The sequence below is a fragment of the Sturnus vulgaris genome, chromosome 6, assembly GCF_052056855.1.
Source record: "Sturnus vulgaris isolate bStuVul1 chromosome 6, bStuVul1.hap1, whole genome shotgun sequence".
NCBI lineage: Eukaryota > Metazoa > Chordata > Aves > Passeriformes > Sturnidae > Sturnus > Sturnus vulgaris.
The window spans coordinates 19,184,554-19,328,732 of record NC_142248.1 but is presented as its reverse complement, the minus strand read 5'-3'; the positions used below and the strand labels follow the sequence as shown (position 1 = coordinate 19,328,732).

The 144,179-nt window shown below is 37.4% G+C and overlaps 4 protein-coding genes across 7 annotated transcripts; all 4 read right to left on the bottom strand.

Moving 5' to 3' along the window:
* Nucleotides 1-20,166: 20,166 nt before the first annotated feature.
* On the bottom strand, nucleotides 20,167-23,101 carry GJD2 (gap junction protein delta 2). Its single transcript, XM_014889918.2, has 2 exons — nucleotides 22,695-23,101; nucleotides 20,167-22,099 (listed from the first exon to the last, which is right to left on the bottom strand). The coding sequence occupies exons 1-2, from the start codon at nucleotides 22,763-22,765 to the stop codon at nucleotides 21,256-21,258; spliced, it is 915 nt and encodes a 304-aa protein (XP_014745404.1). The 5' UTR covers nucleotides 22,766-23,101; the 3' UTR covers nucleotides 20,167-21,255.
* Nucleotides 23,102-42,887: 19,786 nt separating this feature from the next.
* Nucleotides 42,888-48,075, bottom strand: ACTC1 (actin alpha cardiac muscle 1). Its single transcript, XM_014891494.2, has 7 exons — nucleotides 48,008-48,075; nucleotides 47,328-47,476; nucleotides 46,086-46,410; nucleotides 45,287-45,448; nucleotides 44,983-45,174; nucleotides 43,568-43,749; nucleotides 42,888-43,218 (listed from the first exon to the last, which is right to left on the bottom strand). Exons 2-7 carry the CDS (start codon nucleotides 47,454-47,456, stop codon nucleotides 43,075-43,077), a joined length of 1,134 nt encoding a protein of 377 aa, XP_014746980.1. The 5' UTR covers nucleotides 47,457-47,476; nucleotides 48,008-48,075; the 3' UTR covers nucleotides 42,888-43,074.
* A 25,119-nt stretch (nucleotides 48,076-73,194) lies between these two features.
* Nucleotides 73,195-121,871, bottom strand: AQR (aquarius intron-binding spliceosomal factor). Of its 2 annotated transcripts, XM_088167213.1 has the most exons (35): nucleotides 121,700-121,871; nucleotides 120,770-120,826; nucleotides 119,911-119,951; nucleotides 118,893-118,928; nucleotides 117,724-117,844; nucleotides 116,274-116,414; nucleotides 114,619-114,687; nucleotides 114,047-114,147; nucleotides 113,315-113,391; nucleotides 112,033-112,097; nucleotides 110,061-110,177; nucleotides 108,491-108,604; nucleotides 107,622-107,725; nucleotides 107,038-107,140; nucleotides 105,908-106,028; nucleotides 103,000-103,141; nucleotides 102,097-102,275; nucleotides 100,131-100,298; nucleotides 99,538-99,707; nucleotides 95,377-95,618; nucleotides 93,719-93,862; nucleotides 93,162-93,231; nucleotides 92,101-92,211; nucleotides 89,941-90,050; nucleotides 88,446-88,581; nucleotides 87,428-87,637; nucleotides 86,494-86,631; nucleotides 85,553-85,624; nucleotides 83,960-84,147; nucleotides 82,187-82,358; nucleotides 79,735-79,905; nucleotides 78,956-79,041; nucleotides 77,967-78,141; nucleotides 76,563-76,676; nucleotides 73,195-73,717 (listed from the first exon to the last, which is right to left on the bottom strand). In XM_088167213.1, the coding sequence occupies exons 1-35, from the start codon at nucleotides 121,805-121,807 to the stop codon at nucleotides 73,472-73,474; spliced, it is 4,419 nt and encodes a 1,472-aa protein (XP_088023339.1). In that variant the 5' UTR covers nucleotides 121,808-121,871; the 3' UTR covers nucleotides 73,195-73,471. The 2 variants fall into 2 exon arrangements, with proteins under 2 accessions (XP_088023339.1, XP_014747002.2); XM_014891516.2 differs by lacking the exons at nucleotides 117,724-117,844; nucleotides 118,893-118,928; nucleotides 119,911-119,951; nucleotides 120,770-120,826; nucleotides 121,700-121,871 and having other exon boundaries at nucleotides 116,339-116,359.
* A 9,667-nt stretch (nucleotides 121,872-131,538) lies between these two features.
* Nucleotides 131,539-140,279, bottom strand: ZNF770 (zinc finger protein 770). Of its 3 annotated transcripts, none has more exons than XM_014891534.2 (2): nucleotides 140,158-140,279; nucleotides 131,539-135,505 (listed from the first exon to the last, which is right to left on the bottom strand). In XM_014891534.2, exon 2 carries the CDS (start codon nucleotides 135,362-135,364, stop codon nucleotides 133,172-133,174), a length of 2,193 nt encoding a protein of 730 aa, XP_014747020.2. In that variant the 5' UTR covers nucleotides 135,365-135,505; nucleotides 140,158-140,279; the 3' UTR covers nucleotides 131,539-133,171. The 3 variants fall into 3 exon arrangements, with proteins under 3 accessions (XP_014747020.2, XP_014747013.2, XP_088023338.1); XM_014891527.2 differs by having other exon boundaries at nucleotides 140,137-140,272; XM_088167212.1 differs by lacking the exon at nucleotides 140,158-140,279 and adding an exon at nucleotides 138,227-139,844.
* Nucleotides 140,280-144,179: the final 3,900 nt, after the last annotated feature.

Here is a 144,179-nt window from a genome sequence, read left to right as displayed (position 1 = left end):
ACTATAGAAGAAGTTTAATATGTACTTACTTTTGTGAATCAGCAATTTTAAAGGAGGAGGGGAAAATAGTTTATTCTGTAATCTAGGGACTTTAAGGAGCTTATATCATCCTCTTTTTGTCCCCAGAGTATCCATTACTCTGAGCCAGGATTTTAATTATTACTTGCCCCTTTGCGTTTTAATTAATTTACTGTATTCAGTTTAGCCCGTTGAGTCATTTTTCAGTATTAAATATTTAAAAAATGTTTTTAAATCATAAATTAAATTTAAAAAATATTTAAAAGGTACATCTTTTGCTCATGTATTTTTCTAAATTATTATGGAAAAGAAGAATGAAAATATTTCTCGCTATAGACTCGTGTTACATTTTATCAGCATTCAATTTCTCCATGTTTTGGCTACTAAGGGATTAGGCAGATTTGGACTATGCGATTTTATGCAATTTCTTAATATGGCTCATATAAAGAAATACTATCCATTTACTGTCTTCTTTTCCTTGCTCTTTGTATTAGCTACTCTAACCTGAGCCCCCCAGTGTGCCTGATGCTGAGGTGCAATCCCGTGTGCCTTGCTTCTGATCTTTTACAAAATCACAACCTGATTTTCATAATCTTGACTTTCTTCTGATCTCAATGAGAATCATTAGTGCAATTTACTTTCTGCTTTATTTTGTGTTGTGTACATATCATGTTTGAAACCTCTGATTCCCTTAAGCTCCTGATATATAAATAGCTTGCTTTTATGATTTTTAGTCAAGATGCTAAATGAATTTCAGAATGTTGAAAGGTTTATTGCTTTGAAAACTTACATTTTCCACATGGTTTGGGAAAGTACCTCAACTTCTACACATACGTCCTGACATAGAAAGAATAACTGGAATAAAATGAAAATTGGGTAAATATTTTCAGATAAGCTTTTAGAATTATAGGAAGAAAGCTGATAAAGCCAGAATAGTCCATATATATTCCTGCATCTTCAATTCAAACAGAGTTTATTCTTAACCTTACAAGGTTATTCTTCATACTTGAGACTATCAATTAATTGCTAGGTGTTCTTCCAGTTCTGCTTCTGCTATAACTTTTGCTTATGTTTGCTGTGGCGTTTAGTTCAAGTATGACGTGGTAGAATTTATCCTCCAATCCAAGTCATTAGAAAATGTGTCTTAAAAGAGATCAAGAAGATGCCTCTCCTTCTAAATACCATTAAACCCATACCTCTGCACTTGGCCTTGCTACTTTAATTACAAAAAAGCCAAATTTCCCCAGACCTACTTCAGGCCACTCTTACTTGGGGATACTTTTGCATCTTTTAGATAATAGATGAGGTGGGAATTACCCCGTAAATATGCACTTGTGTCATCTATTATTAAAATTCACAGACATACTAGTTTATTTCTGTCCAGAAGAATGGATTGAGAACAGGCATTTCTCTTTTTTTAACCACAGAAAATATGCCAGCCCTAACCTACCAAAATGCCTGTCTTACCTTCATTCTTTGGCCTGCTAGGAGCATATCAGCTCAATAATTAAGTATAGCAACCTTGTTATTCACACAGAGATAAAGTGCAAGGACAGTTATTTATGATACCACCCTCACAGTATTTTTGTCCAGTTAACAATAAAACACAGATTTTATGAATCCTGGTCTACAGTTTCAAAATTGCAATGAACAAATTACAACAGATAACATTTTCACCCCACAGAGATATTTTCTATATAGAAAGGTTGATATTTTTCAGATGGGGCTATCATTACCTCTTTGATTGACCTCCTTCAATCACATGTTGTCATCAGACCTGGTCTCTTACACACCTGCAAGGTTACAAGTCTTTTCCACAGTTCAAAGGAGACAGGACAACTTCCAATATCAGATGAGTTCATATTCTTCAAATGGGAGCAGAAGCAGAAGTGCAAGGCATCAGCATTCCACTGGTGGCCAGGCTCAGAATATTGCTTCTGAGGGTCAAGATACAAAGATGAACCCTGAAGAGGAGTCAGACTGCCTCTCTGTCTCCCACTTAGTTTTTAATGACTGTCAAAATAGAAAAATAACTCAGTCTACTGACCTGCCCATGCCTTCATTCACACATTCCTCCTTTTTTTTTTTTTTCGCCAGTTATTTATGTAACTTGCTTGAATAAGCAATGTCTTAAAACAAGTCTTTGAAATGGCTCGTAGAGAACCAATGCTTGCCATTCAGCAGGCCAGTGTTCTGGGCCATAAGTCCACTGCCCCAAGAAACTGCAAGGTTAGACCAACCATGAGCCTTTTCTCAGCAGAATGACAGGTTTCCAGATTGACAATGGACTGCAGCTGACAATGCCTACTCTTCCAGCTGCGGTGAAGGACAGAAAATGCTCATGTGAATCCCTCTTCTTTTACATTAAACTGAAATGAGACAAAAATATAAATAACTGCACTTAGCAGAGCCAGGCTTCAAACGGGTCAGCCTTGATTTAATCATTAAAATGTCATAACTGTTGCAGACTATTCTGCATAGTGGATTTGGGAAAATGAAAAAAGATTGGAGGTGTTCACATAGTGTATATCTGATACCCATTTTTTCCTATCATTATAAAGGAAAACTGCTGCTTCATGTAGAGTCTGAATCAGAACATTTCTGAGTGCAACATTTCTTTCTATATTGATTAGGTTCTGTACTGAGCTACTGTGTTCTGATTCATTTGTAAATGGCACATTATTTAGTGCAAATGTCAGATGGCCATTCTTAGGAACACAGATATTATACAATATCTGAGACAGGTGCTGTCAACAAAATGTATCAAGTGTCATTCCGTGAGAATACAAGGAAGGGGGAAGAACATTCAGTTTGTAGTTCTGTTTCTCTCCAAATATAATTTCAGACACTGGTGATAGAGAAGAACAGTCAACTATTCTGAGTAATACTTAGGATTCTGAGAAATGCATATCTAAACACAAGACAGTTTTCAAGCTTTTAGTTTTCAGAGTGAACACTGGAAAAGAAGTTTTTGCAAAGAAACAATTCCTCTAAATATAGTATTACTGAAAAATCCATTTGACAAAATTGAAAATGAAACATAATGTAGAATTAAGTTCCTACTAAGCTTAATAAAACTGGACAAATGAATATCTGAAGACATAGGCTGCAGCATGGAAAAGTATTTTCTTTTAGGAAGGTATTCAGATTCAGGCTGTCATTTCAGTATTTGATCAGTTTAAGGTATGGCATAGTCTGGTGATTTTCCTTCAAAATTTTGACATATTATTTTCAATACTTGACATTATCTCAGTTGTTTTGCATTGGAAGACTTGAAACACTTTAATAGCAGAGCACAAGACATCTGAATGGTGTTTGGAATAGATGTCTAACACCAGCTGTATGAAGAGGTTCCACTGGCTCCTCCAGGCTGTTCAGCATGGCAGCAGAACTACTTCTGCCTTTTGTCCCTGAAGTCTTGGATTCAGGCTCCACATCTGTTCCTTTGAAATGGGGAGTCAAATTCAATCCAGCATGGAAGTCAGCCTGCTCATTCCTCTCACATGTCTGGGTACAGACTATTTAGGCTTCCAATCCAATAACAGAGCTCAAGTACAATGCAAGAAAAGTGTATTTTTTCTAAATTCTTTATTCAAAAGAAAATCTTTAACCAATTTAATGGGGGGAAAAAGGAACATACATATTTCAGACAGCTTTATAGCTATGGAAAATGTGAGCTCATAAGATCACATGATTGTGCATTATTCTATATGCCATAGAATTCTATATATCAGGACCTTTAAAGCAGACACGCAGAATTCCACGGAATTGACCAGTTTGGAAATAAAGCATTCACAACACTCTGAAATACCCTGAAGAGACACTTGAAGTTCAAGGGGAAGGCTACCCTTGTTAGAAGCCCTGAGCAGCTCAAAAGCTAGGTTTAAGTCACTACAGTATCCCATACTCCTGCATTGTGCACTGTGAGCACCTCTCAGTAATTCAAATGGGACTGGATGTATCTGCACAGTTCCACAAGACAACTCTATTAAGTTACTGATGCTTCTGCACTTATTCAGATCCTGTCTTTGACTGGAACAACAATGTTGTGTATATCAACCCTACTGAAAAGAAAAGATACACTGGGTTGTTGTAGTTCTTCTCTGACATCTCCCTTAGGAGATAATACAAAAGTATTTATTATTTATATACAAGCCAGCATGTCAACACATTTTTGGATAACTCTACATTTTTCTGTTTAGCAATGGAAACTGCAGAATAAATTATATATGACAATTGTGGCTATTCTAAGAAACTTGGTATTGCACAACTGACAATCTACAAATTAGATGCAAAATGCTGCATGGAATTGATATTTCTTCGTATGTTGTTGATATTCCTAACTATTTTGTGCCACTATCTGTATAAAATTAAGCTTAAATCTACTCAACACAACCTTCTGTAATCTGATAATTTCTGTCCACTTTGTGCACTTTAGGATGTCCTGAGGTGGTATGCCAGATGTTAGGAAGGTTATATTTTACTTCAAATCCTGCAGGTATAGAGCAAACATATTTTGTTATGCATACCATCTGGTACCTGTTTCTTACCAGAGAACAGAGTATGTTTAATCATTAAATCAAATCCTGTAGTAGTTAAATCAAGTTAATTCATACAGATATATTCATTTTCCCCCCGTTGTTTTCCTGATCAAAGTAATCTGGTTACTGTATGTGACAGCAAGTGAAATCACTGGACCAAATTCTTCTCTTAGATACACACCCATAACCAACAGGAGGTTGGTAGATTTGTACAAATGTAAATGCTCACAGGATGATCAGATATGAACAATAGCTATGTTAAATAAAAGTATCTTACATACATGGCAAAGCACTGTCTTCTATTTTTCTATTTTGGTCTTCATTATTTAATTAATAAATTAAAATTAACTTAATATTAGTGTTAAAAATACGAATCAATATTCTTCAACTTATTTTTTCCTGCAATATGGGTTAAAAACATTTCTGATCTGGTCAAAATTCAAATAATGAAACTTTTATCTAGTTCTCCAACAGTTCCAATAAACAAAGATTTTTTTTCAAAGAACAAATCATTTTTAGAACTGTTGCTTCATAATCTTTTCAGTCTCTTCTCCACTTCACTGATTTCTGCCCTATTCTATTTCAATTAATGGTACAAAGAAACAGGTAATTATATATGTAGGTTGTTTTTTTTGTTAAAAAAACTTATAAAGCACATTCACAGAATTGTTTTGGAACAGAGATTTGGTCCAGAGAGATGTTTACCTCTCAGCTCAAGAAGTAATATTTCCATAGGATCCTTTTCCTCATCTGGCCTGAGATGCTCATGTCATGGAGGTGTTAATCACTGTGAATTATCCTGCAGCTTTCATCACATTTTAGATTCGCTGCATTCTGTGGTGATTTTATAAGCAAGCCCACCTTATTAGAAAGACCCATCATGTTCTCATACCATTCATGTTCCTTTTCCAAGCAGACAGTAGTTGCTAAAAAAAAGGAAACTGGACAGTTTGAAGAACCTGACTTAAACAGCAGTGTTAAATGTCATATAGTGATTGAGCAACCACAATACAGGTAAGAATGATGGGCAACAAATTAAGGTGATTGCACAGGCTAAATACAATTGATATTGTTACCAAATATCACTGGAAGATGCTCTGTCAGGACAGCAGTCTACTATGAATTTGCACATTTGTTTCACACGGACAAGCCAGAAATATTCCCTTCATGGGTCGGGAGTGCAAATGTAGCAGCACTGATCATACACCTGTCTTTGTGTTCAATAGCCACAAAAGGTGGTGAGTGTTTTACATTGTCTTTGCTAAGTCTCAAGCAATAATAGCAAAGCTGGTCATTGAAATTAACCTTGCATGAACTGTTCAATAACCTTAGTTAAGTGGAAAAATAAATTAGAACAGATTAGGTACAAAGTTTTAATTTTCAAAGGCAAATTTCTAAATTAAGCAAACTAGTCAAAGGAATTACTTATGCTGAAGAGGATTTTTTGCCAGTAGAAAAAAGGCTGAAATTTCTTTCAAGCAGATTTGCAAGAAGTGCCTAGAATTTGCATCCCAAACAAATAAAAAAAAAACTTTAAAGGAAATATTCTGTATTCAATGGAATGGTCACCTTGAAAAATGAAAGCTGATTTTCACATTTATTTAATAAAAAAAGTTATTGCAGTTTTCTCAATAAATCAGTACAAATTTATATGCGCATACTTTTTTTTTTCTTTTGTGGAAATAAGGATAGCAAGCTTAAAAAATTCATTCCTCACTAAAATGAAAACATTATTGGTGGTTAGAAAAAGCAGAACTGCAAAGCTGGTAAATGGTAATCCATACAAATAATTTTGCAGAAGCTAGAGGGCTGCAATTAGATGCATATCTCACTTTTCTCCTTGATATCAAGTTCTCATCAGGTGTCACCACACTACATATGGAGAATATTTTTGGAATTCCCAGTTCTTTCACCTTCAAAATTTTTTGCATAATGATATTCACTTCTATTCATCTTGTTTTGCTCCGAAAAGCTGATGAATTACCCATTACTTTCATCTAAGCATCACTGGATTGGATTCAAGTGTTTAAAGCCAATTAATGAAAATAAATTCTCAAGGTTTCTTCTTGTCCAGTGTTTTAGGTAGTGATCAGACCTTCCTGACATAAAACTGGCCTACATCTGACTGAGTTCTTGGTCCTAAATCATAACACCTTCAATAGCATCAAATGCTGGCTCCATGCACAAGTGCCATAGCAAGAATGAAAAATTTCACCATGCATGAAAACGTGGCACGATTTTCAGGAAAATTATCATTTCTTACACAACCCAAAGGTCCCTCCAATATTTTAGGTGCTGATAGCAGGACCTCCAGCTGCTGTCAGATTTTGAGCTGTTGGCAATCCCTGACCGGAAGTGAGCAGACAATCCTCCACTGTGCTAATCCTGCACTGCAAGCGCTGCCTGTCTCTCTGCCTTGCCCTTTCACGGATTTTCAGGCTTAATTCACTCCCAGATCTTGCTTTATTTCTCTGGGATATTTGTAGAGTCATAAACACCTCTGTAGGCATAACAGATGAAGCTGAAAGTGGAGAGAATTGATGCTATTTTGCTTTACATTTACTTCTTCTTTTTGTGCAGCACTGTAAGACAGAGGGTGAGAGAAAGATGTGTGAAATCCATTTAATTACAGGTTCTTACCTGGAATAAACTCATTCAAAGCAAGACTTTTTCATAGAACAGTTTAACTTGCTAAACCACATTAAGGAAGTTTTTGGACTAATTAGCTAAAAATCTCTCTCAAACAGCTTTAGCTGCTTAGAAACACCAAGGGTAGTCTTTTGGCCTTTGTGCTTTATTATAGGAATGCCAGGTAGGAGAAGACTTTGAATTACATTGATGGATTTTAGTGATGAATGATTTAGTGATGATGAGATTTAGGAATGTGGCTCATATATGAGCTACAAAGGTGAATGATAATGAACCTGGCAAAGCTGAGTTACTTAACGACTTGAATGTGATAAGTATGATATATCACTTATGTGTGATATATCAGTCTACAGAGTCAAATAAATGCTTGAATAGCCTCCTAGTAATTAGGAACAAGGGTTCACCAACTACTAAGGACAGAGCACAAGATAGTACTTGGAAAAAAAAGCTGTATTTAAAGAAATAAGAAACCTTGCACATTCAAGGAAGAAAACAAAATGATCAAGCCATAGAGGAGCAACTAAAATTGTAGCAACTAATTGCTACAATAAAACATCTCATTTAAGATTATTGTTATTTTTGTGATGTAACATGCAATACATTTTTCATGTAACTGTTGTTGAGGCCTCTTGCTTTACTGTGGCCATATAATAACAGAATAAAAAGGATTTCACTTCACAATTTTCCCTTTTATAACAGTGTAGTCCTACAGAAATCTAAAGGTTAATGGAAAACCCACGGATTAGAGAGGACAGAGTTCCTAAGTTGCCCGCAGTGGAATATAACAAAACCTGTGTTCAGTTAAACTGAGGCCATGGAACCTTGGTGGGATTGCACTCAGCAGACACAAAGAGAGTGGTGTGGCAGAATAGCCAGGCTCACTGCAGCATCTGAGCAGAGCTGTGCAGCTGCAGCATGGAAACATTCCCAGTGAGTGAGTGAGTGAGTGACAGCAAAGTGTAGAGGGACTAGATGGCTCACAGAGATGTATAGATTTCCTCAAAGCAGTCACGTCCGTGGAGCCACTAAACAAGTGGCTAAATTCAACATGTGTGATTGCACAAAATAACCCTTAAATAAAAGTGACTCAGTTTTCTGTCTCTGTGATAACAAGACATTCTGCTGTGCCATGGGGCTGAGCCACTCACTTTTCTTAACAAGTGTTTCTGTCATTAGCATTTAAAGTCACCTGAATGAAGTCAAAAGAAGCCTATGGCTAAGCAGCTGTCGAAGAACAGTGCACATGGAAGGCCTAGGATGTCTGTGCAATGAACAGGACTTTTTATAATGTTTCCTTTTGCAAGGATTGAAAGAATGACTTAAACACAGATGGAGTCAATACAACCTCACATCTCAACTATGAACATTTATATATACAAATATATATATATAATGTGAGTTTAATGCTGAACTAGCAAGTTGACCAAAAATGTGACCAGAATAAATTTTAAAAGCTCTCTCACTCATTTTGAGGTGTCAAACAGTTCTGCAGTTCATATTGATGCAAAGCTGTAACAATTGCACAATAGAATAACCTGAATTAATTTTTATGACATTACATAGCTGTAAAAACAGTGCCAGATTTGGTTGTCTGTTGACATAGTGAAAACGTGATTTCACACAGTATCTCAGTGAAGTTATTCCCTTTATTCACAGGTGCCAAGTGTCCAGACCACAACGGACAACCTATACCGCAAATGCTTCTGCACATTGTTTTTCATTTAGCTGTTTATGTCCTTGTATTTTCCACGTCTGTTGCACTTACTGCAATGCCTTTGCAAGAGGGCAGGCAGTGAGCTGCTGTTTCCCAGTGCTCTCAGACCTGCCATCTGAAATAGAACATTGCAAAATTGTTCAAGTAGACGGTTGCTGGGATTCTAACAGAACATTTATGAGAGACATTTTATATGCTCTGAAATACTTTCTCCTGTGCCTGTCAACAGACATCAAGCTGAAAAATAGGGACAGAGTTACAAGCGCAAGGGCTGAGATACACTTTATCGTTTGAACTAACCAGATGAATAAAATGAATGAAGCCAGAAAAAAGTCAAAAACAGGTCTAAATGTTCTTTCATGGTTTTAAGAAAGTGTAAATCAAAGATGGCCAAAGTTTTCCAGATTTTAAGGTTTTGCTACGTACTTTAAGTAACATTGTTTTCAATGTGAATAGAATCATGGAAACTACACTATGGATAAAAAGGTAGTTTATTTTGCCTTTTAAATGAAAACTTTAGATGCAAATTATCCTAAATTCTCAGAAACCCTTCTGCCTTTACATGGCATTCTTCCTGTTGATTTGGCCATTGTGCTTAATGTCACAGTCCAAGAAAGAAACTTAGTCCATGCCTTTGAAGGATAGAAGCTTTTTTGTTAGCTGAGAAAGGGATCTAAGAGTGTTGACAGGTAGGGGATCTAAGAGCACAGAAGAATCAGCCAAAATATTTTAAGTCATTGTTTTACGTCTCAGATCATTTTCTCCACAGGGGACTCCTCAAGAATGAATTCTTTAACAATTGTCAAGCCAACTTTCACTCATGTTGTGAAATTCTTCCACTTAGTTGAGGAAAGAACTGACAAAAAGTAATTGACTACCCTTACAATATAAGCAGAATAAACCTTCCCTATTTTCACTTCCTCTTTAAAAACTCACAATTGTAGTTAAATTCTTCAGCATTTTGAAAGCTGTTAGGGGATGTTGCACAGATATAGCTGCCACAAATTCAGATTTTCAATCATGCATTTCTGCTATAAGCTCTCAGAGAATCATAGGAAAGATTCCAAAACCTGAATTTGTACCTGACAAAAGATTCTGATGTGATCAAAGCTCATCTGCACATCCATAAAAGAAGATAGAGAGATAACAGCAGGTGGGGAAACTCAAAATGCACCCTTCCCTATTACTGCCACACTCATTACAGGAGCCATCAGACCATAAAATACTCATCTCTACAAGACCAGAGAAATGCAAGAGTACAAAAGCAAGGGTATGGGACCCAAATTAAAGATTCAAATGAAGGATTGCTCTGTCCAGGCTTCTCTCAGATCAGCCCTAGTAGAGCCTCAACACCAAAGTCTGGATATTAAGCTCACCAACATGAGTTATGACTACAGCACTATTCGATAGTTTTACCCTAGCTGAGACAGGCAAATGTGCCGAAGGATATGGGACATATCATGGGATGCAAGAGAAGTTCATTTCAAGATCTACTCTGGGATCTTTAGGGGACAGGGCAAAGCTGGGGAACGGAAGTTATCTACACAATTTTGGGAGGAACAAGTGTGAGGATAAGAAGGGACAAAGAGGCCAGTCAGGCACAGTTTTCTCCTTGGTATGCTTCTCTGGCCAGAGCTGTACCTGACAAGCTCAGCCCGTCTTACCTTCCAAAATTCCTCTCTATGAGGGACCCCCTACTGAGTGTGTCTGTACCAGGGTCTGGGTCCCAGCAATTGTAGTCAGACCACGACTCAGGAATTCCATGTGCCTGTGTGGAAGCAACTGGGGAGATTCAAGTGACTGAAGCCCAGTGGCAGTTTTAGGTATGTGTGTCTGTGTGTCTGTGTGTGAGTGCAGGGTCTGCACCAGCAGCTGCAGTGAGGCTGCAGCCTCAGGGGCTCCTGTGTCCAGGTGACAGCAACTGAGGAGACTGGGATCTAGTGGCAAGTTGTACATGTATAATATATATAGATATACACACACACATATATTTTCACTGGGGTATCTCCATCCCACACAACAGATGGATGTGGGATGAGCACCATGTGAGTGTTCTGTGTCTGATGTGTGTAGCCAGCCACGTTTATGTGTGAAGTTCATGTGTGTGCACTCTGTGCATGTGCATCCTGAGAATATGTGTTCTACTGGTTGGACCTGGGCCATGAAGCTCACCCATTTCAGGGCTATCAGATCTAGCAAAGTATAAATTCACCACACAATATGTTTAATATATTTTAGTGACTATCTTAATTCCTTGACCCAGTTCTCTGGGTCACTTTAAGTGACTTAAGACACTTTAAGTTAGTCTCTTCTGGCACTTGTTCAATTATTGTCTTAATAAATTCTGTTCTAAAAAACAGTTTAAAATACTTCTAGAGTGTACAGCAAACTATATTTTTCTTCTTTGGAAGACTTTTAAATTTAAGGATATTTATCTATTTAAGTATTTTCATCTTCATCTTCAGTGTTGAACTATCCTGGAGCTCTGAATATGATGAGTATCAGAAGAAAATTTTCTAAAAAGTTTTTAAAAACTTTTATTTTTTAATTGAAAAATAACACAGAGACAAATATATATTATGCTTATCAGAAGTAAAAAAAGTAAGTTCAGAGCTTTTACCTGTAGTAGGAATTTTTATAAATATAAGGGAACATTTTAGAAAATGTTAACTTTATTGTTTTCCACTCTTCTCTCTAATTTGCATGTGACATTATGTTCTTTTCCAGACAAGTCTAAGGAGTTCTTCAGGGATTTTTATACATTGACAGGACTATCCTTAGGTAGATTCATTTCAAATATACATTCATTGTGTAATGAGTCAGCATTTCTGGATGAATGTTAGCATAAAGAATTTTGCTGTATATATCTCTTAGCAACAGAGAAATTAGAGCCTTAATTTCATTTTAAAACTCCTGTGTTTAATAATTTATTTTTTTTTCACTATGGAGGGAATACATGAATTATCACGGCTTGCCTTGGACTCTTGATAATTCAGCTGTCTTGCACAAGAAAAATGCAAGATATTGTTCTGAAGGATGGTGAAAGAATCCCTAGACAAGTAAGAATTAGCAACTGCCAGGGTGTTTCAGTTGCTGAGCCCATTCCAGCCCCTGCAAAGGCACCAGCAGGCAGGAGAGACCAGCAAGTACAATCACGGAGCTCAGCACAGCTGCTGGGTCCAGGGGACGGTCACATATGCGAGGTGACAGCCGCCTCTGAGAAGTGAGGATGGGGTGAAGGCAAGGACAAGCACAGCTTTCCTTCCCACTCCTCCTTAGCAGCAGAAAACTGGCAAAGCCAGCTCTTCCTGTCCTCTCTCCCTCCCTCCCCCGTGGTTTTGCTTCTGCTGCTGAGCAGGCTGGAGCCAGGCTTGTGTTCTTTAGTTCCTGGGAGGATATGAGCTGCTGTCCTAGGATAAAATCTGAGAACGCATGGCTGCTTGAATGAGAGTTTTGCCTCTTGGTAGATACTGTGTGAAGCAATGCTGGCCAAAACAAATTAGAGAGATTAGCTGTTTTAATAGTTAAGCAAGTCATACAGTACCATCAAGACAGAGAGACAACCAGTGGCACCTCGGGTGTTAACCACAATTAAATATTTTCATACAAGATTGCAGCAGCCTTGCAGAAGCTCTCACAGCCCCATAGTATCATTCGTAGTCCAGCAGGGGACATTTCCAAACAAAACTCCTGTTTGAATAGGACTGGTAGTATAAACACAGTTCCATTTTTATATTTTTGTTTCAGAAGCTTTCACATTTGCTAAGGAGACAGCATGGTCAAGGACCTCCTGACCGTAATATTGGCAGGATTCCTTTCTCTCTCCTTTATTCAAAACAGAAGGTCATTGTAACAAACATTCACAGGCTTTTCAGTACTGAAAGGAATCAAATATCCAATGCTGCAGAGTTCTTTGGCACATTGTATCGCTATAAACTCCAATACTGCAAAGTGTAAGGTGCTATTCCAATGGTGCCACAGTTTCAATGTATCAAATTTGACACCTTTTCAATAAAATAGGCTAAATTTAGATAACCATATGCTCATGCTGACAAGCTAGCTTCTCCCTGATATGTGTTTTTTGTGAAAGAGCACAAGAGGGCCTCAAAGTTTAATTAGTCTAAAATTAATTCAAAATATTTTATTAATTTACAGTAGAAGGGTCAGGTTGTTGAGCAAAAAGCAGGAATTAATATTTTTACTTAATGCACTAGGATTCAGCTGTAAAAATTCCATTAATGTTAATAGGAGTCATGCTGCCAAATTCAAAAACCATGCTATAAATATTTTATCTGTCTATGCTCCTACTGCAGTCTAATAAAACTGGAACAATTAAAGCCCCTTCTCTCTTGACTGCCCGCTGAGCAAAGCTGAAGAGTACACACACATGAACAAAGTCCTGCTCTTCAGTGGGGCAGCCTCACCTTGAGTCCTGTGTGCAGTTTTGGGCACCACAATATACAGGAGAAATTAGGTTGTCAGAGGATGCACAAAGGAAGGCCACGAGGATGGGGAAGGCTCTGGAGGGGCAGCAGGATGAGGAGTGGCTGAGATCCCTTGTTCTGTTCAGCCTGAGGAAAAGGACACTCAGGGGACACCTCATTGCAGTCTGCAGCTTCCTCGTGGGGGGAAGAGGAGGGGCAGGCACTGATCTCTGCTCTGGGGTGACCAGGAATAGGAACCAAGGGAATGGCATGACACTGAGGGAGTGTTCAGGTGGGAATATCAGGAAAAGGTTCTTTACTCAGAGGGTGGGTGGGCACTGGAACATCTCCCCAGGGCAGTGGTCACAGCACCAGCCTGGCAGAGCTCAGGAAGCATTTGGACAATGCTCCCAGGCACAGGCTGGGATTCTTGGGGTGTCCTGTGCGAGACCAAAGGCTGGACTTGATAAATCCCTTCCCACTCAGCATATTCTGTGACTCTAGGAAGTATTTTATCAATAGACATGTATTAATAATTCCTGCTTTAGCAACTTAAGATAGGCAAGCGTCACGGTTACATTTCAATCTTTGCATCCTTTTAAGGGATTTTTAAACAACTACTTGAGAAACTAAAAATGCAATGATTTATAAGAAATCTTTCTTATTAGTAACTGTCATTGGCTTTTTCTTAGTATGACTCCCAACAATATACAATGATAATCTATTAACTTATGTGTGATTAAGCCATAAAGACTGATTTAATTCAGTATATGTTATTTATAAGGTCAACACTCTAAAATCCACTTATTTTTTGATGTGTCTCATTGAGCATTGTGATTCTCTTGATTGTTCATGTTCTGTAGTCCTATTGGTTTAAAGTAAGCTGAAATTTGAGTTATAGATCACATAACTGAAGGCAGATGTTCAGTCTCCACTAACATAAAAATTGCATGAATAAATGCAAGAGATATAATTTCTAAAAATGGAATAATAATTAAAGTGATCAATGAAAGCCTTACATTTTACAAGTTTTTTTAAACAAAACCCTCACAAACTAAATTAAACATAATTGGATGCCTTGTACATATTTTTTTAAAATTCTATATTTGCTGACACTTTAATAATTACAATACCTTAACATATGTGCAGAATCTGAGTTAATAATAGTAATCATAATCATAATCAAAGTAAACCAGAAAAATTACAGTTCCCAGTAGTTGTATGAGACACAATACAAACAATAACCAGAATATTAAATTGAAGACTACAGCAAGAAAATTTGCACCATGCAGAATTAAAAAAATAAAAAATAAAAAACCAAACCTCAAGTTGTGACATTAATGTAAACATGTTAAATTTTTTTTAAAATGTGCTTCAACCTTTTGTTATAAACAGAGGAACTTCAAGAGTTTTATGAGGGAGAAATACAAAGAATTTCACTTTGGGGAAATTGGTACAAACATACAGCAGATGCAACAAATTATTTCCTTGGTCCTACAAACTATGTTTCCACTTGCATGTGAGAAAATGATGGTAAAGACCTGAATGTGTTCTCTCTCTATATATGTAAACTAAATATTGCTCAATTACACTTGCTGGTGGGCATTGGACAATGTCAGATGTGAACTCTTGGAGTTGTTCATATGTGCACATGGAGAATTACACATGCTCTTGCGCAAAAAACATTGCTAGAACAGGTTTTGTCTTCCTTTTTTCGAAGGAGAAAGTAAAGAAGTTCCTATGGCTTTAATCTTTCTTCAGAACCAGTGAATCTCTTGCACCTGAATATCACATGCAGTGCAAACATGGAAGCTCCTTTATTTAAGTTGTTTTAGCCCTGCAGTCACTCCATTCATAACATGCTCATCACAAGTCACCCCTTGATGTGCAGCTTTAAGGCTGGTTGCACAAAAGTCAGCTTGATATCCATGTCAAGTACCACCTGTTTTCTGATGGGCAGGTTTTATGGTGGCAAAATGTTTTTTTTACAGAGCAGTGGTGCATTGTCAAAAAAAACCCCTGAAGTTAGGGTTGAAACTAGGGACATCAGTATTCATGATGGCTTTGGATATTGTAATGCACTATTTATATTATTCAAAGTCAAACTGGAAAATAGTGGGACATAATTTCTAGAAACAATTTGCTTAAATAAGATATAATGCAAGAAATCTTGTATATTTGCTCATGGATATATTCTGAATATGTTTTAATCTCTAAACTGTTAATAAGTAGGGAAAAGTAAGTCCATAGCACACCTACTTTTCTCTAAAGTCCACAAATCCTTACTTTTTTTCCCCAAGTTTTGCTGTTCTACATTTCCTTAAAGTTATCTCTTTACAATATGTACTTTTAATATGTTAAAAAAAATCTACTCAGTATAAATTTTAAAAAAATTGATTAATAAAGCTTGTCACTGAAAAGGAAAACATCTCCTTCAAATGTAATGTTGCTTTACTTGTACAAATAATTTTCTGATTTAGCATTCCTCAAAAAGAAAAAAAACAACCCAAATTGTTAAAAGATTTAAAATATAGGATTAATTATAACATCTTCCAAAAAATAGAGAGCTGAATTCAAATAGTAATCTTTTAAACTTTCTCTGAAAAAAATACAAAAACATCAATCATAATTTCATTGGAAACTTCACAAAATATTTCAAAAATGAAAGTTACATTTAATTATGTGCCATAAAACATATATACAGATAAATCATATGCAGCAAATGCTGTTTTCAGTGAATGAAACAAAAGTCAAGATTTGCTTAATCACTTCAGGGTGTATTAATTATTATCCAGATACTGGTAACCCTTCTATGACCTTTTTTGCCACACTACGTATGCAAATAATAATAGGTGGATTCGTAGCAAATTATCTTACTTTCACATTCTGTTGAGTACCAGAGTAATTCTCACTTTGAGGGAATATCAGAAAGTCATTTTTATATGGGTCTCCATAACCTAGAGATCAGATTCAGCCTGTATTTCAGGCACTACAGAGAAAAAGCTGATAGATTATAATGTTGTGAAGACAAGCCTTTTAAAAACTATCACTTCGAGAGACACCTGCTCAGCTAAGCACTCTGAAGAAACTGGTATAGCCCATAGCCCCAGAAGTCACAGGAAAATGTTGATTTTTGGGGTTTTTGCATGTTAAATATCCAGTCAGGTCATTACATCTAGTTCAGTGTATAACTGTCTCTGGATATGTGACTTCTGTATCCATCTCTGAAATTCAGTCTGTAACACACTAATTCAATTTAGGTAAAATCTTAGAACAATCTTGCAAATATTTAGCTTCATATATACATCTGTATTCATGGTTTATTTTTAATGCAGTGCCAGAGGAATACTACATATCTGCACTTATCTAATGGGCTGCTAACTCTTGATTGACTATAGAACATTTTAATAGACATAATATGAAACACTTCCTAGAGCAATTTTTCTTCATAGAGATACTATTAGAATTTCATTGAGAGAATGGTGATGTTTAGGATCTGCTACTAGAAGCTGATAATAACTAAGTGTATTTTCTGAAAGCTTACAATAATATAGAATTTCTGGGAAGAATATTCCAAAATATCCAGGGATGGGTGTGCAATACAGAAATGCTGTAATGTCTCCTGTTAATCTCATGAAATAAAAGTGCTTCGCCCAGCTGGGAACTGACTTGGTCCCACAGAAAATGAAGTCTTGTCATTAAATTCATGAAGAAGCAGACTAGATTCTAAGTACTGAAACATATGCCTGTGTTCTCCTCATATGACCCAATTTTTTAATTCCCACTTCTATACTTGCACACCAAACAAAAGCTCATGACCCGTTTTGCTGAAGGAGCAAGGTGAAACAGTTATATTCAAACAAAATAAAGCCAAAAGGATGCAGGCACAATGTCCACCTGATCCAACCTCTTGCCCTGAAAAAAATGTATTCTTTTGCAAATGCAGGAAAAGAATTCTTCCTCACATTTAACATTTCATGTACATCTTTTCCTGTGGTTCTCTACACAGCAGTAGCTTTGTCCTACACTATTAGGTATAATGCAAAAAAAGCATTGCACCCACTCTGAAGAGTCTGAGTGTTTCTGACTTCTTTAGTGTAAAATAAAGTAAAATCCATCTAACCATTTCTGTGATTCATTAATGTCAGTTGATCTCTTTGTTCTCCAGTTTTCCCTTGAAAAAACTGAAAACCCTTACATTTCTTCAAAGTCAGAGGTCTCTAAAACTAAACTCTTTATGGGATCAGTGAATTCAGCTTCCCCTTGTAAAAATGCTACATGTAAAAAGGTAGCTATTTTCATTGTGAAAAAAATCTCATTAAAAATATTTTAATAGACTCTCAGTGTATCTTATACATATCTGGTGGAATGGTTCATAACCCCTATATAGATAATTCTTGAAATTCACACAGGTGTGGAAAGCACAACATCAAATCTATATAAAAATGAAATAATGTCATTATTTTGCGTAAATTTTCAAATCCCATGAAACTAATAGTTTATTAGATTCTATTGCAATTTTCAATAGGAGCTTAGTGAACATAGCATTTATGTTTGCACTTATCATGACACATAATGTTGTCCACCAGTGCAAAACAATGTAAACAACGAACAAAACAAACATTAACTCAATTTTCATTTTTAATGTCTGATCCTTACAGAGATGTAAATGGTGAGACAAATTTATTTCATCGAGGCAGGAGCAAGAGCCTAAGTAGCCAGTAATGTGCCCTTCAGCTTCATGTTCACTCAGTTCTGTTCAGTTAACACACTTTTCCATTGCTGTGACAATTTTAAAGCATTTATTCTGTAAATGAACAGTCAGCTCTCATGCAAACAGTCCATTAGCATTAATCATATGATTCTCACATATTGACAAAAAAAAGTGTTTGCTATATTTCTCTTGTCCATGACAAATGAGTAGTTGGTAAGAAATGAAAAATAGCAATTTAAAAGGAAGATTAGAATTACTGATCTCTTGACACATTTCATCTCTCATCTGAAATACGAAAAGCCATATTCCAAGTATGGTGGATGATGTTTCTGTTGATCAAAATATAAGTCTTTGCCTACTTTATCCCTGATCCTGTTACATAAATCAGTATTTGCATTTCCTGATATTCTTCTCTTTGGACAAATCTGAAGAATCCCAACTTACTGGAGTACAAATGTGTAACTACATAAAAAATATTAAGTTAACTGAATCATTTGCATTGACTAATATAAACAGACACTCTCTAAATATAACCTTAGAATTTTAAGGTATTAAAATCTTATCGCTTTCAAGACATGCACCTTCACTAGAGCTTGACTGAAAACTGCTATGCAGCCACTGGAAAAAAAACTTGCATTAGGGCTTCTGCCTAACAGGAAATTATACTGAACCTGAACCAAAGCCCAATGAAGTATGAGTTTTGTTTTTTCAACTTTAATTTACACTGGATCGATCGCTTTGAACACAATCTCTCATTTCTTCAACGTTAAAGGAGTGCTTATAACTATCAAAGCATATTTTTCCTTTCAATATCCATTCAAAATGAGATTTTGAAAAGCATCCCAGGACTCTGCAAAATGAAAATCAGACTTGGGTTTGTGTGTCAAATAATAATCTTCAGAAGCTTTTTATTTCGCAGATGGAGATTTTAGCTGCCATGTTGTCCTTCTAAAAATAACATGCAGTTTTCCAGTGAGCATGCAGTCAACTAGCAATATCAGTGTGCGTTTTTATCACAAAGAATTTGAGAAATCCATCTTTAAAGGTTTCTATAACCAAATCAGGAAAACTCTTAAATTTATACATAAGGAAAAATATCTTTAAAATCTCTAGAAACATGACACATCTCAAAGTCGTTTAATGCTTCACAGTGGAAGAAAAAAGACAACCGATGAATGGATAGACTATCTAAGAATTAATCAACATTTTTTTAAAGTGACAATGCTGGCAAAAGACAAGAATGGAATGTTAAGGTATTTGTTGTAAGCCAAGAGGAAAAGATTTATATGCATCATTTCCAAGCCAATATATAATAAAATCCATTGTCAGGCTTGACATAAAATACAATCAAAAGGCCATTTGTGACTCTGAGCCCGTGTCTCCTTCTTATGTTATAAAGTACCCCCAAATTTTCCAGCACCATTTTGGCCCTTTTTTTAAAGGGCAGATACTATTTAGTTAGAAATGCACTTGTATGTATTTTAGTCCTGATCCAACTCCTACTGTTGCCAGAGAAATATTTTCTGTTGAATTCAGAAGGAATTTTAAAAAATGTTAAAAAAAATCATTAAGTAAAATTGCTATTCTATTCTGTATTAAGATAATTGCTGTTAACAGAGATTCATTTGAGACTGCCTCAGTGGCTTACCAGTAAGTTGATGGGACATGAACAACGTATTTCTTAAACCAGCTGTAAGGCAGAAAAGCTGAGGTTACTATTTGGATTCCCTGACGAAAAGCTGCAATTGTTTCATTTATGGTTAAATGTATTCTGGCTATTCCTAGAGTGACCTTGGCGGCCAACTGTGTTGCCCTTAGTGTCAGCAGAAAGAAGGCTGTTGGTGTCAGTGGGCTTTGGATCAGGCTTTAAAGACAGAGGAAGCTTCCTTAAGGAGGAAAACAGACATAAAAAACAGTCCTGATTTCCCAGGTTTTGTTGCTTAGAGTTTAGAATACCAACAAGACATTTTAAACCCTGAAGAATAATTGTCGTAAGTGAATTATTTTAACCCTGTAAGGTTTTTTACAATTGTATACAAGAATAAAGAACAAATCTCTCTGGCTTACAAAAAAAAAAAATAAAAAGAAAAGAAAAAAAAAAGAAAAGAAAAGAAAAGGCAAGTACTTTATTTATCAATAGCTGCTTTTAGCTGCTTTTTACACCATTGCAATGACTAAACACGTAGCATAAAATAAACAAAAGAGAGTATAAAATCATTTCACTCCAGCTGGTATCCCAAGACAACCTTTTGACTAAGTACAGAGTTAGATGTTTCAAGTATGGCACTTATAGAAATAAGAGCAAAGATGATATATTCACAGTCAAATGCAATGAACTCCCTTCCTTTGGTATGTGTGTCATCATAGTTGATTGTAGGTAAATGCATAACTCAGCTGGCATGAACCAGCTCCACCATATCCATGCACATATTAGGGAATCAATCAAAATGTACTGATATATTCTGCAGATCACAACTAATGCAAGATGATTAAGGTCTCTGGTGTGTGTGTGTGTGTGTGTCTGTGTGTGTGTGTGTGTGACTGTGTGTGTCTGTGTGTGGACTGGCAAAGAAAAAATGGCAAAATTATATTCAGTATTTATTTTTAGCATGACTAATTGATGCACAAACCATGATAGAAAATAGCTAGTAATACACACCAGGAATAAAGTCTGTGATTTAGACAAACAAAATAAGACATCTGTGAGATATGTGAACGCAGATATCCTGACTGAGCTGTGGTTAGGTTCCTTACAGTGTGCTTACTCTCCTTTTAAAACATGCTTATGCCTGCACATTGCAACAGTGTCCCCCACCCCACCCCATATAGAGTATCCTTGCAGAGTTTTTGATATGAACATTCTACACATTTACAACAATTAGTCAGACAGTTCAAACTGTAAACATCCTAATGACAACCAAAAAGCTGCTTCACTGACAGATAAAACCCAATCATTAGAAAGAAAAGTAAGAATAATAGTAGCTGTGCTGTAAGGCTAGGTCAAGCATGGTTTTATAGCTGTTTTTTCAGTCTTTAATATAGCGCTGCATTTTGCAGCTAGTTCAGTAAGTGCAGATCCAATACCTTAATGGCTTTCTTGGTGGTTTGATAAAATGCTTGCCTAAGCAATGTACCTTTCTCTAATGGTATCTGGGTCTGTTCCACCTGGCACAGTGTTTCAGTTCTGTCACAGCCTCACACATAAGCTGAGTCACTTGACTGAGTCCTGCCGAAGTTAGGCATGCTCATTCTTGGCAGGTCCTTATTTCTGATTTCATATATGGATTTCCTTTTTGCCTGTACTCCTCTCACTGCCATTTTGATCTTTCTCCAGCCCAAGTGGTTCAGTTCTGCCAAATTAAGCACCACACAAATCCCACTGACAGCAAACATGAATACCAAGAATACAGTCTTCTCAGTGGGTCTAGAGACATAGCACTCTACTTCTTTAATGCAAGGGTATCTGTCACATTCGTACATGGAAGGGACATTGAATCCATACAGAAAATACTGTCCCACTAAGAATCCAATCTCTAGGGCATTTCGAAAGACCACTTGGATGATATAAAATCGAGAAATGCCTTCTTGCCTCCTCATCTTTGATTTTGTAGTTCTGATAGCAGGATTGGGGATTTCCTTCACTTCTAAGCAGTCTGGTTCTGCCTCTTTGGTGGAGTTCTCAGTGTTTTGCAGCACGCCATTGACAATAGTGTTCTTGATTTTCTTACTGTCCTCACGCTTCATTGAATCCTGGTCCCTTTCCAAGGTAAGGAAGACAGTAGAGTACCTCCGTTCCCTTTGTTTAGCAGACTGGTGAACGGAGTATGTTATGAAGCACAGGCTGGGAGTGCACACCATGATGATCTGGAACACCCAGTACCTTATGTGAGAAATGGGGAAAGCCTGGTCATAACAAGCCTGGTTGCAGCCTGGCTGCAGCGTGTTACAGACAAACATCGTTTGCTCGTCATCGTACACCGTCTCCCCTACAATGGCCACAATGAGAATTCTGAAGATCACCACCACGGTCAGCAGGATCCTGCAACAGAGAAGCCCGTCAGTGCGCGCCGCCGCCGCGCGGCCGGGAGCTGTCCAGTGCTGACCGGGCCGCGGCGCCGCGGCACCGGCACCGGCACCGGCACCTCGGACCGGCCCCGGCACCTCGGACCGGTCCCGCTCCGGCGCGGGGGGCGCGCAGGCTGTGCGGCATCGGCTCGGCACGGCCGTGTGCCACAGACCGCGGGCGGCGGTCAGCGCTGGCCCCTTGGGCGGAGGGGCGATCACACGGGCCCGGGGGCCCCCGAGAGCGCGGCCGGGAAAGGCGCGGGGCTGCGCCGGTAGCGGGACCCCGATGGCCCCGGGGTCTCCCCGACGACCGTCCGGAGCCCCGTGGCTGCTCGGGGACAAGGACGGCGGCGTTGGCGGTGTCCCCGCGCCCCGTGCCGCATACCAGCCTCCCCAGCACACACACACACAGACACAACACACACAGACACAACACACGAGAGCTCAGGCACACCCCGAAAGAGCCCGGCCGAAGGGCACGGAGCAGCCGGGACCCACCGTGCGCCGCCGAGCTGCTCGGGCAGGAGGGGATCCCCCCGTGCTCCCCGCAGCTCTGCCGCGACCCTTACCTCCCTATCATAGTAGAATGCTGCTGCACGGCAGCTTCCAGTAGCCTCTCTAGAATAGTCCATTCCCCCATCGCTGTTCATCCGGAGACAAAGACTTTGGCAAGCGTAGGGGATCTCTTCACTTCTGCCTTTTTTCACCCCTCCTATTTTTTTTAATTTTTTTTTTTTTTCTTTTCAGGGGGAGGGAAAACAGACCGAAGAGCAGCCCGTCTCTACCGCCCGCAGTCCGGTGGCGGGAGGGCAGCTGGAGGCAGCAGCCCTGCCGAGGGTTCCCGGCTCGGTTCGGCTCGGCTCGGCTCTGCGGGGCTTGGGGCTGCTCGGCAGCCGCCACCGGCCCGGCCCGCTCGGCTCGTGGCTCAGGGCGGCGGGCGGACCGGCGGCGTGGAGGGAGGAAGGTTGGCTTTAATGTCTTGCTGCCTCTAATCTGCCTTTAAGTAGTCTCCGCTTGCGTCACTGACAGGTTGGTGGAGAGCAGCCAAAAGCAGCGCTCGGATTTTCTCATTTTTATTATTCCGTTGAATACAAACAAATAAATGCAATAAAAATAAATGAAATAAATAAACGGAGGAGGAGCAGGGAGGGCGGAGGAAGAGCCGCCCCGGCAGGCTCGTGGTGCAGCCGGGTGCCCGGTAGCCCGAGCGCCCCGGCCGGGTGCCCGCTGGCCGCCCGCCCCCGCCCGCCGGCACTCCCCGCGCTCCGCCCGGCCCCGGGGCTGCCCCGGCCGCCCCCCCGGAACGCGGCCCTAGGGCGGCAGGGGGACACCGCGGGCCCCTGCCCTGCTGGGCTTCGCCTCGCTCCAGAGATCAAACCAGCGGTGTCACACAGCAGTGACCTTACTTCTTAGAACTGCTAAACCCTGGAAGATATTTGACTTCAAATTGCATCTTTATTCTCCCCTGATTACAGTTATAAGAATCACTGCAGAGAAATCAAGCTCATATATAGCCATTTCAGAGAATTCTGAGACTGTTTTATTTATGCTAGAATAGGCACCAAATCTTCATACAAAGCATCTCTAAACAGTAGAAGAAAAAGGTCTCTTGAATAAATCCCTGCATTATAATCAGTCCACATATTTCATTTTCATAAACAACTGTGCTTAAAATAGATTTTTTCATCTTACAGATAACCTCACAGGTTGTACCTGAGACATTACTAAATATTGGTACCGATTGAAATTAACTTCTCCAGTAAAAAAACTTCTCTAGTGTAAAATATATTTACAAAATAATCAAGTAAACCTTCACATCTGCTCAACTAATCTCATTAAAGAACAACACAAGAAAAAATCTCATCAGCCTAATATCAATATTCCTACCATTGAACTTGGTAAAATCAAATTCTTTCTAAAGCAGAACTGCACAGGCATAATAAACAGTGTAGTCCTTTATTATTATTATTCTTTGCAGCTCACAAGCCAACTCCATGTTATATTAAACATGTTAAGTGTTTTCTGAATAAATGGGACCATGCTTCATCTGTGCAAGAGGGCATCTGTATGCTTTACACACCCCAAGGTTTGTTGTCTTTTCATTTGGACTATGCAGATGGTCTCTGCTTCACGTGATACTGGGTCAGTTGACTGATTGAATTAGGAAAGTATCAAACAAGTGAGGATCAGTAAATACACAGAAATGCTGAACAGAAATGGAGAGATTTTTATTCTCTCCTAGTCAAGAGTCTTTGGCTTTTTGTGTATAGTTTCTAAAAATTGCTGTTGCAACAACACTGAAGCTAAAAAGAAGTTAGAGTTTAGTTTGGTTTGTTTTAAGAGGACTGTGGTATCTATCCAGCTACCCTGACAACTGAGTGTCTCATATAGACCAAAATTGTCTGTTTGCAGATGGATCTGAAAAATAGAGAAATGAAAGCAGTAAGGGAAGCAGTTATGCATGTGTAGGAGAGAGGGCAGGGAATATGCTTACAAGCTAATGATGATAATCCTATTTAGCACACCAAACAGGGGGAAAACCTGTGATTGAAGTTACTGAGAGGGGAGAGAAGATTTTGGTTCATAGACAAATAACAGAATTTCTACAAAGGAAAGCTGCTCCCTGGTACTGGGATAGAAAAACCATTTATCTGGGCTTTTAGGACCCTTAAATAAAAAGGAATTACATTCTGATCATATCAAACATTGGTCTATTAATTAATAGTTTGGCAGTGTTTGCTGTGTTCCTGACAGCCCAGTCATGAAGATAAGGAGATGAAATATCCTAAATGAATAAACATATAAACATTGTTACTAAATTGTTTTTGATTTAATTATGGTTTAAAGTTAAATTCTTTCAGATCATCTTTTACAGGAGATACATCTCATTCTGGAATACTTGACATCTCCTTTTCTAGCAGTAACCTCATGCCACCCTGCAGCCACATTCACATGCAGGGTACTTGGCCTTCCTCTTGAGAAAGTTTACAGAACTTCAGACTTGGTGAGTTTGGAAAAAAAATTTCAGAGGGTCTCTTTCACAAGGCCAACATTCATTTTAAGCGGCTAAAAAATTCAAAGGAAGTTGCTATATCGCAAATTTATGTGTATGATTTCTGAGGCTTTGAATTTCTGTCCTTTATCAGAGGCCTGACTTGCTGTCAAAATAGAAGTAATAAAAATCAACATGATGTTCTCTGTGTGTTTTACATAAAAGTGAAAATTGTATGAAGAGTGCAATTAACTGCATTTCCATTATCCTTTTCATGAATAACAACAATCTGTGGACTTATCTGACAAATTGTCTAAATCAAAAAGTGCTCAGACTATGTAAAGTCATGACTGTAAGTTGTAGACATAAGAAGATTTTCAGCTTCTAAAGGTTCATCTTAGTTTTTACACCATTCCCCTGAATGCTTCAGCCAATGGTAAAGTCAGGATTTGCAGAATAACAGTCTGCCAAAGATGCTGTGGATGTATATTGCACAGTGTACATTTTCAGATTACGTGAAACCCACGCCTACATTTCATTCAAAAGCATTCAGGATTATCAAAACTTTATATCTCCTGGTTTACAAAGAACTGTTTCCTAATGAAGCAGCAATAACAGTTTGCAACAGGGCTAAACTTGTATTTTTCAATTTTTTTTTCTGTTGCATAGAAAGGAAACAAAATCAGCTTGCTATTCCACACATAGGCTTTTGGGTGGTAGGGTGTAATTTTTTTTCCTCTTGCTTTTCATTCAAAGAGAATAATCATTTCTGTTCTGCCCAAATTCAGTATAAACTCTGTCATTCCTAACAGGATCTCAAACAAGCTTTGCAAAAAGAAAATTCAGTCTGCATGTGTTCAAAGATGCCAGTGCCGTGATATTAATTTCTGATGAAATAATATAGACTGAGTTGATCTTGGATTAGGTCTGAAGAATGAGACTGTGTGTGTCCTCAGTTTGAAGCCAAACTGAGGTTAATCTGTCTGTAAGAAGCTGTAGGCCAGATTCTCTCTAAGAAATCCAGCCCTTTTGCCCTGATCTGGTTTTGCAAAGGGTCTGGAGAGCAATCAAATCTTGCAGGATGCACATTCCTCAAGGACGGGGCAGAGCAGACTGAGAGCAGAATTGACACATTTGGCTTGTCGGTCAGACCCCCTGCAACCTGGACGTGGGTGACATGACGGGGTCAGGATGAGGTAGCCACATGGCCAGTGCTGTCATGCAGTGTGCTAAACAGCATTATCCCCCTGCTTCATTGCTTTCCCTGCTGAGGTCTACTAATGTAAAAACACAATGCGGATTACATGAGCCTTCCACACTTACTGTCTCCTTTTAAATTTATACATTCATTCTAAATTTATTCCAAATATTCTATCCTAAAATAAATTGAATCAATTATTAGCACTATGCCAATCTTCCTCAATGCAATTTTTGCAGCTGTTTACAGTGGATCCATCATCATAGCAAATGAATATATGTGATATTTACAGTCTAAAATTGCATGGCAAATGACTGTATTTCATTGTTATATTGGAAACCACTATTTCCACTATTCGTAGCAAACGGGAAGCCAAGAAAGAGCTTTAAATTATATAAATATAAGCTATTAATAAAGAAAATAGTGGGATTTTCTTTCAATAGTTTTTGTGAAAAAATTACATTGCCCTATAGCTGTATAATATACAATGTGACTATTTTCTAACTAGCATTACAAAAGAGAGATTTCTCAGCATTACTTTCATAAAGCATTAGAACATTCTTTGGAAGACTGGTATGATAAATGTTTCATTTCTGGTAGTATTTGGTGTAGTCCATGAAATCTAAGTCATTAGCTACTAAACTGAAAATGCCTTTTTAAGATCTCTCATAGCCATCTGCTATGCTCTGTTTTCATTTGGTGCCATGTGTGTATTAATGAAATGATTGCATCAGATTAAATCTTTTATTCATAAAATCATCTAGGTCATCTGCTTCTACCTACACTTTCTCTCTCATTAAAATGAGCATTTGTGTGTATGTTCTCTCCCCACTGTATTAGCACAATTCTAGCTGCAGTTAGCTGCTGTATAGAGACTTCAAAAAGAAATCCCTCCCAGTGTCTTTTTCTCAAATGAAATTCCCTCAAAAGATAACTCTAGTATATCACAGCAGAGAAAGTGTGTTTTTTCTGCAGTTTTAAAAGTAATGACTTCCCAAAAGGTAAAATATTTGGATGTGCTAGTGATTTCAGTCCTTCACAAGAGAAAGCAATGTTTGCTGCCAAGAAATGGGTGGCACACTCTTCCCATCCAGTCAACAGTGTTTGTGCCAAAGCTGTCAATTGCAGGGTGGGCTCTTGTGGCCCTTGTGGTGAGCATGGAATAGAGCCTGCATTTATATGATTCATCCTTGACAGTAGCAGTGTCAAGTGCACAGAATTCAGGGTTTCCTGTAATGCATGAACAGACAAAACACTCAGTTAACCTAATAATCAAATTAAGACTATATTATGCATCTGAGGTCCATATCTACAAATAAAGATTGCTATAAATGGAAAGCTATTCAGGAAAACAATGAATGTAATCAGTGGAGAAGGAATAAATCTATGAATAGTCATGAGCTTCGAAAATGAGGGTTCAAAAGTTATGTTGAAATTCTATAACTATTTTTGCAAGGGGGTGGAAGGGCTACAATAAGAAATATTGACAATGGGGGCAGGTACTAAGTAAATATTCCACAATCTTCTGAACTAAGGGAATTTAAAATACCAAAATATAACTGCTTTAACTAGGAAACAAATTTTAAGTATCATACTTTCCTAGTTACTGAATATTTTATTTCCTGACAGAAAAAAATCACCTAAGTTTTATGGGGCTCTTGTAAGCTGTCCACAGGGACCTTTCTATGCACAAATTAACGGCTCAAATCAATTTCCTACTAAATAATTTGAACCTATATACTGAATCACAATTGCATTTACTTCTGGCATATTTACAGCTCCTAATGCAGCAGCATTTGCACTTCTTGCAAACTCAGATTTATTTGCACACAGGATTCAGCCAGAGGAAGGAAAATATCATTGAAACAAATGACTTACAGGCTCTGCAAAGAAATACAAAAGAAGTAAAATATTCTAGTGACCAGACGATCTGCTGCCAGTCTGTTGGATTTCCTTTCTGACTCTCACCCATTTCAAAGCACTCACATTGTGCTAAAGCATCCAAACCTCCATTAATGCAATTTCATGGATTATGATGGTTTAAGCGTAAATTTGTGAGCAATCTCATGTGGATTTCCATTTCAGTTTTCTTTAAGATTTCATATATACTAATGAAAGAGCCTTGGACACAAAAGAGTATGAAGGATTCATAGATAAACAGATTTAGTACACATTTTAAGGATGAAAAAAATATCTGCATATTAATATTAATAATTAATTCAATATGGGAGTGAAAATTTTTCACCATTGCACAAATGATTTTATTCCTAGAGTCTATTCTTTCAAAGATACATATTACAAAATAAATGTGGCCCAATATAACTGATTAGGGCATTGTGGTAAAACACCAATTATACCAGCTGTATGCCAGAGCCAATGCAGAATATTGTTAGACTCAGTTTGGCAAACTTTATTTTTCTCTTTTCCATCAAAAAGAGTTACAAATTTTCATTAGAAGAAACACAATTAAATTGAACTGTAATAATACCTTTAAAAAATTTATATCATAATCTACCCATCCTGTGGTAGTAAATTTTCATTGTACTGATAGCAATTCCCATTAGCATTAGATGAGCCAGAATTTGAAAACCTTGAAGGTATTTATACCAGAACATTTAAAAATTTCCTATGGCAGAATATGAATTATGAGAAAGTTATTGAATGCTTCAGAATATTCAGAACAACAGAAAATAAGATGCAGCAATAAGAAAAGAATTGTCTATACTGGGACTCCTGGCAGCATTTTGATACTCTTTTTATTCCATACAAAAAAAGAAAATAAAGTATGAGAAATCATGCTTCAGTATTTCAGCATGAATGCATTACATCAAGCTCTTTTTTCAGACCTACTGCTTATCTCTGCCATGTCTACATTTGTCTTCAACCAAATGCTGAATCTCTGTGCTCCCAGCTGCTTTCAGTTAGATGACGTGATTTACTGAAGAGTTCTTTTCCTTCGTTTTTATTGTTACACCACCATATGTTTCCAGTATTCCTGGTGCCTCCCCTCACTCTTGTCCTCTCCCTCCCCATCTCACCAGTCGCAGAAGGGAATTCACATTACATTAGCACTTCCCTTCAGAAGCCAGGCTGAAACAATCCCTTGAAATAACTAGGGCAGTCAAGTGATTGACTTGAAAGTAAACTATGTCAGTGAATGGGAGTGAAAAAGCAGGAGCTCAATCAGAAATGCAGAGGGTTTTTAATCCTTCTGTCATTCAAAGATTCTACAGTTGTAATACAAATTTGTGAAATGTATTTGATACTAATTCTATTCCAGATATATAAGGTATAAATATGTATTGATTGGGGCACAGATGTATATATTCATGCATGTGTGTCCTGGCTGGAGAGTCCTACGTGGTGAGACAAAAACTATTGAGGGGCAAGGTGGATCAAGTCAGGTTGCAGAGCTGAAAGTCATCCAGCTGGATTTGGACATCTCTGAACAAAAGAAATAGCCAGTGCTTCACCTCAACACTGGGACATGGATGGTAGCAAATGTTCTGTGGGGGTGGCTGGATCCATGGAAAAAGACCAATTGGCAGCACAGAGGAAAACCTTCTGGGCTAGTGAATTGTGGCAAGGGTGGAAGAGTTGGTTGTGCCCAAGAGTTGGGCTACAGAAGAACACCACAATGGGCAAGTTGATTGGGCTGCCAAGATTAAAGTGTCTCAGGTGGATTTGGACTGACAACATGAGTGAATTATTTCTGGCTTGGTGGCCCCATGACACCTCAGGTCATTAGAGAAGATCTGCAACATCCAGATTTGCTCATGACTGAGGGGTGGAATTAACCATGGGCAGTTTCTCCCAGATTATCCATAACTGTGAAACACACCCTGCAATCAATCAGGTAAAGCCCTGTGGTGTGGGGGATAATGGTAAAAATATAAGTGTGGAGATGCCTGGCAGATTGATTACATCACCCTTCCCCAAACCAGCCAAGGCAAGTGCTGTGTGCTGACCCTGGTAGAAGCAAACACAGGATGATTGGAGACCTACCCTGTGCCTCATGCTGCTGCCCAAAACACTATCCTGGGCTTTGAAAAGCAAGTCTTCTGTAGGCATGGCACTCTAGAAAGAATTGAGCTGGACAATGGGACTCATTTTGAAAATAACCTCATAGACACCTGGGCCAGAGGGTATGATATGGATTGGGTGTGCCAGATTCTCTATTATGCACCTGGGAAAATTGGATGGTACAATGGAGTGTTAAAAACCACACTGAGAATAGTGGGTGGTGGGACTTTCAAACATTGCTGTTTACATTTTAGTGAAAATTAGTTAACACTTGATTAGTTAGCACCTGATTAGTTAACACTACAGGCTCCACCTCTCCATCTGGCCCTGCGAAGTCAGAACCTGATGACCACAGAAAGGGATAAAGTCCCCCATAGTGCATATGAGGAATGTGTTAGGGAAGATAGTCTGGATTAAACAAAGGCAAACCCATCCTCAGAGTTAAATTGGTTCTGTGGGGAAGATATATTCCACAAAGAAAATAAATTCCACGAGATTTTAGACTTTGTCCCAGGTAAGATCCTAGGTAAAAGCTATTGAATTTTGGCTTTCAGTGACATTAGTACATATGGACCAAGAGCATATAGTCATGGATATGAGAGAAGAACCTGACATATTCTGTGGAGTTCATAGAATATATTTTTTAAAATATTTTCATATTAATGTACATTTATAAATATTCAGTAGTATCAGGATTTTTTTGTCTAGAATCTTTAATCCAGTATAAAGCTATGCCATCTTTTACTGGAAATTACCATCTTACAGACTCAGAATGCTTTCCCAGATCCATCCCAATCATGCACATCTGAAATTTTGCAGGTGGTGATTTAAACTGGCATTTTTGTGAGATCCACAACTGTTACTAACAAACAGCATCTGCTCAGTGCTGTGCAACATGCTTTGTTTGCATAACACCATTTGTTAATCTTTCCTGAAGAAAAAGATTTCCAGGATGAGTATTTAATTAAATTTTTGTAATGTTTCCATTTCAAAATGGAGCAAAATCAAATTCAGAATATCAGTTTCTTTTATCCCACAGGAAACTGAATGCTTACCTATAGATTTTGCAAAACTTTTAATGTTCTGAAATATTTAACTCATAACCATATTTTACAGAATCTATTAGAGATGGTGTACTTTCAACTATAATGCAGGAATCTGTGGCACAACAAGACAAAAAGATAAATGCAGTCATTCATAAAACATTGTAGGACAGCTGCAAATGTGTGTGATTTATTTCTGTGCTTTTAAGAAAAAGATCAGCATTATGTGTAATGTTGCTATAGATTGGAAGTTACAGTTTATTTTTCTAGATGACAATGAAACCCACATAATTTCTTGCATAGGTTCGAGTTGCTCAAGGGCTGATTTATGTACATCCTATGCAAATCTGTCCTCATTTAAATCAGGTATTAACTTGGTATTTTAGATTTAGAAATTCTGCTCTGTAGTGTTTGCAACGTCTTTCACAGTTTTCCTGCAAGAACATGAGGATTGTTTTCTTCTGACAAACTTAGCCAAGCTGTCACTGTTTTATAGGGAAAAAAAAAAGAAAATTAAAATTTGTCATGGTATCTTGCTCCATGATTTCACTTATCCAAAGCTGTGTCTGTTCTACAAGTGGGAAACCACATGGGGAGACATATCTTCCATTACTCTATCCACAGCTTCACAACATCCCCAGGAGCTGGGGCCTGGGGTGGGCAGGCTGGCTCACCCTCCCAGCAGCACCAAGCATCTCTTTGAGTCATCCCTGGGTACTTTTCCCCTTTGTGTTTGCCCAGCTCTACACCTTGTGAGGATCAAGGGAAGCTGAAGGGCTACATCTCACACACTACATTACACACCTCTTGTGAGGCTAAACACCTAAACTAGAGCCTGAACCACAGGGTCTTTAAAGTACTTGTCAGCTGAACTTCTATGGATGCAACAGAGTGTGAATGTCATGTATTTATATTTACATGCAAATGGATAAATATTTTGTATCGTAAATATTTTTGCCAACTATTTTTTAACTAATTTTTACATAATATCTTCATTTCACACACAAATTCCTCAGGACAGAGTCACTCAGACTGTATTCAAGCCCATAAGGAGGTCATACCTCCTAATATGGGACAGTAATTCTCCCTTTCCCCATCCTGATTTGCTGCACAGAGGCAGGATGAAACACATTCTTCCTGGTGGAAACTTCCAAGAATGAATCTGTGAAGGACTTGTTGCAACCCAGACACTTCCATTTGCCTAAAAAGAAAAGAGGTTTTACAGTGAATCAAAAGGCCAGAAGGACTAGGGCTCCCAAGGTTTCGATTTAATTAAGATTTCTCAACACTTAAAATAGATGAAAATGACACACAATTTTCAGATGGAAGTTTCAAGATGTCATGAAGAGGCATAGCTCCCCCGTGTTTTCTCAAAACGATCCTCTCCTGATCTTAAAAAATAGAAATCAGTTGATTTCCCCAGTTTCACTGTATAAGTATATCCATCCTACAGTTTCAGTGGACAAAAATCAGGCAAGGTGATTCAAGTATTTTCTGATGAATACTTAAAGGCTTCATCTGTTTAAAATTCATTTCAATCAGTAATATGCCAAAAAAGCATGAATAAATGATTTATCTGCTTTGATTCATTAGTGTTTTTTGATACATTTCATCATTTTAACTGTTTCCTTGGCATGAAGGAACAGCCTTGGGTCAGAAACTGTATTGCAAAGGGCAAAGGCTCACAGAAATGCTAGTGCAATGGGGAAGAGAAAAAAATGACAGCCAGTCCCACAGGGCCTTAATAAATATTTGTGAAGCATATTTAGTTTAATTACAGCAACTAGTTATCAAAGTCCAAAGTCATGCTACCTGAAATGTCAGTGCAAACTGTACCTTGGGCTTGACGGCACAATGCACAGCAAAAATAAATGTGTGAAATCCAAATATGACTGCCACAAAAACAAACTAAGCATGAGAGAAAACATGAGCTCAAGATAGATCAATTAATCCAAAAAACACCAACTAGACAGGTGGATGAGTCATACACACAGTGTAGGCACAGCTTCTCTTGAATGGAAAATACAACTTAACACCACACGTTTCACTCTGAAAGACAATGAGGCCAGCAAGATAATCTAAATTGGGTGGCAATTACCTCCTACCTGCACCACGATTGCAGAAACATTCTCAGACAGGGAGCAGGGTCTGAGTTTCTCCTTTTGAGAGGCCGTTCTTCTTGCATTCAACCCTTCTCAATAACGTGATTTTCTTCAGTTTTTTAAGATTGGGGTGGGGGAGGGAGGACGTAAAATGTAAAGATACTGATTTTGACATCATAAATAAATGTTTTGCTTTCTTTTCACTGGGAGGGTTGGTCAGAGAAATATATCAAGTATATATATCAAAAGAAATTAAAGCTATTTATTTGTTCTTTTCCCAGTAGCAGGGAATAACAGTTTTTCCAGAACTAGGAAGTGCTATACTTGCTTCAAGGACATGATTGTCCTGCAGAGACCTATCACAGTTGCCTCTGAAACGTATCAAGCATTCTTCTACAATGGCTGTAATTAACTTGTTAGAATATTTTTATTTTTTAATTAAGTGAATGTACAGATAAGAAAACCAAATCATGATATACACAATATACAAAATAAACACAGAAAATACAAAGTTAAAGAAGCACATAACCTAAATTCTAAGTTGTCTTCTGTAACTGGGTATCGCCTTCTTACTTGAGAGAACACAAAAGTGTTTCTTATGTATGATATTTATTATGAAAATAATTTTCTCAGAAGTCAGAAATTATATTCAGTTTGCACCAGTATCTAGATTAAAACACACAGTTTGACATATCCACACAAAGTGTCTTTTCACAAAGACAAAGGGTATATCCACTTGATTCTTTTTAGCTGCTATATTCAGTGGTTGATTAGAAGCCTTCACTGGAGATTTACAGCATGGACCTACTTTAGACAGCCCTAGCAGTATCATCAGCTTCAAAACGAGCAGTGTTTAGATTTATCTGACCTGAGATTATGCCCTTTTTTTTTTTCCTCTGTTTTTTTTTTTTATGGACCTAAGAATATAGTACAGCCTTTTTGTTCCACATTTAAGTTATATCTGAAGTTCTAGTCCTTAAAAAAAACACTTACTGAAGCAAAATACATTAGACTCTTACAGAGATTTTTCAAAATGTCAGCTTACCTATGATTTGTGTAAATTTTAAATCATGATAGAAATGGCTGAAGTTGGATACAATACCCTCTTTCCCTAGCCTACTTCCCTCCATTGCTTTCACCAGGCAAATTGTGGTTTTGGAAAGACCAGGGAATTTGGAAGAGAAGAGCAAATGAACGTGGAGAGTTCATGTCATGAGCTAACAGCAGGAGCAGCTTGTGACACACAGGTCTTGTTGATAGCCCAGAAATTTGATTATATACTCTTCAGTGCCATCTGCTGTAACCAGATGCATTCAAAAACTTAAGAGACAATCAAATAGCCAGTCTCAATAGCTGCATGGCAGGGAAATCATCTAACTCTAGGCTTAAGTCTGTCCTACAAGGCTAGAATCCCATTAAGGAATCAAGGACACATCACTGCCAAAAATGAAGAACTTAGTCACAGCTACGGACACATTCTTTCAACTTTTTGCCTCAATTTCTTTGCTGTAGCAAAATACCCTTTGCACAATTTACACCCCTGAGAATTGTTGCTTTAGTACCACAACACCTCCTCCAGCCAAGCAGGGACAGAACTGCATCTGCTGGTGAGACTTCAGAACAGCTGTCCATTTCACATTCACCTGTGAACTTGGGAAAGAGAAGTGAAGAAACAGTGTCTGCCAAGGTACAAACTGGATTTGAGTGCCTAAACCTGAACTCGTAAAACAATGGCAAAACCTTTATCTCCTCTACCACCAACCACTAAAGCTGCTTTGTTAGATGAAGAAAATATAGCTCCATTAAACACTATATTATCTTCATGTCTTTTCTGCAGCTATTGCAAAGAAAATAACACTGACTGTTGCGTGTTTCTTAGAGCAAGTGTACAGTGTGATTGATTATATCACTTCTGTCCTTCAGGATTTAGACAGAGCTCTAAAGCTAGTCCTAGAGAACATCTTTCTGCAGAAAAGTAATTTTTTTCCAACAGGAATTCCACAGTTGTTCATCACAAGTTACATAATGTATTTCCCAATAGAACATTTCATAAAATTTATGTACTGTCATGTATATTTTGCCTGTGTGAATGATATGCCATAGCATCACAGAATCATAAAGGTTGGAAATTACCCCCAAGATGATCAAATCCAACCTTTGCCTAAATATCTATTAATACTACTAAACTAAAACACAAAGTGTTACTCCATGATTTGTTTTTTGTTAGCTTTAGGACAATCAAACTTTGATAGGGATGCCATTGCTCTGGAGGCTACAGGCAGACACACTGAAAAATTTCCTATACATAGAACCTTTTAGTCTAAATAGTCAAGATAAAGGAAAAGAAAATAATGACAAACTTTTTTTTTTTTGCTTTTTTCATACTGAGAAATTCCAGCCAGTATCACCTGCAATGCATTTCCAAAATGGGCAGTGCTGTAGGTTTAGCAAAGAACCACCAGGTTTACCAAAGAACCCATACTGCTATGGGTTTTGCATAGCAGTATTTATCTGTTCTGTGGTATTTGTGGCATTCTCTATACTTAGATTGGCAAATGCCACAAATTCCATGGTAAATTTAAACACTGTGAGTGATAAATGTCAAGCTTTTAATAGCACCCACTGTCCCTCTGTCACCACATGACCCTATTAGGAGATTGCACAATCACTCTCTCTGTATAATTTCTTATACAAGAAATAGCCTTACAGCACTTTCAATGGCAAGATATTTGCTTTGTATAAGCAATGGAACTTTTTGTATATCTCTTGCAAAAGGAAGAGCCTTCAGGATACTTACTATTCCTGATGATTTCATGTAATTTTTATTTACAAAAATAAGGTCGGAATGCAGTTTCCTATTTCTGTTAGGTGTCAGTACAATGGACAGGATTCATGATCTTAGTTGAAATGAAATGGCAGAACAAGTTTGATAACAACAGATGACAATATGTTTCATCAGAAAGAAAAGTGTACAAAACTGTTGCTACAGCCATTAAAATGCAGAATGTGACACCAGACATCACAAAAATTTTCTCTGGGCATTTTTTACATTTTCTGTAGTATAGAATGTATTGAGGTTACATCTGAAAATCTTATCTCTGTGGCACTTTTTGACTGCAGATTGTAAAAAGGAAAGAGTATTTCACGCTGTCACTAAAAACACTTAAGATCTGATCTCAGAATTCCAAAGTTCTGAGGTTTCCTCTGAACACAAAAATAAATCAGGAATTGACTTCTGTCTTAGGAGCAGGGCTACAAAATATGTCTCAGTAAAATACCTCTGTGGTGTTTCTGACCAGAAGTATTTTCCTTTCCAACTTCAACTATGCTAACACTCCAGAGAGGAGTACTCATTTGCTGTGTGGTACAGACGTGGTCTCTGAAACTTGTTACCAAGTCGGGGATGCTCTTCCACTGCAAAGTTAAAGAGAAGGCTGAGGCAAAATATTTCTATGCATATATATGGACAAATATATATAAATGCATTTCTGTGTTGCATGTGTGTGTGTATGTTATTACAGAAAAAAAAAATTGGAGGATGCAGAAACAAATGTAAGAGAAAAAAATCTCCATCAGTAGCATGATGACTCCTTTTCCTATGTACAGTGAAGATATCAATTCCATGCAAGTCTCTTTCAAATTCCATTCAGTTTAACTGCCAAACTGTATAGGCTAAAGATCAGAAGCTGCTGCTGCATTACTGCAGTTTGTCTGGTTGCCGTACAGAGCTGAGCTGCACAAGAGAGCTCAAATTCAATTTAAAATAAATCGGAAATGATTTACCCACCAGTAAGACTAGTAAGGCCTGCGATCATTTTTGTAAATTATTGCACCACATATTAAAGCTTCTGTTTTTTACAGTACCTTCTATTACAAGTTAAAGGTATATCTGGGCATTTTGTAGTAACCAACAATGGATTGCAAGATTTAATAAGCTATACATTAAATAATTACTGCATATTCATCCCTGCAAATACAATTTTCTTTTTAAATATGGATCAAAGAATCATTGAGCACTTGTAAGAATAAAACCAGAGATTGTATTTTTCATATTTCTGCATATACAAACAGGCTGTCTGCTATGAGTCTAGTGCTTTAACAACGAGGGGAAAAATATGGTAATGAACATGAATTCACAACCAATGCTGAATTAGTAACTCAACTGCTTAATGATATTAATTTCAATAATCAGTTACTCAATTTTTCAAACTATAACATTAGATAATTAAGTCAGAAGTTTAGCACAATAAAGATGTCTGCTGATTAACCTGCAATACAAGACTGGGAAGGAGATGATTCCTTTTAATCCTTTACTCAAAGTTACAGGTTCAGAGTGGCCTTGATTTACCTGGTGGAAAGCAACGTTTTGTTGTAGGTGGTGTTTCTTGACAAGGAAGGATCACTCAGTTTAGGTGCTAAATTCAACACATAATTCATGCTTAGTTAAGTGTTTTTTTTCTTATGACTTGCTCAGTGGCTTGCCTTTAAAATCTGCTGAGATTTCTATTTCTGCAAGAGCACTTCTCCCCTCTGACTTATCAGATAATCAGAGCACTGTAAACACACATATACACACAGATCCAAAGCAGACAATTTTCTTGTTTAAGGTTAATGATTATTACTCCCTTTAGGTCTGGGGTTTGGTTTTGGTTGGTTCTTTTAATATAAAATATTGACTGCTTTTGAAGATAGAAGTCTGTGTCTTGAAAAGAATTTATATAACCAAAATAAAAAATAAATAGGATCTAATGTGAAATTTAAAGATTCCCCACAAGCACTGGCCCAGTATATCTGTGCCTCCCAGACCCTTCCCTTCCCCGCAGACAATCAGCAGCACTTGTAATTTGCTGTCTCAGCTGAGGCAGCCACCAGCAGCTACCGAGAGCTGTGGGAGGGGGATACCTGTGCTGCAGGAATTGCTGTGCTGCTGCACTTCCACTCTCTCGGGAAGAGCGAGCATTCAGGAGCTCCTTGATTTCCCTTTGAGCATCGCCTTTTTGCAAAAACATGTCCAGAAGCCACAATGTAACTCCAAAGGCATTCGGGACCCTTTGGAAAGTAAGATCATGTCGTCCTCATTATCATAGGCAATGATAATGTCAATGATAATGTTAATCACCCTTACTGGTGATCTAAACCTGAGGGGCTTAGAGACTCAACACTAATCTTTAAGCTCTTTCTTACTGCCTTGCCACCTTCATCTTGTTTGGTACCTCCCCAGACTTAATATATTATTTACATTTTATACAAATCTATGTCAATAAAGCTTTAAGTGATGTCTCATCCACTTTTTTCTCTGTATGAATATATATTTCTTGGTTAAGAAGTGTTTCTGAAATATAATTCATTTCCTCTACAAGAGCATATTACCCTGTATTTGGTAGACAACATATATATTGTATTTTGTGAATTCTACTTTTATGATGAAATATAAAATTGCCACCAGATATATTAATTTGTGCTAATGCCTACTATATTAATTTCATCCAATATTATTCACACAGAACAGCTTAATCATAAATTAAATCCATCTTTTAAATATATGACAGCATTATAACATGCTTCCAATAATTAACATTACTGATTGCTTACTTTTTATGTTTCAGCAATTGTAGCCATCCTCAGGATAAAAAGCAAAGGTAATTGGTAGTATATTAACTGCCTGAATTGCTTCTTTCTGAAGTGTAATGAGTGAGATTTACTAATCACTTAATTTTATAATACCTTATTCTCTTTCTTTTGTCTTGATAATGACAGAGACTTCTGTCACGGGTTGCTTCAGGGTAGGACAGGCTTCAGCTGTAACTGGGAGCATCAGTCTCTGCCCAGGTCTCATATACAACTGTATCCAACCAGCAGGATTTTATCTATTTTTTTCTCTTTTAGTGTTAGTATTGTAGATTAATCTGACTGTCACATATATTTAGAGTCACTTAATGATTTCTAAGTATAAAACCCTCTCATTCTATATTAAAAAAATTATCACTCTACAGAACTCAATCATTCAAGCCAAAAATTTTCCTATTAGTGCTTTCCCTCAGGCTGACTTTCCTAAAGCTTTAGCTAAAAGAGCCTTTTAAGAGAAGATTAGTACAAAGTAGACAACTCTATCAAATTTATGACTCTGCTACCAATTTTTTTAAGGAAACTTCAAGCACAAACAAATGAGCTCTGAAACATCTCCGTATTTCCTGTAAAAAAAATCATCTTTTTAAGCAGAATCACAATGTTTTCAGATCCTTAGCACATACTTAACATAGATATTAAAAGCATTGTGTTTTGATCATAATTCTCAATACTTGTTAAATGCCAACATGCTCGTCAGTCTACAAGAAAAGTTTTAAGATCTGAGGGTCAGCCAACAGTGGTAATACCTTAATGCCCTTCAGTCAAAAGCATAAGTACTGGGCACTGTTGTTCTGGCTGCCAGAACAGGCAATAAGATTTTGTCTCAGCTCTTACTGATGTATGTCAGTATTTCTTAATACTATTTAGTCCTTCTTACTGAATAAAGCTTCTTTATGTAGCTTAAAAATCACGTCAGACTGACTTCCACAGAATTCCTTCCACTCCATTTTACATACAGGGCAGTAAGGAGCTGCAAAGTCAAATAACCAGACACCCTTCAGTGCTGCAGACAGACCTTTTGCCTTGTATTCACACTGCTTTTCAAAACGTGTGTGCTGAATCTATAATTTGGCTAAACATTAATTCTCGTTCTTACATTGAAAGGGCATCTCATCAAGAGCAGTGAAGGTTAGCTGGGTTCCTTTAGTCTTCATATTAATGTCAACCTCTTGATTAGCTGAGGTGTTTCAGAGGTGAAGATTGTTGACCACAGCAGGGTTTAGGTACAGATATTTTTTAATCTACCTTTTTCAAGGAAATACCCAAAATAGTTTTACCTATCATATAAGTGCTCTGCAGTTAGTTTCTGCATCCCACTCCACCATCTTCATTTTGCATGGAAAATGTATAATACATTAAGTCTTGGAAAATGTAAACAGAAGGCAAAGTTTAACAGTGGCCTCTCTTACCAGTACTTTGAATCCTAGTTGATGTGACTTAATATTCAAATTCCTCTCAATCAAACTAGATCTAATTTTGCTTCCAGAAATATTTATTATAATTCTCATATAAATGAATTACTAGTTTTCACTGCATTAAGTGGGAATACATAATTTTCAATGGCCAAATATGGGAGTATTGCACTAAAAAATTAATGCATCTGGAAAAATGCTGTAAGAAGAGGAAAGAGGGTTAGGCACTGACACTTTTTTTACCTATATGCAAGCACATGACTATTCTGTATAAACCTTGCTGCTCATATCCATTTCCACAAACTGTGAATTACAAACCTCAAAACGCCTGTGGAAGGAATTTTTCCATCAGTCCTGTAATCAGTGGCTTCCTTCAATTGCCTGCTCATGCCCACAGGCTCAGTGGTGAATCCCTGACCAGAGCTGTGGATGTGGTGCCAACTGCTGCCTGCCAGTCCTGCCCTGTCAGCCAGAGCAGTCAGCACAGGCATCCACCAGGGCCGCCTCAGCACGATCTTTGCATACTTGCTTAACATTTTAAGCTCCAATTAGTTGCAATTTATGTCCAGTATCACCCTATTAATTCACAGTAATACCTGAGATAACCTTTCTGCCCGGCCAAATCTTTCAAATTAGCAAGCAAGTCAAGTGAAAAAAGTGCAGTGTTTCTAAACAATGATATGCAAGAGTCATTCTCGAACATCTGTGTTGGTCAGACGTCTGGAAGAGTTCCCATGTTTTCAAGACATACAAAATTTCTCCATGGTGTGAACTTCCAAATAATTACCTTCTGTGGGAACCTTCTTGAGAACAGTGGCGGCTGTTGACTTTGACTTAATAGATTCACAGGTTAATAAATTTGTATTTTATTATGAAAAGGCCTATTTGCAGCAACATTTCAGTAATACTGAGTGCAGTATTAGAATGAGTATTTAACATTTATGTTTAAATTTTCATACTGTTAAAATTTCATTTTTAGGTCTGCCTTAAATATTTAAATGAATGTCCGAAATACAAAATGTTTCACATGTCATATTTATGTTTAAATTTTTTTCTATTTGACAATTCCATCCACCTTCTCTGCCCAACCCTAAAAATATCTAGAAATAGTCTAATATTTCAATTGCAAGGGTGGTAGGAAATTTCAGCAGTCCCCCAGTAAAATGCCTTCTAATGATAAGTAAATTGGGGACAAACATTAAACATATCTTTGTATTTTTGAAAGAGTAAATTTGGTTCTATATAATTACAGGTCGCATCTAAAGATTACTTTTAATGCTTTTCAAGAAAATAAGAGAAAAGAGGAACAGAAAGTTTCCCAACTAGTGTGTAAATTATTTTTTTTAAATTAGCATTGGATTATAAAATTAGCATAAAGTCTTATCTTTTCAAACAGCTCCGATGAAACTCAGCTAACTGCATACAGAGTTGGATACATGCTTTAACTGATTTCCTAAATCAAACTCAGGTATATTCCAGTCTGTACATAGTTCAAACTATGACACTGACTGGTTCCCTTACTTTTATGAAAATGTCCTAGATCATTCTGTACTTCCCTTTTTAGTTACTACTTTTTGAAAAAAAAATAAAATAAAAATCAAAGAGCCCGGTTATAAGAAGTCTTGGTGAAGAACACAACAAACGCCCATGGAAAGTGTGCAGTTTATGATTGTAGTATCTGGGTCAAGTAGCAAGAAAGGATAGCAAAGATTAAGGATTAAAAATTGCCTAAGACACATGAATGATGATGTGAAAATAATTGTGATTGTAACAATTGTAGGTTTATACAGCAAAGTTTGATTGTTGTGCATTAGTACAATAAAGATTTGCTTCTTTATCTCTGGCTTTGAAGAAATAGGGGAAGATGAGTAAGCTGTCAGTTTCAATTAACGTTTTGTCATAAATATTTATACCCCACAAAACAATTGCATGACTCTTTAGGACTGAGTTAGTTATTTATAAATCACATTCTAAATGTATTAACATAATTCTTTTACAGAAGCTTTGGCTTTTAATAAGTGAATATTAAAATATCTGGGTTACAATAAAAGCAATAGAAGAATCTTCCTGAACTGAGTGAGTGAGTATGAGAGGTTTCCTTTCACTTGTTTCACTTACTGGGTCTACCCTAAGGCTTTTCCTTTATAAGCCTTGACATATATAACTTCTTTTGTTCCAAGTTTCAAAATTAAAACTATGAAGTGTAAATTCTTATTAATAGAAAACCACGACCTAACATGCCTACATCAGTTAAGATATGAATGCTGTAAAAGTATTCACAGGTCTGATGGGAGTTTCCAAATCCCAGGGGTTTAGTCTCATTTTTCTGAACAAAAAATACTTAAAATAAAACAAAAGACAATATTTTGTAGGTTGCAAGTCCCAGATCTCGTTTATTTATAAAGCAATAAATATTAGAAGCACAAATAAATTGCACGGGTGTGTAAACAAACTGTACAATGACTGAAGAGTTGGGGAAGGTTTGCCAGAAGACTCCAAGAAGCATATTGTCGTCATCCTGAGTGGGAAGTAAATTAAAGGGGGGAAGTGCTTAGAAGCACTTGCGGTGTACAATGGATGGGCCAGCTTCATCATACTCCTGTTTGCTGATCCACATTTGCTGGAAGGTGGACAGAGATGCTAGAATGGAGCCACCAATCCAGACAGAGTACTTGCGTTCAGGAGGGGCAATGATCTAGGATAAAGAAAAGCAACAAAATCCTCATTTCTGAACAGTGAATCCATAGCATCAATACTAAATACCACTAGATATTTCCTTAAGCAGGTAAAGAACTTTTCTATAACGGTATTGATCTTCAGCAGCTCTTATAATACATATATTTTAAAAGTCTGTGATCATATTTTCTTCTTTTAAAATGCTTCTAACCAATGTGACTATTCTGATTAAATGGAATTTCTGCTCGTCTGTCCATCAGCTGTTGATCTAATTTTTGAGTTGTTCCTATATCCCAGTTTAATGAAGCAGACATTGTCTCATTGTCTCCAGCTTTATCCACATTTTATAACAGAGTCAAATTCCTTACCTTGATCTTCATAGTGCTAGGAGCAAGAGCAGTGATTTCTTTCTGCATGCGGTCAGCAATGCCAGGGTACATCGTTGTCCCACCCGAGAGGACGTTGTTAGCATAGAGGTCCTTACGGATATCAATATCACACTTCATGATGCTGTTATAGGTAGTTTCATGGATACCAGCAGATTCCATACCTTGAGAAAAAAAGAGACAGCAGGCCAGTGAATTATACAAGAGATCTCCATGAAACGAAACTGTGGCATATCTCATCATCATTAGTATGAACTTCTAAGGCCTTTTTCTCATAAAAATGCTTCCTGGTTATTGTTACAGAAAAATATTAAAAAATAGAATTACAAAACTAATTGAACATTAGTTCAATTAGTTCAACTAAGTGAACATTATTTGTCAGAAAAGGTAAGAATCATAATGCATATGCAAAGGCAAGACTCAAGTTTCTTGCAAGTAGACAGGCGAGACAAACTCATTTACTATATGGCAGTAGAAGAAGGGTATCAAGAACAGAAAACATGAGTATTGGTTGATGTCAGTCTCACTAAAAGCATTATTTGTGTATAGTAAAGACAGCAAATGAAGACAATAAAAATAGTTGAAGTAGAACTAAAGAAGACAATAGTAACTTCTTCAGTCTACTCAAAATGTAGTCCATACTATTCAGAATCATCAAGGCAAGACATAACCATGACACAGAATAAGATATTAATACTTGATATTAAGAAAAAAAGGAACAAGAAGCAAGTGTTTGTAGGTTGCATTCCAATTTGTTAATTTTAACAGGTGCTTCCTGAAAGGCCTGACACTGGATCCAGTAAGAAGTCAGCTGATGAACAACTGCATGTACTGCTTGGGACTTAAGATTATAAACATTTGCTGTATCCGTCAGCTGCATGCACAACCAGCAAGGATACCATCTCCACGAGGGCAATGTTAATTACAGTGTATATAAATACACACACACACCTTCACTCCACGTCCTTCCCCTCTCTGACACTCCACTTCTTCATGGAAATAGATACTCTTTCAAATGTAAGCCTTACAAATACAGCTCTGGAGGCTATTCTTGCCATCAGTGACACAGAATCATAACATGTCTTTTGGAAGGGACCCATAAAGGTCATGGAGCCCAACTCCTTAATGATGATATTGTAACTGTATGTTTTATCATTAAAAAAACTCTGACCCTAAAACTTGATCTAAAACTTGCAACAAGAGCCCAGAGCTCTGCTAATTACCAGATGAATTCACATCAAGCCGATCTTACAGGAACCAAATGATCTAAATTATTATTCATTCGTATCTGATTTTTTGCCAAATTTAGGTAAGCAGGAAGAGGAGCAGAGCACCTTCCAAATCTTCTGATTCATTCATTCCTCCTACATAAAGGAGAATTTCCTGGGAACACTTACCAATAAAGGATGGCTGGAATAAGGTTTCAGGGCAGCGGAAACGTTCGTTACCAATTGTGATCACTTGACCATCAGGCAATTCATAGCTCTTTTCAAGAGAGGAGGAAGAGGCAGCAGTGGCCATTTCATTCTCAAAGTCCAGTGCAACATAGCACAATTTCTCTTTGATGTCACGAACAATCTCACGTTCAGCTGTAGATATAGGAGAATCAAATCAAGCTTTGGATAAGCTCAATACTAGAGAAGATGATCAGCCAAGACAGACATGAGGATTTTCACAGTAGAGAAAAGCTGAAGGACTGACCTGTTGTCACAAAGGAGTAGCCACGCTCCGTGAGGATCTTCATGAGGTAGTCAGTCAGATCCCTGCCAGCCAGATCCAGACGCATGATGGCATGAGGCAAAGCATAGCCTTCATAAATAGGCACATTGTGGGTGACCCCATCTCCGGAATCAAGGACAATACCTGGGAGAGAAATGTCAGAGAGCAGTTGGAATCACCTAGCAAATGCTTAGACTCCTTAAACACAAGAAGTAGCAAGATACACAACAAAATAAAAGGAGTTTTTAGCATAATTCTTTTTCAGTCACAAACATCTTTCCAATTCTTTCTGCCTTTGCTTGCCTGGACATTCCTGTGGGGTGTGAATTTTCCCACAGAATAGTTGTTCAATACATATTTTAAAATAATCCATAAGACCAGTCTTCCACCACTACTATAGTGAGCAGTAAGGATATTTGCAATAGTGACTATCTTGATCTGATAATGGGCATCTTTTGGTCCAGTTTAAACCCTTAAACAGATATAACACTTTTGTAACTGCAGTATCCCTACAGGAATGTCTCTCCATTTGCAAAACAAGCAGTGGCACAGTCAGTTCCATGATGCCTCTCCAAAAGCAATGCAAATTGTCTGTGGAAAGAACAATGTGGACCTATTTTTTACTGGCTTTTATGCTATTGTTATCATTAATTGCTATAAACTAAAAATACTTATTTTTCTGCAAATTGAATGAGTTATGGTGTGTTTTCCTATTTGGAATGGAAAAGAAGGAGAGTTCCTGGAAGGAAATAGAATCTAAGTGGTAATTTGTTTATTTTACCTGTTGTACGACCAGAAGCATACAGGGACAGGACAGCCTGGATTGCCACGTACATAGCAGGGACATTGAAGGTCTCAAACATTATCTGGGTCATCTTCTCACGATTAGCTTTAGGGTTCAAGGGGGCTTCTGTGAGCAGAGTAGGGTGTTCCTCAGGGGCAACACGGAGTTCATTGTAGAAGGTGTGGTGCCAGATCTTTTCCATATCATCCCAGTTGGTGATGATGCCATGTTCAATTGGATATTTCAAAGTAAGGATACCTCTTTTGCTCTGAGCTTCATCACCCACGTAGGAATCTTTTTGACCCATACCAACCATAACACCCTAAGAGAAGAAAACACAGAAAAGCATTATTTGAGGAAGACAACATCACAGAGTCCAAACAACTACATCACAGCCAACTGGCTGACTCAGGACAGGTTTGGGTTGGATATTAGAAAAAGGTTCTTCACCCAGAGGGTTGGGCACTGGAACAGGCTCCCCAGAGAAGTGGACACAGCATCAGCCCTGACAGGGTTCAAGAAGAATTTGGACAATTGTCTCAGGCCCAGGGCTGTCCCATGCAGGGCCAGGAACTGGACTTTGATGACCCTTGTAAGTCCCTTCCAAGCCAGGATAGTCTATGATTCTGCAATTCTAACTATCTTATTTTCAAGAAAGGTACAAGCAGTCACAGCCCTGAAAGGCTGTTTGGGAAAATAAATTAAACATTATTGAATTATTAAGTCAACAGAATCTGAGGTGCTCCTTCCATGACATGAATGGATTTCCCCCTATTTTTAATACACCTCTTATTTTCAATTGCTTCCTTTTGGTCCAAAAATTTGACTGAAAATAACCTGCACAATATCATGAGCAGGAAAAGGAGTTTGTAAACAGGAAGACACAGAGAGAAATTACCATTCTGGTGATTGAAGATTCTTTATATTACTATGCAGCCTTAGCAGTAATTTATCCAGTAAAAAAAAAAAAATTAAAAAGGGAAGTTTTATGAACTTTTCTACCAAGGAAATTGTAGGAGAAAAAGAAGGTATGGGACAGTCAAACAAGGAAGTTGAGGAAACACTGGCCAGACCTGGCGATGAATCACCAGTACTATCACAAGAGGTGAGCAGACGAGAGGGCAGGGTATTTGGGACAGGGCAGCAGAACTGTAGGAAAGGGAAAGGAAGGGGAAAGTGGAGACGACGCCTAGAGAGAGGGAGATGCTCTGTCCTGCCTCGGTCCTGCCTCTAATTTACCTGGTGCCTCGGGCGACCCACGATGGAAGGGAACACGGCCCTGGGGGCATCGTCTCCGGCAAAGCCCGCCTTGACCAGCCCCGAGCCATTGTCGCACACCAGTGCGGTGGTTTCCTCGTCGTCACACATCTTGGGAAGGAGGCACGAACCTGGAAAAGAGCAGGGCGGCACGTTCAGAGCCCCGCGGGCAGCCCCTCCGCGCCCCCCCTGCCGCCATCCCGGAGCGCACCGCCGGACCGCGGCGGCGGGAGCGGGAAATTTGAGTCATCCCGGAGGATGCTCCATGGCTCGTGGACAGGGCTCTAAACGGGATCCGTCCGCCGCTTTCTTCTCCGAGCTTTAAGAGCCGCCCCAGCTTGCAAGACGCTCAATTAGGGCGTCATTAGCGGATCCCTCTGGCCTCAGACCGAAGAAAGAGGGAAAGGTTTTGAAATGGCAGAGATCTGTCCTGCTCAGAGCGCTTCGCGGGCGGCCGATGCTGGGCGGGGGGCGGCCGGGGCAGGGCGGGCGGTGTCCCCGGCAGAAGCAGCGCTCAGCCGGGAGCTGAGCTCCGGCTGTCCCTGCATCACCGGCACCCGCCGCCCGGCGGTGCCTCCCGTCCATCCCTCCCGTCGATCCCGTCCCGTTCCATCCCACCCAGCGCCTCCCCGCCCGCCCCTCGGTGCCGCCGCGCTACTCACCAGACCAGCACGGGCGGCGGGGGGGCAGCGGAGGAGACCCTGGCTGCTGGCTCGGCGGAGACGCCCCAATTTATAACCCCGAGGGGCAGCGTCGTGCGGGGCCGCGGCGGGCCGGGGCAGCCACCTTGTCCTTATTTGGTCGGCTCCGCGCCACTGAGCGGCCGCGCAGCCATGAATGGAGCCGGGCCGGCCCCGGCCAGCGCGGCCGCCCGGCCCATGTAAGGCAGGCGCGGGGCAGCGCGGCCCCGGCCGCCGCATGGCCAAATAGGGAGCCCAGCGCAGCCCCCGGGGGTCAGCGGGCCGGGCAGGGGCCGGGCAGGGGCCGGGAAGAAGGGGCCGCCGTGCCCGCAGCCCGGCTCGGCCCCCGGGCCAGCGCCCGCCGGTGCCCGGCCAGCTGCGGCGCCGCAAACTCGTGATGCTCGGGCTTGGCGGAGGGTGCGAGGGAAGCCGCACGGGTGTTTTCTCCCCCGGCTTTTCATTTTTCCACCGGAAAAAAAAAAAGGCCGGTCGAGCTTCTACTTTATCAACGAGTGATGAGGCTACTTCGGTGCCAACAACTGTGGCTCCTCTCCTGCATGGAGGCGGCATCTGCTCTCTATGTTGCCTTAGGAAGGAGCAGTGTATTCTCAATTTCTTTTAAACTCTGATGAGCACACGCTGCAAAAATCACCCTTTTCTCTGCTTTTGGCTGTCATCTATGGCACAAAATGGGATGTGCTTATTTGTGTTAATATGCATGTACTTAAACTCCTCATTTTTGCTCTTTTAATGCACACTAGATCAGTAAGAGATAGTGATTTGTCTAGGGCAGAGGGCGAGATATGGGAATAGCTTGGACAAAACCCAGCTATGGTATTAATGTAATGTGACAGTTGTTTTCCTGCTCAGATGTTGAATGTTTCAACATTGATAATTTGTTCCAGCGGTGGAACCTAGAAAATCCATGTGTCTTCAGGACTTTTTTTTGTTTGTTAAAAATAGAAAGACTGGAGAGGCATCCCTTGAGTGGGTTTGGCCTGGCATGTGAAAGCAGAGATTGTCAACTCATGTCCCAGAGAAACTCATTATAATGTGGAGTACAGTGTCCTCCAGGAGCTCAGCTTGTAAAATGCTCCATGTCTGCCTGTGAAATAAAGCTAGGATGCAGCAGGGAGAGTTGAGGTTTGGGATAGAATGGTGAGCTTCAAAGTCAAAAGAGGAACACTCAATTGGATCAAGTACTTAAACACAGGTCCCGTTTATGAGATGCCACACAAAGGCTGGCAGACATCATATGGGTATATACATCTTAAATTATGTCAGGAAGGAAAGAGCTTGTGAAAGCTACACAACCTGCAGTCTGGGGGCTTTGAGAAGTGTTGGGGAAGAGCAATCTTTGCACGGTGCTTGAGCTCTGACAAAGCATGGGACAGCTGGAAATTGCTATTTGTTTCTAAACGGTATCCAAAGGGGGCGTCAGAGACACTCAGGCTTTAATTTCTTCTGAAATCAGAGATTGTGCTTGTTTCTAGCACAATTAATGAGGTGGTTAGCTCCACCCCAACCCCAGTTTATCTTGGGTTTGTGCCCAATTATGAGCACAACTCTGAAAGAGATGGTAGCAGCAAACTTCTTGGATATTAATAGCTCCTGCTTTTCTTTAAATGCAGCGAGGAAAGAGCACCTGTTCCAGGTGAGATACCATTTGTGTACGGAGTTGTGTATGTATATTAAATACATCAGTATATTTAAATATATATGCACATGTGTATTTTATATGCATGTATTTATCTGTGTGTATATATATATATTGCTTTTTTCTTTTTCTTATCTTCCTAAGAAAGGCTGTGTAGGACTGTGTAGGAAATGCAGTGACCTCAAAAGGTCAAAACAGCAAAACACTGCTTGAATGCCTCTGCTCTGGACAAGCTTTGGCTCTTTGTTTGTTTTGTCTTGATGGAAAATCAACCAAAATCAATACTGGTGGGATAAGAACCACAAACAACTATGTATTTATCTAAATTGATCAGGCACATGTAACAGACACTTGGGAATACTTTGGTGATAGTGATGCCTATTTGTACAAGAATTCTTATATACACAAGGATTTCTAAGCAGATACACCCTGGCACAGAGAACCCTTTCAAAGAAAAAAATACAATTTGCTGCTTTCAGTTTTAAAAAGTCAGCATATTTTACCCCATGGTAAATTGCCATATATAGTTTAAATCTGCTTCTTTTCTTCCCTAGCACATCTTTTCTACAGAAGCCATATAATGTGAGGGATTGACCAGCTTCGCCAGCACTAGAGATTAGTTTACAGTGTTATCTCAGCTGTTGCTTGGTTCAGAGGTGTTGCAGTATTTACATAGAAGTCCACTGCTGATAGCTGCATTGAATTCCTCCCCAATCAGACCCTCTCTGACACATCCTACATTCCCTCTGGCTAGAGAAAGACAGACTCTCCTGAAACTGAGACAGAGCCAGCTCTCACTGAAAAATCTATGAAACAGTTCGAATTTTCTTGTTTACTTTCTAACTAAATTTTTGCTTTCTGTACTATCTCCTCAAGTTTCTAATCCAGCAGGACTCACAGTTAGGATTCTGATGCACTTGAGAACTCATCAGTCCACACACCAACACACTCCCATATATTGCAAGGTCAAATGAAAAGGGCACCACACAACATACGTAGTTCCAAAATATCGTTTCCTTCCTTGCAGCCCTCAAAAATTGCCCAGCTAAAGTTATTCCTTTGGCCAAAATGAATCTGCTTTCTGCAATAGTGTTATCACAGCCTCAAGTAAACCAGAGAAGCAAAAAACCTATGAGGTATGTTATGCAATGTCATCTACAAGAAAAACACTCTAGCTCTGACTGATCAGGGCCCCCACTTGCTGTGCACATTCTCATGACTTAGCTGTTGAGAGTGACCCCAGAGACCAGGGAAACACAGGCAGTACAGGGCGCTGGAGAGCAGGCAGATCTGCAGTGGACGTGATCTGCATGTCCCTAGAACAGCCTGAACACACAGCAGCATGAAGCCTCAATGTGTGTGATTATTAATAGGAGAACAAAATTAAATATATGTATGTCTGTATATATAGAGTGTGTATCTATATATATAGGAGACACATGCATATAGGCTAAACTGGATGTGTTGTTCAACAAACAAGACACTATTGTGACTGCAGCCAAAATCAGAACATGAGTCCTTACCTCTACATGGTAAAAACATGAACTAAAAAATCATACTGTGATCTCATGATGTCTAGAAATCCTCACAACTGCTACTCAGCTTTTGACTAAAAAAATATGAAAGCTTAAAAATGTAGCCGTGATTCTTTAAAAGCTTCAAAGCATAGAACACTTATTACAGCAGACTTGGGATTATTTGCAGTATTTAGCAATGCATTCAGAAATTGCAAATGAGTAGGATCAGGTCCTCTCTATATTTTTTTAGTTCAGCCTTTCAGTTTATGATTTTTCTGTAAATGTCCCAATAAAATCAATAAATTTTTCATAATAAAGCAAAGAATTTTATATACACTGTATCCTGACCTAGAAGATTTTAGAGCAACTTCTCACTTAAAATCTGCTATTTCTAAATCCAATGGATGTTGACATATAAAATCTGTCAGAGCACAGAGCCAAATGTTACCTCTCTTAAGCCTCAGGCCATTGTAGTCTTTGAAAGAAACTTTATATTTTCAAGAATAAGAAGAAAATGCCATTCTGACAGGTTTTCTTTTGTCTCTCTTGTCTCACAGCAGCTGTTTGGAGCTATGTGGTCTTTAGAAATATAAGCAGCATTGTAGCAGGGTCTTGTTGATGGGCAGAAGTCCTGATGAGATGAGAATGCCAAACATGCAATTTATGATGAAAATCACTGTCATGAATCTGTGTCATGAAATATATGATGAAAATCCTGTCACAAAGGAGCCATGTGTTATCAATGTCTGAGTTATGAATCTCTTTGTGTATGTAGACATACAAAGAGAAGGCAGAGAAGACAGTTCTGGAGTCACCAAAAATCTGAAATGATTCCCTATGAAACTATTGAAGTCTTGAACCTTCCAAGTGAGAAATCTTTCCCCTAGAAGAAAGTCTTCCAATTTAACAATTACATTGTCTGGCAAATTTTTCCAGAGAATTCATTGGGTGTTCCTCTTTCTTAGTTATATCTCGTCCACCCTAGTACTAGCCCATGTTTCACGCTTTATATATTCCTTGTCTCCTCAGCATTTAAACCTTTCACATAACTGCAGGCTCTTATCACCTCTCTGCGTCTTTCTCTCACTCACTCATGTGCTGCTACACTTCTATAATTAACCTGAAACATCTTAAGTGTGCGCTGAAAGGATAAAATCATGAGGTGGGCACTAGGAGTTAGACATGCAGCTAAAACATCTTGTTATGAAGTTTAGAAGTTTAGGCATGGGCAGCCTAAGTGGAGGTGAGTGGCAGCCAAAAGAATTTATTCTTCTAAGTCTCTCACTCTCCAGAAGTATTATTTGTCACAAATCAGCTCCAAAGAAAGGATGAGATTCTGAAATCTGTTCTTTCCCCTTTGCAGTGGAAAGAGAGCTCAGAGTGTGCCAGATTGGGCAAGTAAATCTGTGCCCTATCCATATATTGGTTTGAAAATTTAGCATTTTGAAAACTGCTACCAGACCAGTGCTGTGAGCAGACGCAAATCTAGTACCAGTGGTGTTGTTTCCAGCACACTGCTGTAACCTGCCAATGTAGGCACGTTCTCTACTGTAAGCCCTTCTGCAAGGTCTGAAAGAGTAGATTTACATTAGACATTAGGAAGAAATTCTTTTAACTTGAAACTAAAGGACCCTGAATCTACCAGCTGCTGCAAAGTAGGGTGCGAGTTTCCAGACTGTTTCTCAGCTGCCTTTAGTTTTCCAGAATCAGAGACAGATGTCTCATGATTACAACAAAGGCAGCAATTAAACAGCTATTTTAATTGCATTTTCACTAAAGAATTAACCTTTACTAGAGGAAACCATCGAATGTGTGCTTTTCTGTTAACCTCTCTACATGCATTTGCTTGCACTGTGTGTGAAAGCAGGAGACCAACAATTCTTAGTCTGCATAGACTAAGGAGAGAATGAAGTGGTGCTTTACAGAGGAGAAGCCAAGCTTCAGCAGGATGAAATCACACTGGAAATTAGCAGTTTATGTAAGAATTGAATCCTACCTCTGAAGCCCTATTCTGCCATTGAATAAGAAGCTCTCAGATAAGAATACCTAAGATTTTCTGAATCTGTGGTGCATGCAGACAGTTTGCTTTGCCTCAATTGATAGATACATTTTTCTAAGGAAATGCTGTGTTACAAGACCCATGGATTCTGCTGATGCTATGAGGAACACAAAGATATTTGATGAGTCTCATAAAATTGTGAAGGTTCCCACATATAATTTTGTAAACCTCTGAGATTATTTAGATAAAAAATTCTCAGTTATTAACAGAGGGTGTAGCTGCACTGTGTTACTTGGAGTTGAAGTAAGTGGATTCAGGTGTAGAACTGGATGATGCAGAGATTGGCTTGGAACTTTCTGGAAAAATTATTTGTCTTGGTAAAAAATCAAAGCTCCTTCAAAATACATTTACCCCAAAAGTTTACTACTCCATTTTTCAAAGAATGCTCTCAAGTCGGTTCATTTCACTTTCTTGCAGTTTAAAAAAATCCACAAAGTTACAGATTTACTTTGTAGAAAAATACTATCTGAATTATGATGGAAATAAATTATTTGATGGCTTAAATAAAAAATAAATTATTAAAAAGAAATTATATGTATATATATAAATAAATAATAAGAGATGAAAATAATTAAAAATAAAAATGAAAATGCATATATAGAAATAAATTATTTAATAAAAATAAATTATTTAGAAATTATTTATTAAAAATAAATTATTTGATTTCAAACATAACAGTTTATTAAACAAAGCTAAAATTCTGATAACGAAAATGAAAATTCTCTGGAAGCTTGCTGACCATTAGATTCCCTTGAAAATGGAGCAATTAGAGATTAAGCAACTAGCTACAAGATTGAAGAAGCTTCCACAATGTTACCTTATAAATAGAGTTTATGTAATTAAAAAAAGCATAACAGCAAGTTCATATATTGTGATTGCATATCGTGTTAGAAATGCAAGTTTTATCCAACTTTTGCCATTCATTTCTCCTTATGCCTAGTAGAAGAGAGAGAGAGAGAGACTGAGAGAGAGAGAGAGAGAAAGCATAATTCAAAAACCTACACTTACAGTGAAGGAATTGTCATGTAATATGGGTTCCATTTCCTGAATTTTCAGTCAGCCACTGGATCACAAATTTTACTTTCACAGGGAACCTATAATATGGCTACTTTTTTTGTGCAGGTATGGCTTAGGCTTTTTACCAGATTCTATCAATAGTTACTTGCATAGTGTGTTTTATAAAGAACACCCAAATACTTACAAAATTAATATTGTACAATGAGCTGTCTTCAGTAATGCAATCTTAATTCCAATCCAGAATTTCCATAATATATTCAGTACAATTAATAAGAATCCATAGCAGACTGACATTTTTCATTTTACCAATAACATATATGGGTAACATTTTAACAGTACTGACAGACTTTTAAGATCTTAGAGAGCATTTATTAAGCTACTCATATTAAATACCTGCAGGCTAAAAAAACCAATACCACAACAAAAAAATCAGAGTGAAATGAGAGTAGCACACCCACATTTTAACCTACATTAGAATGCTTGTTGATGGAAACCATTTCAGTGGACTAAAAGGGGATTACGTGCAGGGTTTAATAAGTCTCTACATAATATTCTAAAATGAGAGTGGGAATTATTTTCTACCAGCACTTATTTTGTCACTTATTTATTCAAAGTCCTAACTATAAGAAAGAAAAGAAGTCAGGGTATCCCTCATTTTTCTTGCTAAAAGTCCCTGTTTTATACAAGACTAAGCATTTACCAAGATTTTATTTATGATAGAAAATGGGGCATTTCTGATTTAATTGTAGAACAGAATGCTGGATTTCCAATGTGTTAGAATACTTTTTTTTGAGCTACTGTCATCCTTAACATAGGAAGTTATGTTGCTGGCTCATCAAACTTAGTAATTATTTATGCTTGCTACAAAGATGCCTAAAATTCAAATTTTGTATAAAGTTGTCCACTATGTACTACAGGTAGGAGGTGTAGACAGCAGCAATAAAATTTTACATTTAATAATACTGTTAAGGAATACCTAAAAGTTCTATTGATTGTCATTCATCTGGTAAAGAATTGACAAACAGGAACTATTCTAAGCTTGGGAACAATGATCCATTGCAGGTGAGGGTTTGAATCATTGCAAAACCCTGTAAAACTTCTGGGAAAAAAGGGTCAAAATTGAAAGGTTAAATGGATATTCAAGGAACAGGTAATTTACCTAAAATCTCAGTAATTCAAGATCAGAAAAAGTACCAGATGGAAATCAGTAAAATCTCACTGGCAAAAGTTCATCATTTAAGTCAACTGGGGAAAATGTTGCTGAAAATACAGTTTTAATAGGTTGCCTTAAGCATAGTAGATGTTCAGGGGAAAAAAAGAAAGGTCAATTCAACGGTTCATAAAGCAATTATTTCCCCACAAAATATTTTCTAAAAAAATACACATAGTACAACCAAAGGCAGTCACCACCACAAGGAAAATCTAAATGTTTTCCTACTTTGCAAACCAGTATTGAAACCACCAGCCAACTTCAAGGTTGCCCTCAGAGGAATGGCTCTCACAATAAGCAGCTGTTTCCCAGTGCAAAATGTCTTGGGAAGACCAAGATATTGGACATACACTTGACGTAGCTTGACATGAAGAAAATTTCAGATATAGCATACTGCATTTCAAAATGAGACAAAAAGGCCTCAAGACAAAGAGTTCAGCAAAAACTAGCAAAACAGAATTTTTTCACATATTGCAGGTGGAACCACACACCCATGCCAATTCTCTAGATTCCTGCTGAGTGAAAGGCAACTGAAAATTGGGTACCAGCCTACCTTACATTTAGCATACTAGGCATGCTTTTCTGAAAGTAACAACTAAAAGCTATGATGCTTCCAAAAAAGATACAATTTTAAAAGGAAAGGTCTTAAATACAGAATCTCTTCTGAGCGTAAATTTTTTTAAAGCTTTTGGAAACTGGAGACAAATACTTTGTCTTGTGTAAGATTCATCTGCACTGTTTCCTTTTTCTGTCATTCATGCTCAAGCTGATTCCCAGTGGGGACCCTGTGGCAACTCAGATGAAAACTATCTAAATGGCTGCTGCAAGAATTAAACTATTGCACTAAGGTTCTAAGTACTCAAGTCCAAGAAACATGGAAATTAACTACAGAAAATTCAGAAACATTATGTTTGAGAGAAAATCTTTAGAGGACAGCTTAAGGAGTTCTTAAAAACAGCACCAAAATTCTTAATAAACTCTCACTGTATTTATGGGCTTTGGAACAAGCCCAAGAAGAGTTGTTTAGGTATATTGCTTTCCTGTCAAATTCAGAAGAAAACAACAACTATTTATAGTTAAATAGAAGGTATAAATGCCCAAGGATAAAAAAATATTTATTTGGTAGAAATGTAACTAGCATATTAACTCTGGCCATTAATTATGAATCATTGTGTACCCTACAAAACTGTTAATTTAGGTTGTCACCTTGCAAGGATACTGTAACAGTTCAAACTCCAGCAGAAACTGGACTATTCTTATTGAACTAAGCAACTGACATATTATTTTGCTGAGTCAATTTCCATAACACCAGGAAGAAGATGTATTTCCATACAAGGATAAAATAAATTCAAGATTAAATAAATAATAGGATGAATATTGATAATATTGTGTCTAAATATATTCTGAAAATTCCAGTTGGCCTGGAAGCATATACACTAAGAAGCATATAAACTAAATGAGGTCTCAAAGCCTGAACATTAAGAGAAAAAGATAGAATATGCATTTTAACTACAGTCTTGGTCTAGCTAACAACCTGCCTCTGTCCTAAAGTCAGTTCTGGATCTTCAGAGGTCTTCCAGTTTGATATAACTAAGACGTTCATGCTTCTTAGTGAATTTGAAATTCCCAAAATTCCTGTAAGGCTTTTGTGCATAAAGCAATGAGGTACAGGTTAAATGACTTACTGATAAACAAGAAAGAGTTTATCAACCCAAAACCCAAAAAAATTCTTCTTAGAAGTACCAGTTTAGTATTTTAAGCATCAGTCCTTTAGTCCTCAAATTTTCTAATTATCCCCCATTCTACTAGTGTTTTGGGGCATGCAGTTTTACAGATGACTATAACATGATGACACAGTTGTCAATATGAAAAAATTCCTTTGCTCAGCCATATTTTCCGAGCTGATCTGCTTGAAAGCCCTAGAAAGTACTGCTGGTTTCAGCAGTTATACCCACCTGAAGCCAAAGAGCAGTAAGATTCTGAGTTCAATTATTAATAAAAAGGAAATTAAATACTGGAGGCCTTACCTTTAGGAAAATTATTTCTGCATTATTCAAATGAAAAGAAAAAAATAAAATCTTGAGCACAGAAACACAAGGGGTTTGAAAATCTCAACATATATTCTTGGTTTACCTCCTGCTGCTGGAACTGTTGAGAGACTTGCAGTTGGATATAAAAATGTCACTGCTACCAAAACAACTCATATGATATCATGAGAGATTAATTATTTAGCATGGAAAAAATCATGAGGGTTAGGTGATCTCTAAAAGGAAAACTGAAGAAATTATCCTGGTTCTATTTAGTACCCTAGAAATTTGAGTTAGTGGAAAAAATGTTACAAAAAGTAAAGGCTGTGGGGTCCAAGTAGGATGCAAGGACCCCAGGGGGTGCACAAGACAATCCACTGGGGTGCAGAAGGAAAATATTCTTTGTACCATTAATAGATAAGATAAAAAAATTTTAATATTTAATTCACTTTCTGATTTTGTTTTTTATATGTTTTATAGTGTACAGAATGTGTTATTACAGTAGCACTCATACATAAGTTATACTTTAATAAATACACATGGATTGGATGTGCCCATTCAAAGATTTTATTGATAGAGGTGTACAATCAAAGAAGTTTGGAGACCACCAGCCTAGAACACTTAATGCTGGAAACCCATTCCATTGGGAAATTATTTCCATTAGGAAGCAATAAACAATAGGATGCAGTCCAAAATCTGTCCAAGGATGGCTGAAGAAGGAAATTAATAACATAAGGTTTAACAGACTGTGATCCAAACAACAACACAACAAAAACCTGAAACACAACAACACAAAACAAAATGCACCAACCCCTTAAGACATAACAGTTATAGAGTTCCTTGTGCTGAGTATCTCAGGTATAAAAGCAGTTTTTTAGATATGAAAGGGACTTTAACAAAGTAAAGTGTGTAATGGAGAAGGTAGAAAATATAAAGGAAAATAAAATCAATTAATGAAACCTCAAATTAAAAAAAAAAAAAATCTTACAGAAAAAAAAGAGGATGGAAATTACAATGAACTAAACAAAAACCCAGCAAAAAAATAGGAAAAAATAGAGGAAAGAGTTGGAGAGAATGAAGATGGATAGCACGTTCAGAGTGTGGAAGGGAATAGCACATTCAAAGGGAAGGGAAGGGAAAAGAATGGAGGCTACTCTGACAGACATTCACACCTGTCTTGATTGGTGGGCTCCAAAACTCATTGCAATCCAAATGTTTTTGAGCAATCACCTACTAATTTTGAATTTGAGAGAGATGGGGAGGGAAGAGCAAATTAAAGAGGTGCTCATAGAGATCATTCAACATTCTAATTCCTGGTGTTCATCTCACAAATTGTCCTGTGACTCTGGGCCACAGACACAGCCTTGACACCTTGGTACCCTGTGGATGTGTGACTGGATGTGACAGAAGTGACATGAAGAGCCAGCCAGCTAATGCTCCAGTACTCCCAGGATGCCCCTGCTAGGCTTGAGCAGGAACTTAAAGATGTTTGTACATTGAAGCCTCCGTTTTACCAGCCAGTATAATCACTGTTGGAAGTCACACAGCAACATTTATGATTGAGAAGGATATCTAATTACGACATTTATTTTTAGAAAGTGGTCTTCTATGCAGAACGAAAAGTAACCACATACAGATATTTCAAAATCAGGAAAAAATCTGATTTTTCAGAAGTTTTTCTCAATTCTGTTTGATTATGATGGAACTATAAAAGAGAGAGAAAAGAGAAAATATCTGAGTCATTCTGTCTGTGCTGAATAAGTTAAACAAAAACTATGCTTTCATTCCAGCACTTAGAAGCTGACCTACAGGGAGTCCATCACATGAACCATATAATATATTTAGGGTTTGAGTTTGGGTGCATTTATTTCTCTCATTTTTAATATCAAGAACACATCCTGTTCCAAATCTAAATCTCACATTTCCACCTGATATATTAAAATGAATGTTAGGTGAATGTTTAATGTCTAAGTTTTATTTGTCTGCTCTGCCTAGCAGAATTCACAGCTCCCATGTTAATACACAGGGGAAGTTAAATGTTTCAGAGAACAGAATCAGCAAAAAACCTCCCAGTCACCTCAGTCAGCATTGTGTTTTCTCTGATCCTATCCTCTAAAATATTAAATTTCTTCTGTGTATCATCACCCAATTCAGCATAGGATGATGCTTGAAGGTTGAGGCCAAATGAGGACAAGGGTATTTCTGAAATACCATTCATCTTCAAAGCTTAGATGCTCTTTTTTGCCAGTTTGGATTCACAGCCTGAAACCAGTTTCTAAAGGCTCAAAAATGCATCAGTTATGGTTAACTTTATTTTCCAATGGCTTTTTAATTGCAGTAGCTTATTCATAAATAGCATATGTAATCCTTTTGTGTTCCTACTGAGGTAGAAATGCATATCACTACCTCTCAGAGCCAAGTTCAAGGCAGCTCTAAACAGAAGCTATTACATGAATTATGAATAGCTGTACACAGGATTGAATCTCACTATTCCCTAACGATTAGGTGCATCCTCAAAAAGAGGTAATAAGAGATATTTGGGGGTTGTTTCTCTATCTATTCTTCCCTTTCAGTTGCTAACAAGTAACTGCATTACATAAATACTGTTAAACAGCCTTGAGATGGTTCACTAAGCTGTAGGCTGGAGAAGATGGACTCTGGTTTCCTCAGGCATATTCCCATAGCTTTCTTCACCACAGAGCTTTCCAAGGCTCCTGCAGAACAAGATGATACATTAATCTCCACATACGAAAAGCTCTGGAACAGGTTTGAATAAAATTCAAGTCCAAAGCATCACACCCAGAGCATGTCCCTGTAGTACCCAGAGTGATGCCAAAACCCCTGCTGAAGAAAATATATGCAGTCATTTAACTTCTACTAAATCAGTAACTATAAGAGAAACGTTCCTGACTTTGAGTTCTTGACTTTGCAAACATGGTATACTTTCACTGAGCTGTCTTTGCACAAAGGTTTCAAGGAGATTTAAAAAGGGAAGCTGAAGCTCAGTAGTGACATCATATAGCACCATAATGCTTTTTCCCCAGAGAGGCTTGTGTCTTTACTTTCACCACTGTTACTGTCACAGGAGTAACAGGTTTCCACAACCATATTGGAGATAAGTATCATTCCTGGTGCATTGTTTTCGTCTGTCTTTCACCAACATCTCATCAGCCCTATAACCTCATTCTTACTTACATTCTAGTCTATCTCCTCAATATAACCTTGGCTGCCTTATCTTCCTGTTTTCAATCTTTTCTAATTAATTAGGTTTTGACACTGAGTTCAAAACCTGACAAATGCATATATATCTACCTTTTCCAAGTGAGCTACCTTCTCCAAGTAAAAGGTATCATTACTCATTTTCAGTACAATAGCTTCCACCGTGTATTTTAGGAGACAAACCTCTGGATTGTTAAGGTTTCTGTGACATGCTCAAGAGAAATTCACACGGTTAAAAACTGAGACAAGGTTGTTCAGACCTGAAAAACAAGAATTAACAGAGTAAACTATGAAATCCAACAGCCTACAGCTGAGAGCTTGTCTGAGGCAGAGCTGTCTCCATCGCTGGCACAGGAGCTTGCATCCTGAGCGTGCTGCCTCCCCAGACACGCACCCTTCAGCAACACTTCACTTAATTCATCAGGTCCCGTTAAAGCCAAGAGAGGAGAAAGGAATCCATAGAGGGCACATAAGGCTACACCATGGCCCAGCCAAGAAACACCAGCACAACGAGGCAGAATAATCTCCACACTACACAGTTGCAGTCTGCCATCTGAAACCACTGACATGGAAAAGAAGGGTTGATTTTGACTGCAAGTGCATATAGAGATATACAGATAGACCTCTTTTTCTTGAATTTTTTTTTCGAGGGAGGAAGTGAAAGACATTTTCAGTCAAAAAAGATCTGTTTCCTCTATTAAACAAAAGTCTAATTTAAAAAATATCAAGTCACACATGCCTACTGAGGTTTCTTCCCGAGGAGGAAAGAAAAATACCAGATTTACTTTAATTTGTAGCATTCTAGAGCAGAAAGACTTAGATGCAAACTTTTAACACAGCTCTACAGAGACAAGTTTCAATGTCCCTTCAATGCATGATAAAATATGGCTATTGATGAAGAATAAAATTAATGTTTGGAAGATAATACATTTGGAATATAATACATTAATAAAATCCCAAGAATTAGACTATAGCTAGTCCATAAAGCTGCAGAATATCTCAGGTTGACAACACTGCTTATTTTCTGGCTCAATGAGGAATAGGTTGCACACAACCAGTAGCACGTTAATTGAGTTTGTATATCTGCTGGTTCTTTCCATTATCACCTACTCCCTGTGATGAGCTTTGAGACTATGTGCTTTATTTAACAGATCCATCAAGCCTATTATCCACCAAGACTATTAACAGCTGTCTCCCCAATGACTGAGATGTGTTGTGATCTGTCAGAGTATTTTATTTCTGCCTTGCTCATTCTTTCAGCAGACTGGAAAATTGCAGATATATTTATAAGTATGATAACACCACCTAATTGAAAACACAACCTGCCATTTTCTGATAGTCATGTGAGAGGTCCATCCACTAAATAAACCTAGAAAAAGATGCAATGGAAAATTAAATAATCATATCTAAAATACTGATACATTTCTCAATGTTTCATTTTTAATAATTAATAATTGAGATTTTGTGGTAAAAACACAAACTGCTCAGGAAATTATTTTAAAATTGGAATCCAAGAACCCTGAGCAGTCTTGGTTATCAGATGACTGCTGTTAACTGTATATACAAGGTGATAAAGGGGTTAAACATCAAGGAGAGAGAAAGAGAAGCAAAAGTTGAGGTAGTAAATGCAGCATTACTCAGCCAAATGAGAGAAAACTGGATATGGTACAGTATTATTGAGTTAAACAGATTGCTGTAATTCAGATGTTGATGAAATACATGAACAACACACAGGAGGCATCTCTTTTAATTCTTTTAATCACAAGTAAGCAATGACATGAAAAATAAGAGTATCTCTGGGTGTATGGGCAACATATACAGCTCCATTTCTTCGACAAGTTCTGCTTACAAAGCATTTAAAGTACAACTAGAAAGAATGCTTTCATGAACAGTATAGCTTTACCTAGAGAGTGTTGCTCATGGACTAATTTCACAGTGATCACGCTAATCATGCTAACACCATCACACAAACATGCTAACATACTAATGCAGCTTTCATCATTCCTGTTAATGAAAATGGACCAAAGAAGGGATCAAAGATAGGAAGTGTTGGTTAACTAGCTGAATTTTTACTGCCTTATATCATATTGTAGGGTACAATAAATTTATCAATTATGAGTAAAAGCAAAAAATATATGGAAAACAGCCTTCCTTATCTTGGCAGCAGAGATTTATGGCTTTTTAAATGAACATATTTTCTCCAGTGGGCAGTCACCAAAGCAGGAAACCAAGGTGAGTACAATGTTCAACACGAGCCTGTGTCCTCCTGTGTCACCTGAACAGGACCAGCCACACTACAGCTAAAACACAGTCATGCTAAAACACAGTGACAGATGTGGTCTCAGCAAGTGGCTCATGCCTCAGGAGGGCTGCAAGGAACGGAGGGACTTCTGTGGACAGCAAATATCTCCCAGGAACTGAGGCACTCCTGAGCCTGACATTCCCCAACACTCACACCTGTGAGCCATGCAGGAAATATCTTTTTGCTGGCTCATGGAATCCCAGCTGGTGGCTGGGCAAGGACAGGAGTGTGTAGAAGTCCCCAGCATCAGCCAGAGACTGCACATCCCAAGAGGCATTGATGGCTGCCCTGGCAAGACCCTTGTATGTCACCTATTCTGAAGAGCTGAAGATGCAGCTTCAAGCTTCAGCCATGGTTCAGCAGATGTATTTTAGTGAACACAGTAAGTTTCTTCTGATCTCAGCTACAAAAAATATGAGGCAGGGAAACTAAAGATAGACACTAATGCAGGTGCATGTTGTGTTTTGATTAGTGAAAAATTAGAGACATGGCACACCTGAAAATATGAAAAACTAGTCCCTCCATTCCTTCCTTGACAGGAATAGAAAAATAAGGAGGGTTAGAAAAGTTTTGCAGTAATCTTACAGAAACGTCCCCTGTGATCACTGAGAAAGAGTATGTTCTTTATGCCGTTCAAATGGCATGAAGCTGAATCAGGTGAGGTTTAGATTGGACATCAGAAAAAGGTTCTTCCCCCAGAGGGTGGTTGGACACTGGAACAGGCTCCCCAGGGCAGTGCTCACAGCGCTGAGTGACTGACAGAGTTCAATAAATGTTTGGACACTGCTCCCAGGCACAGGGTGTGAGCCTTGGGGATGGTGCTGTGCAGGGCCAGGAGCTGGACTCGATCCTTGTGGGACCCTTTCAGCCCGAAATATTCTGTGATTCTGTGATTTTGGTACAGGCATACCAATGAAACAGTATCAACCAGACAGGGAGGAAAACATGTCCCAAAATCCCTATGCTAAAGTTTCTGCTTGTATTCATTATACAAGCACTTCCTGAAATCCTCAAAGATGTTTCCTTGTCTTTGCAATCATTTTGCTAGATGACAAGAACATTCTATGACTTTCAGGGACTGTTCAGTGTGTATTTCTATCAGTGCATTTGGTAATTTTTTAAAAGGCATTTAACAAATGCTGTTGTATAGACATCTTTTTTGTAATTCAGCAATGTTTATGCTTCAGAAAATTCTGTTAGAATCTGCTTAGACTATATTAAATCACATGCTGTAAGATATTCTAAGTCTCTTTCTTCTTGTGGAGATAGCTCACAGAGAGTCTTCTGCCACAAAACAAGTTGAGCATTTAGCTTAACAAAACATCTTATAGTCAATGTAAATATATGTTGATTTGAGCTATGTGAACATTTTTTTTCACACTGTATATGAAGAAGTGGGGGTTTTTTTCATATATTTATTTCATCGCTGAAGTTGCTAAACAAATATTTTGGTTGAAAATCTAAATATATGGATGTCATGATATTCACAGTTATAATGCTGCTGGCAAGCCTGACAGCTTGCCAGCTGAAATTTTAAACACACAGTCAACTTAAGCAAAAGAACAAATTCAAATAAAGAAAATGCACAGGACATAGGAAAATAGTGGCACTATGTCTTCAGTCTCATATTTGCTGAACAGCCCCTTAACATTAATTTGGAGATAGTTTGAATTTTTTCTTCCAATAGAGAACAAACTAAACCTTCACTCTGAACATGTACCCACAGAAATAATATTGCATAGCAGTGCTTAATTTCTGATTGTCCTTCCTAAAGAAACTAGTTAAATAACTAATTAAATTTGTCTTCAAACTTCTCAGTTATGAATATATTTAAGATGTCTCAAATCTGGCTTCAAGCTAGAACAAGACAAGAAAGTACTATGTTACTTGTTCTATTGGGTGAGAGAGTTCCCTATTTTAAGCAGATTTTTACAAGGGTATCTGAACTGTTGATAGTCCAAAAAATTAATAAAAACATATGAACACATTCAAGTCTTTTCTCAGAAGATTGTTATGAACAATTGTTCCTTATCTTCAAGACTGCTGATTTGAAAATATACTGATACCCATCAGCATAGAGGTAGATGTGAATGGAGAAACCCCTACGCAGACTAAAACTTCTGTGAATGCAACAGCACGTAAACATCAAAACCTAAAACCATAACCAGAAAATCTGCACATATCTCCTCTCTCATGCCACAGGGCCGTGTAGCTTAGGAGAGATCTGGAGGTGCATGGCTGACATTGAGTCAGGCAGTGGCAGTTTGACACTTTAGTGTTACAGTTACCCTTATAAACTTTATACAGATTTCTGCTTATGAGCACATCCATTCCTTTTTCACATCAATCTCTCAGAGGCTCACCTTGAAAGGTGAAGCTTATGTCTTTCCCTTCAACTGTATGTTGAATGTGGCCATATCTATATTGCAAAAAGCTGAAAAACTCATTCAGCAGTTTCCAAGCTGAGAAGTTCCTATCAAAAGCAAACTGGCAGAAGGCAGAGGGTAAGGGGAAATTCCCACTAAGGCTTTTATGGTTGACTTGAGGAAGAGAACTTGGCTCTGCAGGCATCAGTGTGAGAACAGGAACAAACACAGTTGCCTCTCTCACTTCTCAAAGGAGAAAAGTGGCCTGAGGTGGAGACAGGTGCCAACTGGGAAAATATTCTATCAAAGCAGATGTATTTATAGCTCATTTACAAGATCTTGCCAGAAGAAACACTGAGCTGTTGTTACATTCATAAATTAAAGCTAAAGCACTGAGGTACATATTTAGCTTACTGCTCCATATTAGTGGGCATCTCCTCACACTGTGCTCGGGGCACATCAAGCACCTCTGATTTAGTGGTCTCACCAGTTTATACCTTCCAGGTCCCAGGTACTCGCAGCCACACAATCCCTTACACAAAAGTTTGGGTAGCAATTTTTAGGACAAATTTATATGTGGGTAGATTTAACATCTTTCTCTAAGGTGTAGGAGAATCAAGATAAATACTCTTGACCTAAAGCCTCATTAGCTTGGGTGAAACGTGCTTTCCTCTAGTAGTCTCCTTTGCTGGCAGAATTCAGAAATATAAGAGAGGGATTGCCTTCTCCACACCTCCTTCTCCATGGTAGAGGAGCATTAACAATAATTATAACTTGCATTGGCCCTTTTTTCCACTGTATTCATTTTGGAACACTATAAGGCATTATTTCTAAATGTAATAAAATAAATGCAAATCAAATAAATTTAAATTTGCAGGATAAACCCTTTTATGTTGTTCAAATTGAAAAGCTTTTTGCATATTACATAGAAAGAAAGTATGTTGACTCATAGTTCCTTATAATGAAATCATATAAAAAATCTGATTTAAACTAATTATTTACAAAATAGGTTTTACCTTATATAAAATCTCAGATTTCATACTGAAAAAACTAAACGCATTTGTGCTTATAGTAAGATATTCTCTTTAGAATCAGCTTGATATAAATTTACCACTACACAGGGTATGCATGTGTACTTCCACTGCTATTTGTGTTCCAACAGATAAAATTTAAAATATTATACCTGCTGTGTTTGCTGAGTATTTGTTTCCAATTTGCAGTGACTGTTTCAGCTGAGAGTTACAGGAAGGTACTGAGCACGGAGATGAGTCAGGAGCAGCAGCTGTCCTCGGTGTCTCATCTCATTGCGCAGCTCAGAGTGACAGAGCGCCAGCGGGGCAGCACTGCGGGAGCAGGGAGCAATCCAGGACAACTGTCCCATCACTGAAGTATCTGTGTATGCAGGAACAAGATTACTTCATAGTACATTAGAGATCAAATGAGATAAAGAACTGAGCCTGTGAACATTTCTTAGCATTTCTTAGCTCTGAGTAAAACTAGCAGGTGCCTCAAATATGGACAGTGTGGACAAGGAAAGATACTCCATCTTTCACCAGGACAGGAAGGCAGGGCATTTAGGACAATTCCAATAGCTTGAACTTTATGAAGATTACAGTGAATCACCCACTTCTGCACAGGGTTTGGCCATTTTTCAAAACTGGAACTCAAGTGGTAGTGCAGGAATGGTTCAACATCCAAAATATTTGATCAGAGCTGGTCACAGTTTGGTGTTTTCATTTTGTGTGAAACTCCAAATTTTAATTTTTTTCAGTGCTAATTGGATCAACAAACAAAATAAAACAATAGAAATTTAAAACAATCACATATATTTGGGTTGTTTTTTTGGTGTGGGTGGGGGTTTTTTTATTTGGTTGGTTTTTTTGTTTGGTTTTGGTGTTTTTTAATACTGCATCTTTTCTATTTCATCCCTTGACTTCCTAAAAATGTATAATTCATGTAAGGGAAAAGTACATTACTAAAGGCAAGTGCTTGAACAGTTTTTATTTGTTGTTTGTTTTTAAATAAGTGACCAACAAATTTCAACATTAATGTAACATTTTGGGAAAATGTTGAAACATTGTCATGTTTAGAACCCCGTTATTTCTGAAAACAATATCCCGCAGAAGTTTCCAAATAATGTCATTTATTTTTTGTTTGAAAACTCACAGTTCATCACTTAAAGTTTATGTAAAACACCTCTCTTGCAATGGCTTAGATACAAAGATAAAATGCAGAACTGAACTGGATGACACGGGTTCTAGCCCTTGCTTTCCACAAGATTTCTCATCTCTACACATCTACAGAGATAAGAGAATCCAGATCAATACACAGTAGGCTATCAGTAAAAATAAACAGTCTGCAAAATAAGAACTCAAAATTTTCCTGAAGGTGAATATGTAGCATTCTCCTCTAGAATCTGTATAAAACCACAAAACTCCCAATAGAGACTTAGTCTCAGTAAATATTTTAATCAAAGAATAGTAATTTTCAGTATATCTTTCTCATATACAAAATCACTATTTCTTCTTTAATTTATTTAAGTCATTATTAGGTTTAATTCAGAGCTATACAGAGGCAATATTTGGATTTGCATGAGTTCTCTTCAAACTTAGATCATAAATTACATTGCATAATCACAATACAGCAGTTTTCTGTTTAACCCTGATCACATTCCAGGGGTTGTCAGTGATAGACAGCAAAGAAACCTTTCCACAATTGGACTTGTTTCATCCCAGTTAGTCCCGTTTCAATGTTCTTGAATGTATCCTCAGCAGAGGGGGATTATTGGTGAGTGGATTTCTCCCCTCTCTGACTCAGCTTGCAAACCATGGCCTCATTTTAGAAAAGAGAGTATTGCCCAATAGGGCATGACTGCTGCTGCCAAAAATCACTCTGAAAAAGTAGGGCAAGCCTAAACTGCTGTGGCTTGTGGTCAGAAACAAAATCTTTGTGCCTCTATACTGAGCTTCTCCCTACCCACTTCTGCCCCCGAACTACTTCCTTTCTTCCTTTACAGTAGTTAAGATACGTTCTGTCCCTAATGACTGTCCCACCTAAAAATAAATGCTCTTGACACACAAGAGATGTCAGACTAGCACAGCAGGATGCTGAAGCGTCTCTAGATGCGTAGCAGGGCTTCTCTTACAGTGGGTTGCAGCAATTTAGGAATTCACACTTGATAAATGCAATAAGGGCGGCTTCTTTTTATCTCTTGCAAATGGTGCCAGGACTGATGTATTCCTGATCCTTATTTGGCAATCCAGATTGCTTCTTTCATGCTGTTCTCTGGAATCACAAAATTCTAATGTTTGGTTAAGCAAACATGCACTGTTATTGTATATAGCTTTTTCACTGACATCTGTAGGTGAACCATGTCATTGTCAGCAGTTGGCTCAACCTTTTGTTTGGGTCTACAGTTTCTTAAAACATATTTGTACAGAAACATACCCTGCTCTGATAGTGTTTCTAAAGCAGAAAGATAACACCTGAACTCTGGAAAGCTTCTTACCCATAGCTGAAATAACACCTCTTCACCTTCTTTTTGAATCTCATTTTTCAGATATAGTGATACAACAACAGGGTACTCTGTATTACACTTAATTAATGCTATTATTTGATTCAATTATCCTTGCCCTTGCTCCTTTTTCAAGGCGAGTGAAAATCATAAGGGCAGCTAAATAAAACACATCTTTCTTAATAGCAACAGATTGCATTATCCCTTATATTCGTTAGATTAAGATAAAGTCCTACCAGAACAAGGCCCGGAGAGATGATCTGTCCTTGTTACCTACTGTAAGTGTGGGGGGAAAAAAAATCACTTTCTCATTACTGTACTAGTGTTTAGTCTGAAATAGTACTATTTAGAAACTGAGAGGGAGTAAAGGAATTATTGTTTTCCTCTCTCTTCTCTTCAATGTAGAAATTTTATAGATGCTCATGTTTACAAGTTTTTGAAGTTTGCGTACTGTACTTTCTCAGATACCTCCCAGAAACTTAGGAAAATACATGATTTACAGAGGATACTTAGCTGAAAGTCCTTCAAGAAAGTTCTTTTGCAATTTGCAATGGAAGCAGCATTCTTTGAAAACATAGCATATGAACATTACAGTGTTATTAGGCTTTTCCAACAGGTACCTAAGCAACCAGTACCAACCAGTACTTCGAGGAAAAGGATTGTAAAAGAACGACGCTTGAGAAACTGCATAGCAAAGGAAACACTAAGGGCCATAAAAACAGCTTCCAAAACTCCCACAAAAACATTCATTTTCTATTGATTATCTCTCCTGAGAGCATTACCATGTTTGGCAAAGGAAACTATGCTGTAATGCATCTTAAAGACTGCTGTGGGCTGTGATTCATTTGTTCACCAGTCCATGGACTTTTGTCTGCTTCCTATAAGATTTCAAGTGTTACCTACTTCTTGTTTCAATAGAATTGTATGTCACCATACTGTTTATCCAGCATGTGATCATCACCACCTCTAGGTCTTCTTTTAAAAGAATTCAGTGATTTCAGAAAGCTGGTAAAAACCCCTTAATTTCTACTCTTCATAAGCATACTTTTGTTCAGGATTCATAGCTTTTAACATCCCAGGAAATGGCAGGATCCATTCCAAGAGGGAAGGGAGATTGCCAGTGCTCACTTCTCTTCCAAAGGAAGTTAGGTCTTACATTATTGAACACACAGAGCAGTACTTGGTATACTCTACTAAAGCAAATAAAATGCAGGTTAGCAAAAAATAACAGCCTTATCTCTAGAAATTTATCATATATTATTATATTTAATATTACAGATTATTTATATTGTATGCCCCACATTTGCTTGTCCCTTTTTTTCCCCTTGGCAAAACTGCTCCTGAATGTTCTAGTCCTGACTTACCCACCACCTTTTCCAAGCCCTTTCGAAGACCATACAGACTAAACCAAAAGCAAACCATGCTCTGAGAGTTACCAAGACATTTTCTTTGATAGTACCAAAACCTGCCCTTACTGCATTATTTCAGCGACAGATGGAAACCAGCCTGTATTTATTTAGCATTATCTCAGCTATATATGGATGACAGATCCCAAAGTAAATTGCTCTTTACCTTTCTTTTTCTGGCTGTTACAGAAATGATCAGGACATTGCCTTACAGTATCATTTTTACATTAGCACTACATCAGCATCCAAGGGTTGAGCTGTTTCTAAACAAGTCTCTAAACAAGTCTGGAAAATAGTAACTAAGTTGTTTTACAGGCTCAGTGTAAGAGGAAAATGAGGCAATTCATGTAAGGGTTAGCTAAATAAATAAGAAGAAAAACCACAAATAGCTCTTTAGTTTCACTTAAATGTCCTTAACGAATTTCTTATTCTGTAGCTTTGCAACAATAAAACAATTTTATTTTTCCAGTTCGTACCCTTAGAGAATCTTGCCCTCAGAAAGATTTAAATTTTGTTCATTAAATTTTCATGCACTTCTATAATAATCTTGGCAGTGATGTTTAAAAAAAATTTGAAATCTATTTTAACAATTATTTTGGTCATTTAAAGATCTTGTCTTTTTAAAGTAATTCAATTTGTATTTTTTAAAAATTTCAATACATGTAGTTTAACAACTGGGTATTGTTCACTTAAATAGAGATGCTAAATCCTAAGCAAATATTGCCATTAGAAAACAAACCACGTAGATCAAATTTACGGTTTTAGATTCCCTCACTTCTCCCACCGAATCTTTCTTGAAAGAAAATGCAAATCAATCATAAAAAAAATATTTTGGTGGAAAACACTAAGTTCATCCTTTACCAAAAATTAAAAACATAGCAAAAAAGCTTATGAAGTAAAAAGTCCCAAACCCAACCTCACACTCCAAAGCAAAGCTTCAAGAACTTTCCAACCACTGCTAGAACAAACACACCATTTTCCCAAATTCCTGAAAATGCATTCTCCTAACGCCCCCACGTCGCTGAAAAACGTCAAGTTTAACACGTGGAAGATGGCATTAAGGATAAATGGCCTGTTCTGTTCAAGTTACCTCAACAAAACCTTCCACTTTTTTTACAGGTGGTGCTTGGTGCCTCAGAAAGCTGCCCATGAAAGCTGTTCAAGCTTTTACAAATGTTTGCAGTTCAACTGCCTGTTCCTGCACTTTAGCCAGAAGCAACCTCCACTGCAACTCCACCCCTGACTTTAGGGCAGCACTGAGGTGTGTCCAGGACAGCTCCATTCTCGATTGCTGTCCTACAAGGACTGAGCCAAAGTGACCAGACACACAGACACACAGCCAGGTGTGCACACATTCCACTGCAAACTGCACGACTCAAAAAGGTCTCTGCAGCCCCCTTCAGCTTCAGGTGCTTGTTAAGAGTCATTCTGTCATAACTTTTTAATAGAATCTCTGTCAGTTAAATTGTTAATTTTAGGAACAAATCCCCAAACAACTGGAGAATCCTTTTCAAATTCCTAAAATACTAAAGCAAGTAAGTGATTGTCAGACTCAATATTTATGTAAAATCAGCTGTAAAACAAAGATGACAACCCTCATCCGAGCTAGTTACTTGTGGCCTGAAGGCTGTTATTCAATTCTCCATGAACATGACTGTTGCTGCATGAAACTTAATACCCATATGCTCAGCACAATTCATTCTTCCAAGGCAGGCAATTCAGTGATAAACAGTACACACCCTTAAATCAAACCATGCAAGGATAGAACACAAATTCTGCATTATTATTTGTTTCGTTTGAGAAAACTTCATTTCAGCAAAGGAAGAGCATAAAAGAACACTGTATACCGAAGGTAAGTACTTAAATTTGCTACTCCTGAGCTCCCCTCTGAGAGAATGATTGCAGGGTGAGGGGGAGATGGGATCCCAGCATGCACAGACTGGTATGCAATAGATGCATTTCATGGAGCTTGGCATACATTTAACTCGATACTATTTTTTCCTGTACTATACTTTAAAAATATTAAGAAAAATTTTAAAAATTCAATGTTGTTTAAAAAGCTTGGGAGTTAATTATTCTCTAATCATTCTAGCAAGTCCATCTGGCAGCTTCACACCTGCAACACTTGAAAGCCAAGAGTTTTCCCTTTGCCAGCAAAAGGTGCTCCTATGTCTATTGCTGTGTTTGAAAATGTACTTGGAAATTTCTAAGTCTCATTAAACCATTGACTAATTTGACACTATGGTAAGTATTTGTAATGAATCCAGGACAAATCCTTTTTATGATCACTTTATGAAGTGTGCACACTCAGAAGTTACCCTAAAAAAACCCACTCAACCATTATGTCATTAATGTCGATATTGCATGTTTTACACATCCTGCTTACAGGGAACTACTTTCACTTTTCTTCCTCATGTGGCTTTAGCCTGGGCAATTACTGTCCTTTCTCCAAGTAAAAGAAATTTATTTCAAAACACTAATTTAGAACCCGGTGCTGCTGAAAAGCATCCTTCATTCTTCCATAAAGAATAATAAATTAAAAACAACATCAGAAATCAATGATGAGAAATTTCTACAAGTATGTGGGCATTTGAAATCCTGAGAATTCAGTAAGGTCAAAATTCAATAAAGCTTTTGAACACTTCAAAGTCCTATGACAATTCACATTTCTCAGACATACAATCAAATATCTTCATGAACTTGAGCCTACACCTAAAATACAATCTCAGAGTATACAAGCACATCTCTGCATAAGGAATTCTGCAGGGCAAAATACTAAGGAAAGTATAAACCATGTCTGACCAATATTGACCAATACTGAAAATACTTAGTGAGGTTTAATGGGTGACTGAATTAAGAATCAAATATTCAAAACTCGTATAAAAAGCATCTTTACTGAACAACTTATAAAAAGGCAAATACATACAATTTGAGGCCATTAAACAAATTATATTACCAATAGTGACAAGAACTCAGTAGAATGTTTGCCAAACATCTTACTTGTCCACAAAGTATTCAGTGAAAAATATACCAAACAGGTATTACACAGGCAATTGTTTAATGAAAGCCAATGTAAAAATAGCAATTATTTTTCTAACTGCTCTTTTCCCTGTCAATTTTCCAAAAGGCATTAAGGACAAGGATTCCATCAATCACTTTTCAGTCTCATTCTCAGGTTCACTGTCTCCACTATCACTGTCTCTTCCAGGGTGTTCTGGCATTTTTCGATGTTCAACCATTTCATCCACATTCAATTCTCCTTCCTTCATCATTTCTTCCACTGCTTCATTTTCTTCTGCTGCATCTTCCTGCATGACCTGACCTTCACCTTCTACTTCAGTCTCTCCCGTTTGTGTTGGTTCTGGTTCTTCAATCATGGCAGGTGGGGGCAGTAAATGCTGGATTGAAAAAGGAAGGATTTTAGGTTTTTACACTTTAACTGTTCATCTTATATTTAGGATTTTGCATTAGATAACAAGTTAACAACAAACACTTAAAATTTAGAAGCCATAACGATTTGTAATCACTTCACTCCTATATAAAAAAAATTAGAATAATGCTCACAATTTAGTCATCTTAGATACATCTTTTCCAGAAACTATGGTGTTAAAATCTCAGGGCTTCAAATTCAAGGACAGAAAACACACTTCATTATCCCAAACACTCAGACAAGTAATAGGGTTATGGTAAATCCCTACTTGGAGCAATATGCATATTTCTACCTTAACCTCATCTGTTACCATTTCAAACTCCTAGATATGTTTAACTTGGTTTTTGATGCCTTCAACACACCTGTCTTTAACAACTCATACCCATAATTTCCCCTTGCAACATCTTATAAAATACTATGTGAATGTTATCTGTACTTATACAAGTTTCAGGTACAGCTGTAAATGGAGAAAAATTCACGTTTCACTAACAGCTAAACAATGCTTAAATATTTTCACAATACTTCTGAAAAAGTAATTTAGTGTACTCAAAGTGTTCTGCTTACAACCAAAGTAGTTTCCAAAACATTACAGGCTGGAAATGGTAGCCAAGTAACACAATTTGACTAAAAATACCAGGAATACATTGAGTTGAAGAGTATGGATGAATGCTATACAACTCCAGGCTAAACACTCACTCCTTGCAGCCTTGCAGACATTATTTAATGACATGATGGAGATTTCTTTAGAATACTTTGGATCATTTTAATGAAGTACAATCTTGAAAAACGTGATTGTTTAGCTTTGCTTTGCTCAAAGGGCAACTCTTTTTCACACAATAAATGAGGTTTTCAATTACAGTGAATTTTACCTTCAATTAGATGACACTAATATTACAAATTTGCATAGGCAAATCTACAAATCAATTATGATTACCAGCAGAGATATAAAAAGCATTTTCTATAAACGCTGAAGTTATCAGACTGGTCTCGTATCCATCTGTGCACAGGAAAGTGCAGTTCCAAACCAAAGCTCTTACAAAAATACATTCTTGATGTATGACACAAACTCAGACTTCTGTGACTTACTTAGATGCACATTGTGCTTTGTGATGACTACTGTAAAGACTAGTGTGAAAAAAAAAGGAAGATAATAATGTTGTAGTGAATAGAAGAAAAGAAATTTAATGTCAGCTTTGCTTATTGTCAGTAGCTCACCTCTTGGCTTCTCCTGCAAGGAGAATGTGATTCATTGTCACAGTAGGAAAACAGCAGTTTTGTAACTAATTTTAGCTAGCAATGGGTAAGATTAGGATGCCAAAAAGACTAACAGGTATTAGCAGGAGAATTGGGTCCCTATTTGATTAAGGTGTCAAGCAAGTGCTTTTTGGTAAAATTTAGATGCTAGCATCTGCTCTTCAGGACATGTATACACTTCCCTGTTTTGACATGGCTATTCATTTACACCTAAATGTGGCCAATCTACTGCACAATCTACTAAATCTTCATCACATAGCATTTTGCATGGTTGAAAGATGTCCAACTATTTTAGACAAACTGGCTTCAAAGCAAGTCGTCAGATGGCTTATAGGACTGGATTCCAAAAAAAAAACGGTTACCTACTTCAATGCTACTAAAAATATTACAGTAAGAATAAATTCTAGTAGTGTCCTATTTGGATATCCCCTTTTCTTTATAGCACATAGGCAATTACAGCATTTCTCCAAAATGGTGAGAAAGCGTCCTCTCTGTCCAGACAGCCTGGAAAAGGCTTTTTCTGGGTTATAAAACACTTGAAATTTGGCTGAAGCTTTCTCTCAGAAGTAAAAATAAAATCCAGAAGTCTGGGTAAGAACTGCAGAGGAAAATAAATTTTCTATCTGAAAAAACTATTCAGTTTAAGAAAAAAGTTTTGGGTTCTGATCTCTATTGATTACCCTGTTTCATATTAGATGAAACATGGAAGTGAAAGAAAAAAAGGAAGAGGATGTGACAGAGACATCCTTGCATTAAAGAACAGAATCTAGATTTCTCAGACTATCTTTTCAAGGACAGCCATGTTCACACTCTCTTCCCACAGTCAGCTAATACAAAGTGGTGTCCTTTCACATAAATTTTATCCATTTCTGGAAATCTTTCAGAAGAATAAAAACCAATAAGGGAACTTCAGAGTACCATGAAAGCATGAATTATAGATAATGCAATATATAGGTATTATATAACATATGAAGAATAATACATAGGTAATATAAATATGACAGACCCCAGACACCGAGTGAAAGCTGATGGAGTTGAGGGGTAGCATTTAGGACCATTCCCTTTTGGTTTAAATACCTCTAGGCTTTACAGATCCAAGTATGCTGAGTAAAGGCAGCTTTCTGCTCAGTATCCTAAGCTACCTTAATACTCACTCACATGAGACTACAAAGACTTTCTGCTGGGTTTTGAATTCTGCTTCAGGGATTAAACACTGACAAAACTAGGAAAAGAAGTGTCTAAACTGCTTCCAACGCCATGCAATTTTGCTTGATGCTGAAGAAGGGCTGAAAAAAATTGCTCCAGAACAAAAAACACTAAAACTGCAAACCAACCTGGATAATAGGGTGATTTAATAGGGTTTAAATAGTTTCAAAACATGATCTGGTCTTTCTCTTGTGAAACCCTGTGGTGTTATAATCCCACCACTAGCTGAAATCCCACACTTACTGAAACGTAACACACAAATTTCCTTCAAATTAATACTGGACAGCTGCTCTTGCATTTAACTGAAAAACGATTTTATTTTAAATGCATTCCAAAAGTTAGAAGGTCCTTACCTGTTGATGGTGGCGTGTACTCTGTATCATATGCATATACATATTGTACACAAAGTTAGCCATTTGAGGCATGTTCTTAATGACATGTATTTGGTGAGCTGGTCTTTCTCCATTCTAAGGAAGGGGAAAAAAGTTGACATTCAGCAAACAAAGCAAAATAACCTTTGAATTATGGCTGTTTAACTATATTGAAAGTCAAAAGCCCCGAGAAATTAAATAACATTTTCAAAGAAAAAAAAAATTTGGTGAATTCTTTGGGAAGTTAGGAAGCATAGGTCTTACATTTTGGGGAACTGGATTAATCACACAGCCTGAAGAAACTTTAAAAGGAAAGGATGGGTTCTGACCTTTACTCCATGAAGTACACTTTGGACTCGAGTAATTTAACATATTAAAGGCACAAATTTTTCCTGACCAGATTAGGATTTAACCTCTTGCCTGTCACAGCTCAGCTCCTTGCTCACACTCACTGACCGTGCTCATTGCATTCTTGTTCCATAGTTGATCTGGAAGTTTAAACTGAAAAGGGCTCCCTCCCAAACTTGTCAACAGCATTTAAGACCAAGGAAAGATCTGTAACTGAATTTCAGGCATCCCTTCTCAAGGCTTCAGAAAGCAGAGTGGATATGCTCCTTTGTTTCTTCATTTAGCATCCTGCTCTGTGTGCCCTGTGCTTAGATCCTCAACACTAACCTTTCCCTCATTCAAAGATCTCGTGCAGTATTACAAATTAGGTTTCTGTACTTGTGAACCAAGCTCAGCAGCAAAACTCTTGTGATATTGGAACTAATTTCAAGAGAAAAAAAATTGTAATCCTGAACTACTTGGTTACATGTAATTCTACCTCTTTAAATGTGAAATGAGTAGCTTTGTGTAGCCTTGCTACACAAAGGTAACATTATTTTGTTTCGTAACAAAACTGAAACCATTTAAAACTAAAACATTATTCTGATCACAAAAAAAAAAAAACCCGAATCATTCAAACAGGCAGAACTCAGGAAAAAGCAGGCACAACAGTTACTGATACTTATGACATACTAATAATTAACTTTTGTGGAAATATCAATTAAAACCAGCTGGTGTATATCATGACAAAAGATAGCTCTAAGGAGCTATTCATACAATCACAGAATCATTAAGGTTGGGAAAGACCTCTAATATCAACAAAATCCAATCATCAAGTGACATTGTTGAGTTCACCACTAAACCATTCCCTCAAGTGCCACATCCACAACTTTTTTCAATATTTCCAGGGATGGTGATTCCATCATTTCCCTGGGCAGCCTGGTCCAATGCCAAGAAGCAGATACATCAGTCCATAAGAGAAAAGTTTCACCTCTTAAAGCCCACTCAAAAATACAAAGACCCATTACAGATACCCAAATCCAGTGCAGCTGTTCCTACCTGTCTTGCTGTTGGAAAACATTCTGTGGGAACGATATGAAGGTGAAGTGGTCGAGCTGTGAGTTGGCTGAAGGCTGGAGTTAGTTCAAAACAGTTCTGAAATAGTGATACCCTTGCAAAGATATAAAGTCCAAGTCTGGCTCTTGACATGGCAACGACTAATCGTCGGACATCCCTTCAGGAAACAAAATCAACCATGTTCTTTTTCATCAATGACACACTTGCAATAAAAATAACTAGAAGTACACAGGAGTCTTCATTAAAAGAAATATAAAATCATCTGCCAAAATACTATCTTGTCTTTCCTTTTTTCCCTACATATTGTTTCAATAACCAGCAAATCCTAGTACCATTATATAGAACCATAAATACACTGGTTCACTGTACCAATACCACAATGAAAAACCACTTTCTACTATTTTCCAACACTCAGAAGTAAAGTTGAGAATAAACACTGAGAAAAAATCCCAGTAGCATTTCTGTATCTGAATGAGTAAAGAATCTGGTAACTCATCTATCTACCTAAGATTAGACAAGTCTTTCTCCATCACACCCCAAACCAAAAGTGTAAACATTTAAAACTACACACAATAATGCAACTTACACAATGATCAAACACTTCTGATGCAAAATAAACAGAAATCTCTATTACAGGAAAGGATCTATGAGAAAATTTAAGCCCGCATTTGCTCAACAAATACTACAGTCCTATCATTCTACAAGTGTGAAATGAAGGTCAGCCTACGTGCAGCAAAATAAACTAATTATAGGGTAAGAGGCATTGCAAAAGGATAAAGTGGTTGAGAAGAGGGTACCAGACAGTTGTAAAAGCAAGTCTGTCTGAACTTCATTATATACATAGCCTTGAACTTCATTTCTGCTACATACTCATACAACAGAATTTTTTGTATAATGTACTATAAACATTTCTGTACTCTGTACAGAGTACAAGTACTGCTATGGCACTACAATAAGGTGTTCTTACATACCTGAGGTGGCCTACAGCTTTGGTACGCACTAGTGAAAGCAGAATATAATCATTCTGTTGGCCTTGAAATCTGTCCACAGTTGTTACCTAGAGAATGAAAAAATATGAAAAAACGCCTATAGGTTAATCTTTGCCATTTCAATTAAAACATAACACCAAAATCTTAACATCAACTTTGGATGGAGATTGCAGGAAATGAGAAAAGAAAATTCTTTAACTGATTTAGTTGGCCTCCAACAAAAAGTCTGGGTTTTTTTTCTGGAACATGTTGGGAGGAGCTTTTGTCTGACTGTATACTGTTTCTTTTACTTCTTTTTGTTTAAATTCGGACAGCTAGAAGTGGGGTGCTAATACCAAGAGATTATGGAAAGTCATTAACTTTGTAATACAGTTTTAACCTGTAGAATTACATCAGGGATTTGTAACTATATTCTTTATTTGTTTCTTCAGATTTGGGATCATACATTCTATCAAGTAATTTCCATTCTGGGTGGATCTTTCTAAAGATGTGATTTTGGGGACAAACAAATTACAAAAAAAGAATTATTTTGTCCCACATAGCCTGTAGTCTTTTCACCTTCAAGGACTTCACTTTGTCAAACTATAAACAGGCAAAAAAAAGGGCATTAATTTATGAAATTCCATAACTGTAGGTTCATAAATACGTGGTTAAACAGGACAGCTTTATAAGTATAGCTTAAATTAGTGTGATTTGCAATATGACAATTTAAAAAACAGACACCAGAACTACTCCAATGACTAATATATATTCAAAGTCACCTTGTTTGGCCGCCCAATGAGAGGATTGTTTCCACATCGCTGATTAATGACATCACGGATCAGGTGTTTCTGTCCATTATATGTTGTCAGGATACTTATCCTGTCTGCAGGATAACCAAGTAGGCACATATACATGAAGACTGCCACAACATACTCTGCCTCACCAAGATTCTAAAGTTTAAAATAAAAGAAAAATACATGAAGACAAAAAAAGAGTTACTCATCTTGTAAGGTTAGAAAGAATAACACCTGTGACATTGTCAGGTATTTAGACAAATATTTTAGCGTTGAGAGAAATGTCCCTAGATCTGACAATTCTTTGTTCACTTCATACAAGCTATTTTGAAAGAATAAGAAGTACAAGTAGATTTAATACCTTCATTCTCATTCCTTTTCAGAGAACTGCTAAAAATATCTACACCAATATTATTGTTAGGCACTGCCTGAAACTCTGCAATACTTACTCAAAAGTTACAGTTGGCCCAAAAAGCTGCAATGACTCACTCCCCAGTAAACTGGAAGTAAGAACTAGTTGCACTAGTATAAATAAAGTCTTTTCAAGTATTAATTAGGAGACAGACATCTGGATTATCAAATCCAGTTATTTCCACTGCAGGTCATTCTATTCAATTACAAATTTCCAGCTGTTATTTTGTATATTGTAACTTTCTCTCTCTGTCATTACTATATGAGTCTGTCCCAAAGAACCACTCTTCTGGCTACAGGAAGCTTTGCTCTATTTCCAGACTGAAGTTATTCATAGTCTATTTAAATCCATTTTCTGTCAACAAAAATTATCTTTCAGGTTTAAAAGTTGTTCTCAAATGCTGACATTTACTCCTGCTCTATTTATACAAGGAATTTTATCCCCACTTGGCATATGTTTGAATAGGCTGGACATACCAGCCTCATTTATTTTTTCTTACTAAGTGGGCTCTGCATTACTTGGAAAATGCAGTTGCCAGGCATATCAAACACCTGTGGGTGTAAAGCTATTCTACAAATTTTAATCCCCTTTAACTCTGGAAAAAAAAGCCCAAATTCACAAAGAGAAATAATACATTACAGCAATCTGTTCTCTCACGAAAAACCAACATACTCTGCTAAATATCGTTCAATTATCCAAATAATCACCAAAAAAAAAGTAATGCTAAGAAGTATTAGAAGAGTGTGCACATGAAAGTACTGATATAATGAGAAGTGTGTTCTGTGTCCTCAAGTCAGTGTTCTTAATCTTCTTTAGCCAAAGAGGGGTCTAAAGCAATGCTCGCACTCTCAATTATCAGGCACTCCTTTCAGCTGTTTGTGTTCCACTGGACAACTTTTTACTACTTGTGTGTTACATTTTCAAAAACAAATTCAAAATAATCTCTCTGAACAATTCTATCCTCAATCTAGCAATGGGATAAAGTGGATTATTATTTACCATTGCTTTCTTCTTTAGCAGCACACTAATTTGTTCTGAAAAAGTACTGAGAAGAACCCAAGCAAAATCTACAAATATATTTTGCACCTTTTTAAAAATATAGATTCACATAATTCTCAGTGATCTTAAGAGGGAAAAATGAACCTGAATATTATCATCATAAAGTATATTGTTTGCTTTCCATAATATTAAGCAAAATATAAGGTGCTAATTCCAGGTTTGAATTAAACTCCTTAACTTGCACATTGTTCCAGCTTTAACTTTTCCAAAGCCCAAGTTTGCTATTTTAGGCACCAGTTTGTTCCACTAGTTTCTAAAACAAGAAAAATAAAAGGACTGAAAATGTAAGCATCTCATTACAAGTATAAAATGTTTTCCTAATTTAAGAGAAATAGCTAGAGACTGTTGTTGATGGCTTAATTTCAAAATTTACTTGAGAGTTTGAAAACTTAGTTGAGGAACTCCAAGACTACGGTTTTTTGTCAATTTACTTCATCCTCCACGTCTCTATGCCTCTTTATGTATATTGCTAGCACTACTTTTATTCTTTAGTAGTTTTATTCTTTTATGAATGGGCATTTTAGCATTCCTACATATAGATCAAATCAACACAATGACTCTTCAAACTCAGGTATGAGCTACCAAGCAAACTTCAATTCTTTATGTTCAGGGGAGGTGCTACTGTTTATTTCACTATCACAGCAGTACAACTGAATTACAATGGACTTCAATTTGCCTTAGGTCAAAATGATGTTTTGTAATAAATTGTACCAAGTCTCATCCCTCCCATAACAATGAGAAAATAATTAATATCGAAGTCATTCACTGAGCAAAAGCCCCAACATAATGTTTCATTTTCAACATTCAGAACTCATTAAAAGGAGGAAAAAACCAAACATACACGTGAGGCAATTATCTGAGAACACGAAATGAATGTCAATTTACTGTTTCTGATAGTCTGTCTTCATTACAGATCTAACAAACCCTACTGAGGTTAATGAATTACATATGTAGAATTTCCCTTACCTGATAGAAATAAGGGTTGGGTTCTGACTCTCCTACACCATTGAAGTCTTCTACATTTATAAGCTGGAAGTCATACAAAAAGCCAGCATTGGCTGTTCTGAACTCTGGCAGAAGCTGCACGTGAGGCAGGTTACCCAGGTTCTTGTAGCGCCAGTTGTACAGGTTACACAAACTGCTCAAAACCACACAGAACAAACCACAGGGTTACAGCAGGCCCTTGAACTCTTTCAAAATAGTTCAGATGCACACAAGATTAGTGCTCCTGTAGGTTTCCAGTGAAAAGAATCATTCTGCTAGGCAGCCTGTACATATATAAATGAACACACTCCAACAGTCTATCAGCAATATTATTTTTAGGTTGTGATTCTGTTTTGTTCTCTCTCACCAAAAACTTCAGATGCCATGTCAATGTGGCACACTCAGGTTTAAGTCTGTTCCTCTTGATCAAGATAAAAATTTTGCAAGAATTCTAGTGAAAACTTTCATGGTTAACAAAACTTAAGAAATATTAATGCTTCTTTATAAAACAGAAGGAATACGGAAAAAAAGTATTTTCTGCATTAGTTGTGGTAAAGCTTTTTACAGTAAAAAGAAATTGATTTCCTTATTTATTTTGAGTATTGCCTAGTATTAACACAAGACATGAACAGGAACGAACAAAATCTATGTAATTCTGAATGATTCCTGATATTTATAGGGACAGCAATGCTAACAAAATGCCTCATTCACAAATGCACAGTGAATAAACAATATCCAGACCACATTAAGAAGCACATAGTTCTTGGGGAAGCTACCTGTGATCCAGAAAGACAAAGCATTTTGTATGGACAAAAAAATCTTTGCAAAGTGAAGGATTTCTACTCTCTTATAACTAAGAAGTTCACTAAGATTTTGTAAAATAAACTTTATTTACCATCACATCCAGATAAAATTTTCATTTAAAAAGTCATACTGAACTGTCATTCATAAGACTAGAAAATAATATTCTAGATTCCAAACATTTCCTACATGAAAAAAACGAAGTTATCCTTCATACTGCTCACTACACTTTATGCCTGAAATAAAGATTTAAAACTAAACCTAGAGTAGCAAGATTTTATATGGAGTAATTTTCTCTTTGGTTTTATTTTTCCTTCTTAACGTGATGCCACAAATATACAATTTATACAATCAATAAATCTGGTATCTGATCTACCACAGTGAAATGAAAAATAGATAGATAAAAAAGAAAAGCTATTACACTACAGAGTCGCAGTATCTCCTTTAATATAAAAAAAGGCTTTATGTTCTTGTGAGGACAACTCGGATGTGTCCAATCTCTGGATGCATCTCTCCTGAAATACTACTCCTGAAAAGCACCCTTTTACAGACTTTAAGGGAATTATTATATATTCAACGCTAAATAGATCAGATCTTTTTCTAACTTTGAACATACTAAATGTTAGTTTAGAAAAGAAAGCTTCTGAAAAGTTTCTTTAGTGAAAAAACCCTGAACACTTAATATGATTAAGTACCTTTGACTATAATTTTCATTCAAGTACTCATGCAACAGCAGAGTACTACGATATAAAAATAACAATGAAGAAATTAATCTGACTGCGTTTCAGAGAAGTCTGCCTTTCTAGTCTAAGCTGAAATTAATAAACAAAAAAACTAATTTCCAGTTTTTAAACTCCTGTCCTAACAATAAAAAAGTTTCCATAACTATGTGCCCTTCTGTCATTTTTAACCTGTTACCTTCTTACAAGCTAGACAAAGGATTTTCTGTCTTACCTTGCTCTTGCTCTTCCTTGTGCATCCAGATCAACAGTTGGCACTCCAACACGAACAAACCGTGTAAATAGAGACTGTTCCATGTTGGAGTATTTTTGAAAAGCCATGTTCTTAATGACTGGTGGCAACTGATGATGGTCACCAATCATAATCCACCGCTTCAAACGACTGAATCCATCCTGGGGGTTCTAGAATTGAACAATTACACTACAGCAACTATTACAATATAATCAAGGCACTCAAAACACATTAAGAGTCAGATTGTCTGCCTTCAACATTTGTTTTTAAGCTACACTGAACTGCAGTCTTTTTAAAAGACTACTAGCTTCCATCCAATCAGAGAGTAGAATTGTAAATAAAGTCTCTTTTCTTATAAAACAGGTACCTTTATCTACTAAAATTAGTAAAGAAATATCAGAATAAATAGCATATTATATTGTTTTAAAAGCAAAAACCCCTGATTACTACACAGTAGTAGCAGTTACCCTAGAACTGTCCTTTGAACTCTTTGGATTCTGAGGTAGTGAATATGAAGCATCTGGAAGTTTTCAGTGTTCAGATGTCTGAACCTGCAAAACTGAACCTGCCTTTCAAGAGTCTCTGTAGTCCATGTGTTGCACTTGTTTACTTCCGCAATTCTCAAATAGCCTCTCCATGACCAGGATGTGCCCCTAACTAAGTCCCATCTTGGCTCTTGGACTGAATGCTCTTCACAATTAGCATCCTGTTGAGTTCCAGCTGTCAGATTCTCATTACACACTCCTGTGGTAATTCCCTTTCCCCATGGGAACACTATTTGAGACAGAACATAAAGTTCCTTTTCCTGCCGCTTGAAGCGGAAGAACTCTGAAGCTGTTTCTGATCAGACAGCAAGGAAAGAAAACTGAACTCTGGACTGTCCAATTCTTCAAGCCTGAAAATGCCTTAGTAAGAAAGTAAGAGGATGGAAATAATTTTTATTGGCAAGAATAAAAAAACACAGATTTTTTTTTTTTTTTACCCACTCACATAAGTTTCTTCTTTGGAGATGTCCAAGTGTGGCCATTTATTACACAAGCATTCTAAACAGTTGTTCTGTACCTATCAGCCTTTTTAATCTTGGGCAAAGAGCCCCCCAAAAAATTCTGTTTTTAAAAATTTCTCACTGAACTGCAAGTGAAGAAAGAACTGCTATTCTGGAAGGCCAGATCTTTAAGTTTTGTTAAAATAAAAGCCCATTCAATTTTCAAGGACTATTTGGATGCCTCACATAAAAAAGCCATGGAATATCCCCCAAAATATGTCTCTATGGTGAAATGGTCTGTAATTACACAAACTCTTCAGTTTCTGCATTTCTCATATACCTATTTTCCCTCACCTGCCAGATGAATCTGGTTATACAAAGGTCATTTAAAAGTTTGAAAAAAACAGTAAGATGCTTACTTCATTGAATAAAATAATTTCATAATCAATGTCAAAGTTCTTACTAGCAAATATGAGTTCTGGGTTACTTTCTGCACATGATATTTTTCATTTTAATATTCAATACTGTTAAAAAACACAGAATCTTATTTATCTTTTTTTTTGAAAGATCTTTTATGTTTCAAGTCTAACCTGCAACAGAAGAGGTATGAAGGTTTCTATCTCCAGAATCTGAGCAGACTCTTCCATTAAGATGTTGTCATACTGAGGAAAAAAAAAAGTAAGGAGATGTCCATAAACACAGTAACACAAATGAATGTATTTATTCAGCCTATCAAAAGAAAGCATCTATTACTCCTTCAGATTTTGTTGGGTGGGACAGTTAGAGCAGCATTTCAATTTACAGGCAAAATATCAGTATTACCAAATAGGTGAAGTCCTATTACATCAATGGCAGATCTCTCTGTATTAGTCAGGGCTTATACCTAGAAGGAATCCATGACTGAATTACATTACATGCTTCCTATACGCCACAACCACAAGAGAAAAGTTTTGTGCAGTGGTGTAAACTAATTTAGTATCTCTGCAGTGAAGGAAGAGGAGCTATTCTGTGATCCAATACAGTACATGATCGGTGAAAAATAATACTGAAAGAATTACTGGTGGCTGGCTTTCGTCAGAAAAATAGACTGCACTAAATTGATAGTTACAGTTACCACTGCAGAGTGAAAAATGCATTGCATCATAGTTCTTTTTCTTCAAATTGTTAACTTTTTAGGTGAAGGAGGCTGTAAAGGCCATATTTTTCTACCCAGTTCTGCCTCAATTTTATTAATCCTATCATTGCACATTACATGTTTATCATGTAATACGGCAACACTGACTTTTTAAAAAATGCATTATTAAGTATTTTTTGTATATACAATAACTTAAAAGTGATTTAATCTTTTACTTACAGAAGTTCTATTTTTCTTCAGTAAAATTAAAAAATTGAAACATATAGGTTAAAAATACAACATTAAATAATCTAGTTGCCTAGATTTGGGGCAGAAAAAAGGATTCATATGGGGTGGGGAATAGGGGAGAGCCAACACCAAAATCAAGTAGTACAGTAACACTAGTATATTTATTACTTTGAAACCTAATTCAACCAGGTCACGTCGTTTCAGAGCAGCATGAGTACAAGTCATGGCAATGATTTTTGCTTCTTTCACCAATAAGTATTTGGATCTATCCAGGCCACTGCGGAGAAGTTCAAATGCTCTGAATTCCTAAGGAGGACAAAAGAAAAGTCTTGAGAGTCAGAATACGAAAAAATATCACTTATAAAATGAATCCACTCAAACTATGTGGCCACCTTCTAAATCTAATTAAACAAGAAATGTCCTGAGGGTATGTACTGTTAATCTCATCTGAATAATTTGATGGGGTTTCCAGGTTTAGCATATTTTGAAAAACAATCTTGGAAAAACCTATCAACGAATTCTTCCAATCTGTATGTACATACAAATTTGCAGACAAATACTCAAATAATTCTGAGGAACCTTCTCAGAATCCCCCAAAATTTTATTTTACTGTATCTTCTTGTTTCCTACTTTACTGAATCACAACATCGTATCAAAGACCATTACAGTTAATAGAATCAAATGATACACAAATCATGTTTACCCCTAACTTTCAATAACCTTGTAAGCAATTCTGGCAAAAACAGAAGATAATCTGTTACTTTCAGGTTATCTGACTAAAGGAAATTCACTGTAAATACAAAGTCTCTGTGAGGATCAGAGGAGCAGTGATAGGTGTACCAATCCTTGTAACTTCATCAGTGAAAATGGATGCAGAATGGCTGCTTCCCACAATCCAACTAAAAGAAACTAGACCCTTGCCCCAACTGTATAACATATCTATATTAATCAAAGGTGGAAATTCTCACCTTGCAAGATAATGAAGCTGCCTAGACGTGTATATTTCTTCTAGGATGTAGGGAAAACGAGAATTTTGGAACCATATAAAGTTTTTCTACAGGATTAGCCAGATTCACTTGCCTTTAACAGTTACATGTCTTACCTCAAGCTGAGTGAATATTTTCTTAATATGTCTAAAACACCCTTCAGCAATTTCCATATCTTCTTCATATGATTTGCCTTTGAAAACTGGTTGGGGAGCATTTGCAAAATACTGGTGAAAAGGGAAGAAACTGGAGACATCTGCAACATCTGGCGATTTTCCACCTTTGACTTTCACTTTACTGATATACTCCTCCCAACGAGACATTACCTATGACAAAGCAAAGTGGGTTTATATAATAAGGTTTTTGGCAATGTATAGGCTTGCAGCATAGCACTAAAAAAATTATCACAAAAGTAAGGTATGTCTTAGGTAGCATTTGACATTGTGACAGGAAGTAAGTAAACCTCTTTACTATCTCCACTTATATTACTTTGATTTAAATACCAAGTGGGATTCATTTAGGAGGAAACTGAACCAGAAGATGACCTCTAGCAGTATTCCTCGCACTCTTCAACACCTAATGTCCATTTAATGTTAAGGTTCACACTAAAACTAGCCCAGAGTAACTTCTGTAAAAACATACAGAGTATGTGCATTCAGTCCTAAGTACCACTCTGTAAGTCTCCCTATGCAACACTAATTGCAGATGTAGACCACGTCACTAAAAAATATATGGAGAAGAAATGAGGGACACGCATGTATATCTGATTTCACATTGGCATTTAATGCTATAAAAGCGTCCTATCAGGACCATCAAGTAGCTGCTCTAATGCTTGTGCAAAATATAAAGCAGCCCACAGATTCTCCTATCTGAAGGAGAAGCTTCAGGTTAGAATCTTTGCCAGCAATCATGAAGGGCAACAATGACTTGGTGAGTCAGCAGGCAGGATTTGAAACAATAGCAACACAAGCAAGTCATGCTGCAATTTTAACTTTAGCTGTTACTGTATTGTGAATCACCAAGGAAAATCCTTTTTGCTTTCACTCAACTCTGAAAAACTCACTGCAAGTTTTACAAAGTGTTTTGTAATGTATTTAGAACATACAGTGTCTGGAAAAGTATTTCAGCCCTTACTTGGTATAAGAAAAAGTGGCCAGCTGTTTCACAAGTGTAAGAAACATCTCCTGGGACTCCAAGACTCTCTTGTAACCGCCCAACTTCTCGTAGAAGCTCAAGTCTCCGAGCCAGCACATAATTAACTCTTCCATACCTACAAAATGGATTACATATAATTTTTTATTAAATTCAAAATAGTATCTAAGTATCACAATGAGAGATCACAAAAAAAACCCAGCACCCAGCCAAAAATCCCCCACAACTACAACCATGTTCCAAAACTTAAGAATTTGCTACATGCTGACTATTTATATCAGTTGAACCCTAACAATTCACAAAGTCAAGCTTATGAGAAATAAAGTTCTCACAGTAGTGCAGCCCACTTTCAAAAATATTCCTCAACCTTTACTCCTCCCTCTTAAACTGCCAGAACCCATAGTACTTGCAGAAATATTCCATACGTCTGGGCTTACCTTGAGAAAATGTGAAAATAGACCATGAATTGTCTTAAAGGAAACTCCTTTTAATGATGAAAAGCACAGTTCAAGGAATATACTAAACTATGGATACTACTAAATAAATATCTGCTATGGTATGATTTCACTAAGTTTTTGGCTATCAAATTTCTGGAATAATTTGACTAAGTCAAAGCATTCAATTTAAAAGAAAAAAATCACAAGGTATTTATTTTGCTGAATACTGTACTATGTATACCTACTATGTGGGTAGCTTCTAGTGACTATATATAATTTTTACTACAGCTTTTGAAGTCAAAGTATTGCTATGATAATCCAGTACTGGACACTTCAGATATTTCCAGTGCACAACCATTATACCCCGCTTACATTTATGAACGTGTGTAATCCTACTGACGTCAATTGGACTAACCCATGACAAACACACAAATATTTAGAAGAACAGGTTCTTAAGTCTTTGTACTGATACACAGCTGATAGCTTTCCTTATGTATTTATTACTTCAAAATGTGTTATCAATGAAATAAGCAACTTTGAGGTTAAGCAGTACCTGAAGAATTCAAAACAGAAAGTTTAATTTCATGTTTATTAAAGCAAAAATCACCATGACAGTAGAAGTGATACCATATTTGTACAAAAAACCCCCTGTAACTCCAAGAATCTGCCTTATTATTCTAATTTCTCTCATAGATTAATTGTACTAAAGGTAAAAGTGTCCAAAAAATATAATTATCTATTTCTCAAGCAGCTGAGTTTGTGAACAAGCAACTGACTGATTCTGCCTTTAGATGCTCAAAGGAGTACAGCTTCTGTACAGATTAAGAACTAAAATTACTAAACCTTGTAGTGAAAAACAGTGCACTCTATGTAGTAACAATAATATTCAGTAAGATATAAATAACAGTAAGATTCAATAATATGAGAAGGGTAAAACTTGTCCAACACAGCTCCTTTGCATGGGAGGTAGTGGATTCAACAGAGACATCTTGCTGCCATGTTTATACAAGTGAGTTTATCATTAGCATCTCCTTTCTCACCTGCTGAAATCTTTCTCTGTCTCTAATTCCTCTTCACCATGACCCAGACGCAGAAGGTGACGCTCATCAATGTCTAGAGCCATGATTTTTTCGAACAGCTGGTTCAAAGCCTAAAGATTGACAAGAACAGGAGAAAAGGTAGTTTTTAGAAGTTCAGAGGCTCTTGCAGGGGAAGACTGAAGAATTACTCATAATAAAGGAGAAGACTATGCCTATTTTAGTATAAACGGAAGTCAAAACAAAAGTTAAATTGTGTTTTAACAAAACAAAGTTAATACTGAAACTCCTAATCTTGACAACAGGGAAATTAGTCTACTAACAGCCTTTAATTTGCATTCTTTATATAACATGTGATTTTACTATTTTAAAATTTGATTTTACCACAGTTAACTTAGTTGATAAAGCTATCAATTTACAAAACTGTCTCACAAACACCAATTTTTGCATGATGACATTAAACAATTTAACTTTTACTGTACATTAGAGAAGTATGATCTCGTACTGACTGTTAGGTACTGACTATTCCATTTTGGATAACTGAATTTTGCTTAACTACTAGGCGTGCTGCATTTTCTGCCTTAAACTCTTCAGTTCTATAGTGGCTTACTATCAACTAATTTGTGTATTTCAAAGGAGCAAGCTTGTAAGCACTGGATTATCAAGTTTTCTTGAAAGTAAGAAAAAACACAAGCAAGCTCCACTTGCAGCTGCAAGTCATGTAAACATCGTGAAATGTGGCATCAAGGCATGGGTAAATACCCTGCTGAGATACAGTTAATTTCCCAAGGTACAATTTCAAGTTAATGTCCTCATGAAAGTCTTGTCTGCTAAGAAGAGTCTTCTATCTGCCTCAAAGTATTTCCTTCTTTTTCTCCTTAATGGACATATTCTCAACTCTTTCTCCCAGCTTTAACCTGTCACTCTCCTGCAACCCACTACAGACTGACCTGTATTATTTCAGGCTGTAAATCCTCACCAAAATGATACCTCCTCCATCATTCTTTGATATTGCTTTGATGAAAAATTATGAAATGTTTTCCAATGGCATGTTCAGTTAAAGTAATTCGTAACTGAGACAGGAAAGGCTGATCAGGGAGATCAGGAAACAGCTGACCCTGGTTTCCAAACAAGTAATTCCAAATCAGATGCAAATTTCATAGAATCATAGAATATGCTGAGTTTGAAGGGCCCAATAAGGATCAGCAAGCCCAACTCTGGGTCTTGCACAGGACATCCCATGTCACACCCTGTGCCTGAGAGCATTTTCCAAATGCTTCTTGAGCTCTGTCAGGCTGGTGCTGTGACCACTGCCTTGGAGAGATGTTCCAGTGCCCAAGCACCCTCTGGGTGAAGAATTGTTTTCTAATATCCAACCTAAACCTCCCCTGACAGAGCTTCAGGCCATTCCCTCAGATCCTGTCACTGTCACTGCAGAGAAGAGATGCCTGCCTCTCCTCTTCCCCTCATGAAGTTGTTGACCACAATGAGATCTCTCCTCTTCTCCAGGCTGAACAAACCAAGTGACCTCAGCTGCTCCTCATACAGCTGCCCCTCAAGGTCCTGCAGCATCTTTGTTGCCCTCCTTTCAACACTCTCTAAAGCTTTATGTTTCTTTTATATTGCAGTGCTCAAAACTGCACACAGGACTCAAGATGAGGCTGCAACAGTGCAGAGTAAAGTGGGAAAATTAAGAGTAAGACTCTTAAAAACATTATTTTTTTCGTTTTATATATGCTTGAGTATTAGCAGTCACACTCCACCTCTCATGAATGGGAAGCAAATATTCAGCTGAAGAGGCCTTCCCTTAGGAACAAAGAGCACAGATGAAACAGTGTCTGAGAAAGCTAATTAGCAAAGATCTGGCATGCATGCAATGCATGTGCAACTATAAGAACCAAGAAAAGACTTTTCCAAAATACTTTCTTATTTTTGATCTCCAACCAATTAAACACATTGAAAACTTCAGGTAAATAGTTCAGAACTACACATCTGAAATTCAAAAATATAATTTCGCCTTATGAAACTGGAAAAACTGCATACAAGCTGACTCAAGTTTTCATTGTTAGGAGACAAATGAAATTCCCAAACTGCTGATCTCAATACCTACTGTTCTTTTACATTGTAATTACAAGGAAATTCCACACATGATTGACATTTTACCTGATTAGAGTGGGTAACTATCAGAGTTCGTTGTTCTGGGAAATTATGATAAAGATTGGATATTATCTGGACTGCTACATCAGTTTTTCCAGTACCAGGTGGACCCACTACCTAAAATCAAACATACATACACAGAAAATAAAATAAAAAAAAAATCAATACACAATTTATCAGAACACTTCACAATAAAAAAAAAACAGAGTCGGCTGGGGAAGAAAAAGCCCAGAACAATCTCACAAGACACTGACATTACACATGACTTCTTGGCTTTGGTGAATTTTCAGACCAAATACAACATATTATAAAAGACTCCTTCAGACTACTTTGGCAGATTCCTGACTTAAAGGAATATGGTAATCCAGCACAGGAACTAAGTACTAATATACGTCCTCAGAGAAAAAAGGTAGTTTAGCCTCAGAACAGGCTAAATGGGGGAAAAAATGAAAAGAGAATCAAGACCCATAACTGAAAAAGAATAAGATGAAACAGACATAAAGAATAGGAATTTTTTTTTAAAAAGGGAGTTCATTCCTTCTATTTACTCAGAAATCTACCACTGGTGATACAGAGATATAATAACAGTTAATGTTTCCATAGGCTCAATTCCACAGACACTCCAAAACTAACACCTCAGACATTTTAAAGGCATCCAGGTATTATAAAGCATCTCAAAATATTTTATTCAGGATTAAGAAGCACAGAATAGCAGTTTTCATAAGCATCTACACATAAAATTATAAACTGCTATGAAATAATTCTTGCCTTATTTAAAGGCTCTCCAACCACTGCAAAAGCAAATTCGGTTGCTGTGGAAAGCCTTCAGCCATTGAAACACAGGATACAGAGTTAAGTGTTGCCATATGATTTCTTGAGGATTTGAGGATGTTGAACCTTTGAACGTTAATTTTTCATATCTTTAAACTATTAATGGGAATTACCTCAGTAAGGTTACAGAAAAGGGCATTACTAGTATTTCACTGAACATACCTAAGGCCAGAATTAAATAAATAAGAGTATAGAATGCTTAAAAACATTCTTACCATACTTAAAAAAATACTTACCATAGTTAGTCCAGGCTGCATTCCTGCACGAATGGCTTCAATCTGAGTATGGGTAAATTGAATAGTATTGCTGCAACAAAGTAAAACAAGATCAGATGATCAGATAGATTTTGCCAAGTTTTGATAAAAGCAATTTTTTTAACAAGTTTTATTTCAATTAACTGTTTATATCTTTCCCGAACTACACACTGCCAAACTTTTGCACAAATTAAATCAGCATTACAACTATCAATTTTTTAGATATAATAGTCTCAGCAAGACAATAAATCACGTTTGTCCATTTGTTAACAAACTCATTCCATCTGAAAGACTGTTTTTAGTTATTATTTGCAGGGAATGTTGTAAAATTACTTAGGTATTACTTTCCTGATACTCAAATTCCTGAGACAAAAAACACTAGAAGACAGTATTTCTCACTGATCTTCAAGGGATTTTTTTAACAGATGGGGGACAACATAATATTTTGATTTAAATATAAAACAAACCAGTCTAATTTCAGAAGATGAACTGCTATGCATGTGTTATAATTTGAAAATAAATTCCCACCCATTTTTTACCGTTTTGGTTGATTATATGGATATGGTCCCCTGTTCGGAATAACATGAGGCTCTACAATCAGTGTTTTAGCTTCTTCAGGGTTTTCTTCACTTCCATCCTCTTTTCTTTTTGTTCCTTTACCTTCCTTCATTGGGAAAGTTATCCTGTAACAAATAATTTAAAGTTACAGTTCAACATGTCCGCTACAACATACACTGTCTCAGAAGGTGAGAAAGATTTTTCTCTCACCATTAAGACAAACTTTCATACAGCAGAGAAACAAGTGCTGCAGATGACAAAGTTTTAAGGATAATAAAGAAAAAAAATGCAAATAAATTGATGAAGCTGCTTAAACAAAAAGTATGTCAAAAGCACTCTTTTCATAAGTGGAAAAGCCAAGAGCAGTGCTAAGAGCCAGCTGGAAAAACACTGAAGACAAGAAGTTCATAAGTGAAAATGGAACAGACAGGAGAAGAGTTATCACAGAACATAAGCTGTATCAGTGTTCTAAACTATTCCAACATATTAAGTTTTTATCCTCCCATTTCAATTTTTAATAGCCTTCGGTATATATTAGCAAGCTTCTCTAATTCGGAAACAAATCACAGTGAAGGAATCCCAATGCCTATCCAAATATCTCAAGACAAAAATGCATATACCTATAACAGTAATAATCTCTGACAGGACAAATGTAGCAGCAGGAAGAGCAACAGCTCTTCATAAAGAGCAGTATCTCTCTTAATACAGGAACTGAAAATGAATAATAGGTCAGTGGGGAAAATTGTGTGCGAGATCTTTCCTGATACCTTCAGGTTGTTTTTATATAATTGTATAGTTTTAATACCTTCTCCACACAAATTTTCCATGCAGTGTTTCCAAAAAAGGCTTGGGAGATTACCTCCGTGCTTTTCAAGAATCAATCTAGCCATGACAAAAGCTGATTGGTGCAGGGGAAAGGCATCTTTTCCCTCCACAGATTTATTCCTTCACAAGGAAAAGATGCAGTTTCTTCAGCTGAAGGAACTGTTCTCCAATACTATGCAGTGTGAATCTCAGTTGTCAAAATTCAAGGAAGTGCATCAAGAGGAACAGAATTGTCAAGTCTAAAAATACTGGACAACAGCACCAGTTGAACTAAAACAAAATGAGTAAATTTCATTTAGCTGCCCAGAAGGTAGGCAACCTATTTCAAAAATCATTTCTAAAAATAAGCAATGTGGGATTTCAGACTTAATCCTTTGTGTTGATTGAACGGTGTTTCCAAAAGCTCAGATTTTAACTGATGTTGAAATTGCTGTTCTTAGCTTGTTATAACAAGATGTGTAAGGAAACTATATAATAAAAATTCTCTGGGCTGATCTTGAGGAGGCTGGATACCAATAATGCAGAAGAGAGTATTATGTGTCTTGATTCTATCTCATATTTTCGTTTTCCATCTCTTCCATAGGCTGATCTACAAGCAATGCTCTGATGCATTTTTGTACAGAACAGAACAAAAGCTGGTCTTGGGTATAACTGTTGTACAGTTAACTCTATCATGTAGCTATCTAAATCTTAACGTATCTCCATCTTTTCTTAAAAGAAAAAGCATCTCCCTTCAACCGCTGAACATAACTCCACCTGAAAACACATTACAGCAAGAATACCAGATCAGAAGTACTTGAAATATTGAGATCACCTGAAGGGGGGTACATGAAGATCTGGATTGTCAACAGTGACTTTAACATTGTACCCAGGAAAGCTAGCTTTTAAGTGATCAATGGACAGGAAAGTGTCGTTAAAATCCAGAGTTGCAATCTGATTTGGCATTTTTGAATAGTGTGCACTACTTGGGTCTCCATATCCAAGAATGATGTCATGCAGCCAGTCAGGAACCACACAATCTGTGTTCATCAAATTCCTAATAGTTTCCAGAAGAGCCTGTAAATAAAAAAAAACAGAAAAAATAGTATTGAAGAGACTGACTTTTTACCAAGTAAAAATCATACCGAAGATCAATCAAATCTGTTTTAAGATGATAGAATATAACTCTTTAACTGACAGTGCTTGATTAGATTGAGTCAATGTATAGACAGTGTACATATGCAACAAAACATCAGCATAGAAGATCTTCATGCAGTTTAAGTTTCCTCTTACATGCCTATAAATTTCATCCCTGCAGTCAGCTTAAGCTTCCCTTCAAGCACTTGCTCTTCACACACAAAATAATTTATCTAATAATCTGTGGTTATGTAAGTTTTCTCTCCTTTCCCCTCGTTGAAAACACCAATGCTCCAGACCCTAGACTTGCACAGAGGGTGTGTGTTTTAACTAAGAGGTAGCTGAACTTTAGCCTACTTTAGTAGAAGTCTTGAAGAACCATCTAATTTGCAACTTGGCACTTGGACAGTATGCATCTGCTCCTCAGCAGCAGGAAGAACACAGGATACCAGACCTGCACTGACTTTCAGATCTTCTGACTTCCCATGCCATCAATTGTGGACACAAATGAATGGCAAACAGTGCATCAGCCATCCAGAAGACAATATAGAATGTACAAATGCCAATCTTGTAAATGAATAGTCAGTCAAATCCAAGCACAGAATTTTATTTTGATAGGCTACATTTACATATTAATCTCCAAAGAGTAGGATTTTCTTTTCTTGCTTGTGTTGTATCATTCAAGGAGTCAAGTAATGTGATCACAATCCCTGCTTAGTCAACCTCTATTAAGGTCCTGATTCTTCCTTGCTACTCAGCGTGGGTGAGACCACATCTGGAGTGCTGTGTCCAGTGCTGGGCTCCTCAGGTAAAGAGACACAGACATAATGGAATGAGTCCAGTAAAGAGGCACTAAGATGATTAAGGGATTGGAGAATCTGCTGCATGAGAAGCTGAGAGAGCAGGGATTGTTTAGCCTCAAGAATACAAAACTCAAGGAGCATTGGAGAATTTGATTGATTTGTATTAAAAAAACATAACAGGAGGAAGTAAGGTCAGTGGAATGAGAGTCCACTCCATAGTGCCCTATGAAAGGACAAGGAGCAATGGGCACAAATTGAGATACAGGAAATTCCATCTAAATATACCAAAATATTTTTACTGTAGTGGCAATGCAACACTGGAACAGGTTGTCTAGACTGGTTATGTAGTCTCCATCACTGGACATATCCAATTCCAACTGCACAAAGTCACAAGACCTTGAGCAACTTAGTCTAGCTGACTCTGCTTTAAACAGGCCTTGGACTAAATAATCTCCAAAGGTCCCTCTAACCTCAACCATTCTCTCAATCTGCTCCTTCCAACCACAGTCATGCTGTGAATTCTGCAACAGACCTGTAAAGCTACCAAGTTGAAGGCATCTTAGCACTTCTGAAGCCTGAAGGTCCTGCAATTACTTCAAACATATGGATGGACAAGTCCCATATTAACTAAGAAGTTTTATATTTTTTTTGCAAGAACAAGTACTTCTGGCTCAAACATATATTAAGCACAGCATAATATATCTGTGCTAAGAAAAGCACAAAGAAATCAGACAATGTCACCTTTTCAGGTAGTATTTCTAAACCTAGTGATCAGTTTCTAAGGAAGCATGAAATACATTCCTAACAGCAAATGTGCTGCTTCTACATCACAAAAACTTTGCTTCAGCTTTTCAAAAGGTAATTTCTATGCATTAAAAATAGTAAGACTCATTCTTGTAAGAACTAACACTGCTGACCAACTGTAGTGACACAGTGGTGTCACCTCCAGCAAACATATTGTATATGCAGCTTCTCTGCTGTCTCATTTGCTTAATTTACAAGGACTGCACAAGAGTTCTCCTGTCTTCACTCCTACAAGCTCAGCTTTAAATTGCAAGCTGCCTTCTATTTGCTGCACACACTGTCTACACTAATCACAGCATCATCTTGTTTTCTCCAGTTGAAGTTCGGTTTGCAAATGACATGGAATGCATGCACCTAAACTGGTAGCAATGTGATAAACATGGAAATACCTTAAATTGTCTTGAAAAATGAATGTATGAGATTTTAGTAAATGCCAGCAGAGAATGGCTTGCATTGGGATTTGCCTGTAAATTAGCTGCAAAAACATAGGAGAAACGTGAAAGCTACACTCACATTTAACAGCAATGGTGACCAAACTTAAGCATTCACTGCAGAGCTTTCCCTCTCACTACACCCAAGTGCATACATGTGAATGAAAAAACGTCTACATGTTTGTACACCACGAGGCTTTGGCAGAGGGTATTTGTATTTACAATGTGAAAGGGACCTGCCACAGACACACAACATAAACAATCAGTTCTGGTGGTTCTTTTAAATGTATTTATAAATACATTTAAAGTATAAATGTATACACAATAAATACTGTGAAGTACTTTCAATATACCAACCCATGGTTGGATGGCACAATGATCTATGTTGGCTACAAGCTACTGCTTCACACCAGAGGTATCTTTCTAGATATAGAAAGAAAAAAAGTCCAAGTCTTCCTGCCTACCTCTTTATCCATCTATACAGAACTTGCTACAGAACCCTTTAAAATGAAAATCACTTTAATTATGCAGTGCATGATTTTAAGGCACCAAAAAGAAATGCAGTTTTTCATTAATGTTGCATTTTCATAATGGAGAACTCAAGGAACATTAATGATTCAGAGATCTAAAAAGCAAAGAAACTGAGTAAGAAATGTTTTTAAGTGTACAAAACTATGCACCCTCACAGTGGAAAAGGCCACCAGTGACACAGTATGAATTTGCCCAGCAGGTCAAGGGAAGTGGCTCCTTTTCCACTCAGCACTGTTGAAGCTAAATTATGTTTTGGCTGAAAGGAAGCCTTAAAGCTCATCTAGTCCACCCCCACCTTGCAATGAGAAGGGCCATCTTCAACCAGACTAGGTTTCTCAGAGGCCTGTCCAACCTGACCTTGAAAATTTCCAGGGATGTGCCATCTACCACCTCTTTGGGCAACCTGTTCCAGTGTTTCACCACCCTCAAAATAAAATATTTCTCTTATATCTGGCCTACATCTACCATCTTTTAGTTTATAATTATTGCCCCTTGCACTATCACTATTAGAAAAAGTTTGTCCTCATCTTTCTTAGAAGCTCCCTTACTGAAAGGCTGCAGTCAGATCTCCCTGAAACCTTCCCCTCTCCAGACTAAACAACTCCAACTCTCTCAGGCATTCCCCATAGGAGAGGTGCTCCACCCTCTGGTCATCTTCATGTCCCTCCTCTGGACTTGCTCCAACAGGTCCTTCTTGTGTAGGGGAACCCAGAGCTGGATGCAGCACTCCAGGTGAGGTCTCAGGAGAGCACAGCAGAGGGGAAGAAGCCCCTCCTGTGACCTGCTGGCCACTCTGCTTTAGATGCAGACCAGGATCAAGCTTATAATCCACCAATACCTCCAACTGCTTCCCAGCAGGGCTGCTCTCAATCTGACACACTCCAATGCCCAAGAAAAGATTGATCCAGTGACCCTCCCAAAAGTGAACAGGTTCCTCTGATTCTCACATTTTGACTGGTTACTCCTTTTCTTACAGTTCACTATTACATTAGGTAACAAAAAACATTCCACATACTCCCTTAACCCAGAAATCCAAAGCTGTAGGCTTCCTGTTGGAAGACTGAATTATAAACTAATGTTTTATGATATCCTCAAGCAAAGTAGCAGTGTTCTGATTTTCAGTTGAAGAGTTATCTGCAGGGGAAAGTTATCACAAACTGACATAGTCTAGCTTCCTGCAGGGAAAGTCTAAATTTTGCCTAACTATATGCATCTAAAATAAGAAAGTCTCAGTACTGACAGCATATTCAGACAATCTCTTACCTAAGAGCTAAGGAGCAAGTACCTTACCTTGAAATTGTTTTCTTTTGGTTTTCTTCTCATGATTATATTAAATGTCTCATAGACATCTTCTGCTCCATTTTGGATTGTATTGGTCATGTCCTGCTGATACTGATTTGGGTCCAGAAATACTCTGTATGTTCTACAATCACCTTTAAGTCTTGGTTTCGGTTCAGGTCCTGCCCATAATTAAATAGCAAGATAAGAATTTGACTCAGTGATAAAAGGAAATTATCATTCAAATAAGTGATCCGTAGTTGTTCTTCAAATTAAACTTAGACAAATTCATATGATGAAATATTTCTGCATAGCAATAGAAACATTTTCATTGCATTATTCTAATAGTTTTCAAATAGAATCTGTTTTACTCCTTAACTCAACAAATCGGATTTATTTAATTAACATAGCTACATTAGATTTTACCAGAGGAAACTAGTTAACTTTTCTCAGGCTGCTCATGGAATTGGTCTGCCTTTTTCCAAGTATGTACCTAATTCAATAAGCATTCCTTAAAAGAGAGGAAAATTATCAATCAGGCTGTAAAAAAATAGAAAACAGAGAAAAAAAGAGAAATCTTTTCAACAAGTTTTGGTATATCATACCTTCTTCAATAACACGCCCTTTTTCGTCCAACATGCCCTGAATTTCACAGCCTCTAACATACACCAGGCCAGTCTGCTCAACAAAAGGCTGTCGCCTGTCAAACTTGGTGCCATAAGGCTGCATGGGACGCACAGTAATCAAGAAGCAGACGTCGTGCTTACGCAGACCTGACCACCAAAAGGAACAGTCAGTGATTCCACTGAATGGCATTTTTAATTCCTTAACATATATATAAAAGAAAGCACTGAAATTTATTTTAAATAAAATCCCACCTGTATAGAGTATATTTTGTTTTGCTTCAAAATATGCCTTGAACTTAGAGAATACAAAACCATAGGCCACTGTGATATACTAGATATGAAAAGTAGAAGTTGAATGCTTTTTTCATAAGAACAAACATTATTTCAAGGTTATTCTTCTCCCAATAATCTTACTCCAGTTACACAACCCAGTTATTTTCAATCATCTCTAAAGAAGTGTGGCATTAATCTCTTATTCTCATTGCTTCTCTCTGGACAAACCTCCAATTCCTTTTTTTCCTTTTTTTTTTTTTTTACAAGTTAAGTGCAGTGCCTAGAACAGGGCACAAAATCCTAAACCAAGTTTACTTTAGTTACCTATTTAATGGAGTAGAAGGTCACTTAGCCAAGTTACTTTTTTATTGTTACATTCCAGTTTATAAATTCCAATATACCTTGAGGATTTTTCTTTTTCCCTCAGCACTAACACAATGTTGGGGAATCACATCCACTTGTGAGCAATGATGACCTCTGATCCTTCAGTTCTGCAGAGGTACTGCCTGGTAAGTTATTCCTCCAACATGCATTTGTACAGTGACTTGTTCGTGCTTAATAATCATCCCTGTTGAACTACATCCTACTTTTAAAATGCTGCTTCTCCAATTCTCTAACATAATTCTGATCATTAAACCTTCTCCTCCAACCTCCAGAGTTTCAGAGATCTAAGACACCTTCAAAGTTCAGAAAATATGTTCTATTTTTCATGAGACAAATAATTCCTCATTAAGCAACATATTATTCAACAGAAGGCAGTTTCATCAAGATCCCATTACATCAGGCAATAATTCATGAATTCTTCATCTCAGTTTCGATTTAATTCAAACATGATTTTTTGTAAATCATGGAGGCTGTTTTAGTACTTAAAAAGCTAGGTGCACCACTATATAGATACCTTTGGTATAGTGAATTCTCTGCCATCCCCCTAGATTTTCTACTTTAACAGAAATCTGCAGTCCCAGACTGGTATCTGCACATTTATCACACAGTCCAGCTTTAGCATTTGTGCTACATGACCTGTAATCACACTACGCAGCTCCAGCACATTTATCAGGTTTCTCTAACAAAAGAGAAAGGAGTGACATTTACTGATAATACAAGTAAAGTGCATGCTTCTATGGCACTTGCCAACACGGTCAACTAAAGTTCAAATCCCCAAGCAAAAGAAGTGACACCTGTGGATACTTATAAGAAACAGTATCTGGTACAGTCAGCACTTCATAACATTCAAACATACTGAAAACTACTGAAATGCACTGGTTTGAATTAAATAAAAATCTGTCCTCCCCACTTGTGAATGAGACAGATATCACATTCCCATACTTGTCAATATGACATTTTCAGCATACCCAAAACTTAAAATGCTGGGATAACTTTTCACAGCCCCTGTAAAGGACAGCATTTTACAGCCGGTCACTGAGTGACATCAGTCTGAAGTAATAAATATTCTGCTCCCAATGAACATGTAAGTAATTATTTCAAACTTCATTTTATGAAAATACAAACTGCTTAGACTTGGAATTTGAGTAACTGATTTCTACACAGTGTATTAGGATTGACAAATCTGTATCATGGATTAAAACCTCCCTTTCTTACAAATAAGATTACCTCAAAATGAATTTTGATAAGCACCGGTTTTGAGCATTTTATTTCAAAGCATGTTAAGTACCTTCCCATTCATCTTTGATGTTATCTCGGACATTCAAATTGATTGTAACATCTGCTCTTACTCGCATGGGCCAGTTTTCACCAATGTTGGGCTTGGCCACCTCCACCACTGTGAAAGAGACAATGGGTTGTGCCATCCTAGCCCATCCACCAAAGACCACACCTCCATATTCTGATAACCTAAGAAATAAACCCCAAAGTTTTGTTAGTCATTAGCTGATAACAGATTCAATTATTTTTGAAACTATGAAAAAATTTACCACGCAGTAAGTTTTAAGACAAATATAGAATTCTTAGCTTTACGTGCTATTGAATTAGATTTGTATAATCCTGCATTTTAGAATCAAAGCATAACATGAACTGATTTATATTTCAAAAAAACAAAGGCAACTTAGGCTAGCATTATAAAAAAAACCTCACAGAGACAGAAGATAAAGGAAAGGTAACAAAAAGCAACTACTGAGTATAAAAGATATCACACCAAATAAACTCTTTAAATCAAAAGAAGATTAAAATGTGGCAGATGGCAATTCAAGAATACTCAGTAACATCTCCCACAAACAGAGGAGTTTATGACGTTAGCATATTTTGTAACGTCAGCCAAGGCTTAGTACTCATGGAAAATTAACTGATCCATCTTAACACAACAAAGACTGTTTGTTAGCATCCAACACACTGCCTTTAACACACCTACAGGGATACATATCCACAAACCCTTAAAATACCAACCCTTGGGATGGCAACACCTTAGGGAAGAAGTAAGTACAAACCACAGTGTCTATGCAATAATTTTAAACACATTTGTTACTATGTATTTAGTAGACACACAGTATCAGTTTTTGATTATTAAATACATTTTGATTAGAAGTGAACTGACTGGTTTGCACCAGTTAATAAATATTACCATGGTTTCATCCTACTGACACTATCTTCGATGTCCTGTCTGATCTCATAGGTGGACTCCAAGCGGAAAAGATTGAAGTTCCTCAGCAGGTAATCATGGAGAGTCAGAAACTGTAGATTCAGCTTGGGCAGCGCAAGACAGCCTAAGGGTTTAAAGGTAGAAGGAAAGAGGCATTTGAGAGATAAACAAAAAAAAAGAATTAATATACTGTTTCTTTGAGTTCATAATACATACTTTACTGTACAACTGCCATAGCTGTTATCCTTGGAGATTCTAAAAACTATCTCTTTTATCAATACACACCTCCAAAAAGCACGTATTTTTCAGGTTCCCTCTAAAAGAACCTGCACAAGATTGAAGGAATTGTCATCCTTTTAGTAGTAATACAGTGAACTACTTAAATATTAAATCCACCAAGGTATTCAGACTGTAACAAAATTGAGCTTAAGAAAATCAAATGCACAGCAAAGTAATGGTCTTTGGAAATCCAACAATTAAGTTAGCATTAAATAATGATGAAAAAGGCTCATAAACTAATAAAAAACATGTAACATCCAACAATTCCCCTATTCCCATGCTTTATAAGATGCCATGAAAACCATTAACGTAGAAAAAAGTTTTAAGTCAAGAGATCAGATTTTAACACACATCTCTAAAGTTTTTGTTACTGGTTTGTTTTTTAAATGAGAATGAAAAACATAGGAAGATTAGATCATATTACACAAAGAGCATTAGAACTCCTAGACAGGTCCTAAAGCCTCTTGCATTGTTTTAAGATAGTCTTAGATGCAAATTTTCCATAGTTAAAATTCCTGTAAGTTACTCATCTAACATTACTGGACTACTATTCCAGTTTAATACTTACGTTTAAGAGCTGTGAAAGCATCTTGCTTTTGAAACTTACAATATCATTCTTGAAACCTTTCTCTGGTATAGGTACTACATACTGACTTTCACATAAACTGAGATATAACAGCAGTGAAGAAAGGCAGTAGAACACAGTAATTTCTATTGTAGAAAGCCTGATGGTGATAAAATACTTCAACACATTTCCCAACACCAAGTAAGAAACCCTGTCCTGTAAAGCCAGTTATATGTGCAAAGGGCAGAGTGTGAAGCAACACCTCTTTAAAGCTGCACAATATTCAGAGAGATATTCTTCTTCCCTCATTTTCTAAAAGGAAACAATACTCCTAACATTCCTGGGTTAAATTACTCTTAAAAAATTTTAGATCAAACTTATTTAATTACTTTTAAGAACACAAAAAAACCCCAAAAAAACAACCTTAAAAGACCAAAAAACAGATACTGTCTTGCTTGAAATCAGGACAGGAGAATACGTGGAGATGATAAAGATAAAGTATAAACTAAACTAAGAGAAGTAAAATAGAAAAAAATACTTGGAACAGTCTGAGAGCAAAAGAAATACTTCACAACAGCACCATCAATACCACAATTCCAAAAGCATTCACCAAAGGAGGTAACGTTTCCACTAGCAACCAGTGACAAAATTGACATTTCATCATTAAAAAATTTTCTTTAATGTATTATTAAAAAGTCACGATGAGCTGCTTTTTCCTCCTGCCTCCCCCTTCCTGCCCCCACTGTAATCCAGAGAAGTCAACTTCCCAATACAGAATGAATGACAGTAGAGCTGTCCTGACCTGCATTTAAGAACCTGAATGTTTCAGAGCATTAGAACAATCTACATGCTGTTCACTGAACAAAAAAGAAAATAAAAAAAAAAAGACTTGGTTTATATAATAATTTCCTAGAAATTACAGCAATCTCCCCAGTTCAGGGGTTTTTCCCTTTGTTTTGGTTTGAGGTTTTTTTGGGGAAAGAGGGGCAGTCTCTCTTTTGCTGACTTTTTTTTTTAAAGATTAAACATCATCAGCAGAAGACTCTGAATCAGCTGTTAACAAACTACATCATACTAAATAATTTTTTTTTCCTCTTTTGGGGCGAATGACTAGATGACATTTGTATCATATCTTGTGAGGAAAAGATACTTTGTTGTTTGTAACCCTGCCTACCTAAAGGGGATCATCTCTTTCTTCTCAATAATCCTTGCTTCATAGAGAATTTATCCAAAACGACAAATTCATGCTAAGCAGCAGAACTTACAGCTTACACCTATGCAAAAAAAAACCCCTTTAAATCAAAATGACATGGAGAAGGGTATGGAATACTGGCTGCTAAAACCCAAAACAAACTTTATATTAGTCTTTGAAGACACACGTTGTTATTTCAAACTGACACATCCCAAATTAAATTTTTCATATTTCTAATAAAATTTCTCATGATCTACATTAAAACAACAGTTTTTAAAAGTAGCTAAACAAAAATACATGTGCTATTTATTGCAAACCTTAGAATTACATGATTCCTGTTTCTGCAATACCAGCAGTTTGCTTCCTTCATCATGAGCACATTAGGTTCTCAAAGCAGTCACCTTTCAGTGACTACTTGTACTTTTACCTCTAAATAGAAGTAAGGTAAGTAGTGTTAATCTCCTCCCATTACCACCTTTCCCCCTTTTTAAAAAGGCTTTCTTGAACATACTTCAGCACAGAACACAGCCAATAGCTTTTCTGTTGCTGTTTCCAACTTTTTTCACCTTACCTGTGCCTCAGCTGGTAGTACAGAACACTTGTTATCCAGCAGCAAATAAACATCTTTGTGTAAAAACAGATTTTTGGATTTTTCTTCAAATTCACTATATATTTGCTAACAATTTAATCTCAAGAGTTCCTGATTCATAACCGAAAAAAAACCCCCTGATCTTACTCTAAGATACTGGAAGACACCCAAGTACCATGTGCAACTTTCTTGGACAGAATAAATAAAACACATCAGAACTCCTTTTTTTTTTTTATTGCAGCATTTACTGAACTACTAATCATACCTTCTCCAGAGTAATATTCAGTTGGTACAATATTTTCATCCCAAATAATCTTCTCTGTGGGATAGAGAGGCATCTGGTTGAGTTGCTGAATTTGAGATATTCGTCGCTCGTGACGGGAAACCTAAAGAAAGGAAGCATTTCAAACCTGTCTAAGTCAAAAAGGAACAATAAAGACACTTTTGAAACATAGACAATAAATCATAAGGTGGTCACTTGCATTTTCTCCATCAGTATTTTTCTAATTAAATATTTTAATATAACTAAATGCATACAGTGATATCAGAAGATAAAAAACGCATAGTCCAACTGTCGTTCATAGTACAAGAATCAAACAATCATGTGGCCATTCAGCAGACCAAAAAATGGCACAACAGGACTAAAAACACTCAGTCAAGGCTCAAAGGAGAACCAACTTCAAATAAAACTTATCACACTTTCCATTAAAAATATGGTCAGTACCTAACGAACACTGCTCATTCAGTAACAGTCTTTATTTCCTCTTTGGGACACACAAAAATCTATCCAATACTATAATATGTTATCTGAGCAAGAATCTCTCCCTGGCATCATACCACTACCCTCTGAAATTTAGAAAACTACACAAACAATTTTTTAAGAAATCAGTGACCACAAAACAAACTTATGAAAGAGATTTTAAAAACCAGCTATGCAATTCTAATACTGTTATCAGATTAGAAGCCTATAGTAATATTGGTAGACCTTGAATATTCAAACAATCATGATGTGCATCAAACAATATTTCAAATTGGTTTGAGGCCCAAACAGGTACTGAATATCTAGATCTACTTCAGCAGATTTTGTTTCTAAATGAGAGAAAAACTTTATCAGAAGAACTCAAAAATCATTCCCAAGACTCTTATTGATTGAAAAAACACACATTAGTTTATCATGGAAACTATATTTATGAATAGGCATTTTCAAATACTTAATTAATAGGGTTTTAAACCCCATCTTAATATGCCAATTACTGCTATAACACTGCTGTGGTTCACAGGTGGTTCAGAAAACGTTCTAAATGACTGCTTTACTGCAGTGTAGTTGATGGATGTAGCTATGCCTTGAGCTTTCAATAGGAGAAGTTCAAGCAGCACAAAGCATGTTTTTTTTACCAGCAATTCCAGCAGAAATTCCTTCTCGTAGCTCGTGTCCTGTCCCTCGGCCAGCGACGGCAGCAGGCACAGGTACGACGCCACCTGGTGGAGAACGTTGGAGCTGCACGCGAAAGGGAAGAAAGAAGCCGCTGTCACACTGAAACCAGAGACACTGCACCTAGGGCAGCTGCTTTTCCTTACAGAAAACGCCAGCTGTCCAGATAAACAATTACAGGTCAGGATTTTGAGTGAAGTTTGTGTATAAGGCTTAAGCAGAACTTCTCACCTACAGTAAACATGGCAAGGGATGGATATTTTTTATTGTTTCAAGACCTGACACATAACTAAACAACAAAGCACATACTGCCTTTATCAAAATACATACTGCTATCCTTTTACTCACAGCATTTACAATATAGTAATTGCTTTCATGATTTCTGTTCTAATTCTTCTACAAAACAGAGTTTAAAAAAATAAACCAAGTAAGTTAGAGGCTAACTACCGGTTGTGCACACGAGAAGTCAGAAGGAAAAAATGCTGGAAATTTGTTAAATTTAATCATACTGAGAACCAAGAATTTCAATTTCAATTTGATAACTTACCTAAGAGGTCCAAATAATTTCAGCAGTGCATCACGAGTATCTACTGCAGCTACATTTGAGAGTGCAAAGTCATATAACTCTGGGAAATGTGCAAACGCTGCTCTCTACAAAAGATCCATGCATGAAAATGGGATGTAAGCATATGAATGAAATTATTTAGTAACAGTTGAAATGCTTAGAAAAAAGCATAGCTTCTTCTGGTTCATAACACAAACCATTCTATGAATCCTACCAAGACAGAAATACAAGCCAGATTAAATCTCCATTTTTCTTAACACCATCTATTTGTTACTCCTCCGCTTCTGACACAGTATCTTTCCATCAGCATCTGCTGTCATTCAAATAGAACATAAGGGAGCAGATATGCACCTTTGCAGACAACTAAGAAAAGCAAGGAGCAAGTTTAACTTAACCAGGCCTCCTTGAATTATTCTGTTAAAACTGATGTGAACAACTTTTAAAAGTGTGAGTGAGTTTACTTTGTCTCTTTTGTACAAGGGACCACTGCAGGCAGATGTGTACACTGATCGAGGAAATGCTGCCACCTACTGCATTGCCACAGGGTCCTTCAGCATTGTGCTTTTCCTCCTCAACAGTTAACAGAAACAGCTTATTTTGGTAACACAAGGTCCAAAATGCTGAAGTTTTGTTAGAGCTTGTTATTTACTCACAGTCATATCCACCATACTGAAGCATTACATGTCTTCAATATGGTACAGGGAGTCAAGATAAAGCTATTCCTGTAACTCAACAGGGAAAATAAAGGGTTTGATTTGGGAAATAACCTCATGCCTATTCCAGATGCAAATTACACTCGAACAGCAAAACCAAATCCTCTGTCTCTCATAAGCACTTCATCCTTTGCTTACCTGCAGAGAAGTAATTCTGTCATAGTGAATTGTAGTCATCTCATTCTCTGTCAAAGCATTTCCAGTCTGATCATTGATTTCAAAGCCAGTGTAGAATTTGAGCATATCTAAAAGCTGAGACATCACCAATATAAATTAGTGGATTAATAATAAGAGACACCCTACTATGAACAAAACCACAATTCAAGAGGACAAATGCACAGAGAAGAACTCCTCAAAGTTCTAGAAGAATTGGACTAAGGAGTGGTATCTGAATTTTATACTTGGCTGATGCACAAAATAGCTTTTGTCAGGTATCTCATCTGCAAGCCATCAAAATTCCAGTATAGTCCACAAGCAATATGGTGCCTTGATATACTAGGACTTGAAACTGGTGATCTAGCCAGAGGCTGTCATTGAGCCCAACTTACAGCGTGCTGCTTCCAAAAGGGAGAGGCCTTGTGCCCTTCTGCCCTCTTCTGACAGCAGCCCTAAAGTTCATCCTATCTTTCAATGAGAATATTTAACTTGAAGGAAGAAAATTTTTCCGATGTGCTGGTGGCTTTGTGTTCCATCAATACTGACTCTCAGAGAAAATGAACAAGTGCCAGAGATGGGGGACAGCAAGCAGCAGGAAAAGCAGCTGAGATGCAGGAAGAGGGACAGATCTTCAGATCCTACCATATAAAAACAATATACTAGCTATGAGTGAGTAAACTGAAGGATAGGAGGGAAAAACAGCTGCACTGCAGAACAGTGGGAAGTCAAAATGAACAAGAGAAGAATGCAGTGGTGACAACTTCTGCTATGTGTGTGGTAAAGCATGCCAGAAGCTCTACTGCTTTCTAGCTTGTACTTTTAAGAACTCCTCAAAAACAGAAGTAGAAATATTACTCTGCTTTTGTGAGACCTCACCTGGAGTACTGTGTCCAGCTCTGTGGTCTCCAACACAAAAAAATTCCATGGATTTGTTGGAAAGTGTCCAGACGAGTTTAGTATAGGGCTGAAGCACCTTTCCTGTAGCAACAGGCTGAGATTTAAGACTGTTCAGCCTGGAGAAGAGAAGGCTCCAGGGAGACCTTATAGCAGCCTTTACAGAACCTAAAGGGAGCTACAGGAAGGATGGAGAAGGACTTTTCATAGGACATGCAGTGACAGGACAAGAGGGAAAGACCTTAAACTGAAGGAGGGTGGGCTTAGATCAGATAGTAGGATAAAACCTTCTACTGTGAGGATGGGGAGGCACTGGAACTGGTTGCCCACAGATGCCCCATCCCTGAAGATGCTCATGACCAGGCTGGATGGGACTCTGAGTAACTTGATCTAGTGGAAGGTGTCCCTGTCCATGGCAGGGGGGTTGGAAGCAGATGATCTTTAAGGTCTGTTCCAACCCAAGCCATCCTGTGATGCCACGAAATATAAAAGCAGTCACACAGGTAGGCACAGGTAAGAAAAAAAAACTGTGTAAAAGATTAAATAAACATGTAGTTCATATCAAAACAAAAGCCTATCTTTAATAAAAAACAAAACAACTGCAGCATTCAGAAACAAAGGGAACTAAAAAGTTTTTTTCAAGAACTTTGTATCTCACCTGGCAGAAGAGATGACCCTCTTTCTCTCTTTTAGCAAGACTGGACAGGTAACAGTGAACAACAAGATGGGAGTCATCCAGCACTGTATTAAACCAGCGGCGTGTGGGAAGCAAAGCCTGTGGTAAATAACATCATTTTAATACAAACAACTCTTCAAAAAGTAAGAAATCCTGGCTTCTCAGAATTTTCCATTTCAAGAAGGCATACTAGGATAGATTGCTGCAGTTATTTGCATATCTAATACCCTCACAGAGGAGGTATTAAAGCAGTATTTATGTATGCCAAGACACTGGGTTTATGCAAGTAAGCTGCTACAAACACAGTCCTTTATGTAACGGGGAGCAGGGCACAAACTTGCCATTAGTGAGAATTCATCCTGCCTAAAAAAGTAAATCAAGTAAATAAATTATTCTACTACTAAGTGTTTACATAATGATTGTGTGTTACAAATTATATGTCAAACTGCCTCAGCATTGTTTTAAATGCCCGTTTTCTATGCTAATTTGATGAGTTTTAAGCTTGTCTTCCTTAAAATTGCCAACTGCTTCTTCTAAATATGACAGGACATCTCTTCTTTGCAAAATACTCAAGTATTTTTCAAATCTTCAGTAACAACAAAATAGAGTTGTTTTCTTCTCGATTTAAATAGATTAAGCTGCTATATGTAGCAACTGTTGAACAGCATACAGTAAAAGACCACAACAATTTAAGATAAAAATTAGCTCTTCTCTAAAGACTGAATTTAGAAAGCCAAAAAGCATCAGCATGGTGTTTAGAAATAAGATGAAGAAAATAAAAGGATCTGTAGTAGAAAATGTTGATTGCCCTGCACAATAATTACACAAAAACAAACTCATAAAACCCTAAGAAGTCTCCATTGAATCATTACTTTCAAATTACCAAATCACCAGTTTTGATGGCAGTGTATGCACTGTAATATGAAACTAATATTCTGAAAAAGGCTTTTATACAAGTAAAAAGAGCCCATTAACACAGCACATGCTACAAAGGCAAAAAGACTTAAGGATTTACAGCTAATTCTCATTTGCTTGTTCCAGTTACTTAAACAGGCTTTATAGCCTGTCTGAAATCTAATCTTTCTGTAATATTAAAGAGAACCAATATTAAATGTGCTGCTTCTAAGCATTTTAAGTCAGGCGGACTTTAATTCCTTCCAGCATATTTTCTTTTACCAGAGTATATTACATACATAAGACAGCAAACTCTAATTTAAATTATCCAATCTATTGCAACTACAGGCACAGACTACTTCATTTAACAGTCAGCCTGTAGAAATTAATCACAAAGCCATTTTAAAGTTCTCAGTGATACTGTTTCAGAAAACTCTGTTTTATTTCACAATGCCTTCTGAATCTGTAGTTACTCTAAATACATAATTACTCATGCAAGAAACTGTAAATAAATGCCTTTTAATACTGGTACTGTGGTGCTTGACATTGTCTCACGTCCTCGGTATCTGCTGAAAAATTTCACAAAACCTTGCTCCACGCCTTACTACTCTAATAAACTTCAGATCACCACACCTGGTACTTCTAAACAATGAACTCTAGTCAAACAGGAATAGTTTGCAGTTCAGACTACTGTTGCTTTCTGGGATTTAACAACCACACAAAAGAGACTAAGTGACCTGTTATGCACTGGGAAGAATAATTCTGAATTATTCCTACTAGATTAAAGCATCATACCTTTCAGAAATTGCTAGTATTATTACCACTATTCCAATTAAATACACTTCACGGAGCACTTTAGGATCTTAGCTTTGTCTAAGAATTCAAATGGCTTATCAACATTGCTGGTCAGTTCCCAATATGGATAATTACTATTAAATGATGATATGCATAGCTGTGACATAATCACCTCCTAATTAGAATAAGGCTTAATAATTACTTTATGCACTTAAACCCTAAAAAAGTACACCTGGAAACTGGCTGAATCAATTTAAGAACTTACCTCAAGGTCTAGCATGAGTTCAATAAACCTCTCACAATAATGAACTTTGTCCATAGAAATAGGACCTAGATAACAAAATAAAAAAGTTTATACTGATCCACATCACAATATATTTACACTTGACCAATTCGTTAAAAACTAAATAAATGCTACAAATATAGAAGTATTAATTTTAATCTTGTTAAAAGACAATTAAAATATTATTCTCTTTTTAAAAACAATCCTTTCTTATATTAAAAATTCTTTTGGTTAGCAATGAAAGAGTAACACAATCAGAATTTCAGGAGTGATTTTATCAGCTTTGAAAAACCTTGAATGTAAAATGCAAAAATGCTCACTTCCATGAGATATCATTCACCCATTACGTTTGTTAAGAACTTTTAATGCCAGGTACTCAAAAATACACTTTTAAAAGCTGCCAACAAGATGTGTGCAAAAGGCTTTGACCATATTCAAAGGCACTCAGTGGTGACTACCAAGGAGCCTTTAGAATCACGTTGAAACACACCATGTCCCCTTTAATAACTTTCAAATTCTTAAAGAACCGTTAAAGCAAATCTTCCTAAAACAGGTCTAGCATAATTAGGAAAACAGAGGGGATAAGCATCCTTTCTGAGGAAGCCACATTACAAGATTTACCCTTACAGCTCACATAAAAGCTGAAGTTTGCTAAGTTTAACAGCAAAAGCAAACTCTGGGAACTGATTTCACCCAAATTGTGCTGTGCTTAGTGCATAATAACTCTTTTCTGTTAAAAGGCTAACACCTTCCTCTACAAACACTTTTCCTTTCTAAATCAGGCAAGGAGATAATTTTGCTTGTCACAATGACTCAAGAGCAGTCAAATCTTACAGAATTTCACTTCACTTAGGCTTTTGTTCTTACTGTAAATCAACAGTACGAACAGACAGAGCATTATGATATCCATTTATACCACCTGTTTAACAAGGCACTTAAGTATGTATGAAATGCTTTAATGCTTTAAAGTTCTAAGCACACAATAAAGAATATCAGTTCCCAGAAATACTGTTTTTACTAAGTGCATACTGAACAGAAGGAGGTTTAAAGTAACTTTTTGTTGTTTCATTTTTAAACTATATACAGATTTGAATATGAATTTTTATATGAAATCCATGCAGACAGGCATCAATTTCACTACAAGCCCCACCTGAACAAGGTCCCTAACCTCAGGCTGATATCCTAAGGACTAGTTGCTTCAGCAATACAAAAAGATTTTCACACAGATTATTGGATAACAAAGTAACATGGGAATCACAGTTACCTGAGACAGGTATTGACTTTAGAACAGAGATGAATTTCTGAATGAGCTGTGAAAGAAATCTTCTCTCTCGATATGCTCTAAAATTGGACATATGACAAAAGAATTAATATTCTTGAAATGCAGACTAGAAGTACACTGTAGCTTTCACCAATACAAAGTTAGCTGCTTCAAAATTCATATAATGGTAGTAGCTTGCTTTGAAACACACCTAAACTGTTTAGCTGGTAACTTTTCTCTCTGTACTCAGGCAAACAGATTAGCAGCCTACATTTTTAGGCACAGAAACTGATTAACAATCCAGGCTTCTTACTGTGTCAAGAAGAAGTAAGTCTCCTCCTATGCCTTACCACAGTGCAACACAAAGGCATTGGAACATTTAATTTTGGTGAGAAAGACACAGATTTATTGAAATACTTGCATAAGCTATATGCCTAAGAGCTAAACATTTGCTAAAGGTCATGAAAAAAAGTGAGTAGCTACATGAATATTCTTTTATGCTTTCATCCTTTAGTTTTAAGATTTGGTAGCACAAATTCACTGACCAAATAAAATATAAAGTTCTAGAACAGTATTTTTCATAAAGACTACTGAAAAACGGAATGGATTCCAGGAGGCCACATATGATCAATCCTCATTTGCCACAGGTTTTCAAAAAACACCTTTTCCACTGAAACAATTTATTTTAGCTGAAACACAATGAATGCATTAAGGATAAAAGTATTCTGTACATACTGCATTCTTGACTCTTCATCCATTTTTGCATCATTTTTCTTAATTAGATTCCAGAATTTTCTTAGTTTTGGTGTCTTTTTCAACTCCTGTTCCAGTCGATTCTGAAATATTAAAATGATATTCAGTCACCAAGGAATCCTGTTGTCATGAGATAAAAATACCATCCAGTCTTTTTATTAAAAAAAAAAATATATAACAAACTGAAATAAAGAGCTGTCTCTGGCTATTCTCAGTATCACTGTAAAACAAAAATGTAATAATGCTAGAGAGTCCAGCCACAACTAGATGTCAACTCCTTTGCATCCCTGTGACCTCATGGCCTTGTCTACAAATTACAGCTTGAAGAAGCTATAAACAAAAAACTTCCGTTTTCTGAGAAATTACATAAATAAAATTATTACATGGAAATTTGCAATAAATTTGCAAAAGAAAGAATTTAGCAAAGCAGACAAAAATGTAATTCCATAGCAATGCTGTAAATATTAGAGTTCTTTAACAGTATTGCATGAGAGTTTACATGACTTGGATAATGCCTAGAAAACTGCTCTGCCAGTTAACAATGTTATGCTTACAGGTTGTAGAGCCATCCACATCGGCAAGGAAATCAGCTGCTGCACCTGACCTCTGATCAAATCCACTTCCTGTTAGAAAGTTACAAATTATAAGATTTTTTTAAACATTCTTATGTTTTCTGATATGCCTGTCTTACAAAATACATCAATGTACACTACCATCTGACAAAAATATTTATATTGTTCTATTAGATTTCACAATTTCCTAACTGGAAATGGCACTATAACCCTACCCAGTGATCCCTCTGTATTTTTAGGTTCTTTTCATGGAGTCTGTCCGTTTGTAATACTTCACCAGGGGCCCCATCCATGCATGTACTTTTAGCACAAAAGCTGCTGAGAACTGATGTTCCTTCTTCAGTCATTTCATATTCTTGAACTCACCCACCATGCTTTCTCTACTTGTTTTTAAGCTGCTCTTTGTCTCCTGAAGCCCTTAATTTATCAAGTTTCTCTCACTTCTTCTACACTTTTCTCATTGTCTGAAACAAATAATTTTCTCCATGTCAGTTCAAATGTGCTCTCTCCAACTATGCCTGTGATCTGGATCCACAAATTTTTCTTCTTTCCAGAGCTACTGAAAAATTTCTGCTAACGTCTAAAGTATGTCTTCATGGACATATACTCCATTCTCAGCATTCTGAAACTTCAATCTTCAGTGCTCTTCACTTAAAACACTACTGTGACTATTCCATTCTGCCCTTCTAATAACATTCTAAATACTAGTAACAGTGTGCTTTTACAGGCATTTTTCACCAGCTTCCCTATCACATTGTATTAGAAATGTGCTCTACAAGAAGGATTCTGTAGTCACCATCAAACAATTTAAAATGAAGATGCATTGTACCATGGCCACTACAGAAAAACACTATCTCAATAAACGTACACATAAAGTCCATAATGGTTACTGGCTCCCAAAATCATCCCAAAATCAAAAAATACACTTTCTATGTTGCTTTGTCTGAGAGACATTTTATTTGTGCAGACCCTGATATTGAATAATACACCCATGTACCATGACATTAAGGAAAAAGCTAAGTAGCAAGAGAGGTCAGAGAGCACTGCTTCATAAACAGATAATGGTAAATTGTTCTTCCTGCTTGCTACTTAAGATCTTTAACTCTGTTTTAACTATAGATTGAGAACAAGTTGGTCTAATGCTTTCTTAAAACTAACTCAGGAGAACTGCAGATAAAAATCAGATCTAAGCCTGGTTTCAGAAGTGAAAAAAGCCTCACAGTCTTTCTCAACAGTTAATGGAAATAATTTTTTTACTATTTCTCAGGCAAACTAAAAAAGACCACAGCAGTAACTAATGACTTTTAAATGTAAAGTACCTTTTCAAGTATAAATACATAAATTCTAAAGTATCATTTTTAATACAAAAATTTATATTAAATCCTGTCTTTTAATTGTCTAACTGCCAATCCTCCAGTTGCAAGTCTCATCTATGACCTCATGTCAGAGAAAAGCAAATGAGATGAGAGAGATAAGTAAGACTCAAAACAGAGGGTAAAAGCCCTCTGGTACTGTGTTTTCCTTAAACAGGAATTTTGCTTCATCTGCCTTGTAAGAAGAAATTGCTTGAACTAAACTACTATTAACAGAGAACAGCATAAACACACTGGAAATATTTACAGTTACTTTTAACATACCAAACTATTGAAGCAGTGATCAAGGAAAAGCAGCAGGACTGTCTGTTCATGCAGAGAGTACTCACTCTCATTTTCGACCAGCGATGCTTCCAGTATACGTTTGAAAAAGAAAGGAAAGTGTTCTGGCCTTTTTTTGAATGTCTAGAAATAGAAGAGGAAGGTAATTTTGAGTCAGGTTGATACAAATAATTTCAATCTTCATTCACATAACATAGCTTAAGTTCTTTAAATCCATTTAAATCTATAAAAGAAGGGATTAGTTTTTCTCATTTTCATTTATTCTGACCAGGCAGCACAAGCAAAACAGACTGATAATATCCTCCCGACAAGGGATCCTCCCCCTATACCCTCTGCATAGTCTAACAGGTGAGGCACAGGACAAACTAAACAAGAAGCACAGCTGAAGTCTTGTCAGAATGTTCACCTGGTGACTGCACAGAAACACTCTAAAATCTCCCAAGTAGAAAATAAATGGTAGGTTTTGGCCAAAACTATGGCAGCTCTAAGTGATTTGCAAAAAGCGAGCAAGTAAAAACCATCAGAGATTAATTACAGTCCTGGAACTTCCATTCAGCTACCTGAGCAGGAAAAAGATAAACTGAATAATCATCAAGATAAAATCGCTCCTTTACAACAGCAGTCAAGTACCAAACAAATTTACCTAAGCTGCTTGGAACATAACATGCACCTGCCATTTTACTTCTAGTATATATGCCAGAAGAAAAGCACACAGACAACATATAATAAGTTCTTAATCCTTATGCTTTACCAAAACTCAAGTAATGGCACAAATATTGAAGTAAGTGTGCTTCTGAAATAATACCTACATAGAATGTATAACAAGGCTTCCATTGTTGAGATGGCCTGTAAAACTTGCATTGTTTGTAGAAACGTAAAATAATTTCTAAACCTATTAGTACCAAAAAAGCCCCAAAAACACAAAACAAAAAACTCAAAAAAACCCAAACAATCAAACAATACACACAAAAGAAGAGTAAGACATTATTTTAGTATAAAGCAAAAAGGTAGAAACCGATATTCACTTTTAAGCAAGACATTACTGGATAATACATGAGACTTCCCTGGTGCTTTCTTCTATCTACTGATATATAAATCCTCCTTTTTCTTTCAATATCAAAGCAAGAACTGTTCTGTAAATACCCAAGCTCTGTCAAGTGCCAAAAAAGCAAATGCTGGTGACAATGTTAGGCATCTCACAGCAGAACCAAGGACTTTCACACCAGAAGGAATCAAGTAATTTTTCACCCGTCCATTCCTTTCTCCAAAAAAGAACACAAAGTTTAAAACACCATATGAGATATTCCAGTTGAGGCATCATTTCCTTTTAACACTACAAGCTCTTCTACCTTCTGTCACTGTAAGTGAGCACACTGTAAAAGCTGCAACTTGCGGATCAAAGTCAATTCTAGCTGCAATTGAAATCAGTTACCTCCCACGCAGGGACATTCTCTCTGAACTTCTCATTCACCATACAGCAGATTGACATTAAATATGCCTTACTGGACACCTCTGGAGAATAATTCATCCATAGGTAATTTTCAAGGTACTGACTGTGAAGAGATAAAGAGTATTTCATTAGCTGCAGCCACCCACATAATCTGTCACTCATTTTAAAAAGCAGTTATCCACAAGTCTTTTTTTTCCTCCTTCCCCTGAAAGCCATCTTCATAGTTTGTGAGCAGTTCCTCAAGTTACCTCTCATCTAGGTCACTGAAGCAAAACTTGTTAGACTCAGTAACTGATAACACTAACAATGTTCACAGAAAGGACAGGAACCTCTAACTCCGTGCTACTGCTGACATACAAATTCCGGAAATCCGTTGCATGCCACTTGTTAGTGTCAAACCCTTAACCATAATTAACATTTTCTCTTCTGCACTTTTTCTAATTAAGATGCAAAAAACCGAGGGAAGTTGGTCATTTTGTAGTTACTCGTACCAACTTATGGACTTGAACCTTTTTGAAATAAAGAAAGTACCTCAAACAATAAACATCTTGTATTTTTTTCTTAAGATTTGAGAGATAAAAGTACCAAACGGAACATAAAATATTGTGGATTTCAGTACATATTGCAAATATTTCTTTTACACCTTGTCAGACATACTCTATAAGTTCTTCCAGGAAAGTCTGAAGCAGTTGTAAACAACTGTTTAAATACATTTCCATTCACTTTCAAGCGAAGAAAATATTAATGATGCTGCTGCAGCACAATTCATTTTTAACCTCCTAGTGAGAGACATAATCCAAAAACTTGTCTGATTTCAGTGAGCTCTGATTTAAGGCTTAATGACACATTCCAAATTACACAACCAAGTTTTTCACTTATTTCATTCACACTCTCTTTCTCAGTGCTCCACTTACACTAGAAATGGAGAATTATAAAACAAGACACTCTGAGATGTTACTTAGAATTATGGAATTATTTCCTCACCTAAATTAAGCTCTCCTCACTTCGTTTTCCTCAGTACACAATTCAAGGCCCTACGAAGTATGAACGAGTACACTAACTTCAAACTGTCTTACTGCCCTGCATTTGCTTCTCACCTTTACAGGTTCCTACAAAAAAATTAACTCCATATTTCCCTCCCATTAGCTTACCTGAATTCAAGAAGCATTATCTTTCTAATCGCAAACCTAAAAAGGAAACGTTAATCAATTAACACAGGAAAGAAAGCCTCTCACACAGATAAATAGAAAATGGCTATATTTTCCCTTATTTCATTATATAAGGAAACTTGTAGGAACACTCAGGAATTATTTCTGTCCTGACATTCCACGCAATAGTAACCACTTGAATGCAGAAACAGCTGCTGTAACACTGTGTAAACTTAAGTTCATAGAGATTCATTAATCAATTAAATTCACATTTTAAAGAAATTCACTATGTCTTTTAAATATGAAGACAGCTCTTCCAATAACCTTGATGATACAAACTGCTAGCAGCTGAGAGAGTCTCCTGGAAAACGACAATTATATATTTAATCTGTTCATAATGGTATTTTTTCTTAGTGACTAGAAATGGAAGTCTGCTTTGACTCCATATGACAAATTCTTAGACTGCTTTCACACAGGAATAATACAGAGAATTCTCTGCAGAGCTCAATCTTCCCCCAAAAGCTCCAGCTACAGTTACAGCTCTTTTCTGCACAGAGAGCTGCAGAACACAGTGTATCTTGGATTTGTCTCCCCCATTTAATAGTACAATTCATTGAAACTAGGTTTTCCCTTCAGGAATCTGGTAACAGCAGCCAGAACAGAGAAGGAGTTGAGGCAGTGCACTCCATGACAGTTTTTTTGATGCTCCTTAGTGACAACAGAGCAGCCTCCTATGGCCACCACAACAAAACCAACATAAAAGACTACCAGGTAAAGGGTCTGAAAAATACTAACTCCAATCATCATGTTTAAGGTTTATGGGCTTAGGAACTCTCTTGTTACCACATTCAGACTTTGAAATACCATAACGATTAAATTACTTAAATGCACTTGAGTAATTTTCATCTGCTTTCAACATATAGATGAGTTTTTTTAAGTATTCTATTGAACACTAGAAACAAGTCCAACATAGATAATATTGGAATGGTGGTAAATAAGAGAGAGCAACTGGTGTACTTACTTTGACCTGACAATTTCTTTTGTATATACATCTTCAATGACCTAGGGAAAAAAATTTTAAGAGGATTTTATATATCCACTAACGTGATTCAAAATGCATTAAGACATTTTATTCTGAATTAGTTATTCTTTGCTTACTGCTATGAAAATACTTCTATAAATTTTTCCAACAAGAACGATAGAATCTGCACTATAAGTTGCAACAGGCACACTTTAACATCACATGATACAGAGATGCAGTTCCGCTGGTTATGTACATCCTAACAATCTACAGTTCTAACAATCACAGACAAATTCTGTCACAAATGCTACAAAATAAACTGAGGCTAAACAGGGAGACTTAGGCAAAACATCCACAAGGAAAATAAATATTTAAGTACCCTGCAATACACAAAATCAAACACACCAGGCCAAGTTTTAAACATTCAAAATGCACATATCCACCAGAACGGCAATAAAGTTGTCTGATGGAAGCTCACCAAACAAGCTTTTAGAAAGAACACAGTTCAGTAATACCTGCATCTTTCATTCCTATTTGATTTCTGAAAGTAGGACCACCTCTAGCATATTTTACCCTCAAAGGAAATGCTCAAAAGTCGTTTGCTCTCATAAATTCTTGGCTGAAATAAACTGAAGAGCATACAAAATAACTGCCTGCTACAGCACACCTTCCTAACAGTGCCTACATTTATAAACTACGAATACGTAACAAATTACAGTGTCTTAAGCAAAAGTTGAACTTCCAAGCAGTCTCCTATAGTGTCATATAAAATAAGCAACACCAAAAGTATTGGCACATCGTGGAATGGTTGATCCTCATTCTTTTACACCTCCAACAAAATTCCAGTAGAAGTAATTACCTTTACATCAAATGACAGTGTCTTCTTCACATGTGGAGCCCAGTATTTATTTGCTAACTGCACATGGAAAAAAAAAAAAAGTTAAATACATATATTTTCATGTCAATGATACAACACCACTACAGCTTTATTTCGCTAGTATCTTACTTAATTTCAGCTTATACTAAACTACAAGTAACAAAATCATGTTTTCTAACAGCAATGCTTATCAACCATTTAAGGCTTGCATGCCTAAACCTCTTTCAACAGAAATGCGATTATTTGGAAAAATTTCAGACGCATAGACTGCTATCTAACAAACATTTTCTATCCTTAAGTTACATCTGTCAAATCCATCAAAAATAAACCATGATCTTTCAGGAACTGCAAATCAAAAACGGCAAGTGATTGTGCTTCCTTGAGTAATCGGACAAGTAACCAGAGGCTATATATAAACGTCTAGCACCGCAAGGCTCTTTGCTGCAGCCATCACTTCGCCAATAATCCTGAGCGATGATTATAAGAACTTCCTGTGCAACTTTACTCAAGCTTCTTTATGCCATGGAAGAGGAAGAAGAGCAGATTTCCAATAAAAAAAAAAAAAAAGAGGAAAAAAAAAAAGGAAAAAAAAAGACGACTTGTAGAAAATCACTTAAAACTTTCACTTAAAACAAGGAACTCTCGAGAGGCAGCTTTTCACAGGTCAACACAGGCCTTACAGCGATGCACGGTACCGATGCGTTCGGTAGTGCTGCTTCGTAAATGCCGCTGGTCGGGAAGCGCGGGGGAAACACCCTCTCGTACATGACAGAAACGTACATCTCTCGTCAGCTACGACCAAGCAAGACCCTTTCCCCATCACCCACGGCCTGCAAAGGCTATTTAAACCCGGCGGCACAGGAACGTCCCTTGGAGCCCCGGCCGCGGGAGAGGCGGCCCCGCCGGCCCTACCTGTGTCACGTACTCCGCGTTGATCTGCGACACCGTGGGCGCCACGATCTTCTTCGGCGGTGCCGAGGACGCCGCCGTGGCCGTGGCCGTGGCCGCGGTCGCCGCCATGGAGCCGCCCCGCACAGGCCTCGGTGCCCCGGCGCTGCCAGCCCGGGCCCGGCCGAGGGAGGGATCTCCGGGCCGGGAGCAGCGGAGGCGGGAGCGCTTCCGGGGCCGGCAGGGCTGGAGCGGCCGCGGGGCGGGCGGGCGGCGGCTGCGCCATCTGCTGCTCGCTGCGTGTTACTGCAGCTCCCTCCTTGCCACTGCAGCTCCTTCCCTGCAGCGCTGCTCCCTGCGTGCTACTGCAGCTCCCTTCCTGCACTGCTGCTCCTTCCCTGCACCGCTGCTCCCTGCGTGCTACTGCAGCTCCCTTCCTGCACTGCTGCTCCTTCCCTGCACCGCTGCTCCCTCCCTGCACCGCTACTCCCTCCCTGCACCGCTGCTCCCTGACTGCACCGCTCCCCGCTGCGGCCGGCCGGAGTTCAGGAGCGGCGCGGGAAGGCTGCGGGAAAGGCTGCAGGAGGCTGTCAGCACTGCTGCCACACTCAGCCTTCCAACTATCAGTGAATCCCCTTAGGGCGGTACTCCTGTTTTATGTATCACTTAGAGCACAGCTTTCTGTCCATCTGACCTGGAAAAAGCACACTCTTTTTAATATCAAAAAATTGCCACCGATACCCGAGGGTGGGTGAACGCTGTGTCCGATCCACAGGCACGCAATTAAGGCCATTTACTTAAATGTTGGTCAGGATGATCCTTATGGGGTCCCTTCCAACTCTGTGAATCTCTTGACGTGTGTGGAGGAAAGGCAAAGGTACAGGGGGGAAATTGCATGCTCAAGGAAGTCAACAGTTTGGTAATGCTTCAGAATGGTTTGCAATTAACTTATTCTCTTTGGTAAACAGATTAATTAAGGAGGAAATTAACAGACTCCCCAGAGAAGTTACTGTGCTTTGTTTCTGGGCTCATTATCCATCTCCTGCCACTTGAGTACTTTAAACTTCCAGGCAGGTCCCATTGAAGTCTGTTTGAATATGACCTCCTTTGTTTTCATATCAAGGTGATCTCCATTTCATTTCTTCAAGCAGAGGTTAAACTAAATATTCTTTTTGAAGTTGAATTAGAATGTACAATGGGAATGGGAAAAGTAATGACAGTATCTTGAATAGGATCAGACAATGGCTACATTCAAATAAATATGCCTACTGCATGCCTGTACTTTAGAAGATCCAGAAAGAAATTAGTAAAATTTAAAAGTTACAGAAGTACCAGCAGCAAATTTTATAAATAACAAGGATTGAAATTGAAGCTACAAGTCAATGATAAAGAAGGACACAGGAATGTAAGTTCATTACCTATAAATACAGGCTGAAAATGGAAAGTTTCTGAACTGGCTTTCAGATGGAAGCCGAAAGTTTGATTTGTGTTAAGATGAGATAACTAGGAGAGGCAAATGCATTTTGGACTTTGTAAATTTTGTAAAGAATATTGTGAATTTTCTAGAACAGCCTTGCAAGGCTAACCTAAATCTTCTGGTTATAATGGATCATTAGGCCTGTGTCAAAACCCACAAATTTTCTTATGTTATCAAAGCTATGAAACCTCAAGGAGGAATCCACGTTTACCTAACTTTGGGCATTTGGATGTCCCAGTGAGGAGGTCAGTTGTCTTCAATCTCACTACAGTCAATGTGGCAACAGAGGTCCTTTCAAAGGGCAAATCAGAACTAATCTAAGTGGCCTCATTCTCTGAAGGAGTTTCTGATATCAGAAACTAATATTAGATGCCTGAAGTTAGGCAGTATGATTACATCCCTTAGTGAAAATGTCAAATATAATGACAAAGATACCCTCCCTATAAATAATATATTAAATTTTTCACTATACAGGGTGTTGTTTATTTAGAGAATGCTGGGGCAGTAGGACTACAGATGAGTAGCAAAAATATAAATGAATGCTTTGGAAAAATACATAGCTTTCATCTTCAAGAGCAGGGGAACCTTTAAAGAATTGTGGTGAGACCAAACATAATGGACCCAGTGTTGTACCTTTGTCGCCATCTGCAAATCTCATCCCAGCTCACAACTGTCTAGTAAGACTGGTCTCTTGAATTCCTATGCTCAGTTTCCCCCAGAGTGGAGGCACATCTGACACTTTCCACTCCAAACTCCTTTGTAATTGAGAAGAAATAAAACCCTGTACCCCATCAGCCAGGCAGCCTTCTGTGAAGTTCTCCATCTTTCTATACTCATTGGCTTAACATGTCAAGAAAATCAAATATTCCTTTCAAAACCTGTTAATTCATTCATGAAGACATGTATTATTTAAAAGTCACATATTTGAGTAGATGCAGTTTTCAAGACTATTGTTAATTTCTAGGCTGCATACAGTCCTAGTCAGTTTATATTCCATGCTGCTCTCTTGCTTAATTAGCTCCTCTTGTTTTGAATGCTTCCCCTTCTATATTATTGTAATCAGGAAAAATATGCTTTTCTCCTGTTCTTTGTAAACCGTGTAAGCCAAGGTCATAAGTAAGCTGGCCATTGCTTTTATTTCAGTTATACTCTCCTGAGGGCAGTTCCACCAGAACAGGAAATACCTAGTGATAATGAGCAGGGGTTGAGTCTATGTTCCCTGTTTTCTGCCTTTTAAATTATTTCAGATTCTACCTAGAGTCATAGAAAATATTAATTTCTAGAAATTAAAACTCCAGATAATTAACAGATAAAGATTTCAAACATTAATTAATTTTGTTTGTTACTGTTTTAGGGTCACCAGTGAGACATGACCAGTGAATTCAGCAGGTTCAGTAGTGCCATAGATTCAGCAGGGCCATACTTCTAATATAAACACTGTCTCACTTTTGACTGTTTGTCTATCACAAAGAGATTTAGACTTCAGTTTCTTAGACGTAAATAAACTCTGCACTAAGATGCAGAATCTGTATGGATACCATCTTTCACCTTTATATACTCTGGTGGGAAAGTTTTTACAAAGCCGGTAAAAGATACCAGCACTCTACTCAGCGTGCAAAATGGCATTATCTTACCCGTTGTAGTCATCAAATTTTTTCAAAATTATGAACAGGCATCTTCTCTGGTGGACAACTGGCTTGTTCTTCTCCAAGGAAACATTCTGCTGGGATAGATGATTCACCATGTGCTTGAGCCTGGTCACTGCAGCACAGCAGCAGTGACTATTCCTGGCTCTCCGATCTGGAATGATGGGGTGGTACTATCACACCTCTACTGTCACCCATCCAGGTGGCCAGGGGAGCAAAACAAACTTTCCCCTGATTTAAGATGGAATTGAAGATATTAAAACCTTCTTTCCAGGGAGGAGACTCATAGCTGAGGGCATGCTAACACCACTCTGATAAAAAAGAAAAGCAGCTCACTGGCAATCAGCATTGTTGTACTGCCCCATGCTCTCCCATCCAGGGGTTCTTTTGCTGCTGGTCCACCTGTACAGTTTCAAGCTAGGAATAAAGTTCCAAAGCATAAATGACCAAGGCTGTTGAATCTTTGGCCTCAATTGCTTCTTCATAGAGACACTGAGGCCTGATAGATGGAGACTCTTCTTCCTTCCCAAATCACTGACTGTGGCTGTACTTCCCCTTTCAACAGCAGTTTTTTCTCCTTTCTGCATATACTGAATACCCTTAGTGTTTCTTGGCCCATGTGTTTCTCTGTGTTCAGAGGCCAAGGGAAGTTTACATTCCCTTTTCAAAAGCGAGCTGTGAGTGTTCTGAGACCCATGTCCTGTGTGCAGAAAGTCAAAACCAGCTAAGTTTTGATGGCTGAATTGTGCTTTCTCCATAAACAACTTACAAATATTGAGGTGGTCCAGGTGGTTTTTAATAGAACTATGCTTCTCAGGATGGGGGTTGCAATATCTGGGATGCATCTCACTGTATGCTGTATGGGAATGTGTTATCTAGCCTAATATCATTGCCTTATACTAAATGTGTACACTTAGCTTTGGGGAGGTACCTACCTGCACACTGCACACCTTAATTTAAAGCAGATTAATCTCAGCCTGAGTGACACTAAGCCATATGTTTGGTAGGCTTTCTGTAAAGCTTAGGAGAACACATCACTTCAAAATCAGTTTTTATCTTAGTTTATTGAGTTTTGCACATACACGTGAGATTTTCCAAGAGGAATCCCTCTGAAAAGCTCTGAAACCAATATCTCCACATATGAGAATTTCAAGTGTCATCATGCATCATGTATATATACCAACTTGCACGTACAGCCTTTCTTCAACCAAAAGAAGAAAGCGACTATGAATATGCAATATTCTGAAATATTTCTTGATAAGTTATATTAAATATGTTTTTGAAAGGGATGAGGGGATGAATGGCATGTAAATAGAATAATATGTACATTAAGCAAAGAAGATCTGAAATCTGTGAGTCTTACCTGTTGAAATTATTGAAGAAATATATTGATTTAGACCTGCTTTCAGGAAAATAAAATTTGGAAAATCTCAAAAAAGATTGGAGGAATCATTTAAGGCACAATGACAGCGAGTTATTGCTTTGGTTATAGCTCATCCTTCATAGCAGTTAATATTAATATCAACTAAATGTTCAGTCTGTTCATTACAGCTTTAATTCAATCATGTCACGTTGGTTTTACTATTTTATTTATGTGCATTCTTCTAGTCCAAGACTTTTGTCACTGTGTTCATCTCATTAAATATGTGTACTTCCACTCAGTAAATATGGGTACTTTCAAAAATGATGCCTCAGTTTAGTAACAGATGCTTCTTAAAATATTTAGAATTTTAAAGTGTAAAGAAGCCATCAGTAGCATTCTGATTTGTGTATAAATATTTATTTAGCACACATTCTGGCCAATGTACTGCCCTTGATTTTTGTGCAAAACTTACAGTAACTTCAATGGATATTCTGAGCTCATGACTAGAGGAAAATATGGTTAATTCAGCAACCCAGCTGCTTTTATATCCCAGAATAGCAAGTAGTGCCTCTAGTGAAGGAGATGGTGAAAGAGGAGACTTTGTGTCATTCTTAGCTTTCTGTTGCTGGGCTCACATTTGGGTAACAGCTCAAGTTAGAGCAGACTCTGGATTATTCTAATTCTCTTCAGAGACTTCCAGCTAGGTTCCTGCCAGCTGAGGGAGAACAGTGGTAAGAAGTTGAGATCGATGGTCAGAAAAGCTCTAGCAATATTTGCTAAAAATCCTGTGAGAGGCTTTTATGTGATAAAGTTTCTGTGTGGAAAAAATTAATATGAAATAAATCTGACAGAGAAATTTCATCACTGAAATGAGATTTTAAGGCAAGTAATTTCCATTATGCTAGTGCTGGCATGAGAAGTGCTACAGAAATTTGGGTGTATTTGCAGCATCATTGTAAAAGTACATTCTTGATCACATCTCTTTTCTCACAATAAAGGAAAAAATACATATTGCAGACAAAACTGTAACACATCTAATATGTAGTATAAATCTCAATCAAGACAGCATTTCCAAGACACTGAGAGCTAGCTCCAGTTTCCTAAAGCTTTCATCCTTGCTTTTCTCTATATTTTCTAGGTTTTTGGTAGACATTTCCATTAGCATTTCAGGATTTTAAAGGAGTAGAAAATGGTAATAAAACAGAATAACAACTGAAAACAGAAAATTCACACCTGTCTAATACAGAAATAAAAAATGTTTTGACTTTTAATATTTACTTTTATTGCAAAAAAACTTCTGTAATATAAATGACAATATTACTCAACAAATCATTTTAGCTTATTAGCAAATAGACATTTTTTCTCTGCTAATTGAATTAGCATCAGACACACTATTCCACACCTGAGGTGATTCCTCCAGAGCTATTCCCACTACCCAAGCACCTGCTATTTTTAAGACCCAGAGTATAAAATACAAGATATAGTACACCACAGCAAACAAGGTTGCCAAAATACTGATCCAAGGGTGCTTTCAGTGTCATGAAAAAATGCTAATCTGTTTTGATCTTAAAAATTATCCTCAAATTGGCTGCTACACTTGGGGTGTCTAGATAGCTTAGCAGAGTTCTACTTCATTTAGTAGGACATTTGGTATTGCCACACACAGGAATCTCTCTGCTGTGTTTTCAGGATCATCTTAGAAACAAAATAAACTGGAAATTGAGGAAATCATCTGATTTTCTGTGGCTCAGCAAGCTACTTTTGCAAATACATACTACGGATTAAAATTAATATTCCAAAAAACGCACAGATAAAATAATGCCACTTAGCACCCAGGTAGTGTTTTCCTTTGTGTCAGTAGGATTTGAGTGCAGTGCATTAGGTGTACAAAGGGGAGACACCATGCATAGCTGGCTTCTTTAGTTTAGAAACAGTCTTTTACTTTTTTAAATGGCAGTGGCCATGGAATTCTGTTTCCCCTTCTTCACTATGTCAGCAAGGCACGTTCCAGTGCCACAGGCAAAGCTGGACAGTCACCATATCCATGTGCTCCTGCGACCCTACACACCCAGATGACTTTGAGTGGACAATGGCAGGCTGTGGTCTACATCATCACCAGTGAGCTTCTCACATCTTCCTGCACTCACATCCTCAGGCACTATTTTATGTGCCAGGGCAGCACACGTGCAACAACCCATGACTCTTGGGCTAGAACTCACAGATGGGATTTAACAGAGCCATACAGATCGGCACCAGGGACACTGGAAGGATTCCAGCCAAGAGGAAAAATTTCAGCCACATATCCAAACATGTCAAGTCACACATAAGGATATCCTGGGAGCAGTCAGGAACTGGAATGGCAGAGAACAGAAGTAAAACAGCGTTCAGAGACCCATGATAACTCAGCATAGACATAAAATGACACTTTCATCTTAGAACAATAGTTTCTGAACAAGGAGATATGAGTACATTTGTGAGTGATTTTGTTGTCATAAGACTGATTTCTCCTTCACTTGTGTGGACTTTCTGTTAGAAAAGATTCACTTTTCTAACAGATGCTTTAAAAAAGCTGTTTAAAAGCTGCTTGACAGAACTAGTCATTATATGTAGAAATACAACTTATTTGCTTAACCTGGAGAAAGAACATTATAAGAGAGCATAGAGAAGTCACTTCTGTAATTTCAATTTTCCTTGTGATAACTGCCTCTCAGACACATCTCATCCACAGCCATCAGACCATAAAACCAGGCTATTAAGTTAAAACTTGCACTTTAAAAATCCACAAAACCTTGTGCTACGAATATGAACCATTACCACTTCAGTTATTTAGGAGGTCTGGGCATTTTCAACATCATTACAAGGGGCCATTAGATGGACCAAATCCATAGTCTTTATTGATTTAAGAGTCATCCAACTCTACTTAGGTGTTACTCAAATGGGCTACTATTGAGCAATTATGACTTTTGGAGTATTACATTTATAGTAGGAGGCAGCCAGGAAAACTAAACATTAGATCCAGCATCTTGGTTTGAAGCCTAAGGTGTCGTTAACTTCAATTAAGTTTCTTTTGTGTCTATCTCCCACTTGCCTCACTAATTTTCTTGTTGGCTCTGGGTGTGTGAGAGCAGACCACAGCTGAGTGAGAAACCCAGCACAGAGTGAAAAGCAGTTTCAATGATTAAACAGTTTCTGTGTGGGGGTACAGCTGCCATGCACACACACCTCAGACCACACTATGATCTCAGAACTGCTCCTTGGGCCTTGACCTTTACAAACAGCACTGGGGCTGAGCTCCTCTTGAGCTTATCAGAAACACTGTCTCTTCCCAGGAACTTATGTTATCTCACAAGCTGCTGTTTTTGTTTTTTAACAAATAGCCTTGGAAATTTATTTTTCTTGCCTGCATAACAACACAAGTGGAACAAGTTTTTTTACCAAACTCTCAAAGAAAGTTACTGAACCGAATTTCATGGAGGATGGAAAGTTACTGTGACTAAAGGCAACTCTCTAGCAACCCTATAAACAGCAGTCCTAAGTAAGACCCTAGGAGCTCTCCTTGGAACCACAGTGGGCTTCAACCACCACTTGCCCTAGAGTGGGATGGCTCTCAGCTGGTGAACTCTCAAGCTTTCTGTACTCTGAGGACTGCACTGAACACTGCTATCCCCACTCAAAAGGCTCAGCCCTTTGCCCATTGAGAAGATGCAATGGCATTTGACATGAGAACTTCACTGAACTTGAAGGAAGCTTTTCACAGGAATATACCCTGGACATACTCCTTTAGTTCTCTGTGTGTGCAAGGGTGAATCTGCCAAGGCAAATACACTATGAATGGTGCTCTCTTGGATTCTGAAGTATGTTTAATTTGTGAGTTGGGCACGTGAGTTACTGTTGTGCTATATAAATTCTACAGGGAATTTATATAGGAATCTTTGGGAAGCTGTTTAAATTAAATGCTTTTAAGTGCTGTTACTTTAGGCCTAAACTGTTGGTCAAATCTGGGGCTAAGTTTGGCAAGGGGCTCCCCCTCTGAACATTGTGACTCTATTAGAGGGTGCCCCTTATTTCTTTTATCCTTACTCTTTCCCATCCTTAGCCTTTTTCCATCACCAGTCTCCACACAGATCAATTGAGATTGATTTTATAGATTATTTTAAGTTTTAGTCTGATTTTTGTCTGTGTGCTTTAACCATCTAATAAGTAGTAGAGTGAATGTTGCCAACAAACTTTGTTGTGCTTTACGTTTACATTAAACCTGCTTTTGATACCTTTGCCAGTGATTCTTTGAGCAACCTGAAACAGTCATTTGTGACACACTGCAAAGATAGTGCATGCAGCATGAACATTTTAAAGGTATCCATAGCCACATCTAGACAGAAAATGGATCATGTGATCAGTTAGTACTGCAGTTGTATAATTTGTCTTCAAATAATCCCTTTTACCTTTTTTTTCCTGTTTGTTTCAAAATATTTGGCCCTTTTTCTATTCCACACAGAACAACTTCGGTGCTAAACCCATGCTGTTGGAGATCTCCTCAGCAGGAACTCATTGTTAACACAGGAGGACCCACTGTTTTCCTCTGTAGAATATGCTTTGGTTCTGCACAGTCTCAAAAAATCCACCACTTCAGTACTATCAGATTATTAGTATTAGCCATCAGTTCATTCTAATAAGACCACAGGCAATGTTTCTGGCACCAAAGATACTTAAAAGATTGATGGCTTGAACTTGCCTTGAAGCATTATAAAGATGACTGACATGCTAATGAACAACAAGAAGTGTAACTGTGAACACAAAGAAAAGTTTTCTTGCTCAAATTCTCAAAGATACTTGAAGAATTTTACTGTTAACTGCAAAAGACACAGGACTTCAACCTCAGGTTTTTTTCTCTCCAGACTCTTAGAAACCATTTAACCCCTTTCTAGCTAGTTTATGGAATAATCCCCATAAAATCATGAATTTTTACTGATACAAAACTTTTCATGAAGGGATGGAGAGCCAGATAGAAATTGTGGCTCTGAAATCCAAGCCCAAAGATTTCATTACTTTTCAAATTCATCAGACAGTAACACTTCTCACAAATATCTATTCATCCCTCAAAAATACCTTTTCTTTATTACTTTTCCTTCATTTTACTTGATATTTTCAAAACATGAAAATTCTGTGATCTCGAAACATTACTCTTAGCATTTTTAAATGACTATAACTCCTTAAGAAAGACGTTGTCTTTAAACATATTTATATTTTATAACAAAAAATATCTAAAACCACACCTATTGTTCTAACATAAAAAATTATTTTGATATACAGTCTTTTCTGCATAATGAAGGTTAGGTAGTTTCAAAACTCTGGTTCACACATAAAGCACGCTCTGAAGTACAATATAAATAAAATAGTTTATTACAAGTATTTTAAAAGAGCTCTACAATATGCTTTCAAAACATTTTATACAGCATTTTGTCTTTCAATATGAAACAATTCACAAAGGGAGAAAAAATCTCAATATGTAACTATAATCATCATTCATATACTGAATTTGTCTGTTATACAAAAGCATAGTAACTACAGACTGTTTCTGAGTATTTTTCTTGGTTTTATTCTCGCTGAAAATGGAAAATAATAACATGTATGAAAATAAAACTCCTTTTACCCTTCATATTCACCAAGTATCACAAAGTTCATGCCATTTCAAAAACAACAAAAAAAAATCAAACCCATTTTACTTAAATAAATATGGTTCTGTTTAAATACTAAAAACAACGTCATGTATCTTACAGATATGTTAATTTAGAAACAGGAATAAGAACTTTAGGATTCAACTATTCAAAAGTTGCATAACAAATAAAGTATCTTAAAAGGTAGTTTGGTAGTTTTTCCAGAGGACAAAAAAGAAGAAACAAACTTCATATGTGTTCATTATGTATGAAGCTCCTCCGTGTGTGCACTTCTTGCCAGCCCCCCTTGGCACAACAGACAAAAGTATAACTACATATTCTATTAATACAAAATCAGAATTACTTAATTTTAGCTAAAAGTAATTTTCAGTCTCTTATATTTAACGTAATGAGAACATGACTTCCTGACAAAACTGCTCATCTGAGTTATTATCACATCTTAGAGAACATTTCTTTTACTGGTTCACTACATATGCTAGAAGGAAAGGAGACTGAACAGATAGTAAGCCCATTTGTAACCTTAATGATAATTTCTTGCCTTCGTTTCTTACAGAAAAATAGTTCAGTAAAGTATAAATTGGCCAAACATGCTAGAGAAGGCAAGGGATTTACAAGGAAGTGGGGTTAATGAAGTGGTGAAATGGATAAATTGATTATAAATATTAATATTATAGCATTGTCTCCTTGTATTTTATATAAAAAAGGATATTATCTAATTCCTTATGTATAGCTCTCCAAGCACATTAAGTGTAAAAAACAGATTTTTTTTTCTATCCTATAGGAAACAGAATGTTGTATAAGGCCACATCAACATTCTTCTCATTAAACTTTCTCCCCTTTTTCTACCCTCTTCTATCTAAAAATATTTTTTTTTTAAAGTATGGGATAAATACAGCAAGAATCCTTTGCTTGGAACATATGGGGAGCCAGAAGAAACTAAAAGGACCCTTTTCTTCATATTCTCAAAATAACCTTTTTGTCTTTACTTTTCTGATAGTTTAAGTGTTACGTTTTCCCATATAGTTTTTTATGTTCAGTGATAATTATGTTATTCATGGAACATTGCAGATTGCTGCAACACTATCGATACAATATGAATGGGTACGTATGAATTACTTTAGCCAAAGGGCATGCAAAGAGTGTGTGCGTTTGTTGCATTTTTAAAAAAATCTCAACATGAATATTTCAGAAATTATATCAAGTAGACAGTTCTGAAGACAGTAAATTAACTTCACCAGGTCATCTTTGTAATAGAAAACATAATCGCCTTCAGCTAATTGTTTGGCCTAATAGAAATCCTTTATAATTATGCAACCAAAAAATTTAAAAATTATTTCATAGGACATTATCCCGTTTTGATAAAACTAATACATTCTCTGCTTGTTCCTCAGTGGAACTAAGCTTTAAGCTCTCTTTAAAGTGAATAAGGTGGTGTCTTTTCAAATGTGGGGCCTGTCTGAATTTTTTTCCACAAACTGAACATTCAAATGGCTTCTGTCCAGCATGCATTAGGTGATGTCTTTCCAGCTTAGAAGGAGATTTAAAAGTTTTAAAGCAGATACTGCATTGATATAATTTGTTAACAGCTTCACTTTTTTCAGTACCTTCAGAAAAATCATGCCAATAGCTGTAACAGCTTTGCTCTGTTTCCAACAATTTACTGCACAAATACGGCTGTGGGTTTCTATTGCTGGTGTCAAGAACAAAATCCCCTGACTCGATTTCAACTTTGATTTCAGCTGTTTGGTTTGACTGAATCAGCTCAAATTCTTGAAAGCCAGATGGCTGTGAAGGTGTTTGAGAATAACCTGAATAACCCACAGGCTGAGAAGACTTAAGTTCAGTGTGATCTCCCTGATGATTGAAAAGTTTGTTCAGGTTTTCAAATTCTACCTGGCAAACAGGGCTTTTACAGGCTCTCTTTTCAGTATGGGTGAGCTGATGTCTTTTCAAGTGAGCTGACTGTCTAAATGTCTTCCCACATACATTACAGCCAAAGGGCTTTTGTCCCGTGTGTATAAGATAATGTCTTTGAAGTTTGGATGAAGATGGAAAAATTTTTTCACATCTGTCACATTTACACACTTTGTGTCTGTTATGTGTATTTTTAGCAGAAGATGAAAAAGCACAGCGGAGTCCTTCTGGATTATCAAAAAAACTATCATTTGATGAACCATAAAAAGCATCATCTTTATTATCCAGTGAACCATCGACATTGAACATGCTTTCACCAGGAAGCACACCTTTTAAATTACTGCCCACGTCGGGAGGTTGTGGGTACTCTTGCCAAGGTAATGGCACAGCAAACGCTCTTTTCATCCGATTACAGAGTGGCTTGTGCACGTCCCGCCTGCTCCGGCAGTCCTTGGAAGGCTTAGTGGACACATGCTGATCACAGTGCTGATCTCTAGCTGTAACCGGGTCCAGACTTCTAGAGTGACCTGATTTCGTTTTTTTTCTGTCAGTCAGAGAAAAATTTGTTGCCTTTCCTCCAGTATGCTTCAGTTTCATCAGGGTCTTATTTTTCCTGCTGACTGTGTGTCTGCATGCTGCTGTACCATTATTTGAACTTCTTCTGCCTTTTGAATAACATTTGTGCAAATTTAGAACGTGCTCTGTTTCAAAACACTGCTCACATGCTGGGCACTGAAAAGGTACAATATAAATTGAGTGCACATCATGTAGGTCATTCTCCTGTGACTTGTGTGTATCAGCATTCTCAAAACTATCCCCTTTTCCTTCCAACACGTTCTGTGGTCCGGGATGTTTAAGAGTCTTTGCTTTGCATACAATATTGGAGAAAGTCTTATTTCTGGCATGGAGCTGTTTATGCTTCATGAGTTTGCTCTGTATTTTAAATCCCTTCTGACAAAAACAGCACTGAAAAGGCCTTTCTTCTGTGTGTGTGAGCTGATGAATTTTCAAGTGTGTTGACTGTCTGAAAGATTTGCCACATGAAGAACACTTAAAAGGTTTCTGGCCAGTGTGAATAAGGAAGTGTCTTTCTAGCTTGGATCTTGATGGAAACGTCTTGTTACATGATTCACAAGTGTGAGTTTTCTTCTTTCTCCTTCTGGCACCATGTAGATGATCTGACTTGAGACACTGATGCAGCATCCACCTCTCTTCAGTTGTAAAGGGCTTCCAGCACACAGAACAATGAAATACGCCACGAGTGACCCCGTCTTGCCCAGAATTCACATAGTTTTCTGCCTGCTTTGTATCATTCTCATAATTTTCGTCATGAAGCTTCTGATGCTTTAAGAAAGTGATTACATTTTTGAAGTTTCTATAACAAATAATACACTTAAAAGGCAGATTATGGGTTAACTGATGCCTCTCCAGGTGGACTAGCTGCCTAAATGTTTTATTGCATATATGACATTCAAATGGCTTTTGACCAGTATGTATGAGATAATGCCTAGCTAATTTTGATGGAGTTTCAAATTGTTTACAGCACAAGTCACAAATATATGGCTTTTTCTTGGGTAGCTTGGCAGCTGTTACACAATGTTGAACTTTTAACATTTTTAAAGGTATTTACACCTCGCCTACTCTTAATTTCTTCAGATAGGTATTTCAAGTGAAATCATCAAGTGCACAGTAAGATGGAAAGCTGTAGAAGCAGCAAATTTTCTAAAGAGAGAGCTTCTTAAATCCCACTGGTCCCTGAAATAAGAAAGAGAGTATTATTTAGACTATATTAATACATAATTGCCTAAGTTTGTCTCTTGTCTTCTACGTAAGATACGAGAAGTATCTAGATTAGCACACTCTTCATTTAATGTAGCTTAAAATACTTTCCTTATAACAGAGTAATCACGAGTTATATTATATGATACAGAAAAACTAGATAACTTTTCAGAAAAAACAAGTTTAAGTCATCTGCACTACAAATGCATCTATTCTTCCAAATAATACACAGTTCACCTACAATACATTCATTTAAAAAAATAAGAACTTATTGTAATGAATGTCTTCTCTATAGCAGTAATTCTAACTCCCAAATATAATATTTATGAAGACGAGAGAAAAAGAGAAGAACTAAGATTTCTTGCACTTCAGAAATACATTAAATGAATGCAGCGTTAGTGAAGAGAAAAACACTTAGCTGCAATATATTGTTAAATTTACTATTCATGTTTCTGCATCTTACCAACTGTATCCAGCAGTAGAATCAATCTTGATTTCTCTCAAAATGGCAAATGCTGGAGCCAGTCAGCAAGAGCAACACACTAACCATAAACTATAACCATAACAAAGACAACTCCCGGAACATGGAAAAGACACAGGCTATGTTTGTTATCTCACCATAAAACTAGAATATCAGGGTTGTGATACCTAACCATACATATACTGGGAAGTCATTATGAATACCAAGGTAGTTATCATAATTCATAGAATTATTGTTTTAGTCTAAACCAAAATAATAAAATAGTTCTAATTTTCTTTTAATTTTCAGCATGGAACACAGTTGGGCAAGCTACTGTTTCTCAGCTCAATGACTTATAAACAAGAAAAAAAAATTTGCAAGCTTCTGAGTGCATGAAAAGTTATTAAAATATTTATAGGAACAGCTAGCCCTAGCCTTCCACTGTGAGGCCAACCCATGCCTAGACAGACTCCAAAGTGGTTTCAAAAACTTCCAGTGAGGAAGGCTCCTTAACCTCAGCAGGGCTCCTGATTCCAAGCTTCACCTTCTCATGAAGCTTTTCCTTGCACCCAGATGAGCATTTCTTTACTACAAAGTTATTGTCAGTGTTCTCTGTCACAGCTTTATGTATTCAAAGTCTGATTTCTTCCCTTTTGTTTTAAAACCAGGAAGATTCTGGGGTTTTTAAGTATTGGTTTAGGTACACAAAAAAAATAAAAAAGTGCTTTTAATCATCTCTGGACCAATTTCAGTTGGTCACTTCATTCCTAAGTTGCAAGAGCCTAACACTTAGCACTTGTGAGTGGTAGTATCAAACTACCACAAATTATAGTTAGTAGAAATGTCTTGTGTATCTCAAAGTTATTACAAGTTGCATATTCATTCAACATACCAGCAGAATAAAAAATTAATTTCTTCAGTGTCTCCAAAATGCCTGTCACTTCACAAAGAGATAATATCCTTATTTTTTAAGAATTCATAAATATCCAAAATGTCTATTCAAAGTAATTACAACGAATAAAAGCCTATTGTATTTTATAGCAAGTTACAATGAGATCCAAGAAACATGCACAAAGACTAAAAATATCTGGTGAATCAAGATTTTTCTTAAGCTTAATAGAAACAAAACCTGGTCATGAGATAGAATTGTTTCACCCCAACAGATATGTTCCTATGTAACTATGAGCCTTAATAAGGAACATTTGGATGTCTGCATTAGATGTGATTGTCATTACACTGGAGAGTTTCTTAATCTCACTGAAACAGTTCAGGGTAGACAAAATTCTACAGGAAAAGATAATTGGAAAGGAAAAGTTGACTTTCTCTACTGCTTTAACAGCTACTCAGTTTCAGTCTTCTTTTGAAGATGCAAGAAAACACAACACTTTAGGAGACCCCCATTTCCTCCCAGTTGTCACATCATGTGAAAGCCAGTTTAGAGACAGTAAGTATGTAACACCAAATGCTTTCTAGTTTGTGCTACCATGAAGCTAAAGACAGGCAGGCTGAGAAAAGGCAAAAAGATTCTCTGCTGTGCTGAGTTTCTATGCAGCTCAAGGCAGCCTCCATTAGCAGGGAAAGAAAACCTCCTGAGGAAGAACTGTAAAGAGTGATGAATTTCAGTTATCATACTGTCATACAGATCTAATTTACACATCAGGAAAATGCTCAAACACTACAGTGACATGCAAAGAAAAAAGTCCAAAGTAAGAGACAGCTGTGGCATGTTACACAAGGGATTTTGTATTTAGCTTATAAATTTTTTAAGATTCTATCTGGTGAATAAGGAAAATGCTCTGTAGTACAAGGTGTCAAAAGCAGAGCAGAGCTTCTTGCTGTGATCTTCTTGCCCTGTGAAACACTGAAGGCTCAGATAAGCTAAACTAAGGGGATGCAAGGGAAGGAGAAAGGAGCCAAGATGGGCATTACTGTGTGGCCCCAATGTATTTTCAAATCCTATTTACTAAGGACAGGCATCTATTTCAGGGTGCTCTGTGCATTGGACATCTAAGGAATAAACATGCTGCTGCTGAAGATCAAAGAGCAAAAGACAAGCTTGGAATATTGCTTCCTGCTAGCCTTGAAAGTACACAGACTTGTCCTAATTCAACTTAGAAAACATACCTCACTATGTGATCAGGATTTAGTTTATGGCAAAAGTCCAATTTAATATTACACTGTCACTACTTTTCATCTTAGCTACAAGGTCATACAGAAAAATAGAATTAAGGACTTACATAGGCCAGTGAAAGTTCAGAGAAGACTCTCCTAAGTAGTTTTGTTTAATGATTAACTGTTGTCTTAATATTGCAGATGGCAGCAAGCTGCAACAAAATGAAAACATGATGGAAGAAAATTCCAAATTTGAATCCAGTCGTTACTAACCAGAAAAGTTTGTATTGTGGTGTTTTGGGTTAAAAAAAAAAAAAAAAAGCTCCAACAAAAAAAAAAGCAAACAACCAATCAGGAAGAGGGTACTTAAATAAGAAGAAAAGCAAGATCTTCAATCCAATAATCCCTGGTGCAGAAAAGCAGAAAAGACCTAGAGTATAAACTGGAACAGAAGGTGAATATGCCAAAGGCTACCATCCATACTAGGATGAGTGAACAGATGTAAAGCTTTGAGAGGATATAAATCTTCCCTCTTACTCACTTACTACTGTTTAGAATTCAGCTGGAATAGTCTACCTAGTTTTGAATACTGCAATTCAAATTGAGTCAAACATGAACTGATTGGAATGAAAGAATTCAAAGAGGATCAAGAATGATCTGAGCTTAAATGCAAAATATACAAGAAAATATTGAAGTAACTGGGAACATTTAGGCTAAAAAAGAGGAGACACATTTTTTAAAAATAACGCACCCCCTGTGAAATAAAGCAGAAAAATCACTTTTAAGGAAAACAGAAATAAGCTGTTCCCCAAACCATTTATTGTCGTGAATGAAAATAGCTCCAAGTTACAGTAGAAAAATTCAAGTATATTATTGTCCTTAAAGCTGCAAAGTGTTTTTTAATGAGCATACAAATAAGTTATGTGAGGAGATGCTTTGCCTACATTGGAGGTCTCCAAAGAAGGTTGTACAAACACTTCTCAAATTCCCATACCTATACATAGCTGACCCTATACAAAAGAATATATTCTTGCATATTTTTTGGTGACTTCTTATTGTAATTCAAAACAAGTCATTTAGGAATTGAAAATTCAATAGATTTCAAAATTTGCCAGGTAGGATTCTTCTGCGTTATTATTAGTATATCTTCAAATCCTTGAGGCATACTAATGCTTATAATTTCCCAGAAACAATTATACAAGAAAACAAATAATAATAGATGTGTGAAAAAACATAGGGTGCCTCCAGTAACACTAATGACACAACAAGAAAGTGAAAGTCTAGCTGCTGATTTATGAAATATAGATGCCAAAGACAGAGAAGAACCTGAGCACCAAGAAAAACACATTGCCGCTGGATTTCCTCACCAGCTCTCCCGAGAGAAAAGTTTAGATTACTACAACGGGAAAACAAGTAACACCAGAAATGGAACCTTCACTGGCTAGTTACAAAGAAATCAACACCAGACATTATGGCTACTTAAAGCAAAGGAAGCACCCTTCATTCTCTCCTGTTTTCCTTGTAACTTTCCGGTACACTTCCTGAAGCCAACCAAAGTAAAAGATGTATGATGGTGAAGCAGGGCTGGTTTAAGAACAAACGTACGTTCTGCTTCAGGGGCCTGAGATCTCTGGGTCTGACACCAACACTCCCGCAACAGGACACATGTAAATCCAGTTAGAAACCTAAAGGCAGGTGGCGAGGCGGCCCTTACAGCCAGCAGACCAGACCACACACACACACACACACACACACACGCACACACACACACACACACACATACATATATACACACAGATATATGCACACACATAGGCACCACCACCGCCCCCGGGCCGGCTCTCCTCGGTCCCTGCAGGGCCCGCGGCCGCCCGGCCCCGCCGCGCACAGAGACCCCCCGGCACAGCCCAGCCCAGCCCGGCCCGGCCCGGCCCAGCCCGGTCCGGCCCCGCGGTGCCCCGGGGCTCGGCAGCGCCGCGCCGGGACCGCGCTCGGCCCAGGGAAAGGCAGCGACCGGGGGCGAAGAAGAAGCCACCTGGAGAAGCAGCCACCGCACCTCCACCTTCCTCATCTCTCCCGGGATTGCTGCCGCCTAAACCCTTCCCCCCGGATGGCACCGGGACAGCGGGAAACCCGGGCCGCTGCTTTCCGTTCCCCCGCGCAATCCGGCCCCGCCCGCCGGGCCGCAGCCGGGGCCGGGACGAGGGGCGGGGAAGGCTTCATTTATGCCCGGGCAGAAAATGCTCCCGACCCTGCTGATTAATTTATTTGTTGGTGTGGCACGTTGTTCCATATAAATATTATAATGTCTGTTAATAAAACACGAGGACATGGATGAGGCTGATTATGTTGCCCGCATTGGGACAGAGAGTTTCTAGTCACTAGACTTCTGACTTAGCCACTTGCATTTACATTTCAATATGGACTCTATTAGTCAAATCTGAAATTCTTTATCAAAAGCACATAAAGACAGATTGCAGATTTTTTTTTTCTATTTTAAGAAATTTATTATTTTTAAGGTATCTGCCATATCCCAGGAATTACAGAAGACCAGTAGATGTCTTCTGTTCTTTCCTTTTTCTTTTTTTAAAAAAGGATAGTTCACCAAACCTCACCTTTTTAAAGATCAGGTAATTTATTTGACCATCCTTGTGAGTGAAATTGCAACACTGAAGACAAAATAAGTCATTCTCTGGGATAAAGTTTGTAAGAAGTTTATCTTTTTATACAGATGCATTTTCCTAAGAGCTTTACTTATTTTCTTTTGTTCATGCAGACTGAAACTAAATAATAAAATAATTTTGCACGTGCGGCATTAATTTCTTAGAAAAACATGACTGCCAGCTGACTCATTTTTTTTTCAGCTGTCCTTTTACCGAGACTCCATCTCGGTACAATGGATGAAGCTGTGATCTGACTCTTAGCAGGAGGAACAGAAGAGGGCAGAACCAACAAAATACCAAAGATATAAATTAGTAAAGTTTTTAAAAGGCTGCACTAACTTAAACTGTCTTTCTGCTCTGGGTGTTAAGCCCTCTCTCCCAGTCCTATGGGGAATTCAAGTAGAAATCGTCTGTACTGAGGAAACTCCAAACAACTGCTGTGTATATAAAAAAATAATTGTTTACTCATGAATGTTGTATAAATCAATGAGAGAGAAGTTGGCAGCATTTACTAACCTAAGGATAATTTTGCAGGCCCTGGTGTCTGTGAAGAACTGTTCTTGAGATACCTAGAAATGTCCTTTTCTGATACCTAGAAACAAATGTCTGCAGAACAATCACTAGTTCTTAACTTAGCAGTGTTAGAAATCAAACCATTCTCATCGCCAGTGGTATAAATAACATCTGACCTAGTTTATGGCACACAAACCAAATTGTAACACACAGAAAAAAACTTATTTCCATTTAAGCTGAAATGCTCAAGCAAACAGCTTAGTTCGTGTTGATAGTTGCTTCAGTAGCATACAGTCACGTATTAACCTCCCTGAAGGGAGCCAAGTGTTGTGGTTAAAATGGGGACTGGGACAGCCTAGAGCTGAAAGCTTGGAAACACTATATGACCACAGGGAAGTCACTTAGGCTTCTAGATGTCCATCCCCTAGCTATAAAAAGTGCATAATAATTGCCGTGTGCATCTCATAAAGCAATTCAGAAATATCATTCATCACTTAATAACTGCAGAACACCCGAATATATATCTTTTTATTTTTAAAGCGTCTATTTAATTTTAAAGTATATCCAGCCTTCGCAGCCTGCTCATGAAACCTCTGGTCTGGTCTGAAGCAAGCACACAAGCAGCTGAGTTCTGTATGTGCCTGGTAATAAACTAGTATAGCAGGTCCACAGCTGGTGTAGATTGTTATAGCGCTCTTGATTTTAAAGATGCTGTTGCAATGAATACCAGCTGAGAATCTTCTTGTGTAGTTCTGGAAGTTACCAGAAAGTATAATCCAAAAAATACTAAATTCAATCCTAGCCCAGTTATAACAAAACAGGTGAATTAATTCAATATGTTTTTGTAGAAAATGCTGCAAACACACGGTGTCAATTATATGTTTTTATGACACCAAAGAAAAAATAGGCAGGGTTTGCAGGAAATCATGTTGCAACATTGTAGCAACAATGCAAGACCTCCTAGGAGTGGAAAACGGATTTATTTTAAATCTAAACTGATTTCAGCTAGTCACTTATGCCTTTTTCCCACCTCTGTGGATATGTCTTTTTCTAACCTGACCACGCTTATTTTCACAATCCTGTCCCACTTTAGCAAGCCATTGGGATTTACTCGCTGCCCTTTGCCTCGTCTTGTGCGCTTGGAAGCTGTAGGTAGATAAGTGCCGGGATCTTGATGAGCTGCTAATCGAGGTGCTGTGGATACACACCATTCTTGTAACTATTCCCCAGCTGGTTTTTCCTTTCTGATGTTTCCACACCCAGATGTTATTCATTCTCCCTGTACACTAATATTAACATTTGTAGCAGTTTTCTACATGCTAAGAATATGAAGAATGTTCAGGATATACGTGCTTTGGTATACGTATTATCCTTGTTTTACTTATCTAGATAAGGTTACATTTAACAGATAATAAACCAGGAGCATATTGAAACAATCTTCATGATTGTTATCTAGCTTAGCACTTGAGAAGTTATACAGAATTACTCTAGTGATAGCTATAGTGTTACATGCAAGATCCTTTTAAAAATTATTTAATTTTCAAAGAAAATGAAATGTGAAAAATAAACAATGAAAGAATTCCTAAAGTTTCCTTAAATAAAAAATTGTGCAATAGAATAGTTTCACTGGCTAGTGCTGAATTTCAAGATCCTGAAATGGTGAATTGTTTCTTCATTTGTGAAAGAAAATTTTACAAAAGAAAGTAAGTTATGTAATCCTTCAATGTTATTTTTATAAATGCATATTGCTCTACTTCTTGTAGGAGGCACACTATCTGGAGTAGGTATTAGCATCTCAGTCTCAATTTTAACAGAAAATGAGTGATTAGTCTTTTTGTGAGTATAGGCTGTAGTCCATTGATATGGAAAACCAGACCTCATTCAAATAAATTTCTGTTCCCATTAATTTTTAGGAAGTATAAGATTTTGCCTTAAAGTATTGTGAAGATGCCTCTGCAAGCTGACAGTTGGCAATTCAATTTCACGAGTTGCAAGGACAGTCTGCGAGTTAACTGCAACACATTATCATTTATCTGCTCTTGTCTGCTTTCGTAAGGTGTTCCCTACTTTAAATACAAGCTGTATATGCAATGTGTTACTGCGATTCCCCTGGTGTTATTTTTATTGTGTTATAGGCTAAATAGACACATAACACAGTATATAACTTGCTAATGTGTCAATTAATGCCACCTCAGGGCTGCAGTAAATTGCAAAGGCTTTTAAAACTGTGAATATGCATTTCATGTTAGTCTTAGGTTTCTTCCTTTTTCTCTTGTCCTATTTTCTGCTTCTTTTTTTTTCTTTTTTTTTTTCCCTAAATAGTCCATCTTAAAGCCCTCTGGTGCATAACAATGAATTGCCTTGAGGGAAGATAGTTGTTTAATGAATCTCAGAAATATGTATTCTACACGCGCAAGTATCATATTTTATTTGATTAAACACTGTGTGTCAAGAGCTCCATAAATTCTCTCTGTATGCTCAAAACAGAAAACAATTTTAATTAAATTTTTGAGAAGAGTAAACTTTATTCAGCTAGACTTATAAAAACATAGGGAAAATAAAGAGAAATTTCAAAATAATATGATGAAATTTTAAAGACAGCACATATAATTCTATGAGATGTAAGAATAATTATGTTTAATAATATTTTATAATTTTCATTAACTTTTTGGCTTTGTCTAGCGATATATTATGCTTTGTTTAGCAGTATATTTCAAAATAATTTTCTCATCTGGTGTAATGTACTTGAACTTGAAACACAAACTATGTAGATGTTCATTTGTTGAGTGAAAAGCTCACAAATTGCTGGCTCACAGCTCTTAATCTCTACAATCCCTTAAGAATCCCCACTTTGAAATTAGTTGCAGGCGCTATCAATTTTATCTGTTTAAATGGACAAACC

Bases quoted from the DNA above. Each gene is read 5' to 3' on its own strand.
- GJD2 (XM_014889918.2), bottom strand. From the start codon at position 22,765: ATGGGGGAATGGACTATTCTAGAGAGGCTACTGGAAGCTGCCGTGCAG. The intron at 22,100-22,694 runs GTAAGGGTCGCG...TCTCTGTTGCAG, and splicing joins CATTCTACTATGATAGGGAG to GATCCTGCTGACCGTGGTGG.
- ACTC1 (XM_014891494.2), bottom strand. From the start codon at position 47,456: ATGTGTGACGACGAGGAAACCACCGCACTGGTGTGCGACAATGGCTCG. The intron at 46,411-47,327 runs GTAAATTAGAGG...TTCTTCTCTTAG, and splicing joins TGGGTCGCCCGAGGCACCAG to GGTGTTATGGTTGGTATGGG. The intron at 45,175-45,286 runs GTCAGTCCTTCA...CTATATCTACAG, and splicing joins CTACTCCTTTGTGACAACAG to CTGAACGTGAGATTGTTCGT.
- AQR (XM_088167213.1), bottom strand. From the start codon at position 121,807: ATGGCGGCGACCGCGGCCACGGCCACGGCCACGGCGGCGTCCTCGGCA. The intron at 116,415-117,723 runs GTAACTGATTTC...TTCTATTTCTAG, and splicing joins AGAATGTCCCTGCGTGGGAG to ACATTCAAAAAAAGGCCAGA. The intron at 100,299-102,096 runs GTACTTAACATG...TTTGGTGGTCAG, and splicing joins CATCAAAGATGAATGGGAAG to GTCTGCGTAAGCACGACGTC.
- ZNF770 (XM_014891534.2), bottom strand. From the start codon at position 135,364: ATGTTAAAAGTTCAACATTGTGTAACAGCTGCCAAGCTACCCAAGAAA.